Source organism: Bos javanicus, chromosome 23 (genome assembly GCF_032452875.1).
Source record: "Bos javanicus breed banteng chromosome 23, ARS-OSU_banteng_1.0, whole genome shotgun sequence".
In the NCBI taxonomy this organism is placed as follows: domain Eukaryota; kingdom Metazoa; phylum Chordata; class Mammalia; order Artiodactyla; family Bovidae; genus Bos; species Bos javanicus.
Window position 1 is genome coordinate 22,390,610 of NC_083890.1, and position 144,179 is coordinate 22,534,788.

General features: G+C 37.8%; 3 protein-coding genes across 5 annotated transcripts; all 3 read right to left on the reverse strand.

Annotated features, from left to right (window-relative positions):
• Positions 1–509: 509 nt before the first annotated feature.
• On the reverse strand, positions 510–2,145 carry DEFB113 (defensin beta 113). The gene is made up of 2 exons (XM_061398393.1): positions 2,007–2,145; positions 510–912 (listed from the first exon to the last, which is right to left on the reverse strand). Exons 1-2 carry the CDS (start codon positions 2,062–2,064, stop codon positions 527–529), a joined length of 444 nt encoding a protein of 147 aa, XP_061254377.1. The 5' UTR covers positions 2,065–2,145; the 3' UTR covers positions 510–526.
• Positions 2,146–10,995: 8,850 nt separating this feature from the next.
• LOC133236392 (beta-defensin 110-like) lies at positions 10,996–23,581 on the reverse strand. Of its 2 annotated transcripts, none has more exons than XM_061398395.1 (2): positions 23,429–23,581; positions 10,996–11,296 (listed from the first exon to the last, which is right to left on the reverse strand). In XM_061398395.1, exons 1-2 carry the CDS (start codon positions 23,481–23,483, stop codon positions 11,163–11,165), a joined length of 189 nt encoding a protein of 62 aa, XP_061254379.1. In that variant the 5' UTR covers positions 23,484–23,581; the 3' UTR covers positions 10,996–11,162. The 2 variants fall into 2 exon arrangements, with proteins under 2 accessions (XP_061254379.1, XP_061254378.1); XM_061398394.1 differs by lacking the exon at positions 10,996–11,296 and adding an exon at positions 18,346–18,661 and having other exon boundaries at positions 23,429–23,578.
• A 6,359-nt stretch (positions 23,582–29,940) lies between these two features.
• Positions 29,941–72,738, reverse strand: LOC133236394 (beta-defensin 112-like). 2 transcript variants are annotated; one of them, XR_009732867.1, is made up of 6 exons: positions 72,616–72,738; positions 42,781–42,868; positions 39,539–39,593; positions 38,072–38,172; positions 36,377–36,517; positions 29,941–30,747 (listed from the first exon to the last, which is right to left on the reverse strand). XR_009732867.1 is itself a non-coding variant. In XM_061398396.1 (3 exons), exons 1-3 carry the CDS (start codon positions 38,127–38,129, stop codon positions 30,581–30,583), a joined length of 366 nt encoding a protein of 121 aa, XP_061254380.1. In that variant the 5' UTR covers positions 38,130–38,269; the 3' UTR covers positions 29,941–30,580. The 2 variants fall into 2 exon arrangements, 1 of the variants encoding a protein (XP_061254380.1); XM_061398396.1 differs by lacking the exons at positions 39,539–39,593; positions 42,781–42,868; positions 72,616–72,738 and having other exon boundaries at positions 38,072–38,269.
• Between the last annotated feature and the right edge of the window lie 71,441 nt (positions 72,739–144,179).

Genomic DNA, 144,179 nt, shown 5'->3' on the forward strand with positions numbered 1-144,179 from the left:
TCTTATTCTCATCACATTTTACTCCTTGTGAGTTTTGTTCGTTGCTCTTTCTCACAATTATATTATCATATGATCTTATTACATGACTAAAATGTGTAAGACTTTATGTCCAAGGCCCAAGTGCATTTTTGCTGAAACTGTGGAAAGGTAGCATAAACCATGATTGATAGCTGATACTTAAAAGATCTTGTGAAAATAACTAGGCTATTGCACAGGCCAGAGGTAAAGAGAAGTATTAAGTGTGGAGGGTGTTTGCCATGTGGGTGGAGAAGAACTTATTGCAGGTTTAATGGAGAGGGTGCCACTCTTCTTTATTTCTCTGGTACTAACCTAACATTGAACTCACTAGCTGTCATTATATAGTTGTATATTCCAGAAGTCTAGAAAACATGTGAAAATAGATTTATAGAAGGTAGAAGTTCATTTTTATTAATAATATTGTTATAATATAGTGTTATATAGTGGAATTATAATTTACACTGCAGTACTAGACAGTGTAGTAAAATTATGATTTACATCTGTACTATTACGTACTATGATGCAAGTCATTATAACTTGCATTGGTAGTATGTAGTGTAGCAGAAGTATAATTTATATCTGTAGTATTAGGTAGTGTAGTAGAAGTATAATTTACATCTGTAGTATTATGTAATGTACTAGAATTATAACTTGCATTGGCAGTATTATACAGTATAGTAGAAGTGTAAGTTACAGTTTTATAAGATTTAGTGATAGCGATGGGTTGAACTGGTGGTACGTATTCCCGTGCAACACAGCAGGGTTCCAAATCGCAGTCAGTATATTTGTATTCCCATTGGCCGCATGACGTCTTGCAAGCACCACGAACAAGATAACACTGTCTTTTTCTTTCTTCAATTTGTTTTGTTTTTTCTCTTGTTTTCCTCTGTAAAACTAGGAAAAAGTGTCTTTGATCATGAATCAAGGTTTAACCATCTTGTGTAGGTAGATGGATAACTAGGTAGATAGATAATAATAAAGTTGTTTATAGAGTTAAATAATTTTGATTCTGAAATCATGTCCAGGCAACTATATTAAAAAATATGGATTTTATTGCCTATAAGATTGAGGACAGGAGCAGAAGAGGGCAACAGAGAATGAGATGGTTGGATGGCATCATTGAATGAATGGATGTGAGTTTGAGCAAACTCCAGGAGATAGTGAAGGACAGGGAAGGCTGATGTGCTTCAGTCCATGGGGTTGCAAAGAGTTGGATATGACTTAGTGACTGAACAACAAACAACATAAGTACTTATTTACCCAACAATATTTCCTTTGCCATTAGCTTTTTTGTTATTGTAAATAGAATATTCATAATCTGTGCACATTTTCTCAAGAGTAAAGACAAAATGATGTGGATAAAATAGTCTACATATTTTGTGTTCTAAATAGTTGTCCACTCCAACACCTCTTTCCCTTACCACAAGTTACTGGACCAGTAGTAGAAAGCTTGGGCTTCCCAGGTGGCTCAGTGGTAAAGAGTCCACCTGCAATCCATAAGTAGTGGATTCTATGACTGGGTTGGGAAGATTCCCTGGAGAAGGAAATGCAACCCACTCCAGTATTCTTGCCTGGGAAATCCCATGGACAGAGGAGCCAAATGGGCTACAGTCCATGGGTTTACAAAAAAGTAAACAACAACAATATAAGTAGAAAGCTTAATTTTGACAAAAACTATAATATCAGTTCCTTAGACTGAATTTAAAAAGACAGAGTATTATGAAGTATATAAGGAGTCATAGTCTCATCAAAAACAGCAATGAACAGATTTAATTGTACCATGTTGGTAACTGGTTTCTTTTATATTCTCAACTCTCAGCTCCACTAATTTCTTCTTCCACACAAAATAATTAGTGAATCACATTGTGAATTCATATAGGATCTCCTAACTATAATTTGGTTTATTTTCCAGAGTAAAGCACTTGTTAAAAAAAAAAAACCAACACAACAGTTGTCCTTCCCTCTTTTCCCATGTTAAGGAAAATTACCTGCTGGACCACAGGATACGGTCAAGATAAAGGTCAGGAAAATACAAAGTATCTTCATTGTTGATATTGTTCCTTGAGTGAAGTTGAGGCAGAGCTCAAATGACAGAGGTGTGCTATTTTTTGATAAAAGAAAGATGAACTCTTGTTTTTATAGCTTTCTCGGAGTGATTACTATGCTGATTAATTCTGCCATTCAAGATTGAGCAGATATTCATTAAGTATTGTGAAACAGCAAAAGGAAAATAGAGGACTTCTCTTATGACCTCAAAGAACCAAATGTGAACTCATTTTCAGCTATACAAGCCAATAATGAGGTTAAAGCCTTCTTTATTCTTTAATTGAAAGCACATATCAACATTTTCGGCCACATGCTCTTTTGAGTACTTACATGCTAGGCAGTGTTCTAAGCACTTTATAGGGATTAATGAGTTGAATCCTCATAACAATTTCCATGACATAGAAACTTCTCAATTTGCAGCTGAGGAAACTGTGGCACAGAGGGATTGTGTAATTTCCTCAAATCATACATGTGATGATTGGTAGAGTAGAAGTGGACTCTTAAGTAGCGTGGTGCCAGGGTCCACACCACCAAATCCTGATCTTCTTCACTCTCATAACTGAGTAATGAGTATGCACCATGTAAAGTCATATGGCCTGAGATAGATACTATTCATGGATTTTTCTATAAGCAGAAAATATTTCTAGAACACAGTTCTAGTACTGTTACATTAAAAATTATCATAGCTATACTATAAGAATAGTCAGTGTGATTCTTTATATACCATATAATGACTCATCCATAGGAATAGCTCACCCATAGGGGAAAGTAGTGCATTAAAAATGGAAAGAGATACAGAGAACTAATCTTGAGGTCTGGCTCTTCTGTTTACTAACTGTATAATTGGGATAAATATTCACTAGATGAGCCTCAAGACTTTCTCTTTGAAGACTGGATTTGTAGGACCAATCATACTTAGAGGTTTATACTAAGGACTAAATAGGTAACATATGTGAAAAATATTATCTAAATATATTTAAACAGAAACCATTTGGCTAGGTGTGAAAATAAAAAAAAATGTATTCTTATAACTGAATGAATTATGGTTTAACTTCCTGGGGCATTGAGGAAAAACAAGTTATTAGGGGATTGTATAATCTGAGTTTTAAAAACAGTAGTCTAGTATCATTACTTTTGTGCTCCATTCTTTATCTCAAAGTTGCTTATATACTTATAATCAAGGCATGAAAAATCATTTCCTTAATATCTCTATAAAACATCAAAAATAACCCTTTAAACAGATGGAGATTTAATAAGACCTATTGTATGTTAGTAGAACAAATTAACAAGTATGAAAAATACAAAAAAAGATTGTAAAGCCGGGTGTTGTTATAATGGTACGGGTAAGAAGATGACCTAGAACCAAATAAACCACTTTGCTTCAGTGTAGCTGTATCCATCTCACCCATACAAAATAAGCTGATCCTGTCAAGTCGGATTCTATCAGGCTGATGCTGGGAAAGATTGAAGGCATGAGGAGACGGAGGATGAGATGGCTGGATGGCATCACTGACTCAATGGACATGAGTTTGAGTAAGCTCTGGGAGTTGGTGATGGACAGGGAAGCCTGGCGTGCTGCAGTCCATGGGGTCGCAAAGAGTCGGATATGCCTGACTGATTGACTGAACTAAACTGATCAAATTGGAACATCAGTTAAACTCATAAATTGCATGACTTTTTCTCGCTTTGCTTAAATGTGACATTAGAACCAGTGACATCTGAATCACCCAGAACAAACATAAGGATATGAGTGATTCTCATCTCAATTCTCCTGAGGAAATGACATAGTAGAACAAAACTGGATACATAGGAGACAAGTTAATTTATTGATTTATTGCTTAAAATGGATGTCATAGTGTTTCATATGGGAGCAATTCAGATTCTAGATTTCTATTATTAAATAGCTTTTTAGAGGCAAAGGCAAAGAAAATGAAATGTGGAAAATGGAAAAGGATGAGATTACAAGTAGTGATTAAGAAAGAGAAAGAGAGAGACGGCAGGGAGGAACTTTTTAAAATAGTGGAGAACTGACCTGAAGTATATGAACCAATTGATACGTAAGGCTTCATACTTCCATTTACTTGAGTCAGGATTTTGGATTTTTAGAAAATGTTTTAACTTTCTTCCTATGAAGTTAGATGGTCACAGCTAATAATTATATCATTCAGAAATACAGGTAAGGACTCTTGGAGTTATAAGTTCTGGTTCAGAGAAGGTGGTAAGACTTTAGTGATGTTGGACTGAGATATGTCTACCTAGGGAGCTTTCCCAGAAAGACACAGATGTTGGGAATGCTGGAAAAGTATAATGCTGAGAAAGAATATCAAAAGAAAATACCAAGTGTAATGCTATTCTCTTACAAGTCTCCAGTTAAAATCTTGACACTTTCTACTTTCTGCATAAAGTCTTCATTGGTCTGGCACTGGGTTTTAGGTTTCACGTTTTAGAATTAAGAAAACCAAAATAACATAATGATCTACTTTTACTACAAAATCATGATGCCATTTTCATTCGTCTTCACTATTAGAAGCAATGCACTATTTCAACAGTCCCCTTAAAACTTTGTACAATTAAATGTACCAATGTAAAGCTTTAAAATTAAAAATGAAGAATTCATATGGGATTAATTTTATGTATCAGTACAGGTTAATGGACACTTTTAGCAAGTTTCAAGTTGGAAAGGATCATAAAACTTTTTATAGATGAGGACATTGAGTATTAAATTGTTAAGAAAACCAAAGCATGCATATATATCAGTGGCTGGATCTTCTGCTATGATTTCTACTTCTTTCCACTACAAAAATATCTTATGCAAGCTCTAATCATTACTTATGGTTCCTATCTTTAGAATCCACAAATCCAAGAGGCTCAGCTGCTCTGAAATTTGTAATCTTACTGTACTTTAAAAACACCCATTAAATACAGACTATGTGCAAAGCATTATTCTGTTTCCTAAAGGAAATCAACCCTGAATATTCATTGGAAGGGCTGATGCTGAAGCTGAAGCTCCAATGCTTTGGCCACCTGATGTGAAGACAAACTCACTGGAAAAGACCCTGATGCTGGGAAAGATTGAAGGCTGGAGGAGAAGGGGATGACAGAGGATGAGGTGCTTGTATGGCATCACCAGCTCAATGAGCATGAGCTTGAGCAAGCTCCGGGATATGGTGAAGGACAAGGAAGCCTGGCATGCTGCAGTCCATGGGGTCGCAGAGTCGGACATGACTGAGCCACTGAACAACATTATTCCGTGTAACTTGCATAAACTAATATTAAGCCTTATCAAAGTCCCCTGAAGTAGGTATAATACTTAGCTCCATTTTTATGCACAAGAATACAAACACAGAGGTTGAAGTAACTCCCCCAAAGTCAACCAGCTAGCTGGTTAGGAGTGGAACTAGAATTAAACATCCCTGGAAGAGGAAATTGCAATCCATTTTTCTTGACTGAAAAATCCTATGGACAGAGGAGCCTGGTGGGTCCAAAGGGTCGCAAAGAGTTGGACAAGGGTGAGTGACTGAGTATGCATGCACATTGTGAATCAATAATCTTAACCATTATTATTACTGAATACCCAAATCACCTACAATGGTTGTTTTATAATTCAAAGGAAACTACATAATAATGAAAACCTGTGGTTACCAAGGTAAAAGAAATGATACAATTCATTTGTTCTCACCCTTTATTTTTACAGCTGAAGACTCCTTCTGGAAGCAGAAACTTTGAAAAAAATAAAAACACTCCCCGGGAATTCTACTTTTAGGAGAATCTAGACACTGGTAAATAGTGTAAACTGTTCTTTCCTGTCATCCCAACAAATATCTTTTCTAATCTAACCTGAATCTTCCTTGCTGTTCAAAAGAGTAGAGGAAACTATTGTATATTGTCAATGAGATGAGTCAAAAATAGTATGTCGCACAGAACTCTGGGGCAACTAGTTGCTTTTATTTTATAGTAAGCCTTAATTGGGTGTTAAAGACAATGATATAAACTTTGAAAAGTAAACCAACCTTAAAGATAGCTGTTAGAAGTATAGTCTGGTGAGAAAATATTATTCAATGTCCATTGGCTCCTGAGTTTTGTCTTGATTTTGGTGACAAATTTTATAGTCTAACGAATGTATTCCCAGGGGGCACTAGTGGTAAGGAACTTGCCTGCCAATTCAGGAGACTCGAGTCACGGTTTCGATCCCTGGGTCAGGAAGATCCCCTGGAGCAGGGCATGTCAATCATCTCCAGTATTCTTGCCTGGAGAATCCCATGGACAAAGGAGCCTGGCGGGCTACAGTGCATAGGGTCACACAGAGTCGGACAACTGAAGCGACGAATGTATATTTTGTGCTATCTTATTACTTGTGAATCATTAAAAAAAAATTACACATGAAAGAATTTATGTTGAGAATTTGCTCGCAGTTATACAACACTTTTTTGTAGTGTGAAAGTCTGCCTAATCAATACTACTACTACTACTAGGAGTAGTAGTAAATCTTAGTACAATGGGTGTATTTATCTTAATGATTCGGTTAACAATGACCTCTTTCAGTGTGTGGGCAGATGTCTACCCTCACACTTCCAGAAGTATCCTTGAGCCCAGGGCAACAGTTTTGTGTTATAAACAAAAGGTGAGTGGTAGGAAAAAGGGTGGAAATGTAAGGGGAAAGGGCATTTAAATTTATTGATTAAGGAATAGTGTGTACTCAGTCACTCAGTAGTGTCTGACTCTTTTGTGACCCATGGACTGTAGCCCACCAGGCTCCTCTGTCCATGGGACTTTTTTAGGCAAGAATACTGGAGTTCTGGGTTGCCATTTCCTCCTCCAGGGGATCTTCCCGACCCAACAATTGAACTTCCATCTGCTGTGTCTCCTACATTGCCCGTGGATTCTTTATCCACTGAACCATCAAGGGAAATATAAAAGAAAGCCACAGCTAAGTAGGCAAAGCCCATTACTATTTTACCTCTTTATACAGTGACATAAAAATATCAATCTGTAACTATCTCCAGTGACCATAGTTTAGTGGTTGCTTGCTGCTAAGTCACTTCAGTCATGTCCGACTCTGTGCGACCCCATAGATGGCAGCCCACCAGGCTCCCCTGTCCCTGGGATTCTCCAGGTAAGAACACTGGAGTGGGTTGCCATTTCCTTCTCCAATGCATGAAAGTGAAAAGTGAAAGTGAAGTCACTCAGTCGTGTCCGACTCCTAGCGACCCCATGGACTGCGGCTCACCAGGCTCCTCCATCCATGGAATTTTCAAGGCAAGAGTACTGGAGTGGGTTGCCATTGCTTCTCCAGTACTTAATGAAAATATATGTCCTTACTGATGCTTCCCCCTAATATCTTTGTTCGTAACACCGTCACTTAAGTTAGTGGTTTGAGGAAAGAAAGAATTCTATAACTATTCAAATATATTGATTACTTTTGGTATTAATGTATCTATGAGTTATCTTCAGCTAAGGAAATTAATGCAATAATCAAAACATTACATTTTAATTTTGGAAACAGAGTATTGATTATGTGTTACATGTTTTAACTTGCTTCCTCTACTTATGTCTAAGTGAATTTTAACTTATAGATTATAAAGTCACAATAGTTATTAATCATTCATACATATTTTTCATGTGATCCATTTCTGTGTGTTATTTCAAATTTTACTCAGATGAAGTTTATTTTCTCACTGAACACGTTTCTTTACCCTTCACCCAACAGCAATCTTCCCTTTTCTTCAGAAGGATTTTGACTGTGTGTGTATGGGTGTGATATGTGATATTTCAGCCTCATTATCAAGCATTCTTTCAAGTTGTAATCCTCTCACTCTTTTACCCAGAATCACAATTTATTTTTTTAAAAATTTGGTCTCTGCTACTCACATGTCATCTTATCAGAGAATATTTTAAAGGTTTTTTTTTTTTTTTGTGACTAATAATTATAGTGAGCCTTGTGAATATAGTGAAGCAACACTGAAATGTATTTTTGGTGTTCTTTATTTGTCATTATCTGAAATTAGCTAGATTCATTGTCAGCTTTTGTTTTTTTAAGTTATTTATTCTTATGGTTTGGTATAATTATTAACACTGTCATTATTAACTGCCACATCTCATTCAAATATAAATTCCATGAGTGAGGGATTTTGACAATTTTAAAGTGTTGCATAGGGGAGAATACATATTTAACACAGACCTATTGAATGAGGATTGAAATAAAGTTATAACAGCAAATACAGTATTTATTGTTTATCTACCCAGAAAATTTTAGAAAATGGTACTTCTGAGAAAGTGAATGTCAGAATTCTAATCTTAAGGCATCAGAGACCAATTCATAAAGGGTTATTACCCACTTTTCTCCCTTTCTTTGCTTATGGAAAATGATTGAGGGGAATGAATGCTTTGTCTTCTTAAGTTTAAATAAGTAATTATGATTTGTTGAGTGTTAGTTGCTCTGACAGACTCTTTGTGATCCCATGGACTATAGCCCATCAGGCTCCTCTGTCCATGGAATTCTCCAGGCAAGAATACTGGAGTGGATAGCCATCCCCTTTTCCAGGGGGTCTTCCCAATTCAGGGATCTAACCTGGGTCTCCTGCATTGCAGGCAGACTCTACTTTCTGAGTCACCAGGAAAGCCCAATTATGACTTACCACACTAAATATGGCTTGAATAAGGGGCAATGGTGAAAGAAATGTCCTGAAAAGTATATAGATTGTATACATATTCTTTACAACTCCACTATTTTTATTTCATAACTAATCAATTTTTTAGAAACTTTAATCTTAATATAGTTATTTTATGTTTTAGGTCAGGCTGTGCATGGCATGTGGAATCTAGTTTCCTGATCAGGGATCGAATCCATGCTCCTTGCATTCAGAATGAATGATCTTAACCACTAGACAGCCAGGGAAGTCCCTCTATTTTTATTTTTTATATTTAGCCAAAGACTTGGTTCTTACTAGATGCCTCGTAACAGTATTTATTGAATATTTGCTACATATTTGTTACCACCTGAGCACTTTATATTGTCTCAATTAAACACAACAGCAAGCTTATGAGGTAGATACTGCTGTCATCACTGTGCCATGTTTTACTGTTATCATTTCACATGAAGGTAAATGAACATTGGAGGCATTCACTTAATAACTTGTTCAAAGTCACTGTACTAGTAACTGCCATTGCTGACATTAGGCACCAAAGCAGAATGATTCTTGAACCCATGTTCTTATTCACTACACTAGAATCAATGAACTTGTGAATGAACAAATTTCTGAAAGGCAATAATGAGTTCCTCTAATTTCTTTCTGCATATAACAGCACTAAAGCTATTTAAGCTTTAGTAAATGGTAGATGACTGAATCTAAAATTAAAAGGTGAATTCATGCTCAGAAGCAACAGATGGATTATGTGAATCGGTGATTCTCTGAACTTCAAAATGTTTAGAATCAAATGGGATGACTTAAAGAACACACTGTCTTTGGAACCACCAGTGAACTGTCTCATTCTGTGACTCGCCGGTATGGTTCAGAATATTGCACTTTTAAATACATACCCCTGAATTTTTCTGATGCTTATCCTCGTCTGATGCCACTGATTTAGTCACACTCTCCATTTTCGTCAGGCACAAACTTGTCTACACCATTTCTTCCACTTGGACAATGTCTCATCACTTCTCTGGCTCTGATTAAGTGATGCTTGAAATGCAGAACAAAGCACATTTTTCTCCCCACCAAGCCCAGGAGAACTGGATGGGTATATCTAAGCTGTCTGTTAGGTTAGTGCATAGGATGTGTGGACAGACTGAATGAGTTGGAATGTCCCTTTACTACTTTCTGGCTGTGTGAGCCTTGGGCAAAGAGTGTTTCCATTTCCAGTCTCACCTTTCCAATAGGTTTCAACAAAAATTCCAATAAATATGCTCCTTTTATTAAAGAAAGATGTGCTAAAAAAGAAGGAAAACATTACAAATTTCAAAGTCCTGTGGCTGGTGAGATTTCTTAAAGCAAGAAACAATGATAGTATATACCTGAAGCTCACTAGAGTTTGGGATAAGGGACATACATATCTGTATTTATAGTTTACCTGTTTGGTTCATAGTTTAGTTCTAAATCTTAGAAAATCATTGAATCTTTGGTTTATTAACAGGATGATAGCTGAAGAACTTCACTAAGTCATCCAAGGCCTAACAGTCTTCAAGAGTGTTAAGTTTGTTAATGATTCCTGAGTCGTCTGCTGTGTAACGGTTTTGAGTTTTTTTAATCTTTGAATCTCCAGTTTTAATTTAGAAAACTTTGTTACTCTTGTTTTTGAACAAATTCCCCAGGGACTTTCATGGCAGTCCAGTGGTTAAGACTCCACACTTCTAATGCAAGAGGGCACAGGTCTGAACCCTGATCCAGGAACTAAGATCCCACATGTTGTGGAGCCTGGCCAACCAACAAACAAACCCAAAAACCTAACTTTCCAGCTTTCATAGCTATCTGTGGAAGCATAATAAAAACTATGTGGGTGAAAGTCCTTGAACAATGTGTCTCTGAGCCACAGGCATTCTACTTTCAAACTTGCAGCCTACAGGTCTCTCTTTGTTCCTTGTAGGCCCTGGCGTGTCTTCTGTTTTCTGCTTGACAGCTAATATGTTCACCTTTGAAGTGGCTAGTCCAGAAATTAGTACTTGTCTTGATTAAATGGGATCACAAGATATATTGACATCCATGTAAACAGTATAATTTAAGTATTTCAGACAAAGTAGCCTAAATAATTTTAAGCACACAAGAGTATATGACATTAATAATCTCTTGTTAAACTAAATGATATCTTTTCTTTCCTAGTTCCTATAGTAGCAAAAGTGGTCAAAATGAGATGATAAGCACAATTAGAGAGTTCCCTTGCTGAATTAATATGTTCCTCCATCTGAAATATGAAGAAAGTGTACAAAGAATAAACAGGTTAGAGACTGCAGAGTATTTTTATTTGTGTAAATAATGGTATTGAAGATTCAAAAGTACATATTTCCATTCAATACGGAAAACATTTTCTTTTTACCCACTCTTGGGTCAATACGATGCAACTCTGTTCCAGACTCTGATGTTCAATCATACTCTGATTTCCAGCATTTATATGCAGCACTGATTTCTCCACTTAATGCAATATCCGTAATCATACTCAGTATCGTCACAAAATGGTTTACATATTCCTTTCACGTCTTGGCATCTCTCAAATCTATACTTTGGTTCAAGTTCATTTTTGGCTGCAATCAAGAAAGACATCTTAGACATCAATCTAATTTTTCATAGGGGGGACTTTTTACTCAGGGTAAAAGAAAACCTTACTAGTCATGAGATCATGTGCATAGGAGATGGAGCATTTGAGAAGTAAAATTGTTTTATAACACAATTTACCAGTTGTTTCTGACAATAAACAAGATAAAAACATTTTACTTATATACACTTTTTACCTTGTCTTACAGCTCACATCAGTATTAAACTTCAAGTGGCTCCTAGGGGCTCTTGCTCGCCTATCTTTTTTCCTTACTTTATTATTAAGAGCAGATTGACTTTCCCAGACTTCCATTAAGATGGTGTTTATAGTTCTTAAAAAGCCTATAGTTTTCATTTTCATGTTTTCTCACTTTTAAAAACCTATCTTTATTTCTTTACAGTATCATTTGTTCAATACTTTGTCAATTCCAGATCTTACTCTTAATTGAAATTGTTTTCATTATACAGAGCAAATGAATATGTTCTTATTAACAGTCTACATAACACAATTTTGTACTTCACTGTACGTATTTTTCTTGAACATTTGTTGCAATACTTTATTCTTGCAGCCAAAATATAAACCCTTATATGAGAGTTATGGTTTCTTCTGATTCTTTGTTATCTCTTACTTGATATATATATATTCTGGATGACTGTAACACAGTAGGCATGAAAATACTTACTCATACAGTAATTTATTAAAAACTAAAACATGTATAGATGCACATAGAAAAACAACTTTGTTGCACATTATTTAGTAGAAAATGGAGCCCCCCATAGCCTCTTAGTTTGTTGTGATTCATTTGGGACAACGCAAAGAAAGAAGTTTTGAGATTCCAGATTCACAGCTTTGTATTCATACATTAAATTATATTAAACAGAAGCAAATAGTTTTGGTACTTTTAGATTTTATTTTTATTAAAAATTCAATTTAAAAAGCCAGTTGTAAAGCAGTGAATGCTTTAGAAGATACTTTGATGGTCAAGCTTATTCTTTTCCTTCAATTTTATCATGGTACTTATTTATCTTGGATAAAGCATCCACTCATCTGCTCTACAGAATGTAATAAACATAGCTACAACACATACATTTTGAACATTAAATACTGCATATGTGTGTGCCAGAAAACATACAGTAGAGTAATTCATTAAAAATCTCCCACCCCTCCAGGTCATCACAGAGCTCCAGACTGGGCTCCCTGTACCACCACAACTTCTCACCAGCTATCCATCTTACCCCGACAGTGTGTGCATGTTGATGCTCCTACCTTTTTGAAAATCTTTTGCCAGGGTAGTACTTTTTAAACTAATCAATATTCCTGAGACCTCAATATCTTGTCAATCCATCAAATCCATGTTTGTTAAAATACATTAAATTCATTTTCTAGTCCTCGTAACAACCTCACAAAGAATATATTGTTGTCATGCTCATTTTGTAGATGAGGAAAATGAAAACAGAGTAGTTAAATAGATGACTCAAGGTCAACCTAGAAATAGTGAATTATTTTGCCAGGGTTTGGATTTAGGGTAATTGAGTTTCTTGTGATATCCTGTTCAGTTTTAGAGGTGATCTTTAAACATAGACCAGACCTTAAGGAACCTGGAAAGTCTGAGCAGTGTTCCTTCTTATGAGCTGGAAATTCACTTGGCCAGTCTTGGTCTGTCAGTTCTAACCATTCTAACCATTCTATATAGTCTATAGAATTCATATATTCTAACCATTAAGTATAGTATTTTAAAGGAATTTTTAGAAGAAAGTTAATGTCTTTAAGATGGCTTTTTGTTTGGATATATCAAGATTAAAAACTTTGGAAACCAGCAAAATATATAAGTTCTAAACTAGTAATAAATACAGCTCTGTGGTTTGAGAAAGATATTGAGAAAAATACTTTTGGATAGAAGAAGTCATTGTAATAAACAAGATAATCTTGGGAAAACAAGAAGGGATATTCAGGGATGAAATGCTAGAGGCCACAGCATCCAAGAGACTATAAAAATGGGGAAGTCAGTTAATGATTGTCAATATAGTGACCAGTTCCAGCCACATGTAGAATTCCAGCAAGATGAAAAATTAGAATAGGCCTTTGGATTTGCTTTTAAGAAGACATTTATAATATTAGCAAGAAGATTTTCAGTTAATTGATACAGGTAAATGTATTGTAGAGAAGAGTAGACAAGATTTGACAGAGTGGAGGCTATGAGTCTGGGCTGTTTTTTAAGAATTTTGATCAAGAATAGAAAGAGATTAGAAAATAGCTTAAAGGAAAAAAAAGATCTCTTAAAATTTGACTAACTCTACTTTTAACATATCCATAATCCCACCATTCTTCACTGTCTTTTTTTTTTTTTGGTTACCACCCTGGAACAAGCTATCATTATATATTACCATATTATTTAAATATCTCCTAATCATGAAAGCACTTCAGAGGTGTCTTTTTAAAACAAAATTCAAAGAATGTTTTTCCTCTGGCTAAAATCCCTTGGCTTTCTCTCAGAATAGAAGGCAAGATCCTTCCTAGTTCCTGCAAGGATCCGACTAATCTGTATGTGCACTTTCTTTCTGACCAGCTCACCCAGGACTCTCCTCCTAAGTCACTCTTGCCCAGCCACCCTTGCCTCACTGGCATTTCTCACAAATCTCAGGTATCACATCTTTGCCTTTTTCATTTTTTTGCTCTAATTGCAACTTTTTTTTTTTTTGCATCAGTACAATAATGGTAATTTCATTTTATTTTATTTATTTTTATTTTTTAATTTAATTTTATTTTTAAACTTTACAATATTGTATTGGTTTTGTCAAATATCGAAATGAATCTGCCACAGGTATACATAAGAGACCCCTAAAAGATCTTTTTAAATTACTACAGCCCAACAGCATTTTGGGGTCCCTATCTCTGTTTAATTTATTACCTTCTAATATAATTTGCTTATATATTATGTGTACTGTTTGTATTTTTCTCTAACTTTAAAATATGCCTTCACAAATCTAGGAATTTTTGTGTTGTTTATTGATATGTTCCAATCTTATCACATGGACCCTGGTGGCTCAGACGGTAAAGCGTCTGTCTACAATGCAGGAGACCCAGGTTTGAGCCCTGGGTTGGGAAGATCCCCTGGAGAAGGAAATGGCAATCCACTCCAGTACTATTGCCTGGAAAATCCCATGGACAGAGGAGCCTGGTAGGCTACAGTCTATGGGGTCTCAAAGAGTCAGACACGACTCTCACGTTAAGGATCTCATTTCCACTGCTTTGGGTTTCCCTGGTGGCTCAGAGGTTAAAGCATCTGCCTCCAATGCGGGAGACCTGGGTTCGATCCCTGGGTCTGGAAGATCCCCTGGAGAAGGAAATGGTAACCCACTCCAGTATTCTTGCCTGGAGAATCCCATGGACGGAGAAGCCTGGTAGGCTACAGTCCACAGTAGGTTCTCAACTAGTATTTATTGAATTGGTAAAAAAATGAAGGGGTGAGGAAGGCAGAATCTAACTCACTTATAGTCAGTATTATGAGTTGATGTTGATCTTGGGGGCAGATCCCCTGTGCTATTTATTTTTTAACTCTATCAAATTGAATAGTATTAAAACTCAAGTTTGTAAACAATAAATGAGTGCCTTAAAACAGAAGCTGTAATTTTTTAAATCTTCAAATCTAAAACCCATGACATCATACCTGGGAAGAAACAAGTCATTAATCAGATGCTGTCTAAATAAATTAGATTTTGTTCTTGCCCAAGGACACTGAGGTCAAATAAATTCTGAGATAGATCGGGTTTGAATGCATGATATCAGGACTGTATGGTAATTCTTCTTTTCCTAGTCCTGCCCTTGAATTCGATGTTTTCAACATGATGCTTTTAATTGATTAAGTGTTATTGAGCTACTGAATAATAGCAAAAATATCCGATACCCTGTGGTGTCTATTTCATCAAGACCAATTGAGACAGGACACTAAAAATAAAGGGAAATACATAATGTCATGGAAATTTAGATTCTGGGCCAAAGGAGGGGAAAATGTAAACTTTCAGCTCTTGAGAGCTAACTAATTTAAGATTATTTAGCTGTTTGGTCAATAAATGTAATGAAAGTTACAGTGCATGAACAAGAAAGTTACCAGAAATCTTCCCATTTATAAGCATTTTTTCCTTTTTGGCTAATAAATTCTGAAGACAATATGAATAATCTGTGACATCTCTTTCTTTTCTGGCTGCAGGACTTCATTAAATTCTAGACAATTTTCAGTTTATATCATATGCAATTAAAAGATTTCTGCAGGGAAGAATATTAATTTCATACTTGATAGTCATGGGTTTACCTTCTTCAAGATTATCACATTTGTTCCTTGTTCTGAAGGCAGAGACTGGCAGCTTGAATATACACTGAATTAAACAAGGAGAGACCAAATGAAAACTTTGGATGGTTTTGGTTTTCTTTATAGTGCATGTTCAGAAATGCCTCAAATGTCTTCTAAGAAACCTCTCACCATCTACCATTTCTTGCTGGTCACTAAAAACTTCAATTCTTATTTGTTCCATATTAATAGTATGTTAGGCTTCTCGATTCTATTTTACAGGTCTTGAGGTAATGATGACCCAGTATCTGGTGGTAGATAATACTCAAACTTTCACCTCAAGCATTTAAATTACTAATATCCTTCTTCATGTGACTGGTATATTTACTGTTCAAAAGTTAGGCTAATTTTTTTTCTGGAGTCATCAATGTATCATCATCTCTAGGTCATTTGTAATAGCATTCTTTTTAAAAGAAGTCATTAATAGATACTTGTTCTCATAAATATCTAATTTGTTCTCATAAAAGAAAATAGCTACAGGTTTTTATAAACAGAGATATTTCATCTCGTAAAACGGGACGTTTATTGGTTTTCTGAAAACACTGCTGATTTTTTTGGTTTCCATTTGTATCTTTACATATCTGTGAGAAAGAGTGCTTAATTATAAATGAACGACTCTAAACCATGAGTGATTTTGCCCCCTAAAGGAGATATTTAACAATGTAGTTAGATATTTTTGGTTGTCACAATTAAGGGGAAAGGGTGCTATTGGCATTTGATGGATAGAGACTTGAAGTGGGGAGAAAAATCTTGCTGCTAAAGACAGAGTGCAGGACAGCTGCCACAACAAAGAATTGTCTGGACTAAAATATCAATAAGTGCTAAGGTTGAGAAAGTCTTTTTGAAATGGATGTTGTAAAAATACTTTTGAAGATATTTACACTACAAGGCAACACATTAAACAAAGTCTATTTTAAGTTGTTAAAATGTGAAAGAGTACAGATAAGCCTCTAATGTATGCCTAGCAAATAACTATTTCTTAATGGGAGCTTACCTGCAATGCAGGAGCCTGCGGTTCAATTCCTGGTCCGGAAAGATCCGCTGGAGAAGGGATAGGCTACCCACTCCAGTATTCCCTTGTGACTGGGCTTCCCTTGTGGCTCAGCTGGTAAAGAATCCACTTGCAATGTGGGAGACCTGGGTTTGATCCCTGGGTTGGGAAGATCCCCTGGAGAAGGGAAGGCTACCCACTCCAGTATTCTGGCCTGGAGAATTCCATGGACTGTATAGTCCATGGGGTCACAAAGAGTCAGACACGACTAAGGAGCTTTCACTTTCAATGGGAGCTCATGTTTATTAAAATAATTATTTAAAAAAAATAAATTCAACTTTAAAATAAAATTAAAATTGAAAATTAAACAGTCTCTTGTGGAAGAAATATATCTAGAAATGTTATCTAAATAGGGGAAAATGATTTTTCCATGCATTTTTCAGTAATAGATAATGTTCAGTATGCACACAGACCCTTAGATTTCATATTTGCATTTAGAATATGGGAGGAGACACAATGGTAAACATATCAAGAGAGTAGCTGGGGCCTGGAGCCTGGTAGGCTGCAGTCCATGGGGTCGCTAAGAGTCGGACACGACTGAGTGACTTCACTTTCACTTTTCACTTTCATGAATTGGAGAAAGAAATGGCAACCCACTCCAGTGTTCTTGCCTGGAGAATCCCAGGGACGGGGAGCCTGATGGGCTGCCGTCTATGGGGTCACACAGAGTCGGACACGACTGAAGCGACTTAGAAGCAGCAGTAGCAGCAAATACTTGCATCCTTCTGAGTCCAAGTCTGGTACATAAGTCTCCACTCAATAGATTTCTTTTTTCTTTAGTTGAATGACCAAAGGATTATTTATTTTAGGAGGAAGGGAAATTTCTGTTTTATTATTCTGTTGTGGTATTGATGATTTCTTTTAAAAAGAATTCTGAATTGATACAATTTACTAAATTGTATTCCTAAAATCATAAAAGAAGAAGAATTTGCATGTTTTGAGTAGAAAATGTATGATATGTATGCATTGTTGAGAGGACCGTGGGGAAACCTACCGTTGGACCTTCAGAGGAGGTAGTGAGAGGAGTCTGGCAGAGCGGAGCTAAAGGTAGAAGATCCCTCCTCCTACCATCTGCTGCCTGTGTCTCCTCAGACAGGCTCACCTCTCAGGATGGAGGAGCTGAATTCAGCTGTTAGTCATAGTTTCTGACTTCCTAGGTCAGAATTCTCTTTTATGAAATTATTTTCTTCCCCTCACACTCCCTCTTCGTTCTCCAGATACAGATTTTTTCTTCACTGTGTAAACAGCTGGGTAGGAACTGGAGTGACTGTGACCTTCCTCTGCTCTTCTGTTTACACTCTCCCATTCTCTCACTCCACCTCTGTCTCTCTCAGGGGACACTTGAGAGATCTGTATCTCAGTGTCTTACCTCACACATTCAGTGGATTTATACTTCTTTCCATGGGATAGTCTATAAACAGCATTTAATAACAAAATAGCAGCACATCTCCATGGAGGCATGTATCTCAGAAATAAGATGGGTCACTACCTCTGACCTAGGGTTTCTTCCAGCATTGTTTATGCCAACTAGCACAGGGCATATAGAAATGTGAATAGTTCTTGAAGAACTTGCATAAAAGAAATCATGCTTGTTTCTGGTACCGAGAGATCAAGAGAAAATAAAAGGCACCAGATGCGTGTGTGACATAGAACCACTTCTGAATGGTTCACTATTAAATTTTATTTAATTCTTTGCACACGATAGTGATACACAGGCCTAGAAGGATGTACAGAAAGGCTGTGAAGGAAGACAGTAACACTGGTCCCTTCTTCTTGGAGCGTGTGTCTCTTTCTTGTCTTCTGTCATCTGTACTTCTGCAAGCAGCAAAGAGATCCAGGTCTTATGCAGTAAGCAATCCTAACTTCAGATATATGGCACTCAGTTTTACATCGACCGTTACCTTTTGCGCACTCTCTCCTCATATCCACACTACCATAGTGTGGAAATCTTTTTCTTGCTGTAAGAAGGAAACAATGACTGAAATTAGCAGTCTAACTATGACACTCATATTTTAAAAGGAGAATATCTGAGAAGCAAAAGAGCATGTGATGTGGGATTCACTCAGTTGTGTCCCACATGGGATTGTGTCATGACCCCGTAGACTGTTTCTTGCCAGGTTCCTCTGTCCATGGAATTCCCCAGGGAAGAATACTGGAGTTGCCATTCCCTTCTCTAGGGTATATTCCCTACCCAGGGATGGAACCTGGCTCTCCTGCATTGCAGGCAGACTCTTTACCATCTGAGCCACCAGGAAAGCCTGCAAAAGAGCATAGAATAGGACAAAAGAAGCCTCCTCCTAATTTATGACTATGAAAATCTTACTGAGAAAGTTTAAGTGAATGCACTGTCCTTTAATGCAAGGTAAATCCTGGATATCAGAAAGTGTCTTGGACTGCAGTTAGGTGTGCCAACTTCCTTTTTACAAGTGACTGAATAGCAACAGTAGGATAGTTCCAAGTAACCATAAAAGTCCACATGATTTATCTCTTACTCTCATACACATTTAGACTGAACACAATGGAGCAAAGCCCAGTAATTGTGCTTTGTGAATTCTCCTTCTAGAGATTTCTATTGCAGCTTGATTTCACTTTTTTTTTTTTTTTAATGGAAGGAGATGCAATGTTAGACAGTTTGTCTGAATTTCTACAACTCTCTTGTATATCTTGAGACTTACTTCCCCCCCAAAGAAATGAACTTATATATATGTTTAATGTCAGCATTTATTTTTTTAAAAAGAAGAGTGACTAAAAGATGGGTCCATTTTTGGCCATAATATGATTTTAAAAATTATGCTCCAAGCTCCATGGTTTATCTTGTAGTTTGGAGGTTGATTCTCACTAGAAGTTGATTATTTAGGATAGTTGGGAGTACTCAGGGAATTGAGAGATGTTGGACTGATAGCCTCTAATATCCATTCTAACTCAGTCTATTTTAATTTCATATTTTACTTCATTTGCTAACCCACATACTTTCAGAAGCCCTTTATTTTGAAGACTTTTAAAACATTAACATCACTTTTGATAGGTATGCGTCTTAAAATACAATGAGAGTAAGGAGAAATAGCATGGGAGAATCCTAAATTTTAAGGTCAGGCTTAAATATTTACTGTATATTCATGGTATAAAAGCAAATAAATCTTGCCACTAGTTTCTGTCATTCATTAAGGTTTGGTGTCCAATAATTCCTTTAAAGCCCAGGTCTTCCTGTCCAGATATTCTGTCTATATTTCTAACAGTTGGTGGTGAGTCGTGATACTTATTAGTGGGACCATAGACTCAGATTCTTTATTCATATTCTTGGTATAAATAGCTGGTATAAAACCTACCTCTTCCATTAAAAATTAGCTGTCTTCTAACTATTACTTAGGCAATGCAGACTATGACACAATTTATAGTCAAAAAAGTTACTCTGCACAGTTTAAAGACTAACTTCTAAATATCATTATTCACTCAATAATTTTAGGGGAGTTATTATTACCAAGCCCATAAATAATTTGCCAGTGATAGAAACTTGAATTACGCTCATTTTGACAAGATTTGTCACATTTAACCCTGTTGTCCAATATGCCATCCTAAACTGACCACATCCCTTTTTTCCCCTTGTTTTAACTTTTCTAAAAATACTGTTGTTTTCTTTTTCCTGATTCTCACCTCTAAATATGAGTATTCCCCAAGCTTGTGTCCCTGGATCACTAATACTCATCTTTGCAAACATCCATCTATTCATTCAACTGTTAAGTTCACTTCCTGTCTGGCTCTGTGACACCTCCCAGGGCAGAGTTTCTCATCCTAAGAACTATGGACCCTTTGGACACTTCTTTGCTGTGGGATGTGATCCTCTTCAGTGAAGGATATTTAGCAGTATCCTTGCCTCTACCCATTAGATGCCAGTAGTACCAGTAGTACAAACTAAAAGATCTCCAGACACTGCCTAATGTCTCCTTGGCCGCAAAGCTGCCCCTCATTGAAAACCACTGTTCTACATAGAGAACAAACCTGTGAACACCAAGCAGGGAAAGGGGAGAGGATGAATCGGGAGATGGGGATTGACACGTATACACTACTTTGTATAAAATAGATAACTAATGAGAACCTGCTGTATGTCACAGGGATCAGTGCTCTGCAGTGGCAAGGCGGGGTATATGTATATGCATCAGGATTCACTTTGCTGTAGAGCAGAAACTAACACAGCATTGTAAAGCAACTAAATTCCAATAATAAATAAGTAATAAATCCGTAAGTCCTTGGGGAAAAAAAGGAATTTTTTTCCTTTTTTCCTTCCACTGTTCTAGCAATGTGGTGAGAAGCCAAACGTATAGTGTCTCTGTCCTCAGATACACTATTCAAATACTATCTTCTCTCTGAAATTTCTGTAGATCACTTTCAAAAAAGTCATCTCTCTATTGCTCTCACAAATTACTTCATAGCATCACTCATCTGGCATCTAGAGCATTTTCACATGTTAGGGAATTTCTTTAAACAATATATAAAACTCTACTTAATATTTTAAGCTAAAAACATGCATGACATCTCCTAAAGTATCTATTCAACCCATAATTTGTTTTTGTTTTCACTGACTTGCTATCTTATTTCTTAGACTATAATTAACCTTTTTGAAAACAGGGGGAAAATCATGATTACCATTTTTTGTACAAAGCTATACCATCCTATGTCCAAAGTACACAGCAGACAAAGAAAAGTGATTGTTAGCAATAACAGACTTTTGAACTTGAGCCTTTATAACCTCTAGAAAATGAAGAGGAAGGCTAAGTGACTTCAGTGGAAATTTCTCTGCATGGAAAATGTAAGGATTTTTTTCTAAACACTTTTTCATCTGTAACTGTTGGAGTGGAAATGAATGAGTTTTTTAATCTAAATTTTGAGTGAGAACTTCCACCATCTGAAGGTGATATACAAAAAAACAACTGAGGAACTCTAGAGTCATATATAAGACATTTAATTTTATCCAGTTTAGTTCAGCCACCATATGTTGGTTAACTACAAGGTGAAAGATAACATTCTTATTGCTTTATTATTGTCTAAAAGTATCCAATTTTCACATATACACTTTATAATTTTATTAAGAAAATATGTATCTTGATATATTTCTGTTACTTTTATATTTTTATCACTAACAATAGAATTTCTCTAAAAGTTTGGTACATGTGTGATTAACAATAATAATGGCCTCACTTTGAAACTACAAGAAAAAAATATACAAAAAGTTAATATCACTGATGTTGTAATCTATGCCACTGTGTCTCAAGTGGTATATAATTTCTAAGTCTACAGAACACATAATTTAAAATTCGTTGATAAATTAATGAATAATATTAGCCATTATTAGGAGCACCTGATATAGTTGTTATAAGGAAAAATTATGCCAATAAAACATAAAAATACTTGCCATAGTGATCTACTAATTTTAGCTAATGTTGAAATTAAAAGAAGAAATTTAAAAAGATTTATCCCATGTTAAAAGCTATATGAATCTGTGTAGAATTTCCTTTTGGTCCTTTCTAGATATGAAAAAAATTCAGAGATCCTTTTTCTAACAAGTTTTGAATGGAGGTAGAGGGAGTTATTTCCTAGTTAAATTAACAACTGATTGTATTATTTTGTTACTTTCCTGATGTTTTGCTCCTATGTAGAATTTTCTCACTTACAACCTTTAAAAGATAATTTATCAGTTTATTATGTGAAATTTTTTTATGAAATGACAAAAATGAAAATTGTCACGATGGACTTTATAATATTCATAAAGAAAGAATAAGTTAATTCATTTTCGTACATATCTATTACATTTTCCACTCGTCCTAAAAATGTCAGCTTCTTACTACAAAAGAATATTTTCCTGAGCAAGTGAATTGAGCCTAATTTCAGTGCCAGTAGTATAAACTGGACAGATTTGAGCTTACTCTTTCACTTTAAACTCTTTAAGGAGAAGGGAAAACTCAGTGATCTCTCCATCTCCAAAACTTACTATTTTATTTCTGTACAGTTCATACTTACACATTAATTCAGGAGAAGAGAATCTTGTTAGGTACCTGATGTGATGAGATAATCCTTGAGGGGGAAAATCTCATGAAAAATATAGCTCATATACAAGTTATTACACTCAACATTCATGTGATCTTAAGAAAGGCCAACAAGGGACATGATTTGCCTGTAGTATCAAGGACAGAATATTAAGAAAGTCTTCCTAGACTGGAAATAGACTGAAATAGCTTAAAAAGAAGAAAGAGGTAAATAGTTCTCTCCCTTATACCGCAGCAACTACCACTTACCAGTTGATTATGTCAAAGAATATGTTTTTCCGCAAGAATCGACTCTGTTTCAGGATGAAGGTGATGAGACTAATGAATTGATCTTTCAGGCATTTTACACTTTTTATTTTGAAATCATTTTAGATTTATGGAAGAGTTGCAAAGATAAGAGAGACCAACTTCCCTCAGGGTAATGTCTCACTTACCCATGGTACGTTTATCTAAATTAAAAAATTAATATTGCTATTATACTATTAATTAAACTACACATTGTATTCATATTTCACCAGTTTTCCCACTATTGCCTTTTTTATGTTCCAGAGTTCAATCCAGAGTACGACATTGCATTATCCTAAAGATCTTTTAATCCTTATATTATTACTATACGTTTAACAAGGAAAAACTGATGCTTCCTCAAATTCATTAGCACATGTATGCCCATAACCATTTCTATGTTACCTGGTAGAATTGTGACCCCAAAGAGTAGAATAAAGAAAAAGAGATGAATCTTCATGGTAGAAAGTTTCTTAGGGAAAAAAAGGGCCAACAGGTCTTCTTTTTCAAGTCAAATGTTTTCAAATAAGGAAACAGAGAAATCTTTTATTTATAGATTCTCCTGGGAAGTGGTTTTAACTACTGAGGCTTCCCAATAGCAAGAACATTTGTATGCTTGATTGACTAGTGCTATGTTCAAAGAACAGGGTCACAAAAATCATTATTAAATTTTTTCATAAAAGCAAAACCTACTTGTGTTACCCTAAATAGACTGTCATGAAAATACAATCTTTAAGGAACTTCAAAGGATATGTGTTTGGATTGCTAAAACAATCCAAAGTAAAAACATTATAGTAATACAAATCCTCTATTACATGTTACATATAAAGCTAAATGTTCTAATACTCTTAGTATTAAATTATGTCTCAATGTCTGAATTATAGGATTTTAGCTAAAAGTCTAAAGGAATTACAGTTAAAAGTTTCTATTGATATCTTTTCTATTAACAGATGAAATCAATGAGAACTAGGGATAGAGGTTGAATGACATTTCGATTCACAGAACGTGTAATTATTTAAATTAACATGATCATTCTGGAGTCGCTAATGAGTATGGGAAATTACACAATAGGTTTTTAAGTATGAAATGAATTTCATATAATAAATCATCCAATTTCACAATTTTAGGTTCAATGGTTTTAATTCTGTTTATGGAACTAGAGGTGATTTCTGATCCAATTTGCACACTGCCCAGGTCTATTACTTCATATATGTGAGAAAGAGCTGCAGGTATTACACAGCATCCAGAGCAATTAACTGATTCTATCCTATCACAGTCAAGAGAGTTTCTAGGATACTTGTTCTTAAACTTTAGCTACATCTCAATCCCCTAGAGGGCTTATTAAAAACAGATTGCAAGACCCCACCTCAGCATCTCTGATTTAGTAGGTCTAAAATGGAGACTGACAAATGCATTTCTAACAAGATCCTGGTATGCTAATACTGCTAAAAGCCTCCACATATTACTCTAGGAAACTGGATCCATACACTCTACAAAACATCAGAAAAACAAACCAGAGAGTCAGAATCTGTGTCATAGTTTGGTAAAGAATGTGAGGCTGCTTAGAGAGTCTAATCAAATCCTCTCATGTTGCAGTTAAAAAAAAAAAATCACAGATTTAAAGAATGTGTCCCCTCCCACTAACCTCACCACCACATTAACTGGCCCCTGAATCATAATAAATGGTTATAGATAAAGGAATGGCAAGGTTTAGAATATTTAAAAATGAATCTCTAGGAAATTCAAAAACAACAAGAGAGACCAAATGTGAAAGTTTCCATCAGAGACACTTTCAAAAGCCTGACCTATTTTCTACAATAACTCTTAAGTTATTTAAACTTTTCTAACCACTGTCCTGTCAATCTGCTGATAGTAGGGATGAGATGAATAAATTATTACGAGATGTGAAAGACATACAAGATTCCATAGATGAATGATAGGCAGTGGGGAAGGATACTGTATATCAAGGGTCCTCCTTATCCTATTCACTCCTCAGACAGGTCAAAGAAATCCTAAACACTCTTGCTCTGAAAACCACTATCCATTAAATTAAGTGATAAAATGTACCACTTCACATTTGCCTTTCTGTAGCACTCAGTTATATGGCTCCTGATTGTCAGTTTATAGAAGGTGAAGAGCAGAGTATGCATAACTGGGACAGCTACAGGTAGCCCATGGGGACAATCTTCTTCTTAAAGAAGGTTTGGTGTGCAGAATAGTAATCAGATTTTTTCCATGCAATTTCATTGAGCAAGGATACAACTTACAAAGCAGACTTTCAACCTATATTTTCTTCTGGCAATTTTAGTGTTTTAGCTTTTTATATTTAGATTTTTGGCATATTATGAGGTAATTTTTATTTGTGGAGTGAGATATGGAATAGCATGGATAAACTGAGCCCAGCAAAAAGACCAACGCAGGGTGAGTGCAGAACACAACTTTAATGAAAATAAATTTTCTATCACTAAACACCCAGTAGGCTGGCCAACATTCAGATCACGGACAACATCTAGGAGGATGTGGAGCCATGGGAACTCTTGTTCATTTCTGGTGGGAGTGCAAAATGGAAATAGCCACTTTGCGAGACAAATTGGTGGTTTCTTACAAAAATAAACATACTCTTACTGTACCATCCAGTGGACATGCTCCTTGATATTTAGTAAAAGAAGCAGAACATTTATGTCTACGTGAAAACCTTCACACAAATGTCTGCAGTAGCTTATTCATCATTGCCAACATTTAGAAGCAACCAAGATGGCCTTCAGTAGGTAAATGGATAAACTCTGATATATTCAGATAATGGAATTATGTTCAGTGCTTAAAACTAAATTAACAATCAAGCCATGAAAAGATATAGGGGAATTAAACATGTATTACTAAGTGGAAGATACTAGTCTGAAAAGTTGTGCACTCAATGGTGCCAACCCAATCATATGACCTTCTGGGAAAAGCAAAACTATGGAAACTAAAAATATAAATAGTTGCTAGTCGTCAAGGCTGTATATTATCACCCTGCTTATTTAACTTACATGCAAGGTACATCATACAAAATGCCAGGCTGGATGAAGCACAAGCTGGAATCAAGAGAAATATCAATAACCTCAGATATGCAGATGACACCACCATTATGGCAGAAAGCGAAGAGGAAAGTGATGAAAGTGAAAGAGGAGAGTGAAAAAGCTGTGTTAAAACTCAGCATTCAAAAACCAAGATCATGGCATCTGGTTCTGTCACTTCATGGCAAATAGATGGGGAAACAATGGAAACGGTGACAGACTATTTTTTGGGGCTCCAAAATTACTGTAGATGGTGATTGAAGCCATGAAATTAAAAGACGCTTGCACCTTGGAAGAAAAGTTATAACCAACTTAGACAGCATACCCACTCCAGTACTCTTGCCTGGAAAATCCCATGGATGGAGGAGCCTCGTAGGCTACAGACCATGGGGTCACTAAGAGTCGGACACAACTGAGCAACTTCATTTTCACTTTTCACTTTCATGCATTGAAGAAGGAAATGGCAACCCACTCCAGTATTCTTGACTGGAGAATCCCAGGGACAGAGGAGCCTGGTGGGCTGCTGTCTATGGGGTTGCACATAGTTGGACACGACTGAAGCGACTTAGCAGCAGCAGCATACAGCATATTAAAAAGCAGAGACATTACTTTGCCAACAAAGGTCCGTCTAGTCAAAACTATGGTTTTTCCAGCAGTCCTGAATGGATGTGAGAGTTGGACTGTAAAGAAAGCTATGTGCCAAAGAATTGATGCTTTTGAACTGTGGTGTTGGAGAAGACTCTTGAGAGTCCCTTGGACTGCAAGGAGATCAATCCTAAAGGAAATCAGTCCTGAATATTCATTGGAAGGACTGGTGCTGAAGCTGAAACTCCCATACTTTGGCCACCTGATGTGAAGAACTGACTCATTGGAAAAGGCCTTGATGCTGGGAAAGATTGAAGGCAAGAGGAGAAGGGGATGACAGAGGATGAGATGGTTGGATGGCACCACTGTCTCAATGGACATGAGTTTGAGCAGGCTCCAGGCGTTGATGATGGAGAGGGAAACCTGGTGTGCTGCAGTCCATGGGGTCGCAAAGAGGTGGACATGACTGAGTGACTGAGCTGAACTGAACTGAGTGGTTATGGAAGAGGAGAGGGATGAATAGGCATACAAAGGGTTTTTAGTGCAGTGAAACTACTCTTTATGACACTATAACGGTAGATGTCATTATACATTTGTCAAAACCCATAGAGAGTACAATTCCAAGAGTGGACCCTAAGGTAAAGTATGGAATTAGGGTGAAAATGACATGTCATTGTAGTTTCAACGGTTGTAATAAATGCATCACTCTCCTAGGGGAAGTTAACAATGGGGGTTGCCAGCATATGTGGGAGGAGGTACTATGGGGGAAGTCTCTGTACCTTTCTCTCAATTTTGCTGTGAACTTAAAACTGCCCTGAAAGGCAGTCTATTAAAAAATAAAGTAAATTTTAAAAAAGAGTTTTCTTGTCTTATGGAGAGAAGTGTCATTATCTAGAGGTTTAAAGAAATGCTTGGATATATAAAATCCAAATGAATGGGCACATTTAAAAAAATCAGTAATAGAAAATGAATGAAAACACAGTTAGGACATAAAGCTTTAAAGGTTTAAGTAAATTGAAGACTATTATTAAAGACATTTATTAAAAAAAAAAAACAAAAAACAAAAAACAAAGAGACAAGTAGCTTTACAACGATAGGCACAGACTACAAAGAGAGGAATTTTTCAAAAGATTGCATTTGTCTCTGCAGCCTTACAACTAGTAATCTTATAAAAGATTTAATACTAGTTGTACCACAAAGAATTATAGTAAATTCTGAGTGATATAATAATATGAATTTGCATTTCCACATCAATCAGGAATCAAAAATCAAAAATCAAAAACCACGACTACAACTTTATTAATAGTCCATATAATGGCATGCATGCCTAGTAAATGATTTCAATAGTGACATTGAGGAAGGTGGTTTCATAGGAATTCCAAGATTTTCAGGCCACTAACCAAAGGTGGATTCAAACCTTTTCATATGAATTATGCTAAATAAGTGAATTTTATCATTATCATATGTGCTTGAATATTCTGATTCTTGTTAAACCAGGCCTGTCCACCCTTGTTTTGCCACCATTTCTAATTAGTAAGAGAGAGTTATTAATAATAATGATTCCTGCTGCTGCTGCTAAGTCGCTTCAGTTGTGTCCGACTCTGTGCGATCCCATAGATGGCAGCCCACCAGGCTCCCCGTCCCTGGGATTCTCCAGGCAAGAACACTGGAGTGGGTTGCCATTTCCTTCTCCAATGCATGAAAGTGAACAGTGAAAGTGAAGTCGCTCAGTCGTGTCCAACTCTTCGCGACCCCATGGACTACAGCCTACCAGGCTCCTCCATCCATGGGATTTTCCAGGCAAGAGTACTGGAGTGGGGTGCCATCGCCTTCTCCGAATAATGATTCCTATGTAACCTCAAAACTGAAACTGCCACTAGACATGGAGACTTGAGATATGTCCTATCTCTATTGTTAATATTGAGATTTTGTTAACTTTTCTTCACTAAACCTCAAATGAGGCAGATATAACAGAATGTAAAGAAACAAAAGCATAGATAAATAGTTTCCCTCACATTCTTATTTGACTCTTAAATATTATTATTTATCCTATAAGGTAATTCTCAGGAGATCATACAATCAGACACACTTGGAATCTTCTCAAAATGAGAAACTTGAGCTATGCTTACCTTATCAAAGAAGGCCTCATCTTCTGTCAATTCTTACCATTTGACACCATTGCCCCAAAATCCTCCTGGAAATTATCTTATACTTTGTGTGAATCCATGTCTGTACCTGTATGAATTCTCTGAAGATTCCTTACCTTATACCTTTTCCTTTTCCTGCTCCATAAACTAGGAATTCCTAAATATTTAGTTTTGATCTTTTGTTCTAGCCACCTATACATTCACTCATTTAGTTAATATTTAATTGACCACTTACTATATGTCGCATACTCTGCTGGCCTCTAGAGAGACCAGGGAACAAAATAGATGCTTTTTGCCTTCATGGAATTTGTTCAGTACCAAATCTCATTCATCCTATGTAATACCTTCCTTGAATACTTTTTTAAAAAGTGATTACATATACACACCACTATATATGAAATAGATGACTAATAAGGACCTCCTGTATAGCATAGGGAACTGTATTCAATTCTCTGTAATGGCCTATACAAGAAAAGACTCTAAAAAGAGTGGATATATGTGTATATATATATGTGTATATATTACAGATTCACTTTACTGTACATCTGAAACTAACACATTATAAATCAACTATACCCCAATAAAAATGTTGTAAAAAGGGATTATCTTCTCCTTTGACGGCCAGAGTATTTTAATTAATATTAATTGATTAATACTTTTTGCCTTATAAACAACAGAAATTTATTTCCCACAGTTCTGGAGTCTGGGAAGTCCGAGATCAAGATGCTGGCAGATGTGGTATCTGCTGAGAGCCCGCTTTCTGGTTCATAGAAAGCTTTAGTTGATACATTAGAAGTTGTGTTATAATCAGGACTGCCAGCCAAGCACACAGCCATGATAGTATTCTTAGATTTCGCTAGAAGCTTCAATAAGGGTAAACCCCTTAAGCTAGACTATGCAGTAAGACTGCTACTAACCTTTTCCCTTTAAAGCCATCCTTCAGGCAACACATTCTTGCATTTAGCTTTACCTTATTATATAGGTATGCATATATATATATATATATTCTATTGTTTTTTCCCAGAATTATGTACATACAAGCAAAATATCAAGATTAGAGATGCTGATGACAAGCTGATAGAATGATGTGATATGAGAAAATATTAAAAACACAACACAAAACAAAAAGTTGCAATTATAACACTTCAAATTTATTATTATTACTATAAGCTGCAGAGATTTATCTTCTTTCTTCACTCAAATAGTTCTCTTCTATACTACCATTTGGAGTTATTTTTTCTCAAAAGACAGGCTATGTTTCTTGAATTATTTTTATTTTTACAATTCTATCAATAAACAGAGGAAAACCGTAACTAAGAAAGTTACAATGACTCCACATTTCAAAGCTCTTGCAACCATTTTCACTAGTTCCAGGGATAACACATACCTTCCATCTCTCATAAACTCTCTCTCCACTCTTGTCTCTTCTGAAAGAATGATTGATATTCATAACCAATCATTGACAGCATGCTTTTCACATTAAACATAGACTTGTCCCCAGAACTTCATTTAACACCATAGTCCGATGATGGAATTTTCTCATTCTATTGTGATTCCCAAGTTCAAAGCTCTAGTCTGCACTCTTGACTCTTTCCTCCAAGTAGGCACAATGTTCATGAACGGTTCAGGTTGAAATGTATGTTATTTAGTCCTTTATTTATTAGAGATTTATGAACAGAAACACGAAGCTGTGAATGAAGTAATGGATGTAATGAAGTAGTGAGAAGACAGTTCATGTTGATCCTCTTTCTGTGAATCGGTCTCTTCAGTTATTTATACGTCTTAGGCTTACATTGTCTAATGCAGCAAAGCGATGTAGAAACAACACAATATACCATCCTAAATTCGTTTTCACCACATTTACTTTTACACTGACCACCAAACATTATACATGCATGTGTCAGATTAAAGAGAGCGTAGTGCTTTTTACTTCCAGCTGAAAAAAAAAAAAAAAAAAGGGTGAATGGAATTAATAATCCAGGTAAGAAATACATGTATTTAAAAAAAGAAGCACAGGCCACAGAGGGGAGAAAAAGAAATTCTCTCATTTTTTCATTGGAATTTTTCTTCTCTGTATCAGAGCAAGTCAAGTAAATCAGAAAATATCTTATTCCTAATATAGATATCACATCTCTACAAATTTTGATTGATTAGGTATTGACTCAATAAGGGATACATGGAAAGCCTGCAATTGATTAATACCTTTGTCCTCTAGAGCCACTAAATATGAGTGGTCCAACCAATCTCTAGATTGCTTTAGATACTGTCACCATTTTTGCAATATTATTTCTTCCAGTTCAATAACATGGGTTATCTTTCTATTATTTTGTATCATTTCAATTTCCTTCATCAATGTTTTATAATTTTCAGATTATAGATCTATGACTGCTTTGATTAATTTTATTCCTAGGTATTTTTATTATTTTTGATGTGATGTTAGTGATCAGCCTGTTCAAATTGTTTCTTCTTGATTTACACATTGGCACGTTGTCTAGAAATCTGTCCATTTCTTCCAGGTAGTCTAATTTGTTGAAATGTAACTGCTCAGAATATGGTCTTATGACTTTTTTGTATCTCTGTGGTATTGATTAATATCACTGACTCAATGGACATGAGTTCGAGCAAGCTCTGGGAGACAGTGAAGGACAGGGAAGTCTGGCGTGTTACAGTCCATGGGGTGCCAGAGAGTGGGTCAGGACTGAGTGACAGAACAACATTAACAACAATTGATTGATACTGTTGCTTCTTTTAGTTCTTATTTTGTCTGTTTAGGTCCTTTCTCTTCTTGGTGAGCCTGACTAAAGATTTATCTTTTCCAAAAAACAGCTCTGTTTCATTAAGCTTTTCTATTTTTGTGTGTGTGTCTGTGTTAGTCATTTCTTCTCTGATCTTTATTATGTCCTTTCTGCTGACTTAGAGCTTAGTTTGTTTTTCTTTTTTAAATTCTCTTAAATGGTATGTTAGGTTGTTTATTTGAGATTTTTCTTGTTTTCTGAGAAAGGCCTACATTGCTATGACTTTCTCTGTTAGAAATGCGTTTGCTGCATCCCATAGATTTTTAAAAATTGTGTTGGCATTTTCATTTATCTCAAAGTATTTTCTGATTTAAAAAATTTTTTCATTGACCCATTGGTTTTTTTAGTACTATATTTTTTAGTATCCACATGTTTCAGTTTTTCCTATTTTTCTTTCTGTAATTGATTTCTAGTCTCATGTTATGTGATAGAAAAAATGCTTGATATAATTTCTATCCTTTTAAATTTGTTGAGACGAGTTTTGTGGCTTGGTGTACAGTTTATCTTGGAGAAAGTTCCATGTGCACTTACAAAGAATGTATATCTGCTGATGGGGATGGAACGTCCTATAGGTATCTATTAAGTCCAACTATTCTACTGTGTCATTTAAGACCACTCCTGCCTTATTAATTTTCTGTCTGGATGATCTATCTATTGATGTAAGTGGGATGTAATGGCCCCTACTATTATTGTGTTATTGCCAATTTCTCCCTTTACATCAGTTCATATTTGCTTTGTACATTTAGCGGGTCGCAAAGAGTCAGACACGACTGAGCGACTGAACAGAGCTGATGCTGGGTACATACATGATTATAAGTTATCATGCTCCTTTCCCATATTTTATATTTTCAGTGTCATTTTACATCTTCATGTTTGTCTGATAGCTGTTCATTTCAATTATGATGGCTTTTGCAATTTTTATGTCTTTTAATCTTCACACTAGCGTATGAAGTGGTTGATCCTCAGCTCTTACTATACATTTGCCTTTCCTAGTGGTATTTTCCTTTTCCTATAGATTCTTACTTCTTTCTACTTAGAGAAGAAATTTAGGGTAGTTTTAGTGTTGTTGAACTTTTTTAATATTGTCTTTTCTGAGAAGTTCTCTATCTCTTATTCAATTCTAAATAACAATCTTGCTGGATAGAGTATTATAGATAGCAAGTTTTTCCCTTTCAGCTCTTTAAATATATCATGCTACTCCCTTCCATCTGCAAAGTTTCTGCAGAAAAATAAGCTGAAAGCCTTATGAGAGTTCCTTTACGAATGACTCTGTCTTTTTCTTGCTGCCTTTAGAATTTTTTTGTTTGTTTATAAACAATAGACATTTATTTCTCCCTGATTTGGAGGCTATAAGTTTAAGGTGAAGGCACCAGTAGATTTGGTGTCTGGCGAGGAATTCACTTCCTGGTTCATAAATGTCCATTTTCTTGCTGCATCTTCACAAGGAGGAGGAACTTGATTTCTCTCTTTAATTTTTGCCATTTTAATTATGAAATGTCTTAGAATGAGTCTATTTGGGATCATCTTGTTTGGGACTCTCTGTGCTTTCTCTACTTGGTTATCTGTTTTCTTCTTTAGGTTTGGAGGTTTTTAAATATAATTGCATCAAATCAAAATCTCTTTTTCTCTCTCTTTTCCTTCCGGGATCCCTATAATGTGAATGTTGGTATGCTTGATGTTATACCAAAGATATCTTGAACAGTTTTCATATTTTTAAAATGTGCTTTTCTTTTAGCAAAAGTCTCTGATTGAGTGATTTCCATTATTCTACCTTTCAGATCACTTACACATTCTTCTGTATCATTTAATCAGCTATTTATTCCTTCTAGTGTGTTTTTAAATTTCAATTATTAAATTATTCATTCACAATCAGGTCTTTTGTATATTTTCTAGTCCCTTGTTAAATTTTTCACTATGTTCTTTCACCATCTATTCTTTTTCTTAATTCAGTTAGCATTCTTACTACTAATGTTTTCAACCCTTTACCTGGTAAATTATTTATCTCCATTTTATTATTTATTTTTCTCTTGCTCTTTCAACTGAGACCAGTTCCTCTGCTTTCTCATTTTGCTTAGCTTTCTCTGTGAATTTAGGTGAAAGAGTTACCTGCAGTGATCCTGAAGGGGTGTCCTTATATGGGAGGATCCCTATTCAGTTTACATGTGCCCAGTGCTTTGTTTGAAGAGGTAGATTTGATATAGGTACAAATCAAATGTTTTCTCAGTGTGTGATGGTAGCTATCACCTTGGCAGGTAGTGGGGCTGGAGATGGAAGGAACAGAGCTGAAGGCAGGTGTGAGGCTTTTCCTCTACTGAGGAAAAGTAGAGGAAAACATAGGGCTTTTCCTCTACTGAGTGGTATTTGTTGCACAATCAGGGGTAAGGTTGGATCTCTAGTTGCTGAGGGTCAGGTCTGAGCTGGCTCCATTTCCTTTAAATATGTGCTCTCTGCTCTCCCAGCACTGAGATTCTTGCCCTAGAGGAGGGAGTGCTAAGCAAGAGGGACTCATGCTTGCTCTTGGCTCATGACGGGACCCAGGCTGCAGCAGCCGCTACAGAAGGGTATCCAAGCTGCCTCCAAGCCACCACCCATGCACGTGCCAGAAACTATTGCCCTTGCCTTGCTCAGATGCAGCCTTGGGTCCAAGTCCTCTTTGTCCCTCACAGACAATCACTCCCCCAAACTCCCCTAGCCCCACCCTGCTGTGAACCCACAGGGCAGGTGAGGCTTGTATCGGTTCTCAGCACGTATCAGTACACAGGTTGCGGTAGACTGGCTGCTGTCCAAGTTCCAAGCTGCCTCTAATGCACTGCCAGAGTACACACCAAGAATGGCTGCCCTCACCCCACCCAGCTGCTAAGGGTGCAAGTCACCTCTTATCCCATGGCCCAGCTCTCTCCCCAGTTGTGGCAGCTCTAGGACTAGTGCAATGCTGTAACGTGGAATAAGTGGCACTGGGGTGTTCACTCATCTCAGGCTGGGGCATATGCCAGAGTGGTCATGAGAAGCCAGGCAGCCACTGGAATAGTTCTCAATCCACCCTCTCCACCCTGGCTCCCAGACAAGTCAGTATGTGCAAGGGATTCTCATGAGTGAAGTCCAGCCTTCCCATGGTCTTTCTGTTAGTCCTAGCAGCCCCCAAACAGCTAAGGAGGCTTGTTTTTCTTCTGTAGAAACTTCAGGCTGGAGGACCCAATAAGGGGTTTGAAATGCTTCCTCCCCAGGGTAAATCTCCTCCTGTGTAATCTCCCTTTTCTTTGGAAACCCCTCCCAGGGGCACTCATCACTTGGCCTTTCCTATCCTAGTCCACGTATATCCTTCTCACAGCCTTGCTGATACAGGAGTCCTTCTGCCAGTCTCCAGTTATTTTTCAGCGAGGGCTGTCCCACATGTAGATGGCATTTTTGTGTGTTCACGGGGGGACATAAGTTCCCCTACCTCCTATTCTGCTATCTTGATCCCTGAATTTCTGAAGACTATTTCTTTGGTTCTTCTCTCTCCCTCTATCCACTTATCTATCTATTCATTTATTGATTGATTCAATCAATCTTTATTGAGCTCCTACTATATATTGAGCCAGAGAAGGCAATGGCACCCCACTCCAGTACTCTTGCTTGGAAAATCCCATGGACGGAGGAGCCTGTTAGGCTGCAATCCATGGGGTCGCTAAGAGTCGGACACGACTTTCACTTTTCACTTTCATGCTTTGGAGAAGGAAATGGCAGCCCACTCCAGTGTTCTTGCCTGGAGAATCCCAGGGACAGGAGAGCCTGGTGGGCTGCCATCTATGGGGTCGCACAGGGTCGGACACGACTGAAGTGACTTAGCATATATTGAGCACTGTGGTAAGCTTTAGCAATGACACTCTGGCAAAAAAAAAAGAGACCCATGATTGATTAAACTCGACCAAAGACCTTATCACTAAGTCTTTTTCTGAATAATGTCACAAAGTAACTCTCCTTGTTTACCCTCCCACAGAAATTTATCTGTATCACTCGCATGGTGTTCATATCATTCTCGCTTTAGAAGGTATTTTGCTGAATAAAAACCTAAATCATGATTGAGATAAAGATTAAAACAGAAAAAACATTTTTTAAACAATTCTTCAGCACCCAGTCTGGACTTTTGTTGTTCAGCTGCCTCTTCAAATTATCTTAATTATACCTTTCATGGCATTCATTAGAACACCTTAATTACTCTTTCTATATATATCTTTTATGTATGATAGCCAAAGTTATCAGAGTTACAAACAGTGGGCAGCAGTAATTAACAAAAATAAAATCTGCCAGTTGTCAGATAAAAGAAAAACTGAGACAAGTCTTACTCTTAAGCTTCATGGTACTAACAACACATAAAAAAGTAGAAATTTGGAAGCAATGGTTGGAAAATTTCCCACCTGGACATACTGAGGACATTTGTCTAGAAAGAGTTTCATCAAAAATAAGACCCTATGACGTAAAATAGGAGCTTCTTTTCCACTTTAAACATGAAATTCAGGGACTTCCCTGGTGGTCTAGTGGTTAAGACTCTGCACTTCCAAGGTAGGGGGAACAGATTCAATCCCTGGTCAGGGAACTTAGATCCCACATGCTGCGTGGCATGACCAAAAAAAAAAACAACCAAGAAATTCAGCCCTCATAAGCCTAGAAGATAAAAGACAAGAAGAGTTAAGTAACTGGGCTAAAAGCATCCTTAGGATATTTCCTTCCTTCTGTTTGACAGATAGTAATGAAAATATGCAAGATATAATTCTATTTGTTTTTTATTACCTTTCTGTTTTTCCTCTGTACCATATTGTGCGTTTTCAATTATTGTAGAGGAATTACGTGTCTCTGAGTGTAGTTTCTCAAGCTTCCGTAGACATGTGACTTTTGACGGTGACAAAGTATTTCCAACAGACCTAGAGCCCACTGTAAAAGAAAAAATAACTTTAGAAGTTAAAAAATAATTTTCCAAAGTGAAGACATTCATGTACTTATCTTTATTTCATGGTCCTATATACTATAAGAGGCTTTAGAAAATGATAAATAAGTAGCACACACTTCTTTAAAATTGGGTTGAATCAGTAAATGGAAGATTTGGTTATTCCTAAGATACCTTACATAGCCATCATAAGGAAAAATAAATAAATGTAGACAAAAGGCAGAACAGATAAATTAATGTAGGCAAAAGGTAGAACAGGTGGTAGCTATTACAATCATTATTATTAACAAGAAAAAGCATCAGTGCATTTTGAAATTTATATAATATACATAATATATATGTATGGAAATAGAGGGAATTTTAGTGAGCATATTCTAATAAGTTTTTATGAAGATGATGAAGGAAAAAATTAGTCATTTAAATTAATTGCAATCTTTGAGTTATATGGGTTATATTTTCAAGCTTGTTTACTTTTCCACTTTTGTGAAGAAATTGTAAGCTAACATTTATTTTTGAGCATTAGAGCAGAGTAGCAATGAGAGAATAGGATACTTCAGAGATATTTGTTGGTGATCATCTCTGATATCAATAGCGACAGATATCTTGGTGTTTCAGGGAAAGCAGCAAGATAAGGAAGAATTCAATTGGAAGAGAGTAGACATGCAGCTAATCTCATTTATGGATATAATAAATGCTATTTGTTGTTGTTCAGTCACCAAGTCATGTCTGACTCTGTGATCCCATGGACTGCTGCACATTAAGTTGCTCTGTAGTTTGCTAAAATTCATGTCCATTGAGTTAGTGATTCTATCTAACCATATCATCCTCTGCTGCCCCTGTGTCCTTTTGCCTTCACTCTTTTCCAGCATCAGGGGTTTATCCAATGAATTGGCTCTTCGTATCAGGTGGCCAAGGTATTGGCACTTCGGCTTCAGCATCAGTCCTTCCAATGAATATTCAGGGTTGATTTCCTTTTGGATTGATTGGTTTGATCTCCTTGTAGTCCAAGGGACTCTCAAGAGTCTTCTCCAGCACCACAATTTGAAAGCATCAATTCTTTGGCACGCAGCCTCCTCTAAGGTCCAACTTTCATATCTGTTCCTGACTACTGGAAAAACCATAACTTTGTCTATACACACCTTTGTCATTAAACTTCACATAACCTCTGTTATCAATACTCTAAAAATGTGGGATGAATAATTTCCAAACCTAAATTCATTCCATTTCAATTTTTAAAAGTATATTAGTGTATATTAAATTTAGTAGAATTTAAATATTGAATAGATACACTCTTCAGGGACTGATGAAATCACAGTAAGTATTTTCTTCCAACGATTTACAAACTTAGCAAACTACAGTCTTTATTAGTTCATGTCCTTAAAATTATCCAAATTATTTTCTCATTAGGGGCTGCAAATAAATATAATGTTGTCCTGCTATGGTGTTAATATGACTCTATAACATTAATGATATTTACTTAAAAAATCTTGATATCCCCCTTATTTAAAGCTGACTCCTCCTGGCAATAATATTCATTTTACCTGGTAGAATGAAGACATCAAAGAAGAATGAAATAGAGAAAAAGAGAAGGATCTTCATTGCAAATAATTTCTTAGGAGAAAACTGTCCACAGATCTTCTGTCTTAACTCAGGTGTTGTTGAAAGAAGAAAGAAAAGAATCTTTGATTACTGAGGCTTATTAAGGGTAAGAACATTTCTATGCTTGGTTGAATAGTACGATGTTCAAAGGTACTGTTGGTAGAAAAAAGCTGATGTTTTGCCACACAAAAATGCAATCTATTATGCTGATTCCTTTTGAGATCACTTTCTTTAAGAAACTTTTAACAGTTACAAGATTATGGGCATAAATTGCTCTGTGACCAAGGTTGGAAATAAAACTGCAGTAATCATGTGACATTCCAAAGTATGTTTTGTAAATCACATATACTATTTTAATGTCAGAAAGGTAAAAAATGAGTTTCAATATAATGGGAAATTGAGAACAGAATTTTAGACTGAAATTACCACTGAGAAAATTTAATTTTTTATACATAAATGTACTGGATACCAGAGTGGTCAGGTGACTTCATGATACATATCATTTTATTTAAAGTATATGTGAACATAAATAATGACAGCATAATAATGCGTTTGGAAATTATTTGTACCCTGAAGGAAAGCCAGTCTCCTCAAGCAGGATTTATAAATTTCAATGCATAAACAGCCAAGGTTAAAAAGTGAGATTGCATTTCTCTCTTTTTTTCTATGTAGCTTGGAGTTATTTCTGAACTCATCCACAAGTTTTCCATGGTTTATTATAGTAGATATTGAAGAAGAGCAGCTGAAATTGTTCCCTAGCTCCCATAAGTAAAGGTTAGGAGCAATGGTCTATTGATTCTGTCTTACCACATCCGAGAAGGGCACTAAGAATCAGTGTAGAAAAGAGTTCTGGTTAGCATTAGTCACCCTTGTTTTATAGCAACAGAGGCTTTTGCTATTAAAATACGTGTAGATATTTAGCATCTCAGCAAAGCTTCCTGAAAAAGTAATAATGAGTTATATCTAAGAATTGTTTCCTTCTGCAACCAATTTCTTCACTCTATAAAACATGCATTAAAAATGAAGAACTATTTTTGGAAGCTAAGGACTTGCTTGGAAGCACATGACTGAGAATTAACATCTGACATAGATTAAGATCACTTAGGCATAAGTCTATGTAAGAATGACTGATTCAACAAAAATTAATCCAACTCCTACCATGTGCCTATCCCTGCTCTAGTTGCTGTAACGTATATGCGGGAAGATAAGAGTGTTTGATTGCTGTGCGTAAGGATAAATACTAGCTAAGTCACTTAAATTCAAATTCAAACTCTATTAAAATAACTTTTTGGTACTTTCTCTGTTATCAGAACTCCTGTAAATAAACATAAGAGCAGAGAAGAAAGGTCTCTCATTGATTTTCTATTTTATTCCTTTCCAAAGATGTTACAAATGTGTAATATCATTACCTTCCTTCAAGGATCGCAACCAATTAGAAATTTATCTTGGATATTTCTATTAAATCTGGAGAAAAAAAACAGAAAAATTATAACAGAACTGCTGATTCACTTAGGATACTTTGTAACCCAAAGCCTAGTCCCATGGAGAATATGGAAACTACTTTTCTTTTTGACCAGGAAAGCATCATTTCATTCTCTCAATCTGAAAGTCCAATATGTTAAACACATTCTATAGAATCTATATCACAAGTTAGAATTAGAGGACTCCTTTCAACACTTATTATTTGGATATGAGAATACATAATATTTAAATTGCTTTTGTTTTACAAAAGTGCGAAGAATTTAAAATCATAGACAACTGGATAATTTAGGTATATTTGGTTCATTGACTGGGAATCTATGACCATCTTGTAGAAATTTTAGATATTTAGGAAAATAAATAAGAAGATCTTCTTACTGCTTTGAGAACTTCAGATTATTTTTCAAAATACATGAAAAAAATACATGACAAATCAATAGGAAAAATGCCATTACAGTTATATGAAAATAGTTCTTCTTTGTCTTCTGAGTATATTTTCCCTGTAGCACAAAGTTCAACATTAAAGACTGTATATCACAACATTTCTAGCCTATGGATTTTGCGAATCTAGTAAGAAAAGCCTAGATGGCAGGAATTAAGGCAAAAACTAGTACACTGAGTGCATTAATAAGCTTATTTTATTATGCTTCATTTGTCTCTTAACTTCCTAATTCTCCTTTTTAAATTATAGAGAAGTAAATTATTACTGGAGTTAGTGATTTGGGGTCCGCAACATTTAGGTTTATTAAAAACCATTGCTTAGATATTAAAATGCACAAGATGTATTTGCTCTCTATGCTATGCTATGCTAAGTCACTTCAGTCGTGTCTGACTCTGTGTAACCCCATAGACAGCAGCCCACCAGGCTTCCCCGTCCCTGGGATTCTCCAGGCAAGAACACTGGAGTGGGTTGCCTTTGCCTTCTCCAATGAAGGAAAGTGAAAAGTGAAAGTGAAGTCGCTCAGTTGTGTCCGACTCTTAGCGACCCCATGGACTGCAGCCTACCAGGCTCCTCCATCCTTGGGATTTTCCAGGCAAGAGTACTGGAGTGGGGTGCCATTGCCTTCTCCGATTTGCTCTCTACTGATTGAGAAATAAGGGGAATTACTTCCTTTGGATCCTGAGACTAACCTTTATGGGAGTAAAATCTCCCTAATTCCCTTATTTTTAAATGATTTTTATTTTTTTTAATCATCATAAAAATGAATTTTCAATTTTTCCAAATACCTTATGGGAAAAAAGTAATAGGAAAATAGCAAATCCAAACTAAGAAATCAACTGTAAAAGGACAGCTATAAAAAAAGACATGGAAATTTTCAAATTTTAACAAACTGCTTCTTTTTGAACTGTGGGGCCCAAACTATTCCACTACCTCTGTCCAAAACCAAAAAATCTATGAAAAAATTTCCCGCTGAGGACCCTCACTTGAGACCTGGGACATGACCATTCTCTCATGTCCAATTTTTTCCATTGTAGGAAAATGAGAATCCCAGGCTTCTCATAGGAAAGAATTCAACAGTCTGTCATTTTGATAACTACTAGACTACAGGACCCTTGGAGGACCATCTAAATCCCTTCCACAAATCACATTAACAAACTGAAAAATAAAAACCATATCATCATCTCAACAGATGCAGAAAAAGGTTTTGACAAATGCAATACCCATTTATGATTTTAAAAAAACAAAAAACAACTCTCCAGAAAGTGGACATAGAAGGAGCCTACATCAACATGATAAAGGCCATATATGACCAACCCACAGCAGACACATTCTCAACAGTGAAAAACTTAGAGCATTGCCTCAAAGATCAAGAACAAGACAAGGATGTCTACTCTTGCCACACTTATTCAACATAGTTTTGGAAACCCTAGCCATAGCAATCAGAGAAAAAAAGAAAAAGAAAAGGAATCCAAGATGGAAAAGAAGTAAAACTTATTTTATGCAGATGACACAATACTATACATAGGAAATCCTAAAGATGTTACCAGAAAACTACTAGAGCTCATCAATAAATTTGGTAAAGTTGCAGGATAAAAAATTAATACACAGAAATCTCTTGCATCCTATCTTTACCAAAGGCATTTATGAATTTAGTAAATGATTTCCTAGGGGATAATTTCATATATGAGCACTACTAGGCCGCTGAGAGAAAAATAGTGGGGTAAGTGTCCTTTTCCTTCCAGTAATGCACCAAACTGTTCAGAGACTGCAAACACTCCTCATCTGAGGACATTATTTAGAGCCCACCAAGAGACAGGTGCTGTGGTGGCTCAGATGGTAAAAGTGTCTGCTTGCAATGGCGGAGACCCGAGCTTAATCCCTGGGTCGGGAAGATCCCCTGGAGAAGGCAATGGCAACCCACTCCAGTACTCTCGCCTGGAAAATTCCATGGATGGAGGAGCCTCATAGGCTACAGTCCATGGGGTCACAAAGATTCAAACAGACTAAGCGGCTTCACTTTCACTTTCACTTTCAAGAGACAGAAAGCGTATGACATGAGATTTACTTTTGGCATAGCAAACAGAGAGGACATGTTATTCCTGTACAAAGGCTCTTGATTAAGATAATCTCAGTGTTCTCCTCACCTTGGCTAAACTGTAAATAAGTTTTTTCCTGGCAATAGGCCCCCAGTTTCCCTTTTCTTAAAGCATTTACTTGAGAAAACATGCAATATAAACTCTTTTTCTTTGAGATGTAGATAGTCTCCCAGTCTCATTCTAGTTTTAGAACCCAAGAATGTCTTTCTCAAGGACCTTTTCAAGAAATAGATGATAGCCAAGGTTTGGTAACCTGTTAGGCTGGTGGTAGAAAAAAGTAGAAAAATGAATATGCACTCAGATTTTGAGATTTGGATGAATTTTAGAGTGTTTTCAAGGAAACAGACAATAAAGAATGCAATGTGTGTATTAAGTGATGGTGAGAACATATTCCAAATGATAAGAAGATACTCATGACTTCTCTGTAACTTCATGGGATGTGCTAATGGCAGGGGAGAGGGGAGAACACTTTTTGGATAGATGCTTGAACAGATACAGTGTCATTTGAAGAGAAGAAAGGGCAGTTTTGCAAATGGTAAGATAAATCAAAGGAAAGTAACCCCATGAGAAATAAATTCAAGGTAAAGGAAATTGCTTAGATTTGATACAGCAGAACAAATATAATTTACGTGACCTTGAAGTGATAATGCTTTTCTGTGATCTTCAAACTGGAAACTGTGCTCATAAAGTGAAATCTTCAAGGCTGAACCCCCAAGAACACTCTGTAATATCAAGCACAGATAACACAACTAATTAAAGAGGGAAAGTTCTTACTGAACAACCTGTAACATTTCAACCAACCACAAGGCTATTACAGGATAAACTGTTCACTAAAATGCCACATGCCCTTTGATTGAATCTATGCTCCACTGATACTCTAAGTACTGATAGTCATTAGTGATAGAATTTTATTACATAGTGCAAATAATAAAAGTTACGTCTTTGTGTGAGACAAAAGTGGGGGGAAAGACAATCAAAGCAATCAGGGCACAAAAACACAGAGGAAGACAGAACTATGGTTTGGCTTGAAACCCTTGCTCATTAAACATTTCCTGACTTACAAAATTCATTAATATTTATGTCAGATGTGAAAAAATGTTGCCTGTTGATTAGGGCAACATTGGAACATTTTTTGTGTGAAGCTAATATTTATCTGAGAATCCTCCTTGCTTCTTTGATCGCTGATGTAACTCCTCTTGGTTCAAGGTCACAGAAGCATGTGGAGTGGAGCTGTTCACCAGTGTACGGCCCCAGAATGTTCAGGTTAGAAGAAGAAGAATCAGACATGATTATCTTTTTTTCTTTCCCTTAACTATGTCACTGGGGGTTAAGGGAACGACTTGACTATACTTGTTGCATAAGGAAGCTACTCGTCAAAACCTTTATTTTTTCATTTAATATTGAGTGCTTTCAGAGGGAGAATGGAAAGCTTTGGTGAAAATTACATTTTCTTTTTAGTTATAGCACAATTTTATGTTCACAGTCCCAGAATATAAAAATGTAAAAAAAAAAAGTTTCTGTGTATGCTCAGTTGTATTCAACTCTTTGTGACTTCAAGGACTGTTGCCCACCAGGCTCCTCTGCCCATGGAATTTTCCAGGCAAGAATGGAAAGAATGGCAAGAATTCCTACTCCAGGGGATCTTCCCGACCAAGGGGTTGAACCCGCGTCCCTTGTGTCTGCTGTATTGGCAAGCAGATTCTTTACCATGAGTGCCACCTGGGAAGCCCCTCCCCTACATAATATATAATTGTCTTTTATACATCTCAGTATTCTCCTTGAATGTGAAGAATTAGCTAGAAAGAAGTCTAATGCCTCTTCCTTGCTCAAAAACTCTTAAAATTAAAAAAAAAAATACTGTGCATCACTATGTTGAATATTGGGTCTTCTCAGTGCTCAGACAGTAAAGAATCTGTCTATAATGCAGGCTACAGTCAGGTGGGCTACAGTCCATGGGGTCACAAAGTTGGATGCAACTTTCATTTCACTTCTTCACGCTGAGTATTATACTAGACACTTCCCATGTGATCTGACATAACTTTACTGGGTGGTTATTGCCATCTTCATTTAAAGAGAAGGGAAACAGATTCATAAATAGTATATAGTTTAGGTTATGCAAAATGCTATAACAGAGAAACCCAGATGTGTACAATGCCTTAAACATGATAGAAGTTTCTTTCTTTCCCATGTAATGTCAAAATGGGTAACATTGATCTGTAGGGGGTGTATAGTCCAAGCTGTAGATTTTAAGACCCAAGTCCTGTTCTCTGGGTTGGGAAGATTCTTTGGAGTAGGAAATGGCAACCCGCTCCAGTATGCTTGCCTGGAGAATTCTGTGGACAGAGGAGCCTGGTGGGTTATACTTTGTGGGGTCACAAAGAGTCAGACACGACTGAATGACTAACACTTTCACTTTCCTCTTCCATCTTAGGATTCTATTACTTTCCAACATGTGGGTTTCAAGGTGACTGAGCAAAGTGGAAGAGAAACAGACTCTTATATGGGCTATTTTATGGAACAGTCCTAAAAATATTACATACTACTTCCTTTAACCAGAACTCAGTCAGGTGGGCATTTTTAATTCTAAAATAGGCTGAAATATGCCTATTGTGATATCAGAAGGAAGAGAAAATGAATTTGGGAACGGCGAACCAGTCTTAAGCCCAGTTAACTTTTCTGGTCAGCAAGTATCCATTAACATTTTTGTCCCATATGTAAAACAGCCTTGCCGCCTTCCCAAAGGAGACAGCTCAAACTCTCATTTCAACCAAACAGCTGTTGAAGAATACAGCATCTTCTAGTACTGTGCAATCCTTTCTCTCAGATCTAGATATAATGTTAAAATATAAGTTATTTTCCAAGAGATAGATACAAGAATAATCAAAACAATATCATTCGTAGTAGTGTATCATTGGAAACAAATTTCATGGAGGAGAATGAATAACCTGTGGTCTGTTCAAAATGGCCAGTTAGTGCAAAGAACTCCAGTGACATCCAAAAATATAGATGAATTATAGAAATCTAATATACATGACCTGTATACAAGTCTAACATTTGTGTTACAATATGCTGTGTAAACTATGCTAATATTGCACTGGCAGGTGGTATACATCCTTTCTAGAGAAACACCCTTGCTATATTGAGCACCTTCTTTGAAAAGTTTACTTTGGGTAGGAATGTATTCTCTAAGTGCAAGTAAATGAAAGCACCTGCACAAGAAAGCAAAAATAATTTGTTGCCCCAGGAAACTGAGATACTGAAAGCCAGGCAGAGACAGCAGACTGCTCATGCCACAGTGTGAATCCTCCCAGTGACTCTTAAATCTTCACTAAACTACTATACCTAAACACTACTTACATTGAAGTGAAGATTTTGGAGTAACCAAAGAAGAAAGGCAGTTTTAAACAGATAAATTATCTAGGGCTGAATGGCCCAAAGGGATTGACAGGGAATGGAGTTCCCCATTATCAACGGAAATGGCAATCATGAGACTTATGTGAATTAAAAAGAAAATATATTCTTTTTGTACATCTCAGTGTTACATGAGTAAATGTGTCACTTTGTAAAACAGTAACAAGCAAGTCAATGAACTGTCAAAGCTCAGCGGTTTGGAAACTTCCTGAAGAATGTTTTTTAACCATATGTGGCCCCAAAGTTTGTGAATTTCCACTTGTTAGGCTTTACTATGATTATTGTATTCAAAGTACTGGTAACAAATTTTTAAAAAATATACCAAGTCAACCATATTTAAATAAATAAAAAAGAAAAAAAGTAAGACAGTTATATTTCAATAAATAAAACAAAATAAAATATGCTTCCTTAAATAAATGCCACAGGTTTCCCAGGTGGCATTAGTAGTAAACAACCCGCCAATGCAGGAGACATAGAGACGTGGGTTCGATCCTGGATTGGGAAGATCCCCTGGAGGAAGGCATGGCAACCCACTCCAGTATTGTTGCCAGGAGAATCCCATGGACAGAGGAGCTGGGCTACAGTCCATGGGATTGTCACAAAGAGTCGGACATGACTGGAGTGACTCAGCATGCACACACAAGAATAAAGTTATATATTTTATTTGATATTTTTATTCTCAAATTGATTAACATACTTAACAGTTTTTTTCTTTTTAAGTAAAAAAACCGTAGCCTAAAGAAACATCTTTTTTTTAACAGAGGTTTCTGTAAGACCACCTCATACTATACCTATTGTTTCATGGGAACCCATTATGCTTAAAATCATTTAATTTCAAATTCGATATTATGTTCATTTAGTGTTTTAAGCTATATTCTTTACTATTTTCAATAATTTTCATCAGAGTTTGGCTTTAACAATCATCTCCTCTCTCTTTCTTTTATCTTGAATACCACTTTCTCCTTTAAATGAACCCCATTTTCTTCAAAGTAAGAAAAAAGAGAAAATAATTTATTCAGTGTTTCTTCTGTGTAAGGTTTGGTTCTAGATGTGTGTGTGTGTTAGTCATATCTGACTCTTTGTGACCTTGTGGACTGTAGCTCGCCAGGCTCCTCTGTCCAAGGAATTCTCACCAGGCGAGAATACTGGAGTGTGTTGCCATTCCCTTTTCCAGGGAATCTTCTCAACCCAGGGATGGAACCCAGTCTGCCACACTGCAGGCAGACTTTTTACCATCTGAGCCACCAACAATCTTCCCAATCCAGGGATGGAATCCGGGTCTCCCACATTGCAGACAGACTCTTTACCACTGAGCTACCAGTGCTCTAGATAAGGAAGTATTAAAAAAAAAAGAATAGAAAAGGTAGGGTTCATACAAACCTAGGCCAAACTTTAAGTCACTTAAACCACTGATATTAATAAAGATTTGTTAATATATTTTATAATAGTTCAGGAAAACACTTCATCAATATTCAAGAAAAATGTCAGAATTCTAAAACCAGGAGGACTGAATCTCATCAATGATTGCCTGAAACTGTTTCTTCCTGTGAAGGAAGGCTTTTCCTTATGTCTACCTCATCGTTTAAAAATGAGCATTTTAAATTGTGAAACCTGAACATACGTTTCAAACAAAATAGGTGATGGTCTTATGAAAAGATTAGGAAAAAGGGAGCAAGATTTCTTGGATTGGTTGTCCCAAGTCAAACATTGATGGACTAACTAAAGCCCTTTTTCAATTTTTTTTTTGACTCAATGACAATAAGTTATTTTCCCTTTTTAACAGGGATATTGTATTAATAATGACTTATGAACAAGAAACAATCTGCCGAAGATAGTTTGAAATATCTAGAGACGTCTATTTGTGACATGAAATGAGAGTAAAGCTGTGTTTGCCCTTCCTTTGTCGGAAAGGTCAAATGTCTCAGAGCATTTAATTTAAAAAGAAAAAGAAAAGTGCACAAAGCACAGCACTATTTCACCAGTTGAAATGGCTCTGGAGTCTTCCATCAACTTCAGGAATTAGTTTCCAAGTATTGCCTGCTTTCATTCAGTCTGCAACCAGCATGGAGCAGACCACCTGCTGTGAAATAAGGGTGTATCGACCAGCAGTTATTATAGCAGTAGCCATAAGTTTACTGCTTATTGGTACTAAACTTAAATCTTTGTAATTTTGAATTACTGAGTTAGCTTAGATTTATGGAGATGCACAATCATTTAGAATGGCATTCATTCCAGAAGGATATATTATCTAAACCAATTTTCTTATAGCACTGCAATTGCTATGCTATAGTTACGGTTGTATCAGCATTTCCATTATAAAGTCCTATTTTCAGGGTTTTATAATTTGACCATAAAATTCTCTCCTTGTTGAAACTTGGCAAACAAGGTCTGAGGCATAGAACTCAGTTGTTTTTTTTTTTTAAATTAAAAACAAAAAAAACCATACACACTTGTTTGGTCTATTCAGCCATTTTAGGCATTAAGTCTGCAAACAACAAAAATATACCAACTATATCTAGACAGATGGAAAGCAGTGGGGAAAAGAACAATTAGTCAAAACACCAAGATGTAGAAATGGTCAATTTCTATCAGTTAGTTACATGTTAAGTTCCTGCCAGGGTAGGAAGAACAATGGTCTGAATGGTTTGAAGATGCAAATGAAAATCTCACCAATGCTAGTAGCAAACCAAGAATTGGGGCAAACCATCTCTGAAGATCAGATTCCTCATCTAGGAGGAGGACAGAATTATACTTCTCCTATAAAGGTGTGAGAATCCAATAGAAACAAAATCTTTGACATTGTAAAAGCAGTTTATAAGCACATAATATTATTTCTTTGGCTGACAATAACTTGTTCTTCTAAACTTCCAAGTCTTAGGGTCCACACTACTTTTTAAAATTTATAACATGTGCATAGCTCTCCCCCAGATATATTGCAAACTCATGGAGTAGAGAATGTCTCTCTTTGTCTCCAAAGTGACACATAAAATTATTTGTTGAATTCATGGCAAATTAAACTGGTTTTACACTATCCTTTCAGAACTGAAGAGTGGTTGCCTGACTATATTTTGCATACAATCATGGTTTCTAGTTAGAATTGCTGCTGCTACTAAGTCGCTTCAGTTATGTCCGACTCTGTGCGACCGCATAGACGGCAGCCCACCAGGCTCCCTCGTCTCTGGGATTCTCCAGGCAAGAACACTGGAGTGGGTTGCCATTTCCTTCTCCAATGCATTTTCTAGTTAGAATTAACCCACCCTAAAAACATGACTGCTGCCCTCTAGGGGTCATCAGGGAATGTGCACATGGTGTACCATGGAAAGGCCAGAATCATGACAGATTAATGGGGATTTATTGTTTATAATTTATAGAGTACATAAAGCAAATCATAAGTCTTTAAGAGTCTAAAATATTCAGTACAAAAAAGGGAAGGCATTTCTCAGTGTTGTATTAATGCAAATGTTGAAGAATGAAGGCTATGATGACAGACTGCTTAGGGTCAATCCTGACTCTACTGCTTGTCTGCTTTATACATTAGCAAAATATCTAGTAAGTCAGGAGACCTAATTTCCCATCTGTGAAATTGAGGGTAATAGTAACAATCACATCTGAAGGTTATCCTAATGATTATAGGATATTCCCTGTAATCATGGACATTTCAGTGATGTCCATGAAAACCTTCACTACTATTAAGTACTAGACAAATGTTAGCTATCCTTATGTTGTACATTCTGCTGTTTCATTGTGAGTATAATATTCTTTCCAAAACTGTCATTCATAAGGAGTGTTTTCTTTAAAGTGTTTTCTTTGAATACTTTGTTTAAACAAGCTTAAAGAAATTGAAATTGGGGGAAAAAAAACCCAAGTGAATGTTTTTTTTACTATTTAAGGTATAAAATATAAGTCAGTTCTTAACCTTCAGCACACTTATGATTCTTTCACTTATGATATAAAAATGTAATTAAGAATCATTAAGGCCCTGGGCTCAGAACTGAACAGAGTAAAGATGTGGTCTTCACTATGCAGAAATGTACACTCACCTGGTATACAGACACAATACTCAGGCACTTTAGAGTTGGAGGCAGAGAAGGTGAGCACTGCAAGAACTGGGTTTCAGTTCAATTGCTGTGTAAACTTTAGAAAGCTCCTGTGCCTCAATTTCCTTATCTACAGCATGCAGAGGAATGTTCATAAAGTATGTAGTGTAGTAACTGGAACATTCTAGAGCTGAAACATCTAAGAAGTCCATCTCATTAGGACGTGTCCATGGCAGTTATATAATCCCATCCATGATAGTCAGTGAGTGAGAAATGATTTTTATTTGCTGGGGGAGGGAAAATTAGAACCAAATAACTTATAACCTCCAAAATGGACAGGAGGCCAACATTTTTTCCTACTTTTCAAAGATATCTCAACTTCCTGAGTCCTTTCACACTGAGAAGAGAATTATTTGCTATAGAATCTGTAGAAAGGTGGACTTTTTCCTAGTGATCTAGTTATGCGAGGGGTAAGTTCAGAGTGAACTGTCTGTGTGAGACAGTTGTTAGAAAGAAAACGAGACACTATAGGAAAGCTGCCATTCTACAGGATATATGCTAGAAAATTAGAATACATTGTCTTCCCTGAGTTAAGAATATTGATCCTAAATTCAGGGAAGGGGTACAATAAATAGAGATATTATCTGGAAAGTGGCTTATTCCTTCTGGGATTTTGCTTTCTCTCACTTGGAAGGATAATCTGCCTAGGACTTAAGTCCTCAGAGACAAATTTTCATATTCCACCTGTTATGGGATAGAGATACATGGAAAAAGATTATATAAACAAGAAGAGATACTGAGAAAGATGGGGGTGTGAAGAACGATGAGAGTCTGAAGGGGATGGTTTGAGGATGAGCCACCTAATAGTCCAGTGTTCACCTCTGTAGTTCACTTCAGTGAACATCTAGGTGGCATACTCTTAGTTCTGCGTTACAAAATTCAACAGGCACATGTTCAATGTACGCTAAATTAGGTGATTGGAATTCAAACACAAATTAAAAATAGACCCATGTTCTCAAAGAGATTATGGTTTAGTGGGAGAAACGGACTAACTCTGAAGATTTTAATAAAATACAATAAGGGCTTTCACAGAATATGGGCCAATAATACTTTGAGAATACCTTAGAGGGACAGAGAGTATTGAGAGGAAGTCTAAAATATTTTCTGAAGGAGATTGTATACCCGAAGGTTTTAGTGAGAGCGATTTTTCATCAGTTAAAGAGAGGCACAACGTGTTACTGACTGAGTGGAGAACATGAGCAAATGCTTTTTGTTAGCCTGCTCCCCCACCCTCCCCACCCCTTGTTCCCTCCACCACACCCACCGCCAGCCCCATCACATCCCCGAGTATCTCTCTCTGTAGCATGCTGGGCTGGGTGTCAGGTGAACACATATGAATGTGACTGGTATTTACTCACAATGAATCATCCTCATGTTGGATGGACCAATCACAAAAGGTAGGCATAATAAGACCTCACTAGACTTTGTAAATACAGTTTAAAAGGTAGATCCTGATACTGTGTTGGAATGAAACCAGCAAATCAGTCTACACTTATTAGGATTTGGGTTATTTTCTTTGACGGAGCAGTAACCAGGAAATCTGTAGTGACTGACTACTCTTGAAACTGCGTAGTCACTCTTTCTGTACTGTGTATACTCTAATGAAAAAGATGCACTAGCAAATTGACCATCAAAAGGGGGCAAGGTCATCTGTAATGTAAACACAGCACATACCTGGAAGCTTCAAGAGTTTATAGCATCAAGCCTCTAATTCAGCATAAATCAAGGAGTCTAGTCTAGTGAGAAATTCTAGAAGAAGTGGTAGTGATAGGAGAATTGGTAGGAGTTAGCTATAGGAGTGGAGAAGGAAATGGCAACCCACTCCAGTGTTCTTGCCTGGAGAATCCCAGGGATGGGGGATCCTGGTGGGCTGCCGTCTATGGGGTCATGCAGAATCGAACACGACTGAAGTGGCTTAGCAGCAGCAGCAGCAGCAGCTATAGGAGTGACTGGGCTTGGGTAGGGGAGCCCCAAATGTGCCAAGATACCATATGGATTATTTTGAATTAAAGTTTACTTGAAAAACAGTCTGTATAAGAAGAACACTCTGACCCACTTTCTTCCCCTGAAATCAGGGGAAAAAAGCTCCTATGGGAATGCATCCTCCCTACGCATAAGGATGGAGGTCATCCTTATCACAGGAGATATGGAATATGAGCCCGAGAAAGTTTTATAAGCAAACTTTGTTACTTCATTAATTTGCCACCCTAAGCAAAACCCTTTTGATTTCAAACATAATCATTATCTCCAACACCAGTGGGGTACAAAATATTCCTGTTTATAGACAGAGGAATACAATGGGTTACAGAAACAGAAGTGCTTGGAGGCACCTGGATGTATTACCCACAGCTAAAGACAGACTAGAAAAAGATGTAGATTTGAGAACTGGGAAAGAGAGATTTTGGCATATTGAAGCTCTTGGGGTCTCATCACTTTTATTGAAAGACCCAGATCCCTAGGGCTGCACCTCTTAGCTCTACCAAGACAAACTTTGTCACCATCCTTCACTAACTCTATGTCCTTAGCCAGGCAATGTCATCTCATTGGACCTCAGTTATCTGTAACCTAGCAGTAATCATACATTAGAGAGAGGGCCTATTTTGAGAGTTCTTAAAATATTTGTATATATTTTCCCTAGCTGCTTCATAAGCTGTTATAGTATTTTTCCAATTAGAAAGTCTTTCTTTGGATTTAGATTACTGGTATCTCCAAGAACTCCTATTTAAAATAAAATTTCCTTGACATATAAGAATAACAGTTATAAAACAGTGCTTACTATGTCAGACACTGCCCTAAATAACTTGCATATTTTAATTCATTCAATTTCTTAAAAGCCCAGTGCTGCTAAGTCACTTCAGTCATGTCTGACTCTGTGCGACCCCATAGACGGCAGCCAACCAGGCTCCCCCATCCCTGGGATTCTCCAGGCAAGAACACTGGAGTGGGTTGCCATTTCCTTCTCCAATGCATGAAAGTGAAAAGTGAAAGGGAAGTTGCTCAGTCATGTCTCACTCTTAGCGACCCCATGGACTGCAGCCCACCAGGTTCCTCCATCCATGGGATTTTCCAGGCAAGAGTACCGGAGTAGGGTGCCACTGCCTTCTCCATAAAAGCCCAGTAGGTAGGTACTATTTTCATTATCCATTTTAGAGATGAAAAAAAAAAAACTTGGGAAAGAAAAGTCAAAAAACTTGATCCAGGTCTCACAGCTAGTGGTAGGATTTGGATCCTCACAGCCTAGCTCCAGAGTCTGTGCTTTGATGACTTATACTACTATTGGTGTCTTTAGTCGGAGAAGGCAATGGCACGCCACTCCAGTACTCTTGTCTGGAAAATCCCATGGAGGGAGGAGCCTGGTAGGCTGCAGTCCAGCGGGTCATGAAGAGTCGAACACGACTGAGCGACTTCACTTTCACTTTTCACTTTCATGCATTGGAGAAGAAAATGGCAACCCACTCCAGTGTTCTTGCCTGGAGAATCCCAAGGTCGGGGGAGCCTGGTGGGCTGCCATCTATGGGATCGCACAGAGTCGGACACGACTGAAGTGACTTAGCAGCAGCAGCAGCAGTGTCTTTAGTAGGATAAATTGTTAATGAAAAATTACATTAGTCAGATCTGAATGCCTGATAAGTGCAATCAACTTATAGGATAAGGTTTTTCCAGAATGAGATTCAGGGCTGATGAACTGTAGTGAGAAGTAACGATGCTATAGTGTTTAATGCTCGGTTAGGCACCATGTTTAAACTCCTGGACATTTGGGTGTAAAAGAGGATGTGCCTGGTGGAATGGATATAAATAGGGACAAAAGAGTTACAAAGGAGGAGGAATCCATCAAAGACATGATCAGATACTTTCTTCTGACAGTATCTATCTGCCCTGAGTATTTCCATGGTTACCAATACATGTTTACCTGTTTGTATTTCCGCAGATAAGTTACTTGCGTAATGTGGTACCAAGTTCTTGATCAATTTGTTGAAAAGTGAGAGAGTCTTTGGAGACAAAGAATCTGTAGAGCATTTCAAATATTTGATAGCACTTTCCCCTCCCTGCCTCCATTTGTTTTCATCTCGCTCATTTTATCTTGATTCTGTTGTAACAGATGCCGATGGAGTTTTTGACACTGAGAATGCCAGATCTATCATTAATGTGTTGCCAAACTGGGGAAGATTTACTAACAATATGTTTTGCCTGCATCAGTTCGCTTCTTTTAATAGAGAGACTCATTTGAATAACATCTGAATAAGGGAGTTAATAATAGTAGCCTAGAAGCGAAAGCCAGATTGGATTAATGAGCAACTGACCCGAATCTTCACCCTGAATTAAAATTGAATGGCATTAGAATAATTTTGGAGGCACAAAATGTTCTGTCAATTCTAAACCCTCCTTCCACCCTTTTCCTGCTTCTCCTCCTGCTACAATATTTTTAACACAGAACTTGCCTCTGCCCCTTCTGGCTTTACTTGGGAGTCTAAGAAAGAATGTACTGGATTGACATTAAAGTTATTTCATAGTATGAGCAAAAATATTGTTCTGAAGTTGGTTAGAAATTTTAATTCTTCAGAGATGATGTATTAAGTAGTTCATGCTGACATATATGTATATATACATATATATATATATGTATATATAATGGTTAAAATGGTAAGCGGAATTAAGAAAACAATTTTCTTTTTTAAAAATGCAAATATATAAGTACTTTACAATGTTATGTTCAGTTTGTGGGTGGAGGGAGATAGAAAGAGAGAGAGGAGAGAAAGCAGAGTGAGAAAGAATCATTAGTGGGTAGCCGTTCAGACTTATGTATTTGTAATAATGGCAAAAATTTGCTGTGAGACAGGATTGTCTTCTTTGAGAAACGCAGTGTGAGCTTGTGCCTATCTAAATAGAAAAAAATATATAAGAGGTAGAGGGGTCCAAGGAAGGTATGTGTGTATGTGGGAGGTATTTGAAAGATTACTTTATTTTATAGCTAATTTATCAGAATTGAATTTCTAGGTTTTGTTGTTATTAATCTTTTTGAAGTGTTAAATATAGAACAAGTTAAAAAAAACTTAAATGTACACATGATAAAAGCGTATAACTAGCACTGAAATCAAAATGAGAAAATTGTCAGCATCTCAGCCATTCCCCTTTCTCCCCTACAAAAAGGTAATCGCAAGCTGACTTCAATTCCCCAGGATTCTCTTTGTGTTTGTACATTATATTGAGAAAATCAGACAATCTATAATTTTTGGAGTCCAGCATCTTCCATCCTGTTTGTGAGATTCAACCATGTTGGTGTGAATAGTAAAATAGGTCATTCATTCCCTTTCTCATATGTATGACTAGACCACCATTTATTTATCCATTTTCTAGTTAAAAGATTGAGTTGCTTCTAGTGTATGGCTGTTATAAATAGTGCTGCCACAAAGATCATGTATGTCGTTTTTGCTCAATGTATGTGAATTTTTTTTTGGTACTTTAAATATGAAAAATAATTTCCACAAACTTAAGAAAACACTGTTCCTAGACTTCTGTTTGGCTGGGAAATTCAAGACACTGTTTATAAACACACTTTGTGTCTAACTGCCTCTGATTTTTGTTTGTCATGAATTTGTCTATGTCAAAATCTCAAACTTCTCCTAGGAAGCACTTTGACTTTCTGAATTAAGCTGCACTTTTTTTTCCAAATTCCTGGATTTTACTTGAATAGGGACAAAAAAAGATAGTTTTTACTTAGTATAAAAATGGTCATTAAGTGGGATTTCTGACATGTCAAAATCAATATGTTAATATGCTTTAGTTTGAGGAAAATTAAAAGACAAAGCAACAAATACTCACTTTCTTTGAACCCTGTACTTGGAAATCAAAACAGCAAGTCACTCTAAGAATTTTGTGAAATACTTATTATATTGGACTATAGATCTGCACCAAGTAGCACAATTAATCATTAGCCCATTGATGGAGAGGATATTCAAAATTAGCAGAGTAGAAAAGAGAAAATTTAAGTAGCACAGTTATAAAAAATTTTAAATACAATATTGAAAGTACACTACATAAGGCAACTTCAAAAGCCTCTCCTGAAGAGAAGATTGAACACAGTTTCAGTTTGTAAATTAATTTAAGATAAAATATAGACTGCAGGGAACATTCCAGTAGGATTCTGGAGTAGACTCAACCACTGACATAAGGAGAAACCTATCCTGTATTTTTAAAAGTAAATTCAAGCCCATTTAACCAGAAAAAAGTTAAAATGTGAAATTGTCATTTAGAAAATATTCAATAATGTGTGCTTAGACATTTCCAAATAGCCTAAGAAAGTAAATAGGCTAGAAATTAATATAGTTTATGGCTCTTTAAATAAAACAACCAAAAGGATCAATGATCTGTACAATTTAAGAGTTTAGAGATAAGAAAATATATTGTGTTGCAAGTAAAAAGCCTTTAAAAGAACCAATATTTCACATTGGCAAAATTAAGAAGGATAACTATTAAAAATCTTTCCAGTGATTCTGCTTCAAAGGAGTATTAGCACTCCAAAATTCTCTGTCTTTCCTCTAATCTAATAGAATTGTTTATAATTACAGATGAGTAGCATAGCTTTCTTATTTTTATGAATATTCCTATATACACATCTAATCCCACTGCTATAGAATACCAGATACTTGAGAGAAAAAAATTTATTACCTGAAAAGTAAAAAAAAAATGACTTTTAAGATTGAAAAAGGAGAAAGAATTTTACATTAAAATAGAAATGACTAGTTTAGCCAGACTGTGAAAGAAAGATAATAAAAGACAAATTTGAGGGTATATAGTAAGTCATAAAAGCCTTGAGGGGAAATAAACTTTTCCTTAGCTTAATCAAACCACTTAAGAACTAAAAATAGCTACATACCAACCTCTAACCCATATTTTGAGGTCATTATCAGAAGAAATTTTTGTATTCTCAGTGGTACAACTCCTACAAATATAATAGTTAGAGTTTGCTCCTGGATAAACTGCACTGCCTCTTTGACACATAATCAGGTTATAACTGATCTAGACACCAGAATGCCCATACCAGGTATGGCTCAAGAATTTATCAAAGAAATACAATGATGGCAACATTCCCATGGGTCAGATAGCATGGATTAACTTTATATTGATCTCCTATAATTTTTTTTTTTTTTTACCAACAGGAATATGTTAGACCTTGCTCTACATATGTTAACTCAACAACATGGCATGTGTAGAAAAACGACTGTCAAATAAAGCTTATCTGCTAGTTTAGGAGCCAAAACTTAGCTTCTTTACCTCCAAGCAAATACAAGCATTAAATCAGTCAAAATATCTTTAGGTCTTGGATTCCTAGGTCTTTACATGTAATGTTACCATAGTAGTAAACCCCTGCTCCTAAAGAAACAACTGAATGTTTTTATACTAGTTTATTAACAAATAAACAATAACAAATTAACAATTAACAAATAAACAATAAACATCACTGTATTCTCCCCTACTACCACTGGATGTTGTTTAGTCACTAAGCTGTGTCCAGTTCTTTGTGATACGTGAACTGTTGCCCACCAGGCTCCTCTGTCCATGGAATTTTCCAGGTAAGAATACAGGAGAGGGTTGTCATTTCCTCTTCTCCAGAGGATCTTCCTGACCCAGAGATCGAACCCACAGCTCTTGCCACACTTCCTGCATTACAGACGAATTCTTTACCACTGAGCCCCAGGGGAACACCCTTACTGCCATTGGTACGACACTCTTAACCAGGGGCTCTAGTTCCTGAGCCCTCAACCAATCCTCTTCTGAGGGGATGGAGGTGATGGATTAATATCATGTTTGTGTCTGAGAGTATGGTACCATGTATTGTCTGAGGTCTCCTTGTCTAGTTTGAAGTTCATGAGTTTTTCCTGACCTGGAAGAGCTGGCATTGCACATGTAACCTCAAGGAGGTGTTTGGACAGCATTGCTCCAGCTTTTTCCATATAAGGTGGGGCTGGGAGCAGATGGACCTCTCTTGTCATCTGCATGTTCTTCTGGTTATGATCCAGGAGGCTCAATGCTTTTGCCCCCTCTGGTATGAAATTTTTTGCTGATCTCCCTCATCTCATGTGCAGGAAGACCAAAGTCTTTCTATTCGCTTGAACCTTCCCTTGGTAATTGTCAATTGAGATTCTGTGTGTCAGTTTTCATTTGCATTTTTAAAAATATTTAACACTTATATTTTTATAGCACTGTTGCTGCTACTCTGGGAAGGCAGAAAGGACCACTATCCAAAATCTGGTTCGGGTGTCTAGACTGATGTCACAATTCCCCTTCTCCTTAAAATAATATTTAGAGGTTTATTAGAGGACTGGAGTCTCTGGTCGGGGCAAGGCCTATCTCTCAAGCAGGTCCAAAAAAAAAAAATAGCTGATGAGACCAAGGAAAGGAGAGGTTCAGGATTTTATGTGCAATTAGGGGGTGGTGCTGGGGTGAGGTTTTACTTACAAAGGGGCTTGCATGATTTCAGTCTTTAACAAGTGACCAAGAGGGAACACCTGGGGTTTTTTCAGCTTTCCCAAAAATGAGGCACAAGGGGAAGGGAGGAGGGTGAGGTTTGTAAGCTGACGGTAGTGCAACATTCATAAACAGAGCAAGACCACTTGTCACAAGAATGTTCTGTGTGTCAGACATCGTTAAAAGCACTTAGCATATATCAGTGGACAAAACAGAGAACACTGCCTAGTATCATTGGACTTTCATTCTATTTAGGGAAGACAGAACATGCACAGCTGATATAACATGTGAGTAAAACAAATATGATGTTAGATTCCAGTGAGCCATATGGGGAAAAAAGAGTAGGAAGAGGAAGAAGGATTAGGGTGCAGGGGGTGGGAGCAGAAGTGCAATTAAAAACAGAATGGTTAGGATAGATCTCACTGAGAAGGGGAAACTGAAACAAGGCAGATGAAATTGTTAACCCAGCAGAACCTAAGGAAGACCGATACAGGTAGAAGGAGCAGCCAGCACAAGAATCCTAAGGAAGCAGGGTACTTGCTGGAGTGCCTGAGAAACAGCGAGGAAGCAAGTGTGAAAGAGGGACGTGAGTCAAGGGAGGAGGAGCAGGAGGAGATTAAATCATAGGGGAAAAGGGAGACAGATTATGACAAACCTTACAGATCATGGTGAGAAATTACTGAGTGAAATAGGGAACAAGGAGGGAGTTTGAACAAAGGAATGAGATGATATGATTTGTCTTTTAAAAAGATTCCTTTAGCTGCTGCCTTGAGAATAGACTGTAGGAGGGTAAGGATGGAAGCTGAGACCAGTTGGTGGTGCTTTAGTCACTGTCTTGTGTCCAACTCTTGCAATGCCATGGACTATAGCCTGCCAGGCTTCTCTGTCCATGGGATTTCTCAGAAGAGAATACTGGAGTGGGTTGTCATTTCCTTCTCCAGGGGATCTTCCCAACCCAGGGACTGAACCTGTGTCTCCTGCACTGCAGGCAGATTCTTTACCGCTGAGCCACCAGGAAAGTCCTCGGGGACCAGTTAGGAGGCTATTAATATAATCTGGGTAAGAAACGATTTTGACTCAGGCCAGAGTGAGAGTAGAAGTAGCTGAATTGCAATATGTATTTTAGAGCCAACAGGATTTATTGCCAGGACTAGGAACGAATGTTGGAGGAGGCAGTGGCAACCCTCTCCAGTATTCTCGCCTGGAGAATCCCAGGGACGGGGGAGCCTGGTGGGCTGCCGGTCGCCCAGAGTCAGACACGACTGAAGTGACTTAGCAGCAGCAGCAGGAAGGAATGTGAGAGGAAGATGGGTCAAGGAAGACCCTGATGTTTTTTGCTTTGACAGCTGTGGACACCTGCTACAGGTGGAGCAAGTTTTTATAGAAACGTGTGCATGGAGTCAAGGTCTGCCTCTTAGTACTCCATTCACAGCACAATTCTATGGAAAATTAAAATAGGTAATATGTATAAGGTGGAAACAGATTTTAAAATATAAACAAGTTATGAGTTGAGTCACAACTGGGGCAGAAGCAACAATGGTTCTATGTGTGGACAACAGAGTGAAACTTAGTGGTCCTTAACCCAAACTCTGCCTTTTTTTTGCAAAACAATTTTTAGTTGCAAAACTTATTTTCTCTAAGTTTCCTGTTATGCAAAATGGAATGAATATATAATTATCATGGATGAAGATGTTGGAACATAAAGACCTTAGAATTGGAGTTAAATTTGAGTTCTTGCAAAATTCTTTACTAAATTAGGGTACTGTATTTACCTCTTTGACCTCAGTTTCTTTATTTGAAGAAAGATGTGTACTTTTTTGCAGCACATATACTAAAAAAAAAAAAAAAAAACTGGAGCAAGAAAAATAATACCTAACTTGTGTATATGCTGGGCTTCCCAGGTGGCACTAGAGGTAAAGAACCTGCCTGCCAGTGCAGGAGATATAAGAGACTTGGGTTCAATCCCTGTGTTGGGAAGATCCCCTGGAGGAAGGCATGATAACCCACTTCAGTATTCTTACCTAGAGAATCCCATGGACAGAGGAGTCTGGTGTGCTACAGTCCATGGGGTTGTGAAGAGTTGGGCAAAACTGGAGTGACTTAGCATGTATGCATGCATGTGTATATGTAAAGACTAGGAAAAATAATGTATTTGGCATAAAGTAGGTGTCCAGTCATTAGAAATTAATTATAACTTCAATTTTTGTTCTTTTATGTATTTATATTTCCATCTTTAAAAATGATTTAAGAAAAAAATAACTTACCAGAAAAGCAATATTCATAAGAAGTTCCTATTATTCAGAATGCTTAATTTCTTTTAGTAGTTCATTTGTGTAGATTATGCATTTATTTATTTATCAAAACTTGGTTGCATATATACCATACTTTTGGTACAAGAGAGGTGAAGGTGAATATGGGTCCTGTCATGAAGGAACACCTTACTCTCGCCACCAAATTTTCTGAAGTAATTAGGATTCAAAATGGTTGATCTCTGTCCCATCGGGGGTCACTGTTTCACAGCTTTAAGCCTAATTCAATCCCCAGTTTCTTTGGTGTATATTGTGTTAAAACAAAACAGATATTGGAACTTCCCTGGTGGTCTAGTGATTCAGAATCTGCCTTGCAATGCAGGGGACTCAGTTCAGTCTGCGGTCCAGGCATTAAGATCCCACGTGGCACAGAGCAACGACGCCCAGGAGCCACAGCTTGCTGCGCTGCAACAAGAGATCCCACGCGACACGACTAAGACCTGATGCAGTTGAATAAATAAAAATATTTTTTAAAATAATAGAAAACACAATTCTTGCCTCCAAGTTGCTTAAAATATCTTTAACTTTGGATGAAAGTCTCCAAGGAAAGCATCATTGAAAAGTAAATTAAGGCATTACCATAACTGTGTTAAGGGCAGCAGGAAAAATGCCCCACCTTAGAGATTTTTTTTCATTTTGATTTTTATCTTTCATTAATTTATTCATCCAGCAAATATGTTTAGCTCAAAATGTGGTCTAAAGGATGTGCTTTATTTGGGGTCACAGAAATATAGGAAGACAAGGTTTTTTTTTTTTCTTTTTGTGTAATTATTCTGTAATGTGATAAACATGGTTATAAAAGTATGGCCAAACATTTGCAATTTTAGGAGAAAAAGAACTGATTCTACCTGAGGTATTAGGTAAGATTTAATATAGGAGATTTTAAAGGATAAATCACAGGGCAAGGACTAGGATGAAATGATGCAGGTATTCTTCTTGAGCGTAAAATTTAGGGAAAGTCAAATAATTCAGTAGTCAAGACAAATGTTGCAAATTATGGTCCATAGGCTGGTCATCTATTTTTTTAAGTAAAGTTTTATTGGGCTTTCAATAAATAAGAATGAAAGGTAAGGTTATTCTAAGAAGAGAAAATCACATGAGAAAATACTAGGAGACTTGAGAATGGCACCTGAGATGTTTAAGAATGATAGTCTTGTGAGGTTAAGAAGACTGTCTGAATAAAATGGTTGCTTTTCTGTTTGTTTTAATGTGAAATTCTGGATTATAGAGTCATTTCACCCTCTTTTAAATTTTCCATCTTACTGGAAGCAATGAATTAGATTAATTGACCTTGAAGTATTTGTGGTTTATTTGAAGATATGATGGGCTTTAAATAATATTTGCTAAACTGAATAGTTTTCTTACTACTTTAAGAAGCCTAGAAAGAATGAAAGGGCATAGGGAAAGAAGGAAGTGTTGGAAAGGAGCAAAGGAAAAGGGTGGCAAGTGCTTAGAAGGCACAATTTTCTTACTGTACAAACTTGCTACTTACTCTACTGTGCATGAAAAAAAAGTATAATACAGGTAAAACAAGGGAAACCTTGTAGAAACCGTACACGTAGCACTCAGGGACAAGAAGACTAAAGGTAGGTGGAACGTATTTAAGTTTTCTTTGAAGAAATGAAATTCTGTACCTATTTGCGGAGTTTTTTATTTTTTAAAAATTTCCCAACTTCATGGAGGAATGATTGACACAAATTATATATATTTATGTGGTACAGCCTTAATTCTTAAGGAGTACATGGTGATTTAATGCATATATACCTTGTGAAATGATTACCGCAATCAAGCTAATTAACACATTCATCACCTCAGTAGTTACCATTTTCCCCACCCAGTGGTGTAAGAACACTTCAGATGCACTTCCTTAGCAAATTTCAAGTACACAGTATAGAATTTGTAATTATAATCACCACGCTGATCTGCAGAACTTACAAGAAACATCTTCTAACTGGAAGTTTGTATGCTTTAACCAACATTTCACTTTTTCCCAATTCTAAGCCCCTGGCAAACATTGTTCTGCTCTTTAGTGGTATGAAGTCATACACAGAAAAATAGTATATTATTTCACTTACCTGTGGAACCCCAAAGAAAGTTTGTATGTATTTGAAGGGAAAAAAATACAATACCTATGATAGTATATGTTGATTGGAAGTATGTGCTATGGGAATGGTGGAGAATGTTGGAAAGAATAAGTAATTTGAAGCATATGTACAACACGAAGACAAACAGATAGTAGTGTTCGAAAGTAGTATACCCGTTTCTGCACCATATGAAGATGAAGAACACAATTATAATTTTTAAAATTTTATATGAAAGAAAGTGAAAGTGTTAGTCGCTCAGTCGTGTCCGACTCTTTTTGACCCCCATGGACTGTAGCCTTACAGACTCCACTGTCCATGGGATCCTCCAGGCAAAAAGACTGGAGTGGGTTGCCATTCCGTTCTCGAGGGGATCTTCCCGACCCAGGTAGTAAACCTTGGTCCCCTGCATTGTAGGCAGATTCTTTACTGTCTAAGCCATCAGGGAAGCCTAAATTTTATATAAATGATATCAAATATATGTTTATTTGAATTGCATTTGGGTCTAGATGTGATTGGCTTCCCAGGTGGCTCAGTGGGTAAAAAACCTGCCTGAAATGTAGGAGATGCAGAAGATACAGGTCCACTTCCAGGGTTGGGAAGCTTCCCTGGTGCAAAGCACAGCAACCCACTCTAATATTCTTGCCTAGAGAATCCCATGGACAGAGGAGCCTGGCAGGCTACAGTCCATAGGTTGCAATGAGTCAAACACGACTGAAGTGACTGAGCACAGCACACCCAGATGTGATTACATCTGCATTCGATTTTTAGATCATTACTGGTTCTCCCATAATGCTCATCAGTAAACTTCAAGGTCAACAATGAGTTAACTTAAAATGTGAGAGATTCCTGGACTTAGGGAGAAATCTTTAAGAAAGTATGGATACCACACCCTAAAATCTGGCCATGTCACTACTTAATGACTTCATACTAAAGACTTTTTAGGGTGTAAAGGTCCCATCTAACAACTTAGGACCCAGACATAATATTGAAATTATAGTGTAGGTCATGCGTCTATCTCAATTTGCCTATTGAGTGGCCTTCACTAAGCTTGTCTTGGTCTAATATACGTTTGTTTAAAATCAGAATAATACAACAAACTTGAAAGCAATGTCAGAGACAGTAAGAAAGGCTATAGTTATCACCAAGTCCTATTATATGCTTCTCCACTCCCAAGAGTTTACAATAAAAAATAAGTTGTCATCAGATAATAGCATCAAAAACATTAACTACAGCCATACGCGGACAGCTTTTCCTTTTTCCAGATTCATCATTATTTTCAGTGACTAAATATGAACCACCAAAATGAGAGAAGCACAATAACAAAGTCAAAGATGCCTAGAGCAATAAACAGATTTTAATTCTTTTAAAATCTGTTTGTGATAGATGTCTACAGAGAAGACCTCATGAAACCCAGCAACATAAAAACATCATAGTCGGGACACAAGCACACCATCCATGGCCTTGGCAGGGCCTTCCTCACTGAGCCCTGAGAATCCTACTCAGAAATCTGGTCACAGGTCACTTGGACAGTGGTCACTGTGCTGGATTATTTTTTTTTGTTGGTTTCTTTCCCCTTTCATTCATGGAATCCATCTGCTCTGGCTCTTAATTTTTAGAGTTGAAGGATTCATATATACACTTACTTTTGCTGTGATTATTATAATATTCCTTTAGCAGTTCATATTTTCCATATTCAATTATATTTATTACCTTATGCCATGACAGCCTTATGATGATCCACTACACTGACTGCAAAAGAACACATCCAAATTGAGAGAAAAATAAATAAATATTGTGTATCATTAGCAGGAAGTGGAAAACTTTCAGGTTCTAAACACATTTCCAGCCAAATCATATTCAGCCAACAATTATTTATTTTTCTCTTGTCCGCCACTCAGCCCCTCCTATCATGGTCTCTGGCTTCATCTATCTTCTCCTTTCTCCTCCCTTAATGATATTCCTCTTAAGACTTAGATAGAAACATGATTTACCTCTTTAAGTTTATTCCTTCTTCAGCCAAATTCTCAAAAATGCCTGTGCTAGTCTTTCTTATTCAACCTTTTTGCTGCTTCTTTCAAACTCTTCCCTCTGATTTGACCAAATCAAACTGATGGAGTCTATTCTTGGGCAAAGTTTCTTACTTTAGGAATCTCTTCTTGACCTACTGTGTTCCCTTATGAATTCTGTATCCAGGTATTTATAGCATTCCTGTCACTTTCTTGGGGTTTATCATGCAGTTAGTGTCAACGTGAGTATCTGTCAGAGAATGTGAAAAGCTGTGAGCCTGCTGAGACCTGCATTTAAAATGTTATGTAATGCAGGTGACATTATGGGTGCACCTGAGTGCCCAACTCAGGTGATAATGTGGACAAATGCCCATTTTCGGAGAAGTGCCATGGACTAGAGGAGAAAGGCTTCAGAGTTAGTCTTACCTATTCTTGCAGAACCATTCATTTATTCATTCAATTTTTTTGTTATATATTCTATGGGTTTTTAAAAAATTTATGTTTTTAATTGGAATATAATTGCTTTACAGTGTTGTGATAGTTTCTGCTCTACAACAAAGTGAATCAGCTGTAAGTATACATACATCCTTTCCCTCTTGAGTCTCCTTCTCATCCCTGCCCCATCCCACCCCTCTAGGTCATCAAAGCACTGAGCTGAGTTTCCTGTGGTATACAGCAGGTTCCCATTAGCTATCTATTTGTCACATGGTAGTCTATATATTGGAGAAGGAAGTGGCAACCCACTCCAGTGTTCTTGCCTGGAGAATCCCAGGGACGGGGGAGCCTGGTGGGCTGCCGTCTATGGGGTCACACAGAGTCGGACACGACTGAAGCGACTTAGCAGCAGCAGCAGCAGCAGCAGTCTATATATATCAGTGCCACTCTCTCAGTTCGTCCCCTAATTTATTTATTTTGGTTATTGTTTTTCAAGTTCTCATCTTTTTCTTTTAACTACTAGGGTCTTAGACTTAGTACTTCACTTAGGAAGGCTCTCTGTCCAAAGGGTAAACAAAATTAAGTTTATGGTGCACTTTTATTCATGGGAGGTTGAAGTGAATGATATAAGAGGAAATAGCTTGCTGATATCTGGGTTCAGAGAATCTGACACCAATCAATGTAATAAGTCTTTTACTTAGGTGTCATTTCATGTGACTTCAAGCATACTGCTGCTGGTAAGTCGCTTCAGTCGTGTCCGACTCTGTTGCGACCCCATAGATGACAGCCTACCAGGCTCCTCCATCCCTGAGATTCTCCAGGCAAAAACACTGGAGTAGGTTTCAAGCATACTAAATCTAAACAAATTTAGCAAATACAAGTGAAAAACTAAAACAGCTATAATTATACAAAATGGATGCCACAAAAGTTATCTATGTAAATTGAAACTTGAGGGATTTTTTCAAAGACTCTTAAAAGATTTTTTTAAATAAAATACATAATTACCACAAAGTTGGATTCTGTTATACATTTAAAATGTATTTTAGAAGTGTGGGAAAGATCTGGCTTCTAGAGAAAGTCCTCTGACCTCACATCAAATCTGATAAAGACAAAGGAAAGAAAATCTACAGAGCATAGTTCCAAGAATTAAAAATAGTGTAGAGTTCTTGCCCCATTTCAACGGAAATAAATGAATGCCCAAAATATCAGCGCAAGCTTTCAGAATATCGTTGGATTTGAGTTTATTTATTAGCCTCCAAACATCCCAAAGTATTCATTTAAAATACCACCCCATTACTTATTTAGCTCAAAATTCTAGTGGGTGGTTCTTCTGGTCTAGTCAAAAGTTCCTGGTCTTGACTAGGTTAGTTCATATACCTGTCTGTAGATGGGGAGTCCTGGGACACACTCACATGTCTGTTAGATGTCTGGCCATCATTTGAATCAGTTCAATGAATCAGTTTATTCACATCGTGGCATTTTTTCCAAGAGCAACAAGAAAGGAAACTGCAAAACTTAGGTCTGAGTGTAGAAATGGCACAATCTCACTATTGCCAGTTTCTGTTGGTTAAAACGATCAGAAGCCCTCCCTATATACAAGGAGTGAGGAAGCAGATTCTCCCTCTTCGGGGAAGAGGTGTAAAGCACTGTGAAAACCATTTCTTTGCAATCTACCACATAGGCAAGAGTAAAATAATAGATGTTTGAAACAGTATCTCAGAGTCAAAAAGACAAAGCAAAAAAACAAATTTACTTACAATCTCTTTTAAGATTTATAATAGCAGATAATTTGAAGGCTAAAGAATAGCTTAGCTATTACTATGGCTAATATGAAGCTATTGCCTATAAAAATTCTTAATAAGTAAAGTAATTCCCTAATAATAAACTGAATTTTATCATCTAAAAAACTCCAGTAGAGTGGCACAATTCCTTCCATGGCCATACTGAAAAATGAGGAAAATAATTTGTTAATGTCCAGCATATGCAATATTTTGTGACAGATGTCAAGTCTAAAATGGTAAATATAAATATTCCAAGTCTCTATCCTCAAGGACATACAGTCCAGTGGGTGAAACAGATAATAAACTAAAGAAATAAACACATATCTACTATCAATGAAGACTGGTATGATGAAAGCAATGAGGTTTTGGTGCAGAAAAGGAAAGTAAGGGAATGATACCTGCTTTATATAAAGTATTCCAGATACCATCTCTGAGGAAATCACATGGTAGCCAAGGCTTAGATAAAGATTAATAGTATTATAATCAATTCCACTTTAAAATACTATGTTCCTTTGAACATAAACTAGAGTTATAGATGGTCATAGAAATTATCTAATCAGGTCCTTTTAGATGAAAAACATTTAACAGAAGAAATAATTTGCTCATTTAAACTTATGAGCTGAAAAAACTCCCTCAGTAGTTGAGAATGACTTGGGACCAGCCTCGTTCAGGATGTGTCTTTATATCATTGTGCCCTCTTTCTCCTTATTCTTAAACACAATCCTGCAAAAAGCTTTGTTGCCCACTATAAGTTCTATAAATCCAACCACAACAGTAAGGAACATTGATTTCAGGGACTTTGTGGCTGGTGTTCCTCTTGCGGCAAATGAAAACTGATAGGCGAGTTGAAGGCAAGCATAGTAGTTAAAATCCTTAAGTATAGGAGACATTTTGACCTGGTTAAATCCAGCTCTGCAACTTAAAAGCTTCTTTCTGCCTCCAGTTTCAGAATCTGTGAAATGGGGATAAAAACATCAATACTTCTTTCATAGGACTGGTGTGAGGATTGTGCTGTGACGTGCTTAGTCAATCAGTTGTGTCAGACTCTTTGCGATCCCACGGATTGCAGCCTGCAAGGCTCCTCTGTCCATGGGGATTCTCCAGGCAAGAATACTGGAGTGGGATGCTATGCCCTCCTCCAGGGGATCTTCCCAACCCAGGGATCAAACTCAGGTCTCCTGCACTACAGGTGCCACAGTCGGATTCTTTACCAACTGAGCCACCAGGGAATCCCAGTGTGAGAATTAAATGAGTTAGGAACTGCAAAGCATTTAGAACAGCATATGATTCTCAGTATACCTGGATGTGTCATCGATTTTTAGTCCTATGTATATTCATGAAGCTCAAGGTTAGACCCTAAGTTACAAATAGCTGAGAAAAGAAGAGAAGCTAAAGGCAAAGGAGAAAAGGAAAGATACCCATTTGAATGCAGAGATCCAATGAATAGCAAGGAGAGATAAGAAAGCCTTCCTCAGTGATCAGTGCAAAGAAATACAGGAAAACAATAGAATGGGGAAGACTAGAGATCTCTTTAAGAAAATTAGAGATAACAAGGGAACATTGCATGCAAAGATAGGCACAATAAAGGACAGAAATGGTATGGACCTAACAGAAGAAGAAGATATTAAGTAGAGGTGGCAAGAATACACAGGAGGACCTTACAAAAAAGATCTTCATGACCCAGATAACCACGATGGTATGATCACCCACCTATAATGAGCCAGACATCCTATAATGTGAAGTTAAGTGGGCCATAGGAAGCATCACTATGAACAAAGCTAATGGAGGTAATGGAATTCCAGTTGAGCAATTTCAAATCCTAAAAGATGATGCTATGAAAGTGCTGCACTCAATATACCAGCAAATCTGGAAAACTCAACAGTGACCACAGGACTGGAAAAGGTCAGTTTTCATTCCAATCCCAAAGAAGGGCAATGCCAAAGAATGTTTAAACTACCACACAATTGCACTCATCTCACACACTAGCAAAGTAATGCTCAAAAGTCTCCAAGCCAGGCTTCAACAGCACGTGAACTATGAACTTCCAGATAGATGTTCAAGCTGGTTTTAGAAAAGGCAGAGGAAGCAGAGATCAAATTGCCAACATCTGTTGGATCATCAAAAAAGCAAGAGAGTTACAGAGAAACATCTGCTTCTGCTTTCTTGACTACACTAAAGCCTTTGACTGTGTGGATCACAATAAACTGTGGAAAATTCTTCAAGAGGTGGGAATACCAAACCACCTGACCTGCCTGCTGAGAAATCTGTTTATGCAGGTCAAGAAGCAACATATAGAACCAGACATGAAACAACAGACTGGTTCCTACTAGGGAAAGGAGTACATCAAGGCTGTATGTTGTCACTGCTTATTTAAATTATATGCAGAGTACATTATGCGAAATCCTGTTCTGGATGAAGCACAAGATGGAATCAAGATTGTCGGGAGAAATATCGATGACCTCAGATATGCAGATGACACCACCCTTATGGCAGAAAGTGAAGAGGAACTTCTTGATGAAAGTGAAAGAGGAGAGTGAAAAAACTGGCTTAAAACTCAACATTCAAAAAACTAAGTTCATGTTATCTGGTCCCATCACTCCATGGTAAATAGATGGAGAAACAATGGAAAAAGTGACAGATCTGGTTTTCTTGGGCTCCAACATCACTGCAGATGGTGCCTGCAACCATGAAATTAAAAGACACATGCTCCTTGGAAGAAAAGTAATGACCAACCTAGACAGCATATTAAAAAGCAAAGACATTACTTTGCCAACAAAGGTCCATCTAGTCAAAGCTATGGTTTTTCTAGTCATCAGGTATGGATGTGAGAGGTGGACTATAAAGACAGCTGAGCACCAATTACTTTGATCACCTGATGGGAAGAACTGATTCATTGGAAAAGACCCTGATTCTGGGAAAGATTGAAGGCAGGAGGAGAGGGGGACCACAGAGGATGAGATGGTTGGATGGCATCACCAACTCAATGGATATGAGTTTGAGTGAACTCCAGGAGTTGGTGATGGACAGGGAAGCCTGGTGTGCTGCAGTCTATGGGGTCACAAAGAGTCAGACACGACTGAGCAACTGAACTGAACTAACTGAATGTTAGACTCCAGCAATGTTTTCATAACAGTCCATTTTGGAAAAAAGAAATAAATCAACTAATGGAGGGATTAGAATTGAGAAAGTTTTGACATCTCAAAAAACAGCATGGAAGCAAATTGCCAAAATTTTCTCCTTGAGCTGCAGCGAGATTGAGAGTAATTACCAATAAATAAATTTAAAAATTAATATTAAATATATTTATGTTTCATAAGTCCTATGTTGAAATTCCAGGATTTGGAGTCATGACTGATGTTAATGAAGATGTTTCCCTTATTTTCTTTTCTCCAGTGTCCTGCAGGACATTTAGTGTAGGGAGAATAATTACATAGAAAACTACCATTGTTTGTAGGCTCTGGAAGACTGAGTGATTGACACCTGTCATTAATTCACATCCTGATCCCCACGAGGACATTTTGGCAACCATATGGCATGGGGGTGGAGTTCAATGTATCCTGTCTGTCCCTGACCAACACACACACACACACACACACACACACACACACACTCAGAAGCTACAAATGCCCATCCCGCATGTGAATGTCTGGGAGCTGTCAGAAGTACACACTGAGATACTACAGTATTTTACACTTATGATAATATGTCACAGGGTTAATGTAAGAAGTCAGCAAGCGTCATTCATTCTTGACTTTGGTAACAATTTCTATCATCCCAACCACACATCTTGTCACTTTCCATGCTGTTCTGGCAGTGGCTTATGTTGCCACCTGATCATAACACTCCAAATTATCATATAATTCTTCTTCAAGAGTTCCCAACATTCCTTCATTTCTGAGTTGTGCAGTCCACGTCTGGTTAATCATAACATATATCTTCAAGAGCCTCCAGTCAATTTTGATTACCATCTGCTGCATATTTGAAAGTCATTCCTGTAATGGAATGGCCAGACTGACATGTGTTATACCCAAAGCTTCATGTTAAAGGTGAAGAAGCTAGTTTTGATAAACTTAATTCAGAAGAATTCTTTTAAAGGGAGATTACCCTTGGCTACATATATGCATCATTTTAATTAGTTTATCCCTTTGTTCTTTTTATTAGTTTTTATTCCTTCTTAGAACTCTTATGTCAATTATGTTTTTTAATAAAATTTCTAGAAAGATAAGATGTACAGACGCAGAATAATGGTGCTCTCTTACCACTGGGAAGTCACTGAAACACTATAGCAATGTAGCTTGAAAGGAGAGAATTTGGATGTTTGAAGAAAATATTGAGACTTTCTGAATTTACCTATATCGTCCTGAAAGGGAATTAAAAAAAAACTCATAGTCATTTCATTAGTAGTTAGTTCATATGGTACTGGCTTGGGTGGATGAGATACAATTTCTATCCAAATTATTCTCATCTTAAACATTTCTCACAGGATGAAGGGTTAGTTTTGAAACACTTAACTGTTCATATACATATATATAAAACTATATATACTAACTATAATTATAAGGTAAAATATGTATTATATATAGTAACTATACATATATCTATACTAACTATAATATGCGTGTACTAACTATAATATATATGGTAAAATAATGAATTGTTATCACAGTTATTTATGCAGTTTGTCCAAGTTACTGTCATCCTGGTCATTAGCATCCTCATCAGCATCAGCCTGGGATAAACAGAAGGCACTCAAGCTTTAGCTCTTGTGATCACTGTCTTAGTCTGTTTGGCTGCTTGGACAAATTATCACAGGCTGGGTAGCTTATAAACAGCAGAGGTTTATTTCCCACAGATTTGGAGGCTGAAAGTCCAAGATCAAAGGGCCTTCACGGTCATTTAAGGCCCTTTTCAGGTTCACAGTTTTCTCTTGTACACACTCACGTGGCAGAAGGGGTGGGGGAGCTCTGTGGGATTCTTTTCCATCAGACCACTAATCCCATTCACGAGCGTCATCCTCATAACCCAAGTACCTTCCCCAAACCTCGCTTTCTAAAAACATCGCATGGGGCAGTAGAATTTCAACATATGACTTTTGGGGGACAAAACCATTCAGCCATAGCAATCATCCTCGAAGTTTTATTCAGATACTACTATTTATGAAGCATTGTTGTAAATCCAGGGGATCATATAGAAGTGTATATGATAATTTCTATCCTTAATGAATTCCTGATTCTAACTTAAAGTAAGGAATCGGATCAAACAAATCAATACTGACAACACCCAAGCTGCCTACAGGCCCTTCAAACAATAAACATCTTCATAGAACAGGAACCTCCTCTAGCAACTCAATGTAATGGACTTTGAAGATTTTGTTTTGGGGTCTCTCATTCTCTTCATGATTCATAAATATGAATTTAATATCTACCATATGCCAGACTGTGCAGAGTTTGAGTCCTTCCCACCTCTGATGGAAACTTTCCTGGGTATGGAGTCGTTCAGAGCCTTGGGCAGGTTGAATTCAACTAATGAACTGAAAATTAACATAGTTCACACTCCATAATGAAGAGGCAACTCCAAGTTATAGTTATACAATGAGTGGGGTGGGGAAGTGGCTTATAGGGGCTGTCAAGGACTCTCATTTTCCATGAAATCCAAAGCTCCAAGAACAGTTCACCTCAAATAAAAACTTCCTCCTTCATTTCAGCAGATACTCCCATCCATAAGCCTAGAATTTAGTAAGAGTAGGTACACATGTACACCCATGGTTGATCCATGTCAATGTATGGCAAAAACCACCACAGTATTGTAAAGTAATTAACCTCCAATTAAAATAAATAAATTAAAAAAAAAGAGTAGGGAAAGAATGCAATTTTTACAAACCTCTTTCTCTGATGAGATTTCCAGTTTCCTTTCCTGTTGTCTCTTGAAAAGCAGCTCCTCCAAGTCTTAAAAGCAGGAGTTGTATGTTCAAGGGATAAACTGACAATTTAGAACTTCCGTTGTTATTATAAAAATAATAATGATTTGCTGTCTCAACTCTTACTTGAAGTGGAGAAACAGATTGTTGGCCTGTGCCCAATTCCTATGGCCTTGTGCCTGCTGATAAGAGTGTATTATAAACTTTCCAATTGTTCTCTACCAGGGTGGAAAGCTGAGGTCCAATTCACTGAAAAATGTAGGTGAATTCAGTTGAAAATACTGAATTTAAGCTTAAATTTAATAAATTTAATAAATACAAATTTAAGCTTAATTTTGGTGATCATAAAAGGAAAGATTCAATAATGGTGTCCTATATTTTAAATATTTTAAATTCTCTTGTCTTTGCAGAGAGTGGGGATAACTCAAGAGCTAGGATTTTCACTATGCATTTAAATGTGTATGTAGCTATGAGCAAAATATTGGAACATAATTTATGTTATCAGTATTCATGGTTAAGGGATCACTGCCAGTAGCATTCTAAAATCAAATATTTTGGGGAGGGTTGAGGGTTGCATGTTAAAAAAAGTAAACATGTAAATGTTGGTCAAGTGATATTAAAAGAGCAAAGAAGGAGCAGGCTTTTACAGAAATGTGATGCTTTGCCAAAGTTTGTCTAACCACGAACCACAAATCACTAGGTTTATTTAAAATAAGCTTTAGAAATGGAGGCTCGGTTTCCAAAGTGTTTTGTTTTGAATTTATTATAATTAATCTCATTTTGTCATTTGTATGACACATTTTCCCAAAGGATATCAAGATACTTCACAAAAGCTAGTAGTGATGGCAAAATAGCATGATAATTGGTGTTAAACAGATCATTTGTTAAGGTGTTTTACTATACTAGTTCATCTCTCCAGCTTCATTCTCTTTTTTCCTGCTCCCAAATGATGCCAATTATCTAAAATCCTGAATAATAATTTATTAACCTTCACTGTCAACTTATTAATTTGGTTCTTCCATTCTCTTTGCAAACCATGCATCTCACTATTATCTTACATTCAGCAATACTTTTAATTATCAAATAATCATAGGTTATAAAAATACCTATCAGTGTTCATTACTAACATAAAATCTAAATGCAATTTTGTCTTCTGTAGATCCTTTTAACATAACTTTGTTTTCTATCCACTTTTTGGCCTTTGGGAAGGGTAAGTATTTTTCTCCTTTGCACTAATAATAGATTATTTTATGGAATCAGATGGTTTTTCTATGATTTTTGGGACACAGGTCAGGGTCTTACTTTGTGTAAACTGGCCTCATTTCTGCTATTCCCCCTACAGTTTGACTTTATCTATATAAAAAATATTCTGTGTTCCTAAAATATCTTCTAAGTCTGTTATACAAAAGATATTTAATTCTCCTTATAGACCTATTGTCTATTGTAGAGCTTTGCCTCAAGTAGACACAGTAAGATCATAAAAAACTTTGAAAATAAGTGATTTTCTATTTAGCACATTTTATACTAACTTGAGAGTGGAAGAAAAATAAAACACACAGACAAAATAAAATATGAATATTGTAGTTATTCTCCTGTATATGAAGTTGACCTATGGAAAGGTAACCTCATTGATTTCCTGGAGTAAACACCTACCCAGCCGATGTAAAGTGGGCTCTTTGGTATTTCAGCATTTAAAGTCTATAGAGAGAAGAAGTGTTTTACTTGAGTTTCTGGGTGGTTTGCTGATGTCTGGGTCACAGGTCATCTATGTACAAAATGCCACGCACTTTAAAATTACCTAGCAGAACTGATTCCAAATATTCAGCCCCACTGTCTCCCCAGGTTCACAATACACATCACAAACAAGTGTCTTGGTTTGGATTTGAGATATTTAGGACATGAGTTTGAGTAGGCTCCGGGGGTTGGTGACAGACAGGGAAGCCTGGCGTGCAGTCCATGGTGTTGCAAAGAGTTGGACACAACTGCGCGACTAAACTGAACTGATACAGTCACAAGGTAAGTGATTCCAAACTCACAATCCTTAAAGAATAAGATTCCTAGGCAGAATAATGTCATACCTCACTGTCTTGGAAAATCATAAGCAAATGGAAAACATACTTATCTCCACTTTCACTTCAGCTACTATTTTTTTTTCAGATACTCATGAACACACTTTAAAGGAGGCTAGAATTCTGTTAAGCCACCACCATAAGCTTTGGTTGCCAATCTAGGGCTAGTCAAGACACCAGGACATGTGGTGAGCATGTTAGCATTGGCTGTGTGTTGGTGCTATCTTCTGGTGAATGTCTGAGGAAGGTTCCAGTTGAGAGGAGTTCTCATTATACAGATAAGGAAAGAAATGTTATGAGAGGACATGATGGAGTTGAGATTTTAATCCAGATTTATGGGACTCCAAAATAAAGCCTATTACTCCTATACTTTAATGCACTGAAATTAGTTTCCTAGGGTGGTTGTGATGGAGTACTAAAAACTATGTATCTTAAAACAACAGCAAAAATATTGTTCTACAATTCTGGAAGCTAAAAGTCTGAAATCATGCTCTGAAAAACTAGAGGGGAGAATTCTTCGTTACTTCTTGTAGCTTTTGGTTTGTATCACCAATCTTTACACTTCCTTGGCTTGTAGATAAATCACTGGAAACTCAGTTTCAATTGTTGCATGGCTGTCTTTCTCTGTATCTCTTCTTACAAGGACACCAGTCATATTGGATTAAGGTTTCACTTTACTCCAAGATGACCTCAATTTTATACTATGATGCTCTGTCCAAGTAAGTCACAATTGTGAGGTACTAGGGGTTAGGAGAAAGGAGAAGTGACCCCACAAGAGACTGACCCAAACTTGCCTGTGAGTGTCCAGGAGTCTTTGGCAGAGGTGTGGGTCGGCAGTGGCCTGCTGCAGGGTTGGGGGCACTGAATGGATCAGTGCCTGCATGGGACCTTCCCTGGTGGCTCAGACAGTAAAGTGTCTGTCTACAATGTGAAAGACCTGGGTTCGATCCCTGGGTTGGGAAGATTCCCTGGAGAAGGAAATGGCAACCGACTCCAGTACTCTTGCCTTGAAAATCCCATGGCAGAGGAGCTTGGTGCAGGCTACTATCCATGGGTTCCAAAGAGTTGGGCACGACTAAGCGTCTTCACTTTTATTTTCACTTTCACCATTATCTTCACTACCTCCATCATAGTTTGTGCTCAGGTCAAACAACAGTGAGGAAACACAGCCCCATCAACAGAAAATTGGATTAAAGATCTACTGAGCATGGCCCTGCCCATCAGAAGAAAACCCAGTTTCTCCCTCAGTCAGTCTCTCTCATTAGGAAGCTTCCATAAGCCTCTTATCCTTCTCTATCAGAGGGCAGACAGAATGAAAACCACAATCACAGAAAACTAACCTATTTGATCACATGGACCACAGCCTTGTCTAACTCAATGAAACTACGAGCCATGCCATGGAGAGCCATACAAGGCGGATCAGTCATGGTGGAGAGTTCTGACAAAATGTGGTCCACTGGAGAAAGGAATGGCAAACCACTTCAGTTTCTTGCCTTGAGAACCCCACAAACAGTATGAAAAGGCAAAAAGATGGGACAATGAAAGATGAACTCCCCAGGTTGGCAGGTGCCCAATATGCTACTGGAGAACAGTGGAGAAATATCTCCAGTAAGAATGACAAGATGGAGCCAAAACAAAAACAACACCCAGTTGTGGATGTGACTGGTGATGGAAGTAAAGTCCAATGCTGTAAAGAGCAATATGTCATAGGAACCTGGAATGATAGGTCCATGAATCAAGGCAAATTGGAAGTGGTCAAACAGGAGATGGCAAGAGTTAACATCAACATTTTAGGAATCAGCCAGCTAAAATGGACTGGAATGGGTGAATTTAACTCAGATGACCTTTATATCTACTACTGTGGGCAAGAATCCCTTAGAAGAAATGGAGTAGCCATCATAGTCAAGGAAAAGAGTCTGAAATGCAATACTTGGATGCAATCTCAAAAATGACAGAATGATCTCTGTTCATTTCCAAGGCAAACCATTCAATATCACGGTGATCCAAGTCTATGCCCCGACCAGGAATGCTGAAGAAGCTGAAGTTGGACGGTTCCATGAAGACCTATAAGATCTTCTAGAACTAATATCAAAAAAAAGGATGTCCTTTTCATTATAGGGGAGGGACTGGAATGCAAAAGTAGGAGGTCAGGAGATACCTGGAGTAACAGGAATTTGGCCCTGGAGTACAAAATGAAGCAGGTCAAAGGCTAACAGAGTTTTGTCCAGAGAATGCACTGGTCATAGCAAACACTCTCTTCCAATAACACAAGAGAAGACTCTACACATGGGCAACACCAGATGGTCAATACCGAAATCAGATTGATTATATTCTTTGCAGCCAAAGATGGAGAAGCTCTATACAGTTAGCAAAAACAAGACCAGGAGCTGACTGTGGTTCAGATCATGAACTTCTTATTGCCAAATTCAGACTTACATTGAAGAAAGTAGGGAAAATCAGTAGACCATTCAGATATGACGTAAATCAAATCCCTTACGATTATAGAAAAGAAGTGAGAAATAGATACAAGGGATTAGATCTGATATACAGAGTGCCTGAAGAACTATGGACAGAGGTTCATGACATTACAGGAGGCAGGTATCAAGACCATCCCCCAGAAAAAGAAATGCAGAAAGGCAAAATGGTTGTCCGAAGAGGCCTTGCAAATAGCTGAGAAAAGAAAAGATGCAAAAGGCAACTGAGAAAAGGAAAGATATGCCCATTTGAATGCAGAGTTTCAAAGAATAGCAAGGAGAGATAACAAAGCCTTCCTCAGTGATCAAAGCAAAGAAATAGAAGAAAACAATAGAATTGGAAAGACTAGAGATCTCTCCAAGAAAATTAGAGATAGCAAGGGAAAATTTCATGCAAAGACGGGCACAATAAAGGACAGAAATGGTATGGGCTTAAACCGAAGCAGAAGACATTAAGTAGAGTGGCAAGAATACACAGAACAAATATACAAAAAGATCTTCATGACCAGATAACCATGATGGTGTGATCACTCCCCTAGAATCAGACATCCTGGAGTGAAATCAGGTGGGCCTTAGGAAGAATCACTATGAACAAAGCTAGCAGAGGTGATGGAATTCCAGCTGAGCTATTTCAAATCCTAAAAGTTGATGCTATGAAAGTGCTGCACTCAATATGCCAACAAATCTGGAAAATTCAGCAGTGACCACAGAACTGGGAAAGGTCAGTTTTCATTCCAATCTCAAAGAAAGGCAATGCCGAAGAATGTCCAAACTACCACACAATTGCACTCATCTCACACACTAGCAAAGTAATGCTCAAAATTCTCCAAGCCAGGCTTCAGCAATACATGAACTGTGAACTTCCAGATGTTCAAGCTGGAATTAGAAAAGGCAGAGGAAATGAGATCAAATTGCCAACGTCTGTTGGATCATCGATAAAGCAAGAGAGTTCCAGAAAAACATCTACTTCTGCTTTATTGACTTTGACTAAAGCCTTTGACTGTGTGAATCACAACAAACTGGAAAATTCTTAAAGACGTCGAATACAAGACCACTTGACCTGCCTTCCTGAGAAATCTGTATGCAGGTCAAGAAGCAACAGTTAGAACTGGACATGGAACAACAACAGACTGGTTCCAAATAGGGAAAGAAGTATGTCAAGGCTGTATATTGTCACCCTGCTTATTTAACTTATATGCAGAGTACATCATGAGAAATGCTAGGCTAGATGAAGCACAAGCTGGAATCAAGATTTCCAGAAGAGATACCAATAACCTCAGATATGCTGATAACACCACCCTTATGGCAGAAAGCAAAGAAGAACTAAAGAACCTCCTGATGAAAGTGAAAGAGGAGAGTGAAAATTTGGCTTAAAACTCAACATTCAGAAAACTAAGATCATGGCATCTGGTCCCATCACTCCATGGAAAATAGATGTATAAACAATGAAAACAGTGACAGACTTTATTTTTCTGGGCTCCAAAATCACTGCAGATGGTGACTTCAGCCTTGAAATTAAAAAACACTTGCTCCTTGGAAGACAAATTATGACCAATCCAGCCAGCATATTAAAAAGCAGAGATATTACTTTGCCAACAAACGTCCATCTAGTCAAACCTTTGGTTTTTCCAGTGGTCATGTATGGATGTAAGAGTTGGACTATAAAGAAAGCTGAGTCCAAAGAACTGATGCTTTTGAACTGTGGTGTTGGAGAAGACTCTTGGGAGTCCCTTGGACTTCGAGGAGATTCAACCAGTCCATCCAAAGGGAGATCAGTCCTGAATATTCATTGGAAGGACTGATGCTGAAGCTGAAACTCCAATACTTTGGCCCCCTGATGTGAAGAACTGACTCATTTGAAATGACCCTGATGCTGGGAAAGATTGAGGGCAGGACAAGAAGAGGATGATAGAGCATGAAGATGGTTGGATGGCATCACCAACTGGATGGACATAGTTTGAGTAAGCTCTGGACAGGGAAGCCTGGCGTGCTACAGTCCATGGGGTCACAAAGAGTCAGACATGACTGAGTGACTGAATTGAACTGAAGGGTTTAGGACTTGAATATATCTTTTTTTGATGATACAATGCAACCTATAACTCTTCTCACATACTAATACAACATCTTCAAAACAAATGTTGTCTGTGAAAAACCCTCCTTGGCCTCAAGGAGTTTGAGTTTGAAAGAGAGTGAGAGAGAATGAAAGAGATATTTCATCCAACTCATCTAGTTTATGACACAGTTTTCAAGAATGTAGGTTTATTTCACTGAAAAACAGAACAGATTCCTCCCACAAAGAGTACTGTATCCTTTCAAACAGCGGCAATCACAAGGCACATGTGTATAAGATATGTAAAGCTATACAGAAGTGAAACATTAAAAAAGGTGTTATTTAAAAAGATGTGAAGACTATTTGCCTGTATGAACATAGATTATAAAAATGACAATTATATATGTTTATATCTGGAGAATTGGTAGTATTTCATCATTACTAAACACATGCCTTTTTCATGCTAAACAAAAGGATTCCTTGCTTGATTTTTTAAGCACTCTACCGTATTATTCCTGGGTTGTTTCTAAAGTGTTACGATCTCCAAGTAGTAAGTGATCAGGATTCACGTTTCCTTGACACGTCTACACAACTTAATCTAAAACAAAACAGATGCTCTCCTCACACTTACAAATTTGAACTGAACTGCATTACAAAGAGTTGTCGAGGAGGAACAAGGTAGAGCAGCAGAGCATTATCTAGGAATGCCTCTTCCACTCTGCAGATGTGTCCCCTGGCTGTAGAGTCTTGGTTCAGTACTTTTTACAGAGCCTGGATGATTCATGTTCAACAGGAAGTGATGGTTCACTTTCCACACTGAGCCAGAGAAGGATGATGGATATAGCCCCATGAAATGGAGACAGTCCACATAGCCCAACCTGGAGGAATCTTTTGTCATGACTTACTTAGAAAGGATGTTATGATAATGCTGTATTAATCAGGTTTCTCCAGGGAACCCGGAGGAGATTTTTGTATATACACTATTATTATTATTATTATCTATTGTTATATATGAGTTTATTATAAGCAATTGGATCACATAATTTATGGAGGAGAAAAGTACCACAGTCTGCTATTAGCAAGTTGGAGACCCAGAAGAGCTGGTGGCATAGTTCCAGCCCAATGTCAAAGGCCTGAGCACCAGGAAAGTCAGTGGTCGAAACTCTAGTCCAAGTGCAGAAGATCCATGTCCCAGTTTGGAAACTCCCAGGCAGAAAGAGAGTAAATTCTCCCTTCCTTCTTTTTGTTTTATTCAACGCTCAACAGATTAGATGAAACCTGCCATATTGGAGGGCTTCCCAGGTGGTGCTAGTGACAAAGAACCCACCTGCCAATGCAGGAGATGTAAGAGACAAGGGTGCAACCTCTAGGTCGGGAAGATCCTCTGGAGAAGGGCATGGCAACCCACTCCAGTATTCTTGCCTGGAGACTCTCATGGACAGAGGAGCCTCGCAGGCTATAGTCCATAGTGGTGCAAAGAGTTGCACACAACTGAAGTGACTTAGCACAGCACAGCACCATATTGGGAAGGCAGCAATCTGCTTTACCCAATCTGCTGCTGCTGCTGCTGCTGCTGCTAAGTCGCTTCAGTCGTGTCCGACTCTGTGCGACCCCACAGATGGAAGCCCACCAGGCTCCTCTGTCCCTGGAATTCTCCAGGCAAGAACACTGGAGTGGGGTGCCATTTCCTGCTCCAGTGCTAACTGATTCAAATATTAATCTTATCCAGAAACACCCTCATAGATATACATAGAAATAATGTTTAACCAAATATCTGGGCACCTTGTGGCCTAGTCAAATTGACACATAAACTTAACCATCATAGGTACTGTTCTTGAATTTTTGAGAGAATCGTCCTTAAATATTTATCAGTTACTTAGAAGGCATACTTCCTCTTCCATTTTTGCACCCTATCCTAGATATTCTGGGCCAACTCTAGGAAGTGATCAGTATTAGAGAAGCTGAAGGCAAAACTCTGTGCTATCAATAAGGAAGCAATTCAGGTGGTGAAACAGCACATTTTCCCCTAAATCACTGATACTGCCCTCAGTATCAATCTTTTTTCTCTGTTACTGTTCTCTAAGTCTTGAAATTTGACCTAGAATTTTATTTCAGAATTAACTGAGAATTACAGACACCATATCATAATTTAGAAAAGCAGAAAGCTAAGAATTCAGACAGATTCATATTAGAATCCCAGTTCTGTTTTTTATCTACCTGGCAGCTCTGGGGTCATAGTTTGACCTCTGCAAGTTATAGCTCTGACTTGTAATATCAGGAAATTAACATATTCCTATACAGTTATTTTGAAAGATAATTGAGATAATAAAGTGATATGCTGAAAATATGCTCACCATCACACAGCTAGTATGCAGTAGAGCTGAAATTTGAAACGAGGATTTATTTTATTACTTAGCCCCTCAGTAGGCTGGACTTGACTTACAGGTTTATAGTTTGTTGACCCCTGTCCGCTTCTAGAAATTGTTTTATTGGAAGAGAGCTACACCCATATTTTAAAATGTATTACCCATACTTTTGCAGGCAGAGTTGAAAAGTTATGATATAAACAAAAATTTAAAATATTTACTATTTGTTTCACTTCATAAAGTTTGCCGAGACTTCACATTATACTGTTGGGGATACTTATGATAATGTTGGAATTTAAAAGATAGGAAAAATAATATAATTATCCTGTGTCAATGTGGGTTCATCAGTTGTAACAAATGTACCACTCTGGGGTGGGATATTGATGGTAGGGAGGTTGAGCCTGAGTGGGAACACAGGACATAGAGAATTCCCTATACTTTCTGCTCAATTTTGTTATGTGAACTTAAAACTCCTGTAAGAAGTAAATTTAAGTAATTAAGTACATGCATTTATTTTATTATTATATTTTCATATTATTTAATTATGCTATTAGTTAATAAATATGTATACCTTTACATTAGCTGGAATCAAGATTGCCGGGAGAAATATCAATAACCTCAGATATGCAGATGACATCACCCTTATGGCAGAAAGTGAAGAGGAACTAAAAAGCCTCTTGATGAAAGTGAAAGTGGAGAGTGAAAAAGTTGGCTTAAAGCTCAACATTCAGAAAACTAAGATCACGGCATCCGGTCCCATCACTTCATGGGAAATAGATGGGGAAACAGGGGAAACAGTGTCAGACTTTATTTTTGGGGGCTCCAAAATCACTGCAGATGGTGACTGCAGCCATGAAATTAAAAGACGCTTACTCCTTGGAAGAAAAGTTATGACCAACCTAGATAGCATATTAAAAGCAGAGACATTACTTTGCCAACAAAGGTCTGTCTAGTCAAGGCTATGGTTTTTCCTGTGGTCATGTATGGATGTGAGAGTTGGACTGTGAAGAAGGCTGAGTGCCGAAGAATTGAGGCTTTTGAACTGTGGTGTTGGAGAAGACTCTTGAGAGTCTCTTGGACTGCAAGGAGATCCAGCCAGTCCATTCTGAAGGAGATCAGCCCTGGGATTTCTTTGGAAGGAATGATGCTAAAGCTGAAACTCCAGTACTTTGGCCACCTCATGCGAAGAGTTGACTCATTGGAAAAGACTCTGATGCTGGGAGGGATTGGGGGCAGGAGAAGGGGACGACAGAGGATGAGATGGCTGGATGGCATCACTGACTCGATGGACGTGAGTCTGAGTGAACTCCAGGAGTTGGTAATAGACAGGGAGGCCTGGCATGCTGTGATTCATGGGGTCGCAAAGAGTCGGACACGACTGAGTGACTGATCTGATATATATATATATAAATTTTTGAAAGCAAAGAAAAATTGAAACTGAAAAGCATATTAAGAAGTCCCCTGGGACTTTTCTGGTGGTCCAATGGTTAAGACTTCACCTTCCAATGCAGGGAATGTGGGTTTGATCCCTGAACAGGGAGCTAGGATTCTACATGTCTTGGGGCCAAAAAGCCAAAACATAAAACACAAGTGATATTGTAACAAATTCACTAAAGACTTAAAAAAAATGGCCCATATCAAAAACAACAAAGTTTATTTATTTCAGCAAATGAGGTAGTACCTGGTCCATTCTCTGTCTACAGAGGAACTAGGAATCATATTTGGCAGCAATTCAGGTAAATAGCATTAGCCACACTCTATTTTTCAAGGATATTGCTATTCTAATAATAAATTATTTTAATATGTCCCCACTGATATAAGAGTATACCATATTTGTGTATTATGACATACTATCTAATAATAATACAACTAATAATAGTTATGTTATTATTAACAAGTTGTCACTGTAAGGTTGACGAGGATTGTTCTGTCAGGGACAGATGGACACTATATTCAGCTAACCAATTGCTCTTTTCTACATTGTGTCTAAGAAATGCAGCTTCCTGTGGATGACTGGGTATTTCTAGTACAGCCAGAGATGATTTGACTGCCTTCTAATAATCAGAGCATTGTGTCTCACCAAAAATATTTTAAAAAATCAACCACTTGTGGATTTTAAACAGGATGCTCCTTTTTTAAATACTAGTATCTTTTATACTGCTCACATAAATACTTCCTAACAGATTATCAGAATTTGGAAATACAGGCTATCCCCACATTCCAGATTTGACAAAATCATGTGTTTTTTTTTTTTTTTTTAAACAAACTCCAAAACAACTCTTTGGTGAGTTCTTGCAATAGATACTGTTTAATCTGTTAGATTGATTTTTTAAAATCAAAATTAAAAATAACAAAATTCAAAATTTATAGCTAAGAAATTAGTTAATGGGTATCTACAAACTTGCAACTGAGTTTTATGTAAGCTAAAAATCTGCAAGATTTAATTGATTTTCCACGTTGTATCCTGAGGAATAGTGTTTTGTACCTCATGACTAATTCACAAGTGTGATTTCTCAGGAGTGTGCACACACACTCACATATAAGTATAGATGCATAACTATATATTATGTGTGTGTCATACATGTCTGTGTGTGTATGTATACATAAATATACATATATAAATATATACACACACACCGCATATATATGGCTAATTATTCTGGTAGCAAAGGTCAAAGGTCAAAAGGACAAAGTGGCCACATAAATTAATAATAGTTTAGAGGATTTGTATGGAATGTGGACCTAAATTGCTGTGTTACACTACCTTGCTGAAATCCTATTGCTGAAATTTTGCACTGCTAGGCAGTAAACTAGAAAGAAAAAAAAAGAAATTGAGAAAGTGTTAATTTTTAAGCAAGTTTGACAAAGATTGAGTTTCATATGACAAATATTGTCAGCAAGACAGGATTCTGTCAGTGGAAGAAGTTTAAACATTAACAATTTCTGTCAGGCTGTTGACACAATCATGGCAGACATTTCCCAAGATGCCGAGATGACTGCTGGCATTTGTCAACAATCCTGTCATAGTGACAGCAATAAGACCATGTCTGGAAATGTGACAGTTTTGGCTTTGTGCTCCCCTGAGCAATAGCCCAAGTGTTCAGAGAAAGTGTGGGAAAACCCATATTTCTGCATTGTCATTCGAACACAGAAAACACAGGAGGGAAATGAGCTGTCACTCCAATTCCCATGATGCCTTGCTGCTTAGCATAACTCTACAGCGCGGCCCTAGGTCCACTGGTCCATACTCTGACAGATAATTAAGAAAGCAGCAGCTTTTTCTAGACGGCTCTTCCTCATGATTTGCATTTTAGCCAGAGGCGACCAGTTATAAAAAAAACATGATGGAAAGATGGTAAGAAGCCAATTAGATGGATGGATGGCTGACTGACAGCTCTCTGGTATTACGACTCCAGATTTCAGACTACATAGCCTGGCAGTTTTCTACAAGAACCAACTTTTTTGCAGGTTGGTAAAGCTGTTAAATGTGGGACTATATATAGCGCTATATAATTTTTGCAAAGTTGTACATTTTCCTTAAATAAGCATGTATTCTTTTCAATCAGGGTTTGCATTAAACAAGTTTTCACAATTTAATCACAACTTGTGTCACTAAATTTAGCAATATTAAAATTCGAGACAACTTGTAGGCGCATTATCTGTGCCAGTAGAGAAGTGATTAAAAAGCTGAGAACCACGTTGCGCCAGCAGAGATAAAGTGAACTAATAATTAGAATGTCTGTGCAAATGTGCCTTTGGAACTTTGAAATGTACATTGTTTGGTTCTAAGCAAGTAGAAGCATAAACCCAAAACTTCCTCTCCGTCTTTAGATTCTACACACATATATTTACTTATCCTTGTAGAAGGTCTAATATATGCTTGCATGTCTGCTACTTCAGCTAATTTTGATGTAAAAATAAAATAAACTGTTAGATTCAAGCTTCCAGTTTGGCCGTGATATTCTATAGCTTCTAGCCAATGGGAGTTAACTCTTCATAATATCGTCCAATTTGGAACCTTAACCAATGTTTCCTGTGTACTGCATGCTGTGTGTGTATGTGTCTATATACATACACAGACACACTCACATACACAGATATACTTTCTGAGAAGCCAACTATTTGTTATTAGAGCAACATATCTCCATCTGTAGCTTGAAACGAGAGAATTTTCTTTCAAATTGTAATGTTTCCTCTGATTTTTTTTTTTTTGATTTTGCAATACTAGGAGAAGGCAATTATTTCACTATGAATTGAGGTTTTAGTAAGGAACATTAACCCAAGCCAAAATTACAAAGTGTATTTTCTTGCTGTGGGTAATGCCTGAGAATGAATATTAAATCAATAGTGGCTCTGAATGCTTTTGGTAGCGTAAAATGGAGCAGTGTAGATTTCAAAGGTCTATGTTTATCACCGAATGTAATTTTGATGTCAAAATCCACAATACATATAAAGCATGATTGAGAATGACCTGTCATATGTATTAACTCTACCTATTTATTTTCTTCTCAATCATATTGGTACTTGTCTTTTTTTTTTTTTTTTTACTTTTGCTATTAGAATAAAATAACCTTATTATACCTATAACCATTCTAAAATATTCTACCTGTACTTCCTTGGAGAGTTGAAACAGAAATTCAAGGGACTAATGACAATTCCATAAACTACCTCACAAATTAGAGAGGAATAAAATACATGTTGGTTTTTCATTAGAAACATCTTTTCCTATTGACACAGTATGATACTATTACAAATAAAAATCTTTTAGAAGAGTTCTTATAAATTTTTAAGAACTCTGTTTCCTCTCAATATTTGAAACTCTAATTATATAAGGAAAATATACTTTCATTATTCAGCATTTTAGTTTCCTCTGAATTTGCTATTTTAAAAGAGACAAATTCCGTGCCCCAATGAGGTAATTCTTCAAATGAGAAAAGTGAAAAGCACTGAAGTATTTACTTATTTGAATAGATATTTTTGCTCAGTGTCTCACTGGGTCTTCTTCCCTACGTCCTCAGCTTGCAGCAGCCACTCATACTTTTTGTTGAAATTTATTTCACGTTTGGATTCTTTTACTTATGGCACAATGTCAATGCACTGTATTTTTTCAAGCTCTGGGGGAAATTATGCATCTTCTAAAAAATAATTAGAATTGAAATGTGAGTAATAACATATAATAGATTTTGAAATAACAACTGCACTAACTATGTAAAACTTTTTTAAACTACATATTAAGAGAAAATTTCTGTTTAAGGGAAAAAATCTGAAGCATGATGGTTATTAAACTGAGATGAGTTCTGAAAATTTTAAAGGAGAAATTTGTGTCACTGTATTACAAAGAGATATATTTCTAAATAAAAAATGAAATGTGTTATCACCAGAGCAAAAAGATACCTCACCACGAGACTTGTGGAGTTGTGCCTGGAAAATGTACTAACACTCATTGGAGCTTATTACTACCTCCGCATTCATATTAAACTCATGTGCAATTTAAGTGGCTGGAATTTGAACATAAACAGCAATGTGAGGAATATAGACATGTTTTTAAAAAATTGGTTTCCTTCAATGTATCTGTATTTCTAGTTGAATATTTGGCTATAGAAGTGCTCTGTCAGATTTAAAGTAGAATTTTCTGATAACATATAATTATTGTAGCCCTGCCTCTCAGGTAGATATATGCAAATAGTAATCAGAGACATATTTTGAGAATAACAAAGGTTCTTTTCAGCACATTTTACACTAACAGAAAAGTAAAGAAAAATAAGGTGAAAACCATTATTGTGAATGTGAATTACATTAATGTGAATGTGAAAGTTATTTCCTGTTTCTTTTTTCTTCCAGATAATTTATAGAAATAGAGCTTCATTGATCCCTTTAGAATAGATCTTTATAATCCTACATGAAACTGGATTTTTGTTGTTCAATATGTATAAACAATTTCTGTAAGTACAATAACAATTGTCCTTGAACGTCTTTTAAACGATGTCATTAAAGAAGCATGTTATTTATGTTGAATTGATCCTTAGTACCTCATATACTTTTCTAACTCCCTAAACACCCAATGAACCTGAAAACCATTGTAGTGACAACACAGGGGTGGTATGCCTCCTTTACTTATCTGCTTTGGAATACTTAACAGAAGCCAAGATATAACTTAAAATCTGTTCATCTTCTCTGAGTTGGAGTTGAGTCTGGCTATATATATATATATTATTGAGAGAGAGAGAGAGAGAAAGAGGGCACAGAAGGGGCAGAGATACTGAGAGAAAAGCAAATCAGCAACAATTCTTTGTTATACCTTGCTCATAAATTGTTCAGAATCCCATTAAAATGAATGATTTGAATTATGTAAGAAAGTCCACCAACAGTGAGACACATATAGAAAAACCAGAGCCTTCTTAAAGACTAGAGAGGCATGCACATCCCAACAGTAAGATGAATCCTCTCTCCCCCTGCATTCTGATAGTCTTTCTCTTAAATGTCTTTGCAAGCACATCTCTGTCTGTGTTGTGTTAACAGCAAACTGCAAGCTCTTCAGAGGCACGAGCTGCACCTCCCTTGTCTTTTCATTCGGGTACCAATAATACCAGCTCACAGTAGAGGTTCAGTTAATGGTGATTGAATTTAATGCTGATGTGTGCTTGGCTTTTCAGTCATTCGTTCTCTTATCTATCAAAGATTTAGTATTCCATTGGCTACTCACTTATGTCCAAGTTGTGACTGGGCCAGGCAGTTTCACTATATTTTTCAAGCACAACTGAGCCAAGGTTTTATATGTGCTTTAGCTATGAGAAGACTGGACAAGAAATGATGGTGAGAGCAATGCATGTCCTTCTTTTCCTCATCACATCATACTAATCATAGTAATGGTTCCCAGGTGGCATAGTGGTAAAGAATCTGCCCTGCCAATGCAGAAGACCTGGGTTTGATCCCTCAGTCAGGAAGATCCCCTGGAGTAGGAAATGGCAACCTACTCCAGGATTCTTGCCTAGAAAATTCTATGGACAGAGGAGCCTTGCAAGCTACAGTCCATAGGGTCGCAAAGAGTCGAACACAACTTAGCACACACACAGTGACTTGGCTATGAGAAGACTGGATGAGGAATGATGGTTAGAGCAATGCATGTCCTCCTCCTAATCATCACATCATATTAATCATAGTAATGGTAGTAACTATCATTATAATCCATCATCTGCCTAAGGCTGACCATTGACTGATCATCTGCTATGTAGGGAACAGTGTATGCTGTCTTTCACAGCAAAATGATTCTGTGTGTGTGGGTAAAGAAAGATGCTAGAATTTTGGTTATTTCTTACTATTCAACTCAATTTTTCCTATTCAATCATTCAAAACTACCTTAAGAAAGTGAAAGAAAATGTTAGTTGCTCAGTTGTGTCTGATTCTTTGTGGACCCCATGGACTGTAGCCCACCAGACTCCTCTGTCCATGGGATTTTCCAGGCAAGAATACTGGAGTGGATTGCCATTTCCTTCTCCAGGGGATCTTCCCAAGCCAGCTTGAACCCCGGTCTCCTACATTGCAAGTGGATTCTTTACTATCTGAGCCACCATCAGGGAAGCCCTCATTTGCATATGTGACATTCAAAAAGTTAAGTAGCTTTCCCCAGATGTAATTTGAATTGAGATTTGATTTCAAAGCTTCTTTACAGTGCCTGACTTTTTAGTAAATAAATAAATACATATTCACATTAACAATATGTTCTAATTTTAATGCAAGCATGTCTAAAGGCAAACAAACAAATAAAACCTTATAAAGCATTAGTAGTGTTGTGTCCCTTAGTGAATGGACACTGACTGATATAACTGTGTTAATCCTCATGTCATCAATGCAAAACAGAATTTTTCTTATAACCTGGAGGGGCTCAAATTAATAGGAAAAAAATGGATACTAATCCTATTTATAAGACAAATTTAGGAAGATAGAAGGAGAAACAGTATGGAACATGATATACTATTTGTCCTCTTTGACCTAAAAATCTATTGGAAAAAGACACAAATAATTCTTTTATAATAATTGATACATACAGTATAGGGTTCTGAGGAAATTATTCAGTGATGGCCCTGAGATGTGAAAAGAAGTCTTCAATTGTGTTAGGTCTTGTCAAGTGATTATACAACTACAGTGGCTGAGATAGCAGAGAGCATTTAAGGTAAGAGAAACAGCGGGAAACAGGAGCTGTAAGAAGGTACTAAATTATCACATGTATCTAGAACATAGCATGAATCCTGCAAGCACGAGGTTGTGCAGGAGGCTTGTGGAGGGGTGAGTACATTGGCAAATAATCTTGAAAAATCAGGCTGGGACAAAATAAAGGAGACACTTCTTTGCCAGGCTCGGAAGCTTCCACTTTCTTCTGTAGGTAATGGGAAATCATCTATAAGCATCACTGTGATGTGATTGAATTAGTGAATTAGGATGATAACTCTAACAGCGAAATGGATCAAGGTTGAAAAGTAGAGTTTGGTGACAGAGAGACCAGTATGGGGACTGCTTCCGTGACAGGGATGATGAATAACTGAGCTAAAATTGTGATAGTGGATTATAGCGATGAAGGTTTAGCAGCCAGTCCTGGTTGGTAGTGTATCAAAACACCTCATTTTTGTGCGATTTTCTCCAGCTTTCTAACAATGCCAATAGCTTTACTTTTCTGAGATTTAGGCTCTAAATCTGTTGGTAATTGCCCAATGTGATTGTTAAGTATAGTTCTCTGTCAGGAGGGAAGAGTCAGAGCATAAGAGGAAAATGTTTCAGTAATTTTCTTCTCTTTGGGAAAAGATTTATTATATTCATGTTAATTTTTCTATTTTTATTTTTTCAACAGAAGGTCATACATATGCTATTTCAGAGTTCACAGCTAGCCCCTCACTACTCAAATTGTGGGTGTTATTATTGCCAGACTGCAGAGATGCAGAAGAACTGACTTGAGAAGCCAGGAGATTATTCATGCACCCACACACACTGTTATCTCTGGGAACTCTTAATCAATGCAGGGTGAGAGCCAGTTAGCACGACTGAGGTTAGGGCACCCGGGCTGTTCTGTGGAAGATGAGAAATTAAAACGTGACTATTATTCAAATTGGAATATAAAATAAAGAGCACATTCTAGGAAAGAAGAAGAGGATAATAGAAGTAAAGACTTAGCTACAGAATCACTGGATATATTGTGTCTTTTCCTTGAAATGTCAAAACATTATAATAAGCTTTGATGGGAGGGAGGGAAAGGTTTGGAGGATGTATACCCCATTTTTCTTGTTCCTGTAGATATGCTGAAATAGAAGTTCTTAAAAGCTGAGAATGTCTACTAAGGATGCCTGAATATATAGACTAATCTTATAGACAATTGCACTAAAATTTAAAACATCTATGAATGAATCAGAAAATAAATTACAAATGTCAATTAATAGTTCAGTGATTACAAAGAAAATAGACAATGGACCAAAATTCTAATTATAACCATTAGAACTTAGATCACAATTTTGAGCTCATTAAGGATATGCTGCTGCTGCTGCTGCTAAGTCGCTTCAGTCGTGTCTGACTCTGTGTGACCCCGTAGACGGCAGCCCACCAGGCTCCCCCGTCCTTGGGATTCTCCAGGCAAGAATACTGGAGTGGTTTACCATTTCCTTCTCCAATGCATGAAAGTGAAAAGTGAAAGTGAAGTTGCTCAGTCATGTCTGGCTCTTAGCGACCCCATGGACTGCAGCCTACCAGGCTCCTCCATCCATGGGATTTTCCAGGCAAGAGTACTGGAGTCGGTTGCCATTGCCTTCTCCGGTCATTAAGGACATAATGATAGTGTAATAGTGTAATTTAACTAAAAATTAAAAATTTTTCTTAATAGTTAAAAACATGATTATCTACTTAATAATAATTTATTTGATGTTTAATTTAAAGAAGTTTTGGTCATAAATACATGCTTGCTTTGACTTCTTGACAGTATTGCTGCTCATGTTAAAAAAAAAACAACAATGCTTTAAATTCATGTATAACTTAGCTATCTGAATCATTTTATTTTATTTCTCTTAGATTATGCCTATGAATTCACATTTGTTTTTTCCCCCCATATTTTTCAATGTTTCTGACCCTGTATTTTTATTCTATATTTTTATCATATAATTTGACTTTTTTCCCCCTTACCATCTAGTTGGTTTCTGGACCGTTTTTTTTTTTTTTTTTTAGTACTGAGACTTCAGCTGTTACTAGCACTTGGCCTCAGCATTCAGTAACTCACTATCAGCAATTACTAGAAAAGATAACATTCCATGGAAATATGTATTAACCATGGAGTATTCTTTTCAAAGTACCTTGACATTCCCTCCCCAAATCCACACATTCCCAGATATATGCTTTAGCTCCTTTTTACTCCCATAGTCCTGGGTCAGAGAAGACAAAGTCCATGGCATAAGAGGCATAATAAAAATTTGTACCTTTAAGTCAAAGTGAAATTATTAGATATTCCTAATTTTTCAAATGAATAAGCCACATATGACAAGCATGGAGTACAAAAGGAGCGTGGAATAGCTCATTCTTTTTCTGCAAGGCTTTAAATTTCAAAGTATGACCAGCTGCCCCCATCATGTGATGTCTATAAGTGATTAGTTCAGTCCACATTTTTAGTGTTATTTGAAATAATTTTTAGGTAATTCTGTAATATTGGCTGTCTCTGTTAACATAAGAGACCTTGAACTTATTATCATGCTCCCTGCACAGTCATTGCTATTCAGGATGGCTAAAATATCTTCTTTTTTTTAAGAAAAATCTATTCATTTTCCATATAAGTATGTTATAATCTCACAGTATTTATCCAACCTGAATAAAATCTTATCCATTCTTAAAAATAACTAATTCTTACAGGTATCCAATTGTAATACAAACCATTTAATCAATGAAATATGTATAAATGTAAGACTAAAATGAAAAAAGAAGACTAAAATGAATTCTTTGTGGTTAAGACCTTATGGTACCACTCTAAAAGCCAAATTTATATGTTAAATGCAAATGAATTTTGAAATAAAAAATAGAAATAAGATCATTTATTTCACATGATTGAAGAAGTCATTTTCCTGTAAATAACCTGAGGCCAGTTACCTGAATAGGATACACTATTATACAAGATTATACACTGAACTCCATGCGGTAAGGAGAAGGCAATGACAACCCACTCCAGTACTCTCGCCTCGAGACTCCCATGGATGGAAGAGCCTGGTGGGCTGCAGTCCACGGGGTCGCTAGGAGTCAGACACGACTGAGCGACTTCACTTTCACTTTTCACTTTCCTGCACTGGAGAAGGAAATGGCAACCCACTCCAGTGTTCTTGCCTGGAGAATCCCAGGGACAGGGGGAATCTGGTGGGCTGCTGTCTATGGAGTTGCACAGAGTAGGACATGACTTAAGTGACTTAGCAGTAGCAGCAGCCGTGTGATAATACAATTCTCCCACCACTTGTTCTAGCTCAGTTACTTAAAAAAAGTTATTTTGTCCCTTGACTTGCAATAATGTATATCACCTCCAACTTGTCATAAATGCATTGTTTGCTTATTAAACACAGTCAGTTCTGTCCTTTTCTTATAAGCCCAAGGTCATTGAAAAAGTACTCTTTTCCCCTTTGTGATGGCAAATACAATTGCCAATATAGACAGTGAAATTGCATGATGCAGCAAATTATGAGGGGCCACTGAAACGATCCAAAATAAACAAACATTTTTTAAGGTTATCATTCAAAAAAGCTCCACAAAATATAAAAATTTATATAAATTACTTGTAACTATTAAGACACATCCATCGAAATTTAGAGATGTGTTTACCCTTATATGAAAAAATGCTGAAGCAGGTTTGGTGGGATGGCTGCAGGAAGAGAGTTATATAATGTAATCTATTTAGTATTTATGTTTTTCTTCAAAACACTTATGGATTAAGACAATAATATGATAACCAAACCAGAAACTTAACCAAAATTTTAAGGATCAAAATGCTAAATGTAAAATCCATGACTTTCCCCAGATCTTTATAATTCTGCTATTAGTATTAGGGCGAGTACAGTTGCATTTCCTAAATCTACTCTATGTCTCAGGTCAGGAGTATAAGAATTCATGTTCTAAACATGCACCAGAGCACAGCCACCTCTAGCACGAGGACAGCGGCTTCCTTTGAATTAATGTTGTGGTGCAGCTGATAAAAGCATTAATGTGAGCTCATAATGCTTTGCTAGATACAACATAGCCCCAGTCTGACCATACAGGCCTTCTTGCTGTTCTTGCTTTGAGGTCTTTGCACTACTTCTTCCCTTGGCCTGGAATGTTTTTCCTCTAAATATCTACTAGCTCACTTCCTACAATGTTGTTTTCTCACTTACCAGCTTCTCAGAGCTGTCTTCCCTGAATTCACTGTGTAAAACACTGCCTCTGTTACATGTCCTCTTTTGGAGAAGGGAATGGCAATCCACTCCAGTACTCTTGCCTGGAAAATCCCATGGACAGAGGAGCCTGGTAGGCTACAGTCCGTGGGGTCACAAAGAGTTGGACACGACTGAGCGACTTCACTTTCACTTTAGTTACTTAGGGCTTCCCTAATAGCTCAGTTGGTAAAGAATCCGCCTGCAATGCAGGAGACCCTGGTTCGATTCCTGGGTCAGGAAGATTCACTGGCATACAGATAGGCTACTCCCTCCAGTATTCTTGGGCTTCCCTTGTGGCTCAGCTAGTAAAGAATCCACCCGAAATGCAGGAGACCTGGGTTCAATCCCTGGGTTGGGATGATCCCCTGGAGAAAGGAAAGGCTACCCACTCCAGTATTCTGGCTTGAAAAATTCCATGAACTGTATAGTCCATGGGGTCGCACAGAGTCGGACACGACTGAGTGACTGAGCAACATTCACTTTGCTGCTGCTGCTGCTAAGTCGCTTCAGTCGTGTCCGACTCTGTGCGACCCCATAGATGGCAGCCCACCAGGCTCCCCCGTCCCTGGGATTCTCCAGACAAGAACACTGGAGTGGGTTGCCATTTCCTTCTCCAATGCAGGAAAGTGAAAAGTGAAAGTGAAGTTGCTCAGTCGTGTCTGACTCCTAGCGACCCCATGGACTGCAGCCCACCAGGCCCCTCCATCCATGGGATTTTCCAGGCAAGAGTACTGGAGTGGGTTGCCATTGCCTTCTCCAAACATTCACTTTAGTCACTTAGAATTAGTTGAAACTATAGCAACAAAGACAAATTCTCAAAGAGTCTACTAGGAAAAACAACTTGACTGTGTAAAGTCAGTATAATGGCCATACTCTACATTGGTAAGACAGAGACATCTTCACAATACTTTAAAAACTCATGGCAAAAACATTTCAAGAAGACAACATTTCAAAACAGATTTTCTAACAGATGATGCTTGATCTGGATCAGAAAGACTGGCTCATTTAGTCAAAGGACTAAAGTAAGCTGAAACTTAGATTCAGAGTAAATACCATGTACAAAGGAACAGGTCTGTGATATGGTGTGAGGAAACTGCAGATTAGCAAATCACAAAACTAGAAGGTAGGGAAAACTGGGAGACACTTGTAGATGTGTTTTAGGTTATACATATAGATTACCCCCTTTTTGTGTGTGATTTCCAAATCTATAGCCCTTGCAAAAGGAGCATTTTTCAGGAAACATTTTAAAATTATCAACACTATATGGCCTTCATATCCTGAGAAGTAGCTAGAAAGAGCTGACTAAATCAGGAGACAAATGACACTAGGAAACCATTTTACTGGATTTTCATTTACCAATCAGATTTGGTACTCAGTAATTTAAGCTACAAGACCTAGAGAGAGGTGAAAAGTCACTTACCAGAAGGGTTTGAGTGGAGGTGATATTAAGCCAATGCCACATACAAGCTGAAATCACAGAGGGCATAACTTACGAGTCAATTATAGGAATAGGAAGCAGTTATAAGAAGACAAGAAAGAAGCAGAGAGAGAAAAAATGAGAGAGACACATCAGTTCTCAATTTCCAATTTCTCATATCTAGTCTCTTTAGTGCCATGTGACTTTTTCTTCTTGACGATGGATATTAGTTTGACTATTGGTTATATTTTGCTAATGTTAAATCAATGGAACTTCTTTTGTCACAGTTTTTTGGACCCAAAGACAGTAGATTCAAACCAGCTCCACAGTCCAAATCTGGTCAAAGACAGCAGACTTTCAAGGAGGAATTCAACACTATCTTTTCATTCTTTAGCACCAACAATGAGCAAAGGAGTAACACGTTATAATGGCAGGGAATGGTCTGAACACAGGAGGACAGAGAATGATACTTTAGGGCAGGAAGGTTCTTGCTACAGTTTCTTTTCATACTTTTAGACAAACAGTGTGATGGTACCAGAGCTTAGATAGATGGTGTGGGTTTGAGATAAAAGCCATCCTGATAAGAATATTTGGGCTCCAGCCTGGATCACAGAGAGTCCTCAGAGTGGCAAAGGAGGATCACACACAAATCCTAATTGGATGACCTGAGTGAACAAGGAGAAATCCAGAGTTCTAAGAGCTCAGAAAAATAAGAAAGAAAAAGACCAAGGAGGCATTGAAATATGAAGATAAAATCGATACAGAATTGCCTAGGAAATCAATAAGAGGAATAAAGGACGTGCAGGGGATGTGAAATATGTGTTCTGTCTCCTGTACAAGGGAGAAATCTGGCAGTGTGTTTTGAACAAGCTGCAGTGCTGTAATTAAAGCTCAAGGGAACACGACGAAGAGGAATCTTAATAATCAAGTGAAAAGATGCCATGCCAATAAGTGGCTCCTTGTCAGGAAAACAGTTTCATAGGCAAATCCTAAGTTAAATATGAACTCATGTACATAGCCAGAAGATGGGTGTATAATTTTGTCTGTGTATTTGTGGATGTAGAGACTGGGGCTTGATTTTAGACTCATAACCCAATAAAACATCATCCTTCAATAGGCCAAAGTAACTTGCTCACACAATTACTGCAAGCTTGATGATCACAGCATTGTCTTGGGCTATACTTCAAAGTAAGAGATTATCGCCTCTCAAATGCCCATGGTATCTGTAAAGGGCCAGAGCCCGTAAGTCAGTGTGTCATGGTTAGATGTATTCATAGAAAACCAAGGATAGATGTCTTATCCCTCACACACCAGACATGAATAAAATGATTAGAGGGAAAACCTAGAAAACGATTCATGCACACATACACACACACACACACACATATATATATTAACACCCATATGTATATATGTTAACAGAGTTCCTGGGAACTAGGTTTGATTATGTGAGCAGAATATTAGGAAACAATCTGTTTAAAATATATATAGTCTTTTTATTGTTCCTTCCTTATTTAAGCAGAGGTGATGTATTTAGAAGAACAAGGGAGAACATACATATCATAATCTATGTAAAAGTTACTGTTTCTTGAATTGTCTTTCAAGGTTCCACTCACAGAGACCACAATATGCATAATGGTTCCATTCTGGGATTTTCTCATATGTACTCCTAATTATAACCAAGTTGGCCTGAATACAGGACTATGAAAAATAAAGTGTTTCCTTGTTTGTAAAAAATAAATCTACCAGAATTTGGAGATTCAAATGATGTTTGTCTCCTTCAAAGGTCTTATTTAGACAATTACAATTGCTGGCTACTTTTACATATCCCCAAATTGCCAATATTTTCCAAGGAGGACAGTTTAAATTTGAGAACAAACAAAAGCAATTTTTTATCATAGATTCTAGAAAAGGGTAGCAGGGGTGTAAATTTTTGAACTTAACAGATGACCACATCAAAAAAGACAAACGAGGTAACAAAGTGAAAAACATGACAACTTTTACAACAAAACAAAGATAATGAAGTATCTTCAGGAAGCCCCGAATTCAAGGACTTAGAGGGAAACCCCCAACAGCCGTATGACATGCATGATATCAACATCTGTGCTGGCAGAAGCAGAGGGAAGAAATAGATATCTGACAACGATAAGCAAGGAGAATATCAAAAGAGACAACACGTATTTTCAGGAGAGTATGGTGAGCCACTGTAAGACTAGTGTGTGAACCTGGACGAGATTTTCCTTCTCCAATAGTGGTGAATGCAGGGAGCCTGGAGTAAGAAGGTCTGAAAGTGACTGGAGCAGAGAGGCTCTTGTGGGCTGTAGAAACAAGTCATCCAGAACAAGATTCCCCCGTGTGGAAGAGGAACTCCTGAGTGTCATCAAAACTGATTCCAGTAATAAAGATTAAGAAATGAGGAGGTCCAGACAATAGTAAGGGACAGAAATAGAGCCAGGACATCTCAAAAAAAATGCAGCCATGTTTTTAAACATTGTATTAACAGAAACAAGAGCTCTGTGAGGCTAGAAAAGCTTTCCTGAAGCCCATCTTCTAATTACAAAGAAAGTAAGGAACAAAAAGTATTGAAATGAAATCTCTTAGTTGTTTCAAGAAGTTGTTGTTGTTGTTTAGTTGCTCAGTTGTGTCTGACTCTTTTGCAGCCTCATGGACTGTAGTCCATCAGGCTCCCCTGTCCATGCTATTTCTCAGGCAAGTATACTAGAATGGGTTGCCATTTCCTACTCCAGATGTTAAAAATACTAATAAAAAGCAGAATAGCATTTCTATAAATAAGAGTACATAAGAAATACATGCCTGTAATTACATAAATAGAAGGACGAAACATATCAGAGTTGCTGCTCAGTCACTAAGTTGTGTCCTACTTTTTCTGACTCCATGAACGGCAGCACACCAGGCTTCCCTGTCCTTCACTATGTACCCAGAGTGTGTTTAAACTCAAGTACATTGAGTCAGTGATGCCATCCAACCACCTCAAACTCTGTCATCACCTTCTCCTCTTGCCCTCAATCTTTCTCAGCATCAGGGTCTTCTCCAGTGAATCTGCTCTTCGTGTCAGGGGGCCAAAGTACTGGAACTTCAGCTTCAACATCGGTCCTTCCAATGAATATTCAGGATTGATTTCCTTTATGATTCACTGGTTTGGTCTCCCTGCAGTCCGTGGGGCTCTCAAGAGTCTTCTCCAACACCACAATTAGAAAGCATTGATTCTTTGGTGCTCAGCCTTCTTTATGGTCCAACTCTCACATCTATACATGACTACTGGAAAAACCATAGCTTTGACTTATGGATCTTTGTAGGCAAAATGATGTCTCTGCTTTTTAGTACACTGTCTAGGTTTGCATAGCTTTCCTTCTAAGAAGCAAGTGTCTTTTAATTTCATGGCTGCCGTCACCATCCTCAGTGATTTTGGAGCCCAAGAAAATAAAATCTATCACCGCTTACACTTTTTCCCTTTCTATGCGCCAGGAAATTACGGGACTGAATACCATGATCTTAGTTTTTTAATGTTGAGCTTCAAGCCAGCTTTTTCATTCTCCTCTTTCACCCTCACCAAGAGCTTCTTTAGTTCCTCTTCACTTTCTGCCATTAGAGTGGTATCACCTGCATATCTGAGGTTGTTGACATTAATATTTCTCCCAGCAGTCTTGATTTCAGCTTGTCATTCATCCAGCCAGACATTTAGCATGATGTACACTACATATAAGTTAAACAAGCAGGCTGATAATATACAGCCTTGCTATACTCCTTTCCCAATCTTGAACCAGTCAGTTGTTCTAAAACTGGTTCTAACTGTTGCTTCTCGATCTGTGCACAGGTTTCTCAGGATACAGGTAAGGTGTTCTAGTACTCTCATCTCTTTAGGAATTTTCCACAGTTTGTTGTGATTCACAGTCAAAGGTTTTCATGTAGTCATTGAAGCAGAAAGTAGATGTTTTTCTGGAATTCCCTCACTTTCTCCACGATCCAACAAATGTTGGCAAATTGATCTCTGGTTCCTCTGCCGTTTCTAACCCCAGTTTGTACATCTAGTAGTTCTCGGTTCACATACTGCTAAACCTAGCTTGAAGGCTTGAGCATAACCTTGCTAGCATGTGAAATGAGCACAATGTACAGTAGTTTGAATATTTTTGGGCATTTCCCTTCTTTGGGATTGAATGAAAACTGACCCTTTTCACTCCTGTGGGCCTTGCTGAGTTTTCCAAATTTGCTGACATATTGAGTGCAGCACCTTAATGGCGTAATCTTTCAGGATTTTAAATAGTTCAGGAAAGTACCAAGAAGCTAATGAAGTTTAAATCTCAAAGGATTCCTTTGCACAGCCATTTCCAAGGCTCTAGTAGGATCCCTAGACATGTGTCTACAAAAACGTGTTTTCGTAAAGTTTGAAAAGAGATTTTGACCACAAGTAGTCAAGATTTATCTCTTTCCCATTGGCCAAATATCTCCTATACATTTGGTGTCATTGTGTGACTACAGTCATTTCTGGGATTCAGCCACAGTGAAACTAAATTGATAATATGACCAGTTGGTTTGGGGGGATATTTACTGATTTGTACTCACTTCAATTTCTACATAAGTTTTTGCTCCCTGTCCAAGTGGAGGGATAGATCTGAGAATACTCCATTGTGCTGACTTTTCACAGTGATATGAAGGGGCAAGATCCAAGGTCAGATCCCTCTGTAAGATGTCTGACAATAACAGGTCCTGGAAATAATCAATATGTACAGGTTCTGAAGAAGGTACATACTCTAGGTAGGGACTGGTTTCCTGTGGTACCTAGTCAAAACAACCAGAATATTCTCAGCAATGAAAAGCATGCACACTTTTCTTTTTTTGATGAGAATGACACAAACTGAATTTGTCAAAATCCCTGTATTTATGTTTTTGCTATTATTAAGTTATATATATATATATATATATATGATTTGTTGCAATTTCTTTCTCTTGTACTAAATGTTTTTATTCATAAATTTTATTCCTAGTTTTATATTCTTTCTTTTAAAATAGACTCCCAAATTGTTAAATATTCAGGCTCTACAAAACCTGCATCTGCCTCTCCCTGGAGAGCAGTGGGTTAATGGAAGGCATATTAACTTCTGTCATACTCCATTGTTAATAGATGGAGGTTAAAAGGATGAATAAGAGTCTCGATTTTGGTTGGAGTGAACTATGTTAATGGGTTTCTTTTCTCTTATCAGGACTGTACAGGCAGAGTATGTTCAGGCCCATGCCAATACTAGGGCTCCCCAGGTGGTGCTAGTGGTAAAGAACCTGCCTGCCAATGCAGGAGACATAAGAGATGTGACTTTGATCTCTGGGTCAGGAAGATACTCTGGAGGAGGGCATGGCAACCCACCCCAGTATTCTTGCCTGGAGAATCCCCATGGACAAGGGAGTCTGATGGGCTCCAGTCCATCAGGTTGCAGAGTCAGGTATGACTGAATCAACTTAGCATGCATGCCAATGTTGGGTTAATTTTTGCAATGAAAAATTGATTCTTTGATTGATGAAACAGTGCCATCTTTGAGGTGAAAGAGGCCATTGCCCAGAAATCAGGCATTTCTGTTCTACAAGAAAAAGGGGCAAATTATATTATATAAACATGTCAGACATTGATAGAGGGACTCTATTTAATATATATCTAGTGAAGTCACTATTTTTAGAGGCTTTTTCATACCTAGTGGTATTCAATCTTCACAAAAGCCCTGGGAGGGAAGTACTTTCATGCACATTTTTTTAGATGAGAAAACAAGCTCAAGGATATTATGCTCCTGCTACAAATTAGTAGCAAAGTACATATTTGAACCCAGGCCATCTGGACTCCAAAGTTCACATATTACTCCATGCTTCTAAAAATAGCTAGCCAGCCATTTAAACTCTCTAGCCCTAGTTTCCTTATATGGACAAATACATTTGACCAGATGATCTTGCAACCCCCAAAGTCTTTAATTCTGTGAAACCAAGTCAAGCAAACATTATAATCTCCCTTGTTAGCTCATTCCTATGTCATATAAGTTAGGAAATCCATCTTGATTTCCTTGTGCCTCATCTAAATTTAGTAATAATTAAAATCCATCTCCTCACTATCTGTCCTTGGCAGAGGTGTAAAACAGCTAGTTTGTCACAATCTTGCACAATGATTTTATGTTAGGATGACAGAAGCAAAAGCAGGTAGGGAGGAATGAGGGAAGCTCTTGATGGGAGTGTCTAGTAAGAAATTTGGACATGCTGAGGCTTCATCTCCTCCAAAATATTTAAACGTGAGTCTCAACCTTGGCAAGTAATAGAAGAAAAACAATGTTTTACTTTTCTCATTTCTCAGGTATAATAAGAAGTGTGAATATCTAAATGTCATCTAGAGAGATTTGAGTAATATATAAGTAATAAACTTACTGATGAGTACTTTTAAAAGGCATGCGAAAACAGACTGTGGAGTTCCTTCCCTGGCTCTCTGTATAAAACCAGGAAATGTTTCTGTCTATTTGGCAATAAGGATCTGGACCTGGGAGCCAGCGGGAGTCTGGGGGTGAAGGGGGCTGCTTCCACCATGGGGAGCTTTGACTCTGTGATGTCTTGGTGGGTCATGGCGGGCTTTCAGGCTGCAGCTCCACTTCTGCTATCGTCATTATCACATCTATTTCTGATTCTGTCTCTTCTGCCTAGTGGTGGGCTCTGCAACTGCTCTCGCTGCAGTTTCTTTGTTAGTGATTTGCCCTCTTGACACATCCAAATGAAGAAGTTGCAGCACGAAAAGAAGACTGGTGACAGTCCCCGCAATTTCATTCCCTGTTGTAGGTCCCGAAATCTTATCTACATGTCATCTGGCTAATCAGAGGTCCATGGTGAGATCTGTCAGAGATTTGTTTTAAAAAAGAAATTCAGACACGGGTGACAAGAGAATTGGAATGCTTTCCCCTGTCTTGTGGCGGTTACCAGCACTGTCTGTTACCATGTGAGTGCCAGCCAGAGGCTGTGGGGAAGATGGAAACTTGGAGTGGCCTCCTAAGGACACGGCTCAGGTGAGAGGAGTCCCCCTCCCCTCTCTCAACAACAAATAAAGAGGAACTCACCACCAATAGCAAAAAGCAGATACCAGATAAAAATAGAACAGCTGAACATCAGTCTAAACCGATTCTTCAGAGAAAATAATGAAACTCAGGAATGACAGTGACGCAGATAGTGCCAAATGGGGTAACTACAATCTTTCAGAAAGGTTGAAGAGTCATATATGTAACCAAGCCAATAAAATCTCCAAGCAAAACATGCCTTTTTTAACTTTTGGAATTTACGAAACTATGGAAATTAAGATTTACATCTATAATTCTTGGCTCTGAAAAAAAATAACTCAGTTCCTTGGAAGCCCTTGACCTTTTTTCTCTTAATGAAATACAGAGTGCATTGGCCATAGAGTCAGATCTTATCAGAGACGGGAATACAGACATATATCAAGCTCTTTGCCAAATCAGTCCATAATACTAAGAAAATCATCTTTGGAAATTGCACAAGAGAAAGTAAAGCTCAGTGGTTAAGGGCACATGTTTCAAACCTAAAGTGTCTGAGTTAAAGTCTTGCCTCTGTCACTCATAAGCTTTCTTTACCCTGGACAAGTTACTTAGCTTCTCTATATATGTATTGCCTCATCTGTAAAAATGGAATAATAGTAATAATCTGTGGACATCATGATAATATAGAGGGGATTAGAAGCATCAATACAAAGTGTCTAACATATAAGAAACATATATAAATATTATTAGTGTTGCTGTCATTGTTATTATTTTGGTCTTATTGTTGGGATTGGCTCTATTAATCTATGTAAACATCATGCCTGATATCTTAAGCATTAGAGCAGGGAAATTTTATTTCTCACTCAAACTATACTTCCATTGGCAGAGAAGCTTTATTCATCAGTTATTCATGGGCCCTAACTGATGGAACAGCTACCATCTTGGATATTGATGGTTGATGTACCAGAGGGAAGAGAACTTTGAAGCATCTTGAGTCAACATTCAAATACCCTAGCCCAGGAGAAACACACATCACCTTTCTCACAACTCATTGTCCAAAAAACAAGACACCTGGTCCCACTGAGAAACAAAGGTAGTAGGAAATGAAAGCATTTTATGTGCCAAGGAGAAAATCTATAACTGGGGAACAACATTAATACCTATAATTATTTTATTATGGTAGTAGTAGTAGAACACTGAATTAACTCTTGAGGATACTTAATTATCATCTACTTTTTAGAGTGAAATATTCCTATGTGAGAGAAAGCTTTAACCAAAAAAGGCTACATTTATGTATTTCATGCTCATCTATACAATATTTAATTGCAGACTAAATAACATCACCTGAACATGTGTTAGACATCAGAAAATATCCTAGGTGATTTCACATGCCTTTACACATAAATATAACAACCCTAAAAGCAAAGTACTTTTAATCCAATTGTACAGATGAAGAAGCAATGCTAGAGAAATTTCATAATTTACCCAGTGACAGCACTTGAGCATGGAGTCAGATGTTGGATTCAGATCTACCTGACTCTATGTAATCATCTTTATATTATGCCAAAAAATGGCTTCAAAAAGATAATCCATATGAATCTAATGTATGATTCATATATTAGACTCCTATCTTCCTGAATGAAGTACACATAGACATAAAGAAGGGGCTTCCCTAGTGGCTCAGAAGGTCAAGAATCTGCCTGCAATGTGGGAGACCCAGGTTTGAACCCTGGGTCATAAAAATCCCCTGGAGAAGGAAATGGCAACCCACTCCAGGATTTTTGCCTGGAGAATCCCATGGACAGAGGAGCCTGGTGGGCTACAGTCCATGGGGTTGAAGAGTCAGACATGACTGAGCAGATAAGCACACACACGTACAGCCTGAGAGAAAAGTAAGCCTTTCAGTTCAGTTCAGTTCAGTCGCTCAGTCGTGTCCGACTCTTTGCGACCCCATGAATCGCAGCACGCCAGGCCTCCCTGTCCATCACCAACTCCCAGAGTTCACTCAGACTCACGTCCATAGAGTCAGTGATACCATCCAGTCATCTCATCCTCTGTCATCCCCTTCTCCTCCTGCCTCCAATCCCTCCCAGCATCAGAGTCTTTTCCAATGAGTCAACTCTTTGCATCAGGTGGCCGAAGTATTGGAGTTTCAGCTTCAGCATCATTCCTTCCAAAGAAATCCCAGGGCTGATCTCCTTCAGAATGGACTGGCTGGATCTCCTTGCAGTCCAAGAGACTCTCAAGAGTCTTCTCCAGCACCACAGTTCAAAAGCATCATTTCTTCGGCGCTCAGCCTTCTTCACAGTCCAACTTTCACATCCATACATGACCACAGGAAAAACCATAGCCTTGACTAGACGTATCTTTGTTGGCAAAGTAATGTCTCTGCTTTTGAATATGCTATCTAGGTTGGTCATAACTTTCCTTCCAAGGAGTAAGCGTCTCTTAATTTCATGGCTGCAGTCACCATCTGCAGGATTTTGGAGCCCAAAAAATAAAGTCTGACACTGTTTCCCCATCTATTTCCCATGAAGTGATGGGACCGGATGCCATGATCTTAGTTTTCTGAATGTTGAGCTTTAAGCCAACTTTTTCACTCTCCACTTTTACCTTCATCAAGAGGCTTTTGAGTTCCTCTTCACTTTCTGCCATAAGGGTGGTGTCATCTGCATATCTGAGGTTATTGATATTTCTCCCGGCAATCTTGATTCCAGCTTGTGTTTCTTCCAGTCCAGCGTTTCTCATGATGTACTCTGCATATAAGTTACCTATAGATGTAATAAAATCTTAAATTTTCTTCTTGATTTTATATGAAAAGAAAGTAAACTTTTTGTCAACTTAGCATTATAAGATTTATAACATCTATTTTGGATTGTGTTCAATTTTAAGTTCAATAAAATGTTTCATTCATTATCCTGGTTTTCATCCCCTAACGTGAAATTTGAATTTGGGTCCTCAGCCATAAAAGGGGAGTGAGGCATATTGTAAATGTCAGCTTATTGTTGCTGACAATATTGGGAACCAGATTGGGAACTGCTGGGAACCAGAATCCTCATCTGCCCCTCCAGAGGCCCCTCTGTTCTTGACAATCACATGGATTGGAAGAAATCACGGATGGACTGGCAGGTTGGTCAACCCAGCAATGACTCCTTAAACACACCATTTGAGAACCGTTTGATAAAGTTGTTTTAATGCGTGGACTGACTCAGATAGTAAAGAATCTGCCTGCAACATGGGAGACCCTGGTTCAATCCCTGGGTTGGGAAGATCTTCTGGAGAAGAGAATGGCAATCCACTCTAATATTTTTGGCTGGAGAATTCCATAGACAGAGGAGCCTAGCAGGCTAACAGTTCATGGATTGAGGAGAATGCTTGTCATTTTGGTTTGAGTTAAAAGGGAATAGGAAGAGACAGTGATAATTCCTCAAATGCAGTGCTTCTCATGAGTTATCCAGGATCTTAGCTTTACTCTGGGAAGCCACATTTGAGGCAAGAATGGGAACCCACTCCAGTATTCTTGACTGGAAAACCCCATGGACAGAAGATCCTGGCAGCCTACAGCCCATAGGGCTGGAAAAGTCAGACACAACTTAGTGACTTAAACCACCACCATCATTAGTTCAGTTCAGTTCAGTTCAGTTCAGTCACGCAGTCATGTCCAATCTTTACAACCCCATGGACTGCAGCACTCCAGGCCTCCCTGTCCATCCACCAACTCATGTCCATCCAGTCGGTAATGCCATCCAACCATATCATCATCTGTTGTCCCCTTCTCCTCCTGCCTTAATCTTTCCCAGCATCAGGGTCTTTTCAAATGAGTCCGTTCTTCTCATCAGGTGGCCAAAGTATTGGAGCTTCAGCTTCAGCATCAGTCCTTCCAGTGAATATTCAGGACTAACTTCCTTTAGGATGGACTGGTTGGATCTCTTTGCAGTCCAAGGGACTCTCAAGAGTCTTCTCCAACACCACAGTTCCAAAGCATCAATTCTTCAGTGCTCAGCTTTCTTATGGATGTCCAACTCTCACATCTATACATAACTACTGGGAAAACCAAAGCTTTGACTAGAGAGACCTTTGTTGGCAAAGTAATGTCTCTGCTTTTTAATATGCTGTCTAAGTTGGTCATAACTTTTCTTCCAAGGAGCAAGCATCTTTTAATTTTATGGTTTCAGTCACCATATGCAGTGATTTTGGAGCACAAGAAAGTCAGTTCTGTCACTGTTTCCATCATTTCCCTATCAGTTTTCCATGAAGTGATGGGACCAGATGCCATGATCTTAGTTTTCTGAATGTTGAGCTTTAAGCCAACTTATTCACTCTCCCCTTTCACTTTCATCAAGAGGCTCTTTAGTTCTTCTTTGCTTTCTGCCATAAGGGTGGTGTCATCTGCATATCTGAGATTATTGATATTTCTCCCAGCAATCTTGATTCCAGCTTGTGTTTCATCCAGAATGGCATTTCGCATGATGTACTCTGCATTAAGTTAAATAAGCAGGGTGACAATATACAGCCTTGACGTACTCCTTTCCCGATTTGGAACCAATCTGTTGTTGTTCCATGTCCAGTTCTAACTGTTGCTTCCTGACCTGCATACAGATTTCTCAGGAAGCAGGTCAGGTGACCTGGTATTTCCATCTTTTGAAGAATTTTCCACAATTTGTTGTGATCCACAGAGTCAAAGGTTTTGACGTAGTCAATAAAGCAGAAGTAGATGTTTCTCTGGAACTCTCTTGCTTTTTTGATGATACAGCGGATGTTGGCAATTTGATCTCTGCTTCCTCTGCCTTTTCTAAAACCAGCTTGAACATCTGGAAGTTCACAGTTCACATACAGTTGAAGCCTGGCTTGTAGAATTTTGAGCATTTCTTTGCTAGCATGTGATTTGAGTGCAATTGTGTGGTAGTTTGGACATTCTTTGGCATTGCCTTTCTTTGGGGTTGGAATGAAAACTGACCTTTTCCAGTCATGTGGCCACTGCTAAGTTTTCCAAATTTGCTGGCATATTGAGTGCAGCACTTTCACAGCATCATCTTTTAGGATTTGAAATAGCTCAACTGGAATTCCATCACCTCCACTAGCTTTGTTTGTAGTGATGCTTCCTAAGACCCATTTGACTTCACATTCCAGGATGTCTGGCTCTAGGTGAGTTATCATATCATCGTGGTTATCTGGGTCATGAAGATCTTTTTTGTACAGTTCTTCTGTGTATCCTTGCCACCTCTTCTTAATATCTTCTGCTTCTGTTAAGACCATACCATTTCTGTCCTTCATTGTGCCCATCTTTGCATGAAATATTCCCTTAGTAGCTCTAGTTTTCTTGAAGAGATCTCTAGACTTTTCCATTCTATTGTTTTCCTCTATTTCTTTGTGTTGATCACTGAGGAAGTCTTCCTTATCTCTCCTTGCTATTTTTTGGAACTCTGCATTCAAATGGGTATAGCTTTCCTTTTCTCCTTTATCTTTCACTTCTCTTCTTTTCACAGCTACTTGTAAGGCCTCCTCAGATAACCATTTTGCCTTTTTGCATTTCTTTTCCTTGGGAATGGTCTTGATCCCTGCCTCCTGTACAATGTCACAAACCTCCATCCATGGTTCTTCAGGTACTCTATCTACCAGATCTAATCCTTGAATCTATTTGTCACTTCCACTGTATAGTCGTAAGGGATTTGATTTAGGTCATATCTGAGTGGTCTAGTGATTTTCCCTACTTTCTTCAATTTAAGTCTGAATTTGGCAATAAAGAGTTCATAATATGAGCCACAGTCAGCTCCCAGTCTTGTTTTTGCTCTCTGTATAGAGCTTCTCCATCTTTGGCTGCAAAGAATATAATCAGTCTGATTTCAGTATTGACCATCTGGTGATGTCCATGTGTACAGTCTTCTTTTATGTTGTTGAAAGATGGTGTTTGCTATGACTAGTGTGTTCTCCTGGCAAAATTCTATTATCCTTGCCCTGTTCCATTCTGTACTCCAAGGCCAAATTTGTCTATTACTCCAGGTATTTCTTGACTTCCTACTTTTTTCCTGCTCCAGTTGTTTCTTGACTTCCATCCACCACTATGGAAACAGCAAAAGCATGACCTAGACTCTACATTCATGGGTAGAAACCATTTTTATCTAGAAAAGCATTGCTTTGCATCCTAAATGATATGTGTAGCCCTAGAAACATAGCATAACAGAGGTGTCCTTGAACAGATTTGCTCTAAATAATGGTATCTATCTAGGAAATAAAATCATGGAGCATGCTGTGGGGAGGGGGAGGATAACTGCGTATTCTAGCTGCATATTTTTTATATGATCAATTTTATAAAGACATTAAAAGAAAAAATAATACTAAATGAATAAACAATTGCAAACCTTTGGTTTTTTCATTTATCTTTATAGATTACATTGATTCCTTTCTTCCATTTTCAGCTTTTTAGTACTCACTTCAACCATATGCAGCTTTTTGCAGTAACCCGAATGCACCTAATTGATTATATACATCAATGTAAAACAAGCAGATGCTTATACGGTACTTCAGACTTTCTGGCATTGCTCTATGTGATTGATACAGAGTGTTTTATGCTCACAATAATCCTTTGTACTAGGTATTATTATTATCCTTCTTTTATGGATGAGAAAAATTGGGGGCACAGAATGGTATGTAACTTGGACAAAGTCACACAAACGGTAAGTAACAGGCCAAAATTCAAATATAAGCAATAGAGTTCCAGAGTCCATCTTTTTAACTGTATGCAGGTCAGGAAGCAACAGTTAGAACTGGACATGGAACAACAGACTGGTTCCAAATAGGAAAAGGAGTTCGTCAAGGCTGTATATTGTCACCGTTTATTTAACTTATATGCAGATTACATCATGAGAAATGCTAGACTGGAAGAAATACAAGCTGGAATCAAGATTGCCAGGAGAAATATCAATAACCTCAGATATGCAGATGACACCACCCTTATGGCAGAAAGTGAAGAGGAACTCAAAAGCCTCTTGATGAAAGTGAAAGTGGAGAGTGAAAAAGTTGGCTTAAAGCTCAACATTCAGAAAACGAAGATCATGGCATCTTGTCCCACTACTTCATGGGAAATAGATGGGGAAACAGGGGAAACAGTGTCAGACTTTATTTTGGGGGGCTCCAAAATCACTACAGATGGTGACTGCAGCCATGAAATTAAGAGACGCTTACTCCTTGGAAGGAAAGTTATGACCAACCTAGATAGCATTTTCAAAAGTAGAGACATTACTTTGCCAACAAAGGTTCATCTAGTCAAGGCTATGGTTTTTCCTGTGGTCGTGTATGGATGTGAGAGTTGGACTGTGAAGAAGGCTGAGCACTGAAGAATTGATGCTTTTGAACTGTGGTGTTGGAGAAGACTCTTGAGAGTCCCTTGGACTGCAAGGAGATCCAGCCAGTCCATTCTGAAGGAGATCAGCCCTGGGATTTCTTTGGAAGGAATGATGCTAAACCTGAAACTCCAGTACTTTGGCCACCTGATGCAAAGAGCTGACTCATTGGAAAAGACTCTGATGCTGGGAGGGATTGAGGGCAGGAGGAGAAGGGGACAACAGAGGATGAGATGGCTGGATGGCATCACTAACTTGATGGACGTGAGTCTGAGTGAACTCCGGGAGTTGGTGATGGACAGGGAGGCCTGGCATGCTGCTATTCATGGGGTCGCAAAGAGTCGGACACAACTGAGTGACTGATCTGATCTGATGCTTTTAAATTTGATGTTATCTTTATTTGGAAGGTCCTTTCAACCTTTGAAGTGAAGAAGTGAAGTGAAGTCGCTCAATTGTGTCCGACTCTTTGAGACCCCATGGACTGTAGCCTACCAAGCTCCTCAGTCCATGGGATTTTCCAGGCAAGAGTCCTGGAGTGGGTTGCCATTTCCTTCTCCAGGGAATCTTCCCGACCCAGGGGTCGAACCCAGGTCTCCCGCATTGTAGGCAGACGCTTTACCATCTGAGCTACCAGGGAAGACCTTTAATGCCTGGCTAATTCGTTTATCATTTAAACCTTAGCTTTAACCTCATCTACTTAGCAAAATTGTCCTCGATCCCTCTCTTAGCCTCAGCACCCTGACACTCTTCACTGGAGAGGTGTCAGATGTGATATCCTGTACACTGGGGTAGGATTTATTCTTTTTCACATCTATGTGCATAGGTGGTACAGTGGTAAAGAATCTGTCTGCCAAGATAGGAGATGCAGAGATGGGGATTAAATCCCTCGTTCTGGAAAATTCCCTGGAGAAGGAAATGGAGATCCACTCCAGTATTCTTTCCTGGAAAATTCCATGGACAGAGGAGCCTGGTGGGCTACAATCCTGGGGGTTGCAAAGAGTCAGATACGATTGAGCTACTGAGCACACACACACATCACCATATATATATGTATGCCATCTCTGTATGCATGCTAAATCACTTCAGTTGTGTTGGACTCTTTGCAACTGCATGGAATACTGTAGCCCACCAAGCTCATCTGTCCAAGGGATTCTCCAGGCATGAATACTGGTGTGGGTTGGCATTTCCTTCTCCAGGGGATCTTCCCAATCTAGGGATCGAACCAGAAACTCTTATCCCTCCTGCACTGGCAGTCTGGTTCTTTAATACTAGTGCTACCTGGGAAGTATCTCTGTTGGTGCCAAGTAAATATTTGTTGAATAAATTACTACAATAAATAGGATGATATGTCTGTGTAGGAATTAGAGTTGTCATTCTTTCAGCAGTTGGTAATGATCTTTGGAATTTAATGAAAACTATTTTAGGTATTTTTGAATGGGTGTAGCTCAGAACTTCAGCTACCACACAAAAGCTGAATGAAGAATTCTGTTGACATGTAGGTGTTTCTCAGAGGAAAAAAAATGAGCTCTGTCTATTTTTAAACTATTTTACAGTTTCCAACCTTAATCCACAAAGTGTCAAATTTTCCATGTTTCTTTCTCTAAAGGGACAGTTACTCCTGGGATCTAAAGAATGCTTTCTTTAGTTTTTACAGAAGGAAAGAAAAGCAACCAAACAAAACAGATATTTACAACTATATTATAATTTGAGGAAAGTTTTTTTCCCCCAGATACTAAGTGATTCAAATCGCAAGAACTCTAAAGGAATCATGACTCCAGGCTTGAACTAAGAAATATCCTTTGTGTGGACTCTGTTGACAGAAGTCAAGCCAATGGTTTTAGACATTGTGACATTAAGTCAATAGCTTGTTTTGGCAACTGCACTGATGTCCTTGACTTCCTTATAGTAGGCAGGACATCCACTGCTATAAAAGAGCCTGCTCTCTACATGGATGCTCCTTCAATGTCCTTTTCAGAGATTTCTTCCCTTTAGCCCTCTACAGACAGCAGAAAAGTCACAGCGTCCAGTAATCCCAGGCTGTTATAATTAGCATCCCCCGTGCATTATTTAAGGTGAGAAAAGCAGAGTAGCCAGTAAATTAAGATACGTGTGTTCTGTTCCATGTTGGATGAATGTGGACTGGAATATTATTAATATTCCTATAGAATCCAGAAAAATGGATCTGAGAGAAAACCAACATATAAATGAACACCAAGCAGGCTGTGGGGCATTACCCCAAGGCTTCACACATCTGTAAGAAAATACGAAGGAAAACCAAACTCACCCACAGTGACATTAAGAGAACATCTTTTTTTATCCTAGGTTAGTCTCAAGTATTTTACATTCATTGCAAGGGAGCATTTTTCTTCTTTACTGGATTTAAAATATTTATATGCTACCTAGGCATGATAGGCACCTTGTGAAATGATAAGCAGTGTGTAGAAGAATGATAGATAGAAGAGCTGAATGATAAGGAAAGGAGGAGGTCATATAATTTTTATTTTAACAGTTAAAATTCCATGAACCAAATTCTGGACAGAACCAGTAGCTCTGTCTACATTTCCCTCAATTTTTTCTCCATCCCTTTCCAATATTCTTCTTTACCATAGCAGAGCTTGAAAAACTACAGAAGCAATTCTGAAGGCAATGACAGTTTTTGTATGGATTAGATAATTTAAGAAATCCTACCATCTCATAGCATGGATAGAAGCCACCTGCTTCCTACACCTACTTCTGGCGTCCTCTGCCTCCTCCCTGTGTGTTGGACAACTGTCCTCACTAGACCTCAGCCCACCACCTGTGCTCTGGGTCCTATGTCCTGAAACCTCTTCAAGATTGACTCACAATCCAAAACAACAGACCTAGAGATTATCATAGAAAGTGGAAGTAATTCAGAGAAAGACATATATTATTTGATATCACTTATGAGTGGTATCTAAACACTAGTACAAATGAACTTATTTACAAAACAGTAAAACGCTCACAGACATAGAAAACAAATTTAGGGTTACCAAAGAGGAAAGGGGGCTGATAAATTAGGAATATGGGATTAACAGATGCATACTACTATGTATATAATAGATAAACAACAAGGACCTACTGCATAGCACATGGAACTATGTTCAATATCTTGTAATAACAAAATTGCTATTTAATAATCTTGAATTAAATTATTAATAATAATTTTTGTAATGAAAAAGAAATTTTAAAAATATATTTTCACATATATACATATAACTAAATCCCTTTGCTGCTGCTAAGTCACTTCAGTCATGTCCAACTCTGTGCGACCCCATAGACGGCAGCCCACCAGGCTCCCCCATCCCTGGGATTCTCCAGGCAAGAACACTGGAGTGGGTTGCCATTTCCTTCTCCAATGCATGAAAGTGAAAAGTGAAAGTCAAGTCGCTCAGTGGTGTTCGACTCTTAGCGACCCCATGGACTGCAGCCTATCAGGCTCCTCCATCCATGGGATTTTCCAGGCAAGATTACAGGAGTGGGGTGCCATTGCCTTCTCCGAATCACTTTGCTGTATACCTAAAACTAATACACTATGTAAATCTAGTATACTTCAATAAAAATGAAAAAAAAAGATTCGTCCCTAATTCAATTTCCTCATTCAGTTCAGTTCAGTTCAGTCACTCAGTCGTGTCTGACTCTTTGCAACCCTATAGACTGCAACACTCCAGGCCTCTCTGTCCATCACCAACTCCCAGAGTTTACTCAAATTCATGTCCATTGAGTCAGTGATGCCATCCAACCATCTCATCCTCTGTCATCCCCTTCTCCTCCCACCTTCAATCCTTCCCAGCATCAGGGTCTTTTCAAATGAGTCAGCTCTTTGCATCAGGGTGCCAAAGTATTTGAGTTTCAGCTTCAACATCAGTCCTTCCAATGAATATTCAGGACTAATTTCCTTTAGGATGGACTGGTTGGATCTCCTTGCGGTCCAAGCGACTCTCAAGTGTCTTCTCCAACACCACAGTTCAAAAGCATCAATTCTTCGGTGCTCAGCTTTCTTTATAGTCCAACTCCCACATCCAATTTCCTCATTAGTTGTATCCTTTTGTTGACATAAAACACGATTCAATCACTCCCGTGTTGAAGTAAGGAAAGAAGGTGGTTGTGGTTTGGGCTGGGGTGAGAAAGTTCAGGGACAGAGGGGGATGTGTTGGAAAGCCATTGAGGACATGTGCTTTTTAGGGTCATAACCATAAAATGATATAGTGTTGTTGTAGGGTCAGAATTCATCCCCATTTTTGCTTTATCCAGTCTATTCTCTACAGAAAAACACAGTTGTCAAAATGTGTGGTTTCTGGGCTCTGTAAATTCTTCAAGTTAATTCTTACTCACTTCATTTGTCTGTTCTTTACCTGTGAGGACCAACATCTCTAGAAAGGTGAAGTTAAACACACAAACATTCTAATTAATGACTACTTTAGTAATAGTAGCTCATTTTCTGTTTGTTTAAAGTGGATTCATTGGTCAAACAGCAAGTCCCAGCATGACCAATGAATCCATTTTAAGGCAAAATGGTTGATGTTGAGTTCTTTGGCAACTTCTTATATAGATGTAAGAGGATCAGCTTCATTGATACTCTCAATTGTAGTTGTCAACTTTCAATAGCTGGCCACCACACTCCTCATCTTCGAGGTGCTTGTCTCCTTTTGTGAAACTTCTTGAACCACCACTGCACTGTAGTACATTTGTGTGCATTTCCTGGGCCAAACGTGTTGCTGATGTTGTGAATTGTCTCTCCTGCTTTATGACCCATTTTGAACTCAGGTAAGAAAATCGCTTGAATTTTCTTTTTGCCTAACATCATTTCCCTAGTCCAAAATGAATATAAAATAAACAGCAAGTAGTAAGTCATTTTTGTTGACTGTATAGAGCTTCTCCATCTTTGGCTGCAAAGAATATAATCAATCTGATTTCGGTGTTGACCATCTGGTGATGTCCATGTGTAGAGTCTTCTATTGTGTTGTTGGAAGAGGGTGTTTGCTATGACCAGTGCATTTTCTTGGCAAAACTCTATTAGTCTTTGCCCTGCTATATTCCGTATTCCAAGGCCAAACTTGCCTGTTACTCCAGGTGTTTCTTGACTTCATACTTTTGCATTCCAGTCCCCTATAATGAAAAAGACATCTTTTTTGGGTGTTAGTTCTAAAAGGTCTTGCAGGTCTTCATAGAACCATTCAACTTCAGCTTCTCCAGCATTACTGGTTGGGGCACAGACTTGGATTACTGGAGAAGCTCTATACAGTAAAAAAAAAAAAAAAAACAAGACCAGGAGCTGACTGGCTCAGATCATGAACTCCTTATTGTCAAATTCAGACTTAAATTGAAGAAAGTGGGGAAAACCACTAGACCATTCAGGTATGACCTAAATCAAATCCCTTATGATTATACAGTGGAAGTGAGAAATAGATTTAAGGGACTAGATCTGATAGAGTGCCTGAGGAACTATGGACTGAGGTTCATGATGTTGTACAGGAGACAGGGATCAAGACCATCCCCATGGAAAAGAAATGCAAAAAAGCAAAATGGCTGTCTGGGGAGGCCTTACAAATAGTTGTGAAAAGAAGAGAAGCGAAAAGCAAAGGAGAAAAGGAAAGGTATAGGCATCTGAATGCAGAGTACCAAAGAAAAGCAAGAAGAGATAAGAAAGCCTTCCTCAGCGATCAGTGCAAAGACATAGAGGAAAACAACAGAATGGGAAAGACTAGAGATCTCTTCAAGAAAATTAAAGATACCAAGGGAACATTTCATGCAAAGATGGGCTCAGTAAAGGACAGAAATGGTATGGACCTAACAGAGGCAGAAGATATTAAGAAGAGGTGGCAAGAATACACAGAAGAACTGTACAAAAAAGATCTTCATGACCCAGATAATCACGATGGTATGATCACTCACCTAGAGCCAGACATCCTGGAATGTGAAGTCAAATGGGCCTTGGAAAGCATCACTACAAACAAAGCTAGTGGAGGTGATGGAATTCCAGTGGAGCTATTTCAAATCCTGAAAGATGATGCTGTGAAAGTGCTGCACTCAATATGCCAGCAAATTTGGAAAACTCAGCAGTGGCCACAGGACTGGAAAAGCTCAATTTTCATTCCAACCCCAAAGAAAGGCAATGCCAAAGAATGTTCAAACTACCACACAATTGCACTCATTTCACACGCTAGTAAAGTAATGCTCAAAATTCTCCAAGCCAGGTTTCAGCAATACATGAACCGTGAACTTCCAGTTGTTCAAGCTGGTTTTAGAAAAGGCAGAGGAACCAGAGACCAAATTGCCAACATCCTCTGGACCATCGAAAAAGCAAGGGAGTTCCAGAAAAACATCTATTTCTGCTTTATTATGCCAAAGCCTTTGACTGTGTGGATCACAATAAACTGTGGAAAATTCTGAAAGAGATGGGAGTACCAGACCACCTGACCTGCCTCTTGAGAAATCTGTATGCAGGTCAGGAAGCAACAGTTAGAACTGGACATGGAACAACAGACTGGTTCCAAATAGGAAAAGGAGTTCGTCAAGGCTGTATATTGTCACCCTGCTTATTTAACTTATATGCAGAGTACCTCATGAGAAATGCTGGGCTGGAAGAAGCACAAGCTGGAATCAAGATTGCTGGGAGAAATATCAATAACCTCAGATATGCAGATGACACCACCCTTATGGCAGAAAGTGAAGAGGAACTCAAAGTCTCTTGATGAAGGTGAAAGAGGAGAGTGAAAAAGTTGGCTTAAAGCTCAACATTCAGAAAATGAAGATCATGGCATCTGGTCCCATCACTTCATGGGAAATAGATGCAGAAACAGGGGAAACAGTGTCAGACTTTATTTTTTTGGGCTCCAAAATCACTAGATGGTGACTCCAGCCATGAAATTAAAAGATGCTTACTGCTTGGAAGAAAAGTTATGACCAACCTAGATAGCATATTCAAAAGCAGAGACATTACTTTGCCAACAAAGGTCCATCTAGTCAAGGCTATGGTTTTTCCAGTGGTCATGTATGGATGTGAGAGTTGGACTGTGAAGAAAGCTGAGCACCGAAGAATTGATGCTTTTGATCTGTGGTGTTGGAGGAGACTCTTGAGAGTCCCTTGGACTGCAAGGAGATCCAACCAGTCCATTCTAAAGGAGATCAGTCCTGTGTGTTCATTGGAAGGACTGATGCTAAAGCTGAAACTCCAATACTTTGGCCACCTGATGCAAAGAGATGACTCATTGGAAAAGACTCTGATGCTGGGAGGGATTGGGGGCAGGAGGAGAAGGGAATGACAGAGAATGAGATGGCTGGATGGCATCACGGACTCAATGGACGTGAGTTTGAGTGAACTCCGGGAGTTGGTGATGGACAGGGAGGCCTGGTGTGCTGCGATTCATGGGGTCGCAAAGAGTCGGACACGACTGAGTGACTGAACTGAATGGGTCAAGCCAAACCTCTAAACATTTAGAGATTGTTCATAGCAGCCATACTTCTTTGGAGATCTGAACAAACTTAAAAGATAGCAGAAGACCCTAGATCTCTCCTCCCTGCATTAGTAGTACGTAAATGGACTCCCTTCCCTGGAGATTTGAAAGAAAAAGATAAAGAGAGACCACTGAGAGTTGGAGAAAGATCTCTGACTTGAAATACTTACCCTAATAGTGCTGGGCAAACTAAAATAATCATTCTATATTTAAGTGTAATAGCTCTTAACTATTCAAAATCAGTTCTTGCCCATCTGACTTGTTATTTGCAGCCCCCCTGGGGAGACTTCCTGTGACTCTGAGTCAAATCCTGACATCACACCTGCCAGTTCTGATTTATGTGGGATTAACACTATGGTAAGAAAATAGAATGCTGCTGCTAAGTCGCTTCAGTCGTGTCCGACTCTGTGTGACCCCATAGACAGCAGCCCACCAGGCTCCACCATCCCTGGGATTCTCCAGGCAAGAACACTGGAGTGGGTTGCCATTTCCTACTCCAATGCATGAAAGTGAAAAGTGAAAGTGAAGTCGCTCAGTGGTGTCCGACTCTTAGCGACCCCATGGACTGCAGCCTACCAGGCTCCTCCGTCCATGGGATTTTCCAGGTAAGAGTACTGGAGTGGGGTGCCATGCCCTCCAAGAACTTCAGGGCTTACCTGTTAGTGTGGAGTGGAGGAGAGAACACATTTCTTCAAATGAAAAAATTGTGAGTTTATGGAGCAGCATCATAGCTTAAGGAGATCCAACAAGCAAGGAGATCCAACCGGTCCATCCTAAAGGAAATCAGTCCTGAATAGTCATTGGAAGGACTGATGTTGAAGCTGAAACTCCAATACTTTGGCCACCTGATGTGAAGAACTGACTCATTTGAAAAGACCCTGATGCTGGGAAAGATTAAAGGTGGGGGGAGAAGGGGACAACAGAGGATGAGATGGTTGCATGGCATCACTAACTCAATGGACATGAGTTTGAGTAAACTCCAGGAGTTGGTGATTGACAGGGAGGCCTGGCGTGCTGCAGTTCATGGGGTCACAAAGAGTTGGACAGGACAGAGTGACTCAACTGAACTGAATCATAGCTTAAAGGAGAGGCACTCTGGCTGCAGAAGCACCCCATGGGTCTGAATCCCAGCTCTAACACCTCCTAGCTCACTGGATCTCATTTCTCTCATCTCTAAGATAAGGATAATATTAACATGTAGTACATACAATTGTGTGAAGGTTAAGTAAATTAATATATGTAATGGGTAAAATAGCACCTGATACACATATAGGGATTATTGTTATTGTTGCTATTTTTGCTTTATTGCTTGACAGATTTTGCTGGGCACTACCATCCATCTCCCAGGAATTTTGACAGATCTTAGAACTGTTAACCATCTTCTTCTTTACTCCTGTTGGGGCCAGAATGGGTTTTCTGGTCAGGAGGGTCCTCAGTTGAATCAGACTCTACATGTTGCATCATGTTTCTGGAAGGACAATGGCGTCACAGCATTGTCATTTAGAAGAAAAATAAATTGATTTTCTAATATTGTCTCACTGGTCCCACTTTCCACAATTGTTCTTCAGCTTTTAGAGCAATGGCATTCATACTGTGCGGGTGCTTTGTCAGATTTTTACATGTGGGCTTAATTGCTTGACTATCTCAGGACCCCTATTCGTTAGTCTCTTAATCACAGCACTGCGTTTCTTCTGACAGCTTCCCAATTTGTCTACATTGTTTTCAAAATGAGATATCTCAGTGCAAACGGGATTCTGAAAGTGGAATTTCCCCATCATTAGAGGGGGAGCCAGCATCTTCCTGCTCCCCAGCCTGATGACTCTATGTCTGCATCTCCAAATAACACTGGCCTTTTCAGACTCAATATCACATGTCTAGCTGATTTCAGTGTCACCTCATAGACTGGGCCCCTTCCTGTTACACAGTTCTTTGACAATATCACTTTCTGCATTTTATACTTCTTCTTGACTGTCTACAAGCCAAATGTGCAAGTTTGCTTTTTCTCCAGATGGAATCTCATTGTGTCATGTTCAGCTCCTACTTAAAATGACATCTGATGGAGACAGTAATAAGTTGCTCTCAACACTTTAGTAGGTTACCTCCTTGCATCAGGGTGAGCTTTCCAAAGCCTAGAAGAAACAGTTTTCAAGTATATATATTTTTTCTTTCTTTCCTATATGTGGGGGAAAAATGGTGCCATGTTTTATAAAATGACCCGACTTTTTTTTAAATGCATGTAGCAAATCTGGTCCAATTATGGAAGCAGGAGGCTCATGCCATTTACTCACCAGTTTGTTTTACCAGGTACACAGTTTCATAACTATCCACAGGATGACTGATTTATATTTTGTACGAGAGGAAAAACTTGCCTTGGATAATGCTGGACATCTTGTTAGATTCCATTCCCAAATCTGTCAACCGTTTAATGACAGCCAGAGCACAAAACAAGATTTTGCTTGTACATAAGCAACAAGACTCATGAGTAGAAATAGCTCCTTTTCTAAGTGTTTATGTGGTGATGGACAAACTATAGAACATAGCTCATGTTCTTGGTAAATCACCATAAAATGGCATGCTGTGTTAATTTTCAATATACCTAATCAGTAAGATTCTATATGCATGGTTATTATACTGCTAAAATACTTACCAAAAAAAAAACAACAACTCACTATAAGTCAAACCCTAATGGATTTGCCTCTCTTAATATAGTGAAATGTTTTAAGAGAATCCTTTCAATGTGTGTCAAATTTAATTCCCATTTCCTGAAAGCCAATATCATAAATTGAAGTTTTTAAGGATTTCGGGACACCACCATTTAAAATTAGTGTTTTGGGGAAAAACTATACATATATAAAACTGAATCACTTTGCTGTAACCTGAAACTAATACAGTATTGTCAATCACCTAAGTTTCAATAAATGAATGAATGAATGAATGAATGAAATTAGTGTTTTGGCCAAGTCGCAACAAATGTTCTATTATTTCTTTCATTTAAATGAACAACAATAACAAAATAAGATGGACTGGAAACTTACCATGGAACAGAATTTTACTTATTGGCCTAAAATGAGATTCATCAAATGAGTACCATGGTGGTCTCGCTCCAGGTAAACTGGTTGTATGGAATTAAATCAACCCCTTCTAGCAGACATGTGTGTCTTTGTTTCCTCATCTCTCTGAGCTCTTAACTATGGGCTCGGTCCTTGACCCTTTTTTCTGCCCTTACTTACTGCTTTGGTGATTTCCTGAAGTCTAGGGAATTCAAATACTTTGTATATATTCTACCTGTTTATATAAATGCCTCAAAGTTTCCTTGCACTCTGACTCCTATGTACATCTGGTACTTACCATCTCCACTTCTATTGATAAATTAATACGTCCAAATTTAGACTTAATATGACCCACATGAGCTCCAGACCCATTTCCTTAGCATTCTTTGCAAAGTCTGACCCATCTCAGTTAGTGGCAGTGGCAACTCCAAAATTCTTTATAATCCAATCGTTCTACGTAAGTGGGTGATTAGATGGTAAAGATAAAGAGGAGTATAAACTCTCGGTATCCGCATGGGCTCTACAGTTCCTGGTACAGAATAACCACTTGATAATTATTTGTTAAAAGAACAAAAGAATGAATAAATACAGAAATATTTAGCAATTGAGACAAAAATCTCCAAATATCAAGGTGTATTCTAGACATAGCTAAGTCTGAATTTTATGTTTGTTTTTCAAGTGAAGGGCAAATAAAGTTCTCACATGGACCTGGACACCATCAAGCTCATTAATAATCCATCGCTTTCCACCACTTGATGCTTTTGAGTCATCCATGTCCTAATGACGGTATTTGGTTATAGACAGGCTTTCAGTTACAGCTTATGGAATCAGGCACATGATTTTCTATTTGCTTTCAAACTAGTATTGATTATATTTGCTGAAGCATTTTTTATTGAGGTATGATTGACATGTAACAGTATATTAGTTCCAGGTGTACAGCATAATGATCCAATATTTATGTATATTGCAAAATGATCACCACTGTTAAGTCTGGTTAACGTCCATCACCATAGAGATTTATACTTGTTTTTGCTTGTGATAAGGACTTTTACTATTGACTCTCTTAGCAACTTCCAAATGTGCTCTACAGTATTATTAATTACAGTCACCATGCTGTACATTGCATCCCCATGATTTACTTATTTTATAACTGGGAGTTTTTATATTTTGACCTGCTTCACCCATTTTGTTCATCCCCCACGCCTCTGCCTTTGGCAGCTGCCGATCTCTTTATCTATGAGTTTGGTTTCATTTTCTGAAGTTTTTAGTCCCAAAGAATTTCTTGCATTTTGCCCCCATGAGTTTAGATTGTCTATGCTCAATTCACCATGGTCAACTTTTTCTGTGATTACTCACTTTTTAGTATTGCTTATCATGTGCTGTGCTGTGCTTAGTCGCTTAGTCGTGTCTGACTCTTTGGGACCCCATAGACTGTAGCCCACCAGGCTCCTCTGTCCATGGGATTCTCCAGGCAAGAATACTGGAGTGGATCGCCATGCCCTCCTCCAGGGGATTTTCCTGACCCAAGGATCGAACCCAGGCAGATTCTTTACCATCTGAGCCACCAGGGAAGTCCATTGCTTATCATATCCCTAAATAAAACGGAATCCAACCACCCGCCCATAGAACGAAGCAAGCACAAGACTAAGACAAGAGTCTATGGCTTTCATATGAGCTTAGATTCTTAATGACCCTTAGACAACTGTACAAACCACACCTCGTAGAGTTAGCTTTTGCACTCTCTCTCATACTGTTCCTCTACCTGGAATGCTTTTTCTCTTTCTCTCTCTAGTTCCTACATAGTGACCAAAGTCTATATTTATAAGCATGGATTTAAGTAACTCTTATCTGCCCATCTATTCGACATGTCACAGATGTTTTGTCACATTGGCCATATTATTTTTTCAAGTGATTTTTTTCTTTCACAAAGGCTGTATCTTGTATCGGTTGGGTCCTACAGTATTGATCATGCTCCACTGTGAAATAGTCACTTAACTGTTTGCTGATTAACTGACTAATTTTGAGTGATCTTGTGTCTTCCATGATGCTAGTTCTTTATAACATGAACAGCCATTGATTTCATTCCTGGCACTTATGCAGGGCACTGTGCCTAGAGGTTCAATTACTGTAATCTGCACTTCTACTTCTAGACCACTGGGGATGGTTTTCAGCTGCAAATATTGGAAAATCCAGTGAATAATGATCTAAATATTTTTTTTCTTTCACCTAATAAGAAGTCTGGAATAAATGGCTGCTGTATTTGATTCACTAACTCAGTGATACTAGGGCCAGTATTTTGAAAAGTATGATGGTCTTTCTGTAACAGATATAAAGTGGCTGCTAAAAGTATGGCTTCAAGTTCTTGTTCAAGGGAAGAATGATCAGGAAAAAGGAAGGGTAAAGCTAGCAGTTCAGTCCCTTTTAAAAAGAAGCCTGACATTGAAACATGTAAAATATCATGTATGAAACGAGATGCCAGTCCAGGTTCAATGCACGATACTGGATGCTTGGGGCTAGTGCACTGGGACGACCCAGAGGGATGGTATGGGGAGGGAGGAGGGAGGAGGGTTCAGGATGGGGAGCACATGTATACCTGTGATGGATTCATTTTGATATTTGGCAAAACTAATACAATTATGTAAAGTTTAAAAATAAAATAAAATTAAAAAAATAATAAAAAAATAAAATAAAATTGAAATAAAATAAAATAAAATAAAATAAAAAGAAGCCTGAGTTTTTCAGGAAGCACTTCTACACCTTGCATGTTTCTGCACACTTCTCATTGGCCCCTGGAGGGGTGGGGAAGAGAGACTGCGGTTGCTGATACATTGGGTTAATTAATTAACAGAATCTGCTGAAACATCCTCATGAGTATGCTTTGTGTACCCCAGTTTCTCTGGTCATAAACTAGGCATAAAACTAACAATAAGTTATGTCAGAGGAGGCTGAGGTTGTAAAGTGTTTGAGCTCAAGATAAAATAACATCCCATGCATTTTCTAACTTGGGGAATGAAATCTCTGATAAATGAAATAGAAGGTGACATGCAGTGAAGCAGAGAATGGAGATGTAAGTAACCATTTGTTGAGCTTGGACTGTGAGCAAAAAAAAAGAAAAGGAGCCTTAAGTTGTTTTCCTCTCTCAGGGAACTTTATGCTCAAGAAAGGAGGAAAATGCTAAAGAAGACAGACTAATTATGCCCTCAAAAAAACCATAGGATAGATTCATGGGATTATTGAAATCAAATAACAGATCCTATTTTGATCCTATTAGTCTAGATTTTTGACAACTTGGATAAAGGCTAGACTACTGTTTATATCTGTACTACTTTGACATATTAATAAGAACATTGGTGAGTTTAACCCACTTAAGAAAACGATTCTTAGTCATTTTAAATAGCTGGACCTACATCCAGAAAACTTATTGTGAATAATTACCAGTCATCCTTGGATATTTACTAAAGTCTCTTCTGTGAAAATGGATCTTGATAATCATACCTAAGAGTCTATATTTTTAAAATAAAATACAAAATTATAACTCATGTTTTACTAGTTCACAGAGGTAGCATCCCCTTAAATTTCAATTAATAATGATACAAATTTACTGCAATATATTAATTTGACAAGGATCTTATCTTTAATAGATAATGATCACAGAGGTAGAGAAGGAAATGGCACCCCACTCCAGTATTCTTGCCTGGAGAATCCTGTGGACAGAGGAGCCTGGTGGGCTGCTGTCCATAGGGTCGCACAGAGTCAGACACGACTGAAGCAACTTAGCATGCATGCATGCATTGGAGGAAGAAATGGCAACACACCCCATATTCTTGCCTGGAGAATCCCAGGGATGGAGGAGCCTGGTTGGCTGCCATCTATGGGGTCGCACAGTCAGGCACGACTGAAGAGACTTAGCAGCAGCAGCAGCAGATCACAGAGCTGTAGTTTCATGCTTCTATTTGGAATAAATAATCCAAATAGTTCTTTGTTAGGCTAAGTAAGAAATTACTATTTTTCTATACTGAGGTGATTAGAAGAATTAAAATTATATTATTTATACTTTTAAACAAGAAAAGTAAATTACGTGGTTTAACTCACATTTAAATTGTCAAATTTTATCTTAGGTATGAATAGAGATTTAGGATTCAGAGTCAAAATTTAAATTCGGTTTTTAGTTTATTTCAGAGTCCTCCATCAAACACTAGGTGGTACTGTTGTCACAATGAAAACCTAGCATTCACCCACTTTTCTATACCATCGAGAAGAATCTTCTTTTGAAATTAAATTTAAGACCTCACTCTGGATTATTTTCACTTTTTCTGTGTGATTAAAATAAATCTGTAATAAACATAAAAAAAGATTAAAATTCATTATCAACATCTGCTATTCACTAAGAGGTGTGAACCATGATAATTTTTAAGAGAGTGTTCTTGTGAATCCTAGAATTTAAAGGATATTTGCATAAAGATGAAATAGCTCTTACAATTAAACGTTATATTTTCTTTGTTCAAAAGTCTCTATTGCTTGGATGTAGAAATACTATGTCAAAATGGTTTTTAAAAATTCCTTTCTGGAAAATCCTGCCTGAAGTTTTATGGAATGCCTGAAAAATCACAGATCAATTTTTTTTTTTAGGAATAGAATAAAAAATTGTAAGAAATATTGCTGTATTTGCAGTGAAAATCAAAATTAGTAAAGAACTGAATCTCAAAAACATCAGTTCAGACTTTTGTGTTGTTTTGCATGTACACAGGGAAATGGAGATCAATGGAAAAGGGGAAAAGTAAATTATCAGCATAAGGAAATGTTCTTGCTTCTAAAATGAATTCAAAAATTTCAGATAAAGTTACAACAAAGAGAAATGGAGATAGAACACACTTCTAGGACCAGAAGGCCACTGCAAATGTTTTACCAAATAATACAGTGTAGATGAGCTTGTCTTGACTTACTCTGAGTTTAGATTACTTGGGTGAGTTTACAGACCTCTAGGGACACTCATAGCTGTAGGAGACCATAGTTTTTAACACTTTGCTGAAGGCCGCAGTTTAGTTCCAGAGATAAGAACACAGCAAGTGTGCCTGCATTTGAATCCTGGCACATAGGCAATTTTTTAAACCTCTAAACCTACATTTTCTCATATATAAATTAAGGGCAATAATATTCCTTAGAGTTGATTTGAAATCCACACAATATATAAAGCCTACCACACTGTGAGGCCCTAGCTGAAAAAGTGGTGCTGGGAAGGGGGTGTTATCTTGTTATTAACACAGTCATAGAGCTGAAGAGGTGTTCCCTCTGCATTGTGCACCCCGACCCCTGGGGAAGGCCCCAGAGCTCCTTACTGTGAGGCGGGGCCGGGGGTTCAGGAACTTTAGGTCTAAAATCTGATAGCCACGTCTGCCAACTTCAAGGTTGTGGGAAAAGGACACCTCTTTAAACCTCAGTTACTCTATCTGCAAAGCAGAAATAAAATGAGTAACCCTCACTTCACAGCATATATACTTACTGTGGTGGCTTAGTGATAAAGAATCTGCCTGCAGTGCAGGAGACCTGGGTTTGATCCCTGGATCAGGAAGATCCCCTGGAGGAAGGCATGGCAACCCACCCCAGTATTCTTGCCTGGAGAATCCCATGGACAGAGGCTGTAGTCCATGGGGTTGCAAAGTGTCGGGCACAACTGAAGCGACTCAGCAGCAGCAACAGTACAATCATGTTAATAATAAGAGCTCAGTAAATGTAAGTCAGGACGACCACCACCACCATCACCACAGACAATCCACTTGTGATTTCAGTCTGTGAAGCTTTTGACCTTTTCATGTCCTTCTACTTGGGAAAGCATTTGAAGATTCCAAATAATATTGCTATACTGACCTCTCCACAGATCTGGGGAGAAAACAACTTACCAATATCAAAGGAATTTAGAAAAAATTGTAACAGTCTCAGTCAACCATAAAAACCAGAGATTCTCAATGTAGGCATATTGCAAACTGCAAATCCAAGTTATAATATGTCACTGTAATTTGCTGACCTCACTAAATGAACAGCAAATATTGCATTTTGATAGAATCGAAATCTTTTTTTTAAAAAGTGAATGTCAAAGCAAAGAGGATCTAATGTGTATTTATTAAACAAATGCACCCATACTATCTTAAACTTTCCTGGTTATAGGTCTCCCTTCCTCTTATTATACTCTAAAGTGCCTAATGTAATATTGGTTTCTTATTCTGGCATTGATTTCAGCATCTTCATGTATTAGGCTCTGAGTAATCTTTGTTAAGGATGAGCAAATGAGTGAGTGAAAAACAAACAAGCACACACTTATCCGTCAATCAAATCACAAGGGATCAATTTTTAAAATTTTATTTTAAGCAATTGTGTAGAAACTACTCCTTTTCAAGTCTTACCTGACATCACTATAACTTGCGGACCTTCAACTGCTGACCTTTAGAGACTGTAAATTGGCCAAGGAAAAGCTGACCAGGTTCATATCGACTTGTGCTGCTTCACCTTTCCCTGGAAGACTCCAAATTTCTAACTCTATGGAACTTGAGGACTTACTAAATAATACTAAGTTGTCACAAAAGAATTAAGAGAGGTAGCAGGGAAATGGAAACCTTCTATGTTATCTTTCAACTTACTATTAACTTCTACTATTCCCATTTGTATATTTAAACTGAATGTTGTTGCCTGCATTTCAGTCTAGCAGGGATTTATTTTCATACATTTCCAGTTTAAATAAATAGTAGTTATAATAAAAGTTTTAATACTCCCCTTGAGAGGCAGGTTTGCAGTACTATACATTCATATGTAATGTGTAATTTAGAAACAATCAAAGTTGCCTTTCAGTAAGGTCTCCTATGCTTCAGGCACTATGCTGGCCTCCTGATATTTATGCAATTCTTAATAATTCTGAAAGCCAATTACTCCTACAAATGAAGAAACTGAAACTTAGAGAAGTTAAATTACATCTTCATGGTCAGATGGCTAAGCAATCTGGGAGCTGCGATTTTAATCCAGATATTTCTGATGTCAAAATCTGTACTTCTCTCAACTTTCATTTACCACTACAAGTATCTGCTAAAAGTCACAATTTCTCCTTAGGAGGTCCATTATTTAAGGTAACTCAGGCTGTATATAGCTGGTATGCCAACTTTGGATGGTCTAGCTAATTTAGTAAATAAAGGGCAATTTCTGGGAGAAGTAAGATAAATAGCTGACCTCCTTCAGTGAGACAGTATCTCATGATCACAAAGCTCAGAAGGGAGGGGTCACTCTAGTAAGTGCCATTGGTTCCCTTAACCTATATTTATTAAACACCAACTATGTGACAGGCACCTTGTGAGGGACTTGCAGGAACAAAGCAAGTGAAACAGGCTCTGGACAGGTGGAGCCTTCAGATAGATGAGAAATCATAGACCTCTAATCTTGTTTACAAGTTACAGGTGGCTTACAGGTGGTTTTTTCTCTCTGTTAAGAATGAACATGTGGGTCTCGGTACTTCACATCAACAAGAATGGAAAACAGCTAAACGTACTGAAATAAAGACTTGAACAATGTGACGAGAATAAAATAATGCCACGGGAGGAAAAAATTAATCAAAGTGAATGAGGTAGGTTATATTATTTTGACTCCAACTCCCACAGCATGGGTCTAAGCTGCCTGGATGTTTCCCCTTCATATATTCTCTGTTCTACTCCTTCTTTTATCAGCTTCATCGGTCAGGAAAGTAAGTGGTTGTTGTATCAATATATTTCGTATATTAAGGCCATCTGCCAGCTCAATTACTCAAATACGTTCTCACAGTATGGGATTTCTCGGAGGAGTAATTCTATTGTAACGCTGCCGAAATTATATAAATGTCCTATGTGACTGAGAGAAAGAAATATTCAGAATGACAGTCATAAAGGGATCCAAAGTGCACTGTTGTTTTATCGTTGCGGTTTTTTTTTTTTCCCCAGACTTCTGAAACCGATTTTTATTTTGGCATCTTAAAACTAAATATGGAGCTTTTGTTTAATTTGATTTTGATGAGATAAAACCACACTGCTAAAGTTTAAAAATTTAAAAAGGCAACAATGCATGGAGCATTTAAAGGCAGTACAACTTAATGAAATTAATAATGGTAGAACTCAGGAGCAAATCTTCTCTTTCTGTCTCCATGGTCAATGTCATGTGTGACCTTTCTCTCCATAAACCTCAGTTTCCTCATCTCCAACAGGACAAGGATGAATCAGGGTGTTAGTGGTTGGAGTGCTCGTATCAAGGGAAGCTTTATTCTGAGTCGTAGACCTATCTGATACTCTTCTACACACAAAACCTTTTTTTTTTTTTAAATAGATTGTTAAAAACCACAAATGCAATTGACAATAATTCTGTGACTTGACAGAAAACAAAGTGTAAGAAATTATAATTGTGTAACATAAAAGGGTATATGTAGTGGAAATTCTCATGGAAAAGAATGACGTAGAAAAGGACCATTCCCTTTGAAGTAAAAAAGATGTGTTCAAAATGCATCAGGGGGATTTATTTAAATATACCCAATTATTATTATGTGCATGATATCCTAGTAAATATTACTGTTGGAAGCTATAAATTCTTTTATCTCAAAGACTATAAATCTCAAAACAAATAAATACTGGATCAACTCAGGCCTTTTTCAGAAAACATATTCCTATTTTGTTCATGTTCAAGAAAATAAAATCTTCACATTTAAATGCATTCAAGCGGAAGTTTGGGTTTTAGCAAAAGAACAAAAATGGGTATCCTTCCACACCATTCTTACAAGCTGCCTTCCACGCCTTTCCTTTAAATGCAGGTCTGATTTACTAGAGAATATATAGTACACAACAAGTTTTCAGAGATGATTCCTGGAAGTACTTAAATGAGTTTAGTATAAATCTGGTTCAGCAGTTCTCTACTGAGCATTCTACATGTTGGCTTAGAATTCAGCATCTATCCTGGTTTGTAGGAAGAGTTTTCAGCGCTGTCCTGCAGGGAAGCAGGGATTAAAAACAGGTGACCTCCAGCTCTCTCCTATAGCTAAGAATCTATTTGTTCACACTCATTAAGCTGTTCATATGCTCAAAGCACTTGTTCTGATTACTCCCTTTTTCTATGTTCTCTCTGGGCAGAGGTGAAAATACTCAATTGGTGTCAAGACCCTATTATTTTTCTCCTGAATTCCCTTCCTGCTCCAGTTTATATCAAGCAGTAGAGAGCATCTTGTACAAAGTCAAATTGGGCAAGTTTCCTTTATTCCATGGAAGAGAAACTTTCTGGGAAGAACGATCATTGGTCTCTCTTTCCTACCCAAAGTGAATTTATTCAATTAATATTTATTTTTCAAGGGCCACCTCTGTGACTATATAGGTTGACTTTGCACTGGGAAAAGGTCAGAACGTCATTGATGTAAATTGACTCTACAGTTGCGGAGACAGGGTATCCATCCATGCCATTCTTCGAAGCTGCCTTCCCTACCTTTGCTTTAAATGCAGGTCTGTGTTTTATTAGAGACTATGTAGTATACAACCAGTTTTTGCAGATGATTCCTGGAAGTATTTAAATAAGTTTAGGTACATGAATATTTCTTTATAAACTGCATAAAGTCTATAAACACAAGGAGTCCATTGTTAATAAAATATTCCACCTCTTGTTTTATTAACGGGTGGAAGTGAAAGGGAAAGTGTTAGTTGCTCAATGGTGTCTTACTCTGGGACCCCATGGACCATATTAGCTCACCAGGCTCCTCTGTCCATAGAATTCTCCAGGCAAGAATACTGGAGCAGGTAGCCATTCCCTTTTTCCAGGGGATCTTCCCGAACAAGGGATCAAACCCAGGTCTCCTGTGTTGCAGGCAGAATCTTCTCTGAGCCACCAGGGAAGCTACCAATTATTAATGGGTAGAACTCCAAAAGTAATAAAAAGTCTGCCACTTGTGAGTATGCTTTTAAGTGCAGGGTATCCACTCTTGTGCAAAGTGGGAAGAATAGTCCATGACTCCTTAGAGGAGATTCCTTCTGCCCAGAGCTAAACCTGAATGAATTTAAGACTCCAGAAGTCCCAGATTCTTAACCAAGGCTCATGCCTTTGAAATCATTAGGGTGATTAATGGGTTAGTCCAAGAAAAGCTTGCTAACTTTTCTTAGGAATAGCACACAGAGAAAATAATACAGTTTATAAAGCACCATGGGCTCTATGAATGCCTGGGAGAGCTCAGAGCACAACTCCTTTGGGAAATTTAGCCACTCCAGATCCCCACAACTCCTCCAAAGATTCAGGCAAATGTTTGTCCAACTTGAAACCCACTAGGAAAAGAGGAGTGTGAGCCAACAAAGTAAATAGTTGGAGAATATAGACAACAAATTCTTTCTTTCCATCATCAAAGTTCTGTTGCTCCCTTAGGCCCCAAGATTAAAAGCAGAGTGACAGATGGATAGCATCTTAGTTGGCACTAAGTGAAGCCACTCAGTCGTGTCTGACTCTTTGCCACCCCATGGACTGTAGCCTACCAGGCTCCTCCGTCCATGGGATTTTCCAGTCAAGAATACTGGAGTGGGTTGCCATTTCCTTCTCCAGGAGATCTTCCAGACCCAGGGATTGGACCCAGGTCTCCCACACTGTAGGCAGATGCTTTACCATGTAGGTAAATGCTTTACCATTTACCATCTGAGCCACCAGAGAAGTCTAGTTGGCACTGGTACAGGATACATATGGTACTTGATATATGTGATGGCTAAAAAAGTCTATGTATGTGAGTCTTGGTGTGTATGGGTATGTACATCTGCTTAGATTTCATGTGTGTGTGTGTTCATGTGCACTGGAGCTATGAAATGCGGGAGAAGCATCCCTACAAGTGAAACCTCTGTCCCCTTGGTTCTTTGGCCCGTCATGTCTTTCAAACTTGCCTCTAGCATGATGACATTGAAGGTTCTCCAGCACCACAGGAAGACATGACAGTTATTCCTGAGGTTGAATCTGAGCAAGTTTTGAAGAAGAGGAGTGAAGCATGGACCATTTTCTAAAAAGTTAAATAAAATGAAACAAGTATGAAGTGGCAGAGGTAGAAACTTCTAAAGAAGAGCACTGAGAAAGTCGGAAGAAGGAAGGTGACAGCAGAGGGCAGGGAGCTTCTCCTTTTCACGCTGCTCACCATTAACTTAACACTGACCCATGGCAGGACTCACTCTGAGTATTGATTAGTGAGAGCACTTGGGTTACTGAAGACCCTTCATAAACCCCCACTACTGTCTGAGGATGCCCCAGGGGAATAAACACTTATTTGAAAATCCTAAAGTAACAATAGGCCAAATGCAGAACACTGAAGGAAATATACAGCATCTTCACATTTCAGGAGGCCTTTTACAACAGACGTTTCCAAGATCTTGGTGGAAGACAGATTTTTTTTTTCCCTTAGGCCGGCTGTGCTGCAAATTTTCTCAGTCTATTGGAATTTACTGCTCTTTTCACCTAAAATCACTGTAAATGTTGTGACATGTCTAAAAATGTGTCTGCCTCTTCCTTATTTCATCTCGCCCCAAACTATTTTTCTTTGTAATTTGACCATGTACTTTCAAAGAATATATCATCTTCCTTGCTAGGACTTGTTCTTTATTTTTCGTATGGGAATTAGCTTTTTATTTGATTTGAGTGAGATGCCACAGAAGGAGATTAACTGATCTGTAGATAGAATCCTTTTGTATATGGGCTGCACACAGTAAAATCATAACTTAGCTAAACTTGCTTGAATCTAAAAAATGGGTTAAATATGAAAAGTAGAATTTATAATTTAAATTGTAATGCTAAATTAACAATACAATTTGTTGGGTGTGGAAAAGGAAAGTATTGATAATTATTCAGGGACAATAACTTAAATTGAGATTTTTTTTCCCCCCAAAACCAGAAGATATGGTCATCTTGTTGAAAGTCTCTATCTTTCTCTGCACTTGACTGTATAACCTAACTTACTTAACCTTGACAGGAGTTAGTAAGTGAAAAAGAATGTGAGTTCTGATGCTTGAATGAAATCTTGGCCATACTCCTTACAAGTTATGAGAGCAAAGGTCTCAGGTAGAATCAGGTGCACAGTCAGCCAGACTAGAGCAAAAGGAACTGTTACTAAGGTAGAATTATTATTCCTGGGCCTCACCACCATCACACACTGAAGAGAGCTATGGAAAATATCCCTGGACTTGTATTTCAGCAGATTAATTGATCACTATGTTCTTTCCTAAAATTGAAATTCAAAAATTAATAAAATTGAATAATTTGAAAAATGTTTTGAAATAAAAAGGGGTTACTGATATTGATGAACTGGTGAATTTCATGTTACTTTCCTCAGCATTCTACATAACCTCCCACCCATGTCAGCTCTGTCTTAATTTCAGGCAGCTCCAGGAGAAAACCAACTAAGATATACACATGCAATGCAAATTTAGGTTAATACAATTCCCTTTTAATAGAATGATAAGAATACAATATTCATAAAATTGTAAAACAACATAATTTTAAAAATCAGGAAAATGTCCTTCTATCACTTTAAGATTATTCTACTTTCTAAAGAGCAACAGTGACTTTTTAATTTGTTGTTGATGGAATCACCTCATAATTTTAAGTTGTGGGTTGGAAGAAAAGAAAAAGTTTGAAAGTTCTTACCTCCCCCAAATGGAGTTACACAACAGGGATATCAGAAGAAAGAAAATATAAATGACTTTTATTCTTAGGTCTGTTTTCCAATTAAGAGGGTAGCATGCATTTCCTGAGTTCACTCAGTTTTCATTAATGTTATAGGAAGTCTTAGCTTTGTTTGTACCTATCAGAAAAATAAGCTAATCTTTGATTACATGCAAACCTAGCTTAAAACAGTCATTCAGTCCAATGAAAATGTTTCCTTTAGTGCTTAATGTTTTATAGTGTTCTGTAAGAGGTCATAATGCACTTCACTAGACGAAGGGCTGAAGAAGCTGAAGTTGAATGGTTCTATGAAGACCTACAAGACCTTCGAGAACTAATACCATAAAAAGATGTTCTTTTCATCATAGGGAACTAGAATGCAAAGGTAGGATGTCAAGAGATACCTGGAATAATAGGCAAGTTTGGGCTTGGAGTACAAAAGGAAGCAAGGCAAAGGCTAACAGTTTTGCGAAGAGAACACACTGGTCATAGCAAACATCCTCTTCCAACAACACAAGAGATGACTGTACAAATGGACATCACCAGATGGTCAAAACGGAAATCACACTAATTATATTCTTTGCAGCCAAAGATGGAGAAGCTCTATACAGTCAGCAAAAACAAGACTGCAAGCTGACTGTGGCTCAGATTATGAACCCTTAATGCAAAATTCAGACTTAAATTGAAGAAAGTAGGGAAAACTACTAGACCATTCAGGTATGACCTAAATCAAATCCCTCATGATTATACAGTGCAAGTGACAAATAGATTCAAGGGATTAGGTCTGATAGACAGACTTCCTGAAGCACTATGGACAGAGATTTGTAACTTTGTACAGAAGGCTCTGATCAAAACCACCCCCAAGAAAAAAATGCAAAAAGTCAAAATAGTTGTCTGAGGAGGCCTTACAAATAGCTGAGAAAAGAAGGGAAGCAAAAGGCAAAAGAGAAAAAGAAAGATACATCCATCTGAATGCAGAGTTCCAAAGTATAGCAAGGAGAGATAAGAAAGCCTTCCTCAGTTATCAACGTAAAGAAATAGAGGAAAACAATAGAATGGGAAAGACTAGAGATCTCTTCAAGAAAACTAGAGATACCAAGGGAACATTTCATGCAAAGATGGGCAAAATAAAAGACAGAAATGGTATGGACCTAATAGAATAAGACCTAATTAGAAGCAGAAGAGATTAAGAAGAGGTGCCAAGAATACGCAGAAGAACTATTCAAAAAAGATCTTCATGACCCAGATAACCACAATGGTGTGATCACGCACGTAGAACCAGACATCATGGAGTGTGAAGTCAAGAGGGCCTTAGGAAGCATCACTATGAACAAAGCTAGTGGAGGTGATGGAATTCCAGTTGAACTGTGTCAAATCCTGAAAGATGCCATTGGGAAAGTGCTACACTCAATACGCCAGCAAATTTGGAAAACTCAGCAGTGGGCACAGGACTGGAAAATGTCAGTTTTCATTCCAATCCCAAAGAAAGGCAATGCTAAACAACATTGAAAATACTGCACAATTGCACTCATCTCACATGCTAGAAAAGTAATGCTCAAAATTCTCCAAGCCAGGCTTCAACAGTTTGTGAAACAGGAACTTTCAGATGTTCAAGCTGGATACAGAAAAGGCAGAGGAACCAGAGATCAAATTGCCAAAACTCATTGGATCATAGAAAAAGCAAGAGAATTCCAGAAGAACATCTACTTCTGCTTCATTGACTACACTAAAGTCTTTGACTATGTAGATCACAACAAATTGTGGAAAATTCATAAAGAGATGGGAATACCTGACCACCTTACCTGTCTCCTGAGATGTCTGTGCGAAGGTCAAGAAGCCACAGTTAGAGCTGGATATGGAACAATAGACTGATTCCAAATTGGGAAAGGAGTATATCAAGGCTGTATATTGTCACCCTGATTATTTAAATTCTATGCAGAGTACATCATGCAAAATGCTGGGCTAGACAAAGCACAAGCTGGAATCAGCATTGCTGGGAGAAATGTCAATAACCTCAGATATGCAGATGACACTACCCTTATGGCAGAAAGTGAAGAGGAACTAAAAAGCCTCTTGATGAAAGTGAAAGAGGAAAGTGAAAAAGCTTACTTAAAACTCAACATTCAAAAAACAAAGATTATGGCATCCAGTCCCTTCATTTCATGGCAAATAAATGGGGGAAACAATGGAAACAGTGACAGACTTTATTTTGGGAGGCTCCAAAATCACTGCAGCTGGTGACTGCAGCCATGAAATTAAAAGACTTTTGCTCCTTGGAAGAAAAGCTATGACCAACCTAGACAGCATAGTAAAAAGTAGACACGTTACTTTGCCAGCAAAGGTCCATTTAGTCAAAGCTATGGTTTTTTCAGTAGTCATGTATGGATGTGAGAGTTGGACTATAGAGAAAGCTGAGCACAGAAGAACTGATGCTTTTGAACTGTGGTGTTGGAGAAGACTCTTGAGAGTCCCTTGGACTGCAAGGAGATCCAACCAGTCCATCCTAAAGGAAATCAGTCCTGAATATTCATTGGAAGGACTGATGTTGAAGCTGAAACTCCAATACTTTGGCCACCTGATGTGAAGAGCTGACTCATTAGAAAAGATCCTGATGCTGGGAAGGATTGAAGGTGGGAGGAGAAGGGGATGACAGAGGATGAGATGGTTTGATGTCATCACCGACTCAATGGACATAAGTTGGAGTAAACTCCGGGAGTTGGTGATGGACAGGGAGGCCTGGTGTGCTGCAGTCCATGGGGTTGCAAAGAGTCAGACATGACTGAGTGACTGAACTGATACTGATACTGATAGTCTAAAACATGGATGACATTTTCAAAGAGCCAATATGAGAAAGTTATACAGAAAATGAGAAAATAAAAGTACTAAAATGATTAGATAAGGAAAAATCTCCTTGCAATACTCTACTTTTTCTTCCAAGCAGCCACCTATAAGCAGAATTAGTATAAAGTGCTGACTCCTTTGTTTAATGTCTAGATTTCCAACACAAAGTTTAGTAGCCCATATATAATATCATTACAATTTGAAGAGAAACCCAATTGGATTGTGCAGAGTGTTGGCTACATGAATTATTCACCAATATGCGTTTATGCCTTTATAAATTATCTAAAGAGTTATCCAACAAGGTATTTTTAAATATAACAATATAAATATTTAATTATAGAACAGTGAAGCAATAAACTCTTGATTATATATAAATATAAAGGAAATATAAAATGTAAGTAATAATAATTCAAAATAGTTTCTGTGAAATTGAAATGATCACATATACTTATTTAAGTATTCTTTAAAAAAAAATATTAAAATAGATTGACAAAATGTGGAATTCCCTTAGATTCTCAAGTCTGGCCCACACAAAATGACTGTCTTGTGAGGTACACATGTTATATGATTTTTGTATAGTCAATGACACTTTCATTCAAATAAGAGAGAAAACACAAATCTAAGTCACAATGGGTTAAATAGGCTGCCCATGTGATCAAATACCTGGTTCAAATCTGCTCTAACTACAAAACCTTGGAAAAGTTTTCTACTTTTTTGGAACCTTATCTGTCCTCTCCATAAGTTGTTTTCAACTTCTCCTAAAGACTAAATGGTAGGAATTAACAGAATTATTGACCTAGAAAAGCATTTTGAGATCATCTGGAACAACTCATCATTTTACATGTTTAGGTCTAAGATCCAGATATTTAATTAATTTTACCTAGGTCAAACATAACATTATCAGCAGAGCTGGTGGTACAGTATGTGTTTACCTAGTCCTCATACATTTTGCTTTTCACTCCAGCACTCTGCCTCCTAATAATTTAACAATTAGAACTCTTGGTACAATTTCTGAAACATTTATGTTAAAACCTATCTGAATCTTGATTTTTCCATATATTTTTCTCCACAGCATGGGCTGTAAGTCAACCTAAACTGAGGACCTCAAATATCAGTAAAATTTTAACTGGACTTAGTTGTATCCCTTGATTATTTCAATCTGAAAAAAATCTTTCAGAAATAGTACCAGTGGTTTCAGTTTTCCTACACTGTAATTAGTGGTGACTGCAGCCATGAAATTAAAAGACGCTTACTCCTTTGAAGGAAAGTTATGACCAACCTAGATAGCATACTCAAAAGCAGAGACATTACTTTGCCAACAAAGGTCTGTCTAGTCAAGGCTATGGTTTTTCCTGTGGTCATGTATGGATGTGAGAGTTGGACTGTGAAGAAGGCTGAGCGCCAAAGAATTGATGCTTTTGAACTGTGGTGTTGGAGAAGACTCTTGAGAGTCCCTTGGACTGCAAGGAGATCCAGCCAGTCCATTCTGAAGGAGATCAGCCCTGGGATTTCTTTGGAAGGACTGATGCTAAAGCTGAAACTCCAGTACTTTGGCCACCTCATGTGAAGAGTTGACTCATTGGAAAAGACTCTGATGCTGGGAGGGATTGGGGGCAAGAGGAGGAGACGATAGAGGATGAGATGGCTGGATGGCATCACTGACTCGAAGGACGTGAGTCTCAGTGAACTCCGGAAGTTGGTGATGGACAGGGGGGCCTGGTGTGCTGCAATTCATGGGCTCACAGAGAGTCGGACACGACTGAGTGACTGATCTGATCCGATCTGATCTGACCTGGGGATTTTAGTATATACAATCATAGTGTCGTCACACAAAAATTTATTTAAGTACAAATAAATTAAAAGTTATTGTAATATATTCTATGTGTTGCTTCTAGCATTAAAGATACTGGGCTTTAAAGTTAAAGATAAAATAAATTTCATTGAAATAAAAAACATGTGGCTGTCTTGGATCATCCACTTTTTTTTTCATTGAAGTATGGCTGATTTACAATGTTATGTTAATTTCTGCTGTATAGCTATCCACTCTCTTAAATGATGTTTTTCAAAATAGCTACTATCAAAGTTGTTATGAGGGAAAGATAATATAAACAAATTCACATAAAATTATAAATTACTGTCAGCTTAATCTATTATCCTTTCCAAGTGAAAGAAAGTGAAACTGTTAGTTGCTGAGCTGTGTTTGACTCTGCAACCCCATGGACAGTAGCCTGCCAGGCTCCTCTGTCCATGGAATTCTCCAGGCAAGAATACTGCAGTAGGTTGCCATTTCCTTCTCCAGGAGATCTTCCTGACCCAGGGACTGAACTCGGGTCTTCTGCATTACAGGCAGATTCTTTACCATCTGAGCCACCAATTTACCAGGCAAAAGCAAGTCTTTAACAAACAGAAGAGAACTATACTGACTGAGTTCTAGAAAGGAAGGTAATCAAGGCTCACAGATAAATCTTTCAACCCATAGTATAGGCCTCCTCAATCCATAATACTCCTTTATCCTCAATACAAATCAACAGTTCTCCAAGTTTAGTGTGTATCAGGAATCACTTGGAGAGCTTCTTTAAATACAGATAGCTGTGTCTCATTCCAGGTTTCATATTCAACATTCTCAGGTGATGCTAAAGCTGCTGGTCAGTCAATGGGTCACACTTTGAAAGCCAAGCTTAGACTGGTCACTATTCAAATGATAATATGATAATTTAAATGATATTCAGTTCAGCTCAGTTCAGTCACTCAGTCGTGTCTGACTCTTTGCGACCCCATGAACCACAGCACGCCAGGCCTTCCTGTCCATCACCAACTCCCGGAGTCCACCCAAACTCATGTCCATTGAGTTGATGATGCCATCCAACCATCTCATCCTCTGTCATCCCCTCCTCCTCCTGCCCTCAATCTTTCCCAGCATCACGGTCTTTTCAAATGATTCAGCTCTTCGCATCAGGTGGCCAAAGTACTGGAGTTTCAGCTTCAACATCAGTCCATCCAGTATTACCAATACTCTATTGCAAAGATGGTGAAGGGCAGAGAATCCTGGCGTGCTGCAGTTCATGGGGTCACAAAGATTCAGACTTGACTAAGCACCTGAACAACGACAAAAAGCATTACTCTCTTGGGCAACAGATAAAATACAAGAAAGGAGGACTGGGATTTTGGAGATCAGACCTCTAAGACTGCATAGTTGGAAAGTGGCTGTTGGATGTGATACCTATAACATTTCCCAAATCAAATGGACTGTAGGAGCAAAGCATCAAGTCAGAGTATAGCAGGGAATCAGAAATAAAAATGTGCTTGAGAAGTGGAAAATAGAACAGTTGTTCCAACACTGGGTAAAGCATAAAATAATTGAGTGAAAGGAATACCAATTATACATGGTACTGTTGATAGACCTGAGCTATTAAACAACATAACATGAAGAGGCAACATGTCTATACCCCAGTGCAACAGAGTAAGCACAATAGAAACCACTTACTCTACAGCCCCATCTCTAGAGTCACTCTCTCCTTTTTTGTTTTATTCACCCCTACTTTATCCAAGGTTGCATTTCCCAGTACTCTACCACTTTATCTTATCATTACCTCAATATTTTGATTATTAATCTTTTCAAATTTCACCATTTTAAACTCTAAATCAGGTACCCAGAGCATGCCTGTTCTTGACTAAGACATGTCCTCCTCTCTCTGAAAAGGAACCTGAACAATGATTCTTGTTACAGTATCCAAGGTTGCAAGTAGTGAGTGACATTGATGATATCCATTCAGGAGACTGAATGCTGAATGATCTGTGAGTACTGACCACTCCTTACACACACACACACACACACACACACACACACACCCTTTCTCTTTATACCCAGGGCTCTAGAGAGAGCCATTATGAACTTGTTGAGGAAAGAAAAAGAAAACTCAGAATAAAGTGTTGGTAATGAATTTGGGAGATGGAATTAAAAAATCCCAGAGATACACAAAACTATTAATAGGTAGCCTATGTGCTTGAGGGGTGTGTTAAATGCACTAATTTCATTAGAATATTACATATTTTCTATTTTTGCATTCACAATATTCTTTAAAGAAAATTTCTTTATCACCATTTTACAGATGAAGAAACTAAGACCCGGAGGGGACTTGCTCTAGGTCAACAAGCAGTGACAAAACTTGAATTAAATTATATCAAATCTTATTTCCTTAGAGGATTCTCATGAATGGTTAAAATTGAAATCAAGACTGTAATTGAAGCATGTAAAAAGTATTATTGCTCTTATTTTTCCAAAGATAGAAGGGCCAAATGCCCCAGAAACCTTATATTCTCTTGCATTCCTCAATAGTAATAGGTTCTTCACAAGCATTATTTTAAATATTTTACATGCCCTCACAAAAATTTTATGAAAGTTTGTATTTTCTAACTTTAAGACTGAGGAAAATGAGGCATCAGGCACTATGAAAGACATCTACCTAATGCGCAGGTAAAGTATTCAAATTGAGATCTGTATCATGACTGCAGAGACCAAGATTTATCTACTCCACCCTTTCACTCCTCATATGGGATTCTTATCTATTAATATTCCTAGAGGTCAGCATCCAGCAAAAATTACTTACTCGATGAGGACCAAGGAATGTATCCATATTGTATGCCAAGACTTGCATTATAATGAGTATTCCTAAAACATCACTGTGATATGTTGACATGCTAAAGGGTTCAGTGTCTTTTTTCTACCAAGAAATTAAAATGAATACTCTGTTCATAGGTTCTAAGACACTTCACAGTTTTTCACATGCCAGTCACCCCATGTCCCATTTTGAAGGAATTTGCCACCCACAGGCCCCACCTCATGACACAACTGATTGGATCACAGATGTTTATCTGACCCAACAGCAGCCAATCTATAGGCTTTCCAGAGTCTCTACCCTTGAGTTCTTATAAGCTGGGCCAATCACATTCCTTTTTTTCCTCATTTTTTTCTTTTTAATTTAAACTGAGGAACAGAGGAAAGATGCAAAATATCAATAGGACAGAGACAGAATACCTTATGAAGTGGTTGTTCGGGGGTGGGGGTAGCACCTCAGAGACAAACTTGAGGGTAAAACCCTTGATGGGAAATACATAAACAATTCAGGTATGAAATATTGCACATTTTATGTTCTTCACTACATTCTTACAAATCACTCAATGATATTCTCCCCAGATTTATTTTAAAAATGAGTGTTAAAGTCCATATCAGAGCTGTTAAACAGGTTTGGCACATTTTCTTAGCTAGAATCCTTTAAATAGAATCACTATTAAATTATTCAACTTTTTATGGTAACAAATACATAGAGCTAATAATATTTACATTTAAGTAATGGAAATTTCTTAAAAGTAAGAAAAAGGAAAACTTTATGTTTCCAATGTTCTGTAATAAATATGAGTAGTTTAAAAATATATAGTAAGGTATGAATTATATGTACAAATGCACTTGTGTTGTCAGTCAGATTCTTTACATGAATTCAAGGGCAAAACCTACTATACCGATTTCCTCTCCAGTGTGGTACAGAGAAAAACCCAAGGATTCTGGAGTCAGTCTGGGTTCAAATCACCTATTGATACTTAGTAGGTGTATGGCTGCAGATGAGTGACATTTACTCTGTGTAATATTTTGCTTCTCTGTAAAAAATAAGCTATATTAATTCATACTCAACCTCATTATCCTTGTGTGAATAAAAAGAGTTTGAGTCTTTCTCAAACTCTCAAAAAGAGTATAGAGTTTTTCTTTTGGTAGCTTCATGTTTTATCATAAAGTATTGCTCCAACATGTATCACCTAGAGCTTAGATGCTGAAGCTGAAGCTCCAATACTTTGGCTACCTGATGTGAAGAGCTGACTCATTGAAAAAGACCCTGAGGCTGGAAAAGATTGAGAGCAGGAGGAGAAGGGGGTGACAGAGGGTGAGATGGTTAGATAGCATCACTGACTCAATGGACATGAGTTTGAGCAAAATCCAGGAGATAGTAAAGGACAGGAAAGCCTGGCATGCTGCAGTTCGTGGGGTTGAAAAGAGTTGGACATGACTTAGTGACTGAACAACAACAAAACAACAGAGCTTAAGAGTCATTTTTATTGTATAGAGTGTGACTTTAATAGTTTATTCTGATATACTCTTCAGTCAGTTATACCTCTTCCTCCTATATTCAATGATCTATAAATCCAATGCATACTTAGAGTGGACATCATTTAATAAACTCCTAGTATTTTCCTAGTGTGACACAGCAAGGGCTTTCAGAAATTAGGTGTAGAAATTCAGTATTTCTCCAGAAATATGGTCAAAAACTAGCAAATTTAAATTTTTCACTTAGCATACTGGTTAGTGTTTCATAAAATCTGCTGTTTTCTGTCTTCCCCGAAACACTTGATCTGACTTCCAGACTTATACACTTTCTACCTTCCTTACCACTTCTTCATTCTTATAAAAGGAACATGAGGTAAATGATACGTACATTCCACTTGAAAACTTCAAGCATGAGAGTCCAGTCTCATGTTCCCCAAATGCAGCTGGGGAAAGCAGCTTTCACAACACTGTTAATGCTTCATTACCAAGCCAGATGTGGGTGAGAGCGGCATTCTCTCTTGACAGTTCAAATGGCATGTTTCTGAGAGTGTTTAATTCAGGATTACAAGTGGACAGAGCTATTCAGACCTCTTCACCACCTTTATTAGGGGTTTCAATTTTGTTGCTTGTATTTTTCCCCTTTTTTAATAGGTGAGGCAGCTGACAACTGAATTAGTACACTCTCCTTAGTATGCCAGTGGCTCATGACAATAGCCTAAGGGGGAAGATATAGATAACTGAGAAGTTTTCTCACTGTTGTGATATATTTTTTCATATGGTTAATAAGGCAATTGAAATGACATTCTGTCACAGTGGTGTAATACAGTGAGCTTATGATTTCCCTTGTGCTACCACTAGGAGGAGATACATTTTGTTTAATGCTTTTTTTTTTTTTGAAAGGAAGAGGAAGAAGAAGAAAAGGAATATGTTTAAAGATGGGATGGTCTGCAAACTTGAACATTCTTAGTGCAATGAAGTATAAGCAATACCCAGTGCTAATGGTGGTCGGGGGAGAGCTCCACGCCAGGCTGGACTTGTTCTGGTGATGAAAAAAGATTAAGTAGAATTAATAAAGAAAATTTTAAAACCTAAAGAAGATAGTTATTTAGTTAGCAGCCTTAGAAGGCAGAAGAGCTACTGTTAGCTTTCCAAGGCATCAAGTTTTACAACACCAGAAGACGGGCCAAAGTCCAGGGTCACTTTCTCATACTGGGATGTCTGAAGTTATATTAGGGAGAGGACTGGAGGCTTCAGATATTGGTAAATTTAAGGTAGGTTAAAAGAAGTATAATGTGGGAACTGAACAAAGAGAAAAATAGAAGTCAAGTGGCATCTACTTACAAGAGAACTGCTGCAACCTCTGACAGAGTTCACTGTGCATTATTGACAGGTGGGCTTCCCCAGACGCTCAGTTGGTAACAAATCCACCTGCAGTACAGGAGACCTGGGTTTGGTCCCTGGGTTGGAAAGATCCCCTGGAGGAGGGCATGGTAATCCACTCCAGTATTCTTGCCTGGAGAATCCCCCAGGACAGCCTGCTGGGCTACAGTCCATGGGTCACAAAGAGTCGGACATGACTGAGCAACTGAGCACACCCACTCCTGTTTACCAGGCTGAGGAGGTGTTGACAATCCCACTCAGTCAAGTGGAACATAAACAGACAATTCCTCAAGCACAAGATTCTTAAAGACAATTTTCCATAACTTTTCTCCCTTTTAGGACGGCAATGGACACCAGCCTGAGGACAATATATAGGGTCCTTTACTATACTTGGAGCTTCTTCGATTGCTCAGCAGATGAAGAACCTCCCTGCAATACAGAAGACACAGGAGATGTGGGTTCAATCCCTGGGTCAGGAAGATCCCCTGGAGGAATAAAATGGCAACCCACTCCAGTATTCTTCCCTGAAAAACCCCATGGACAGAGAGCCTGGCAGGCTATAGTCCAAAGGGTTGCAAACAGTCAGACACAACTGAGTGACTAAGTATCACTATACTTGAATATTTATTTGTAGATTATTTGACCTGGGCAAAGCAGACATGAAGGCAGTCTTTTGGCCTGTTTCTCTCAAGTAGTTTAGCTTTTGCGAAAGTAACATGGACCTGAGATAGCTTGTTGACCCATGTCTGGATGAGTACATGTGTGGAGCTGAGAAAAGAGGAGGCAGAACAGAGTTTCCAAACATCTGTTACTGGAATGTGACAGCCCCTTCAAGAAGAAGATTAGATTCGACATGCAATTGTGATT

Excerpts from the sequence above, each read along its gene's own strand:
- DEFB113 (XM_061398393.1), bottom strand. The coding sequence starts at position 2,064 with ATGAAGATACTTTGTATTTTCCTGACCTTTATCTTGACCGTATCCTGT. Across the intron at positions 913-2,006 it reads CGTATCCTGTGGTCCAGCAG|TTTTACAGAGGAAAACAAGA; the intron begins GTAATTTTCCTT and ends ACTTTTTCCTAG.
- LOC133236394 (XM_061398396.1), bottom strand. The coding sequence starts at position 38,129 with ATGAAGATCCTTCTCTTTTTCTCTATTTCATTCTTCTTTGATGTCTTC. Across the intron at positions 36,518-38,071 it reads TGATGTCTTCATTCTACCAG|TGGGCTCTAGGTCTGTTGGA; the intron begins GTAAAATGAATA and ends TTTCTTTTACAG. Across the intron at positions 30,748-36,376 it reads TACAGAGGAAAAACAGAAAG|CTGGAAGTAAAAAGCACTAC; the intron begins GTAATAAAAAAC and ends TTTTTTTTTCAG.
- LOC133236392 (XM_061398394.1), bottom strand. The coding sequence starts at position 23,483 with ATGAAGATTCATCTCTTTTTCTTTATTCTACTCTTTGGGGTCACAATT. Across the intron at positions 18,662-23,428 it reads TGGGGTCACAATTCTACCAG|CAAGAAAAAGATTTCCACAC; the intron begins GTAACATAGAAA and ends TCCTTCTTACAG.